Source organism: Tursiops truncatus, chromosome 10 (assembly GCF_011762595.2).
Source record: "Tursiops truncatus isolate mTurTru1 chromosome 10, mTurTru1.mat.Y, whole genome shotgun sequence".
In the NCBI taxonomy this organism is placed as follows: domain Eukaryota; kingdom Metazoa; phylum Chordata; class Mammalia; order Artiodactyla; family Delphinidae; genus Tursiops; species Tursiops truncatus.
Window position 1 is genome coordinate 40162259 of NC_047043.1, and position 116883 is coordinate 40279141.

The window sequence follows — 116883 nt, forward strand, 5'->3', positions numbered from 1 at the left end:
TTGGAGAATTGTCCTTGTGAGATATTGCAAAATATTTAAATCTGGTTAATAACACAACTGATGTTTTTCTGAGGGAATTCAAAGATACACTAATAATATTCATTGGACTGTCATAACTATTCACAAAACACCTTAAGTTTCTAAAGGCTGAGGATGCTTTCACATTCCACTTGGTAACAAGGGAGGAATCACTATCTACAGCAGTATGAGTGGACCTCAAGATGATCATACTAAGTGAAGTAAGTCTGACAGAGAAAGACATCTCTTATATGTGGAATCTAAAAAAAAAATGATACAGGGACTTCCCTCGTGGTCCAGTGGGTAAGACCCTGAGCTCCCAGTGCTGGGGGCACGGGTTCAATCTCTGGTCGGGCAACTAAGATCCCGCATGCCACACAATGCAGCCAAAATATAAATAAAATATAAATTTAAAAAATGATACAAATGAACTTATTTGCAAAACAGAACTAGACTCACAGATGTAGAAAACAAACTTATGGTTACCAAAGGGGAAAGTGGGGCGAGGGATAAACTGGGAATTTGGAATTAATGGTTACATACTACACATACTACTATATATAAAATAGATAAACAATAAAAACCTACTGTATAAAACAGGGAACGATATTCAATATCTCATAATAACCTACAATGGAAAGAATATGAACAAGAATATATGTGTGTATGTGTGTGTGTAACTGAATCACTTTGCTCTACACCTGAAACATTGTAAATCAACAATATTTAATGAAAAAAAAAATGCTTCAGGTTGAGTAACCTTGTGTTAAGGGTGACATGTGGCCTAAGAAACGAGGGAGTTTTGGTCTATGTTACAATATTCCAGATTAAGACAGTCCCTCAGTGGACAAGCTGGGACACTGAAAAATTTTCATCTGATGACTTTGATGCTTCCTTTCTGATCATTATAAAGAATGAATAGCTCCTTAGCATTGGCAAGAAATACTGATGGTGGTGGTGATTTCATTCAAGTGACAAACTCCTGCCAAGTTTCCGATCCTTATCTACTTTAGGATTAGAATATGTAATTAGTAAAAATCATGGAAAGAAATACTAACTTGCTACAAAGCACTCTGAGTACCAACAAAGACCCCCTCATGTCTCATCTGTACTTCACGTGCTTATTTTGCATGATTTCAAGGCAGTGAAGGCAAAAGTCTCAACATTTATTTCTGACAGATCAACATCACATTTTGCAGTAAAAGAAACACATATGAGGGGTACTATGATATATGTTTTCTTGAACTTATTCAGACTCCTAGGAGAAATGTTTTCATTAACTTTTACCAAATATTACTGGATTGTATAAATACATTTTCTACTTGGGTTCTGGTCTATGATATACTGTTATTTCTCTACTCATTTTTTTTTATCATATACTGACTAGATTCAGATTAATCTGATAAAAAGATCTTGTGGATTCTGCTGTACATAATGCACATAGCAATCAGTGATAGAATTTCTGTAAATTTACACTTATTGATGATCTAATACCTTCTCTTCATTTAGCTGTTGATTTTCACTAAGTAGATTAAATGGTGTTCTTAAAAGCAGAAAGCCACTTATGAATAAATACAAAACGAAATGTTCCCAAATGCAATCTTGGATGCAATGTCTTAAACTTAAAAAAATTCAGGTTCATTTATTTTGGATTAATTTCTCCCTGTTGGATGTTGACACATTGTTTTTCATCTGTCAAATGTATAAGTATAAAACTAATCATTGTTGACAATGAAGTGAAATGATATACACACATTAAAATGTCCATCTCTTTGCCATACTTCTATTTTTTTTTAATTTATTTTTTATTTTTGGCTGCGTTGTGTCTTCGTTGCTGTGTGCGGGCTTTTCTCTAGTTTCGGTGAGCGGGGACTACTCTTCGCTGCGGTGCGCGGGCTTCTCATTGCGGTGGCTTCTCTTTGCTGCGGAGCACGGGCTCTAGGCACATGGGTTCTAGGTGCACGGGCTTCAGTAGTTGTGGTACGCGGGCTTTAGAGCACAGGGTCAGTAGTTGTGGCGCACGGGCTTAGTTGCTCTGCGGCATGTGGGATCTTCCTGGACCAAGGATCGAACCCGTGTCCCTGCATTGGCAGGCGGATTCTTAACCACTGCGCCACCAGGGAAGTCCCTCTTTGCCATACTTCTTAAACGCACTTCCAGATGACATAAAAAAAAATGGAAAAAAAGGTCTTTATTCAGAACCTACTGAATTTTCATTTTCAATTCTGTGGGTCTGTCTGTTTCTTTCTATCCCCAATTTCACCTAATTTGAGTTTCACAAACAAGATGCCTCTAAGTGAATGGTTAACACGTAAAATTATTAGTTATTTCATAAGAATTTGTAAAGCCTTTTTGGTATTGGGAAAGTGATAGAACGTAATGTATGTGCAAAAACAGTTTTGCAAATCAAGTAGTTTCTAATTCTTTGCTTCAACAACACTGAAGAAAAACTCTACATTTGAGACTTCCCTGGTGGCGAGGGGTTAAGAATCCGCCTGCCAATGCAGGGGACATGGGTTTGAACCCAGGTTCGGGAAGATCCCACATGCCGCAGAGCAACTAAGCCCGTGCGCCACAACTACTGAGCCTGCGCTCTAGAGCCTGAGAGCCACAACTACTGAGCCTGCATGCCACAACTATTGAAACCCACGCGCCTAGAGCCTGTGCTCCGCAACAAGAGAAGCCACCGCAATGGGAAGCCGGCGCACCGCAACAAAGAGTAGTCCCCGCTCACCGCAACTAGAGAAAGCCTGCGTGCAGCAAGGAAGACCCAACGCAGCCAAAAATGAATATATAAAATAAATTTAAAAAGAAAACCCAAAAACCTCTACATTTGAGTTGTGAGACTATTAAAAATAGTATTTAATAAGAGCTTACTATGTGAGTTTTTGGCATATAACTAAGAGGAAATTTGTAAAATTGGGTGAAGTTGCTACAAGAAAATTCTTACCTCTTCCATACTTTTTCTGTTCCCACACTTACATATGTGAACAAAATTCTTTAGTTATTTTACATTAAACTTTTTTTTTAAGGGAATAGAAATCATATAGAACCTGGCCTCACGATAAGTAATTTTCATCAACATGAAATTGGGAAAATAAAGCTCCTATCCATCTCAGTAAGAGATGCATTTCAGTTAAATTTTACTTTAAAAAAATTATAATTTCATATTTTATTTACCATAATCTATATTATTTATATTGTTTTGATCATCTGTGTATCTTTAATAATTGTAATTATTTTAATTCACATGACTTTTTAAGCACTTAGAAGAGAAAATTAAAAATTCATTTTTAGAACGTACTTTGCTGCAAAGAAACATAATAGCTGGATCAAGAAAAGATTTCCAAGAACAAAAATATATTACATTAGGATGCAGCCAGGGTGGAGAATTCAAAAACAATTCCATAGGGGGCAGTAAAATGAAAATAGGAATTCAAAGGAAAAAGGAGCAAAGTAAAAATTCCAACTGTTAAGGAAGGGGTTGCTTGTGCCTTTTAAAAATTAATGATGGGTGTCAAACATTATGGTACTTGGATTCCACTGGACATGTGATAGAGTGATTAATAGTTTTATGTAAATGTGTTGATATATATATTGAAATTTCTATTCTTTGTAACTATTTGAATCCATGATGAGAATTTCAGGTCAACTTCAGCTTGTGGGAAGAGGCATATGATGTTTCACAATTCTTTTAGGAGAGATGTGAAGAGAAGAGCACTAATTCTTCCCCCTTCTTTTGTTACCCTGATAAGAACACAGACATATTACTGGGGAAGAGAACCTAGGTGTCAGCAGACACAGGAAGGAGTGGACATTTTTTCAGTTCTATGCCAGGAAGTCCACTCAAACTGAGGCTGGAAACAATAAGACACACTAGTCTTGAAGCCCCTGGTATTCTGGAATCCCTTCCCACACCCCAAATGACCAACCCCCAAAACTTCCTTCCGCTGAGTAGACTATTCTGAAACTCTCAGTAACTCTTCCCCACAGCAAAGAACTAGTTTTTCCTTTCTCGTGTGATTTGAATCCCTCCCCCTTATTTACTAGATGATGAGGATACCACCCTTTTTCATTCCCCATGAAGAGAAAATGACCCTGTGGGGTCAGGGTGAAAGTGGAGGCTGTGAAGTCCTAGAGCAGACCCATTAGTCTTATATTTGAAGCAGTATAAAAATGTAGATGCCAGATGCAAGGTAGCATCTGGAAACAATGGAGGGGAAGACACATTTGTGCCAGGCATAGGACAATGGCTCTCCTAGAAGTCTGTCCTGAAGTAGTGGCTTTCCTCCAGTGAACCCTAGATCTGGGAACCACACCAAGGTGCTTTGATTCCAAATTTTCCTCTCATCTATGCTTGGGGTAGAAGTCCCCTTTGACTATTCAACACACCATTTGTAGCACCATTTACATACCCATACATGCCACCTAGAGGTTTTGGGGTTCATTTTTTGTTTTTAATCGAGGCTGGGACCTGGTTTCCTCCCATGGAATCACTATTTTTTTTTTTTGAATCACTATTGACAAGCTTGGGAAGAGAATTCTTGGAGTGGATATCTTGAAGATAAAAGAACCATTGCTCAGGTCCCTGGTACCCTTCAGTCACTCTCCAGGCTCCTGGCTTGGCTTCCCCAGCCTTTTTGAATAAGCAGGGGAGCTCTGAATGCAGACCAGCCAAGTGGAGCTCAGCCCGCAGAGACTGGCCATCCCTGGTGGAAGGCTGCCATTGGGCACTGGGACTCCTGGAAAACCTGTACTGCTGAGTTTGCAGTTCTCCATCTTGGCTGCTTCTCGGACTGACCACGAGGCTGAGTTTTCACCAGCCTCTTGCCTCCCCTCGTTTCCCACAAGCAGACATGGGAACTCACTTGCACGTGCTGCCCCCTCTGCAGTGGCTACATGGCCACACCCTTCTACCAGGCTGAGACTCGCTTGCCTAAGGTCTGACTCCCTTCTATCCTCTACAGAACACTTGTGAGTCATCACCTCTGGCCCTAGTGTAAGAGTGGTCGGATATTGTGTAACTCAGCTACTTAAGAGTGGAAAACCAAAGTCAAGGTGAAGAGACCTGGTATCCTCACTCAAGTTTTTCATCTATATTATCCAACCTCCACTCTGATAACCAGAGCACCAAGGAAGAGTAGGTCAGCAATTATGTCCATGATGATTTTTTTTTTAGGGTTACAGAAAAATGGAAGTTTATTCAACTTTTTCTTATTGGTAAATTTTTACTTCTTTAGTCCTTTTCTATTTCCATTGAAAGACCTATAAAAGGGAGAGCTCAGTAGTTCAGTTAAATATAGAATACATAAGGTATCTTACTTTTATAAGAAGGTTATCCATTTCTGGGATTCACCAAACTCTTGGCTTTTAGTTTACTTAAATTATGAAACCAAATTAAAACTGCTTTTTAGATATTGAAGAGTCCAGAAAAATCGTTTGCTTTCTACAACTAAAATTTTGATTTTTTATTTTTATTTTTGTTTTAGACTTCCATGATTATGCCATTCCAAATTGGAAAAAAAATATTTGTTAGTTAATATATTTACTTCCAGGACTCTGTATAGAATAAATATCTACTATACTATTTCTCTCATAGAGAAATAGAGAGCTATTTCTGATCACTGATCATTGGTATTTCAGTTAGAAATATGATATTCAGAAGAAGTTCAACTTAGGATTTTTTTCCCTAATTTCTTTATTATTTTGAATTATGGAGCAACTGTGTCCATGATTATAAGGAGGTAGGGCGATGGCTTTTGAAAAGGGGAAAGGAGATGGCTTATGATTCTCTCTTGGCTGGAACCCTGGTCCTGCCTGCACCTTGGATGGCTCCTGATTGCCTTGGTCTGAGAAGAGATTCCCTTCCCCACACAACCCTCTGTACCCCACTTCAGGCTGAGGGGTGCGGATGTGAAGCCCAGAGGTTGGTGTCTAAGAGAGAAGACGGCTGTTGCACAAACTAAGGCCACCTCAGGTTAAACGGAACGAGTTACACATCCAAACAAACGCGGTGAGAACCGAAGGGATAAACGTACTACCCGAAGTATTCTCCTGGGACCCTCCCCAAGGACCTGGATTGCTTTAATGATCCCGCCAGGACAGGAGGACTCAGCGTACACCTCCCATAACTAAAGGGTCTAAGGGTCTGGGCAGACCCCGTCCCTCCCTCGTCAGGGACGAGACCTATTCTCATTGCTCTCCCTCACCTCACTCCAGGGCTCCGTGAAGAGAATGAGAGAGGAATCTAGGGGTCCGGATCCCTTCCTCACTACCCCAGCTGGGTGGTACCTGGGGGACACAATCACGGTTCCAAATCTCACCCCACAACAGCGTCTCCTGCGAGTTCTTCAGGTATTTATTTGCAAGCCACCAGATGCATGCCCTCTTTGTCCAGGCAGGCGCTTCGGGACTTTGCAAAATAGGCATCTATTTTGGGGGCTTTGAGCAGCAGCACCCGCTTCTGTCGAGTCTCCAAGCCCGGGTGCAGGCTTTTTTTTTTTGAACATCTTTATTGGAGTATAATTGCTTTACAATGGTGTGTTAGTTTCTGCTGTATAAGAAACAGAATCAGCTGTACGTATACATATATCCCCATATCCCCTCCGTCTTGCGTCTCCCTCCCACCCTCCCTATCCCACCCCTCCAGGTGGTCACAAAGCACCGAGCTGATCTCCCTGTGCTATGCGGCTGCTTCCCACTAGCTATCTATTTTATATTTGGTAGTGTATATATGTCCATGCCACTCTCTCACTTCGTCCCAGCTTACCCTTCCCCCTTCCCAGGTCCTCAAGTCCATTCTCTACGTCTGCGTCTTTATTCCTGCCCTGCCCCTAGGTTCATTAGAACCATTAAAAAAATTTTTTTTAGATTCCATATATGTGTTAGCATACGGTATTTGTTTTTCTCTGTCTGACTTATTCACTCTGTATGACAGACTCTAGGTTCATCCACCTCACTACAAATAACTCAATTTCCTTTCTTTTTATGGCTGAGTAATATTCCATTGTATATATGTGCCACATCTTCTCGCAGGCTTTTAACGAGGGCTGCCAGAGGCGCGGAGAAGCGGGACTCTGCCGGTGCCCCCTTGCACCAGAAAGACTGTATCCCGGTATCCATCTCCGCAAGAGCGCTAGGAGCGCTCAGGCCCCACCCACCTGTGGGCCGGAAGCTATGATTGGCTCTCTGGAACGCCAATCAGAGCTCGGCGCTCTGAGTGGGGCGGGGGGAACGCAGCCCTGCCCTCCTGCTTGAACCGGGCCTGGGGGGCTGTCTGTGCTCTCCCGGAGGAGCCGTTTCCCCGGAGTCCCTTAGTGCGGTCCCGTGGTGACCTGAGATGTCCGGCCACACCTCAGTTCCCCACGCACCTGCTCACCGCTGCGGCAGGGCCCGTGAAAGGAGCAGGAGGGGGATTTCTAGTAGCGTTAGCGGGTTCCAGATGCCACTGCATGAAACAGCAACCTAGACCCTAAGTCCACTCCAGCTGACTTGGTAAATGTGAATCTTGACTAGCCCTGGAGTCTTCCCCATAGGCAGGTGGAAAAGAGGGACGTCAGCTGCCCCTGTACAGAAAAACTGAAATCGCAGGTACCATGGATGTGGAAATGTGGGGTCCTGGGAATCCTCAGCACTGATCACGCTCCGAAGTCCACTCCCAAGCCACATCCACGACCCTGAAAGCCTGTATGTATCTGTGTGTGTGTGTGTATATATATATATATATATATATATATATATATATATATATTAGTGGACTGGAATAAATAAGATATAAATATATAATATAAACATATAATATTTATATAAAATATATAGTAATATATAAAATATATAGTAATATATGTAGTAACATGTAAAACATGTAGTAATGTGTAGTAATTATAAAAATGTATATGAAAAAATATGTTTACATATGTGTATATAAATATAGTGGAATGGAATAGAATACAATAGAATAGAAAATACCAGCCTGCTCCACAGATAGTGAGTGTAACTATAGTTTCATGAAATGTTTCAGTTAAATATATTTGTGTGTGTGTATTAGCAGATATATATATATATATACATACATACATATATATATATATAAAACATTTTTAAAAAAATGTTTGAAAAGCACGGAGCCCTCTCCCTGAATTGAACTCCTGGTGCCCTTGCTCCCAAAGTAACCAAGAGGCCCTCTCCCTCTGAGCCCTACCCCCACCACCCTTAGACTCATCCTTAAGGAAAGGAGCCCTCAGCCAGAGTGACCTTCCTTCAGGACATAGCAGGTTATGGAAAGGGGCTGTGCTCTTTCTTTCTGAAAATAGCTGCTGTCTGGGGTTCCACATGATGATCAGCTCATCATTTTTCAGTTACATCGAATCCTTCATTTTAATAATCATCTGCAGAAAAAATTGAATTGATCATTGACTATCTTCACACAAAAGAAACTCAAACCCTAATTGCTACATCAGTAAGTTGTACCAAACACTTAAAGAAACAACAATTCTAATCCTACAGAAGTTCTTACAGAATATAAAAAGAGGATATATCCCCTACTTATTTTAGGAGGCTTGTAATAACCTTTATACTAAAAATTTGACAGACAGTACAAAAAAGGAAATTTATAAGTCAATCTCACTCGTGGATATAGATACAAAAACCCTAAACACACAGTTCACATGGACTTTCACACAGGTAGAATAAATCTCACACTCAAATAAAAGGAGAAATCATTAACTTCTTGGAAAAACTAGAGATTGTTCTACTGTACTTTCCTTCCAAGGAAAAGAAAGAAAAAAATACATTCCATCTAGAAGAGAAAAAAAAAATCACACAACTTTCCTATGTTTCCTTTAAAGAAATATTTTGGGGTGGGGGGTTGTGGATCTCTTACTGAGGAAAAGCAACCTATTGGAACCTCTGTGTTCTGCATCGTGTACTTAAACCCAGGCTGGGTTATTCTCAACTCTCTCTATGGAGACACTCTCCATCTCAGCCTCATTTCTCACAAAGAATCCCTCACTTAGAATCAGATGAATTTTTAACACAACCAACTTAGAAAGATGAATGATAGAACATGTGCTGGAATTACAGTTGTTCTTCTACTCCAGTGGTTCTCAAAATGTGGTCTTTGGATCAGCAGCTTTTGAAATGTATTTAAAAGGTTAATTCTTAGGTCTGAACCCAAAACTTCTGAATCTGACACTCTGGATGTGGGACCCAGAAATCTGCATTTTAACACGCCTTCCAGGGGATTCCGATGCATTCAAGTTTGGGAATGCCTGCTTGGATTCAACTGCTAGTACTCTCACAGATAAGAGTGCACCTGGACCCATACCAGTGACATCTGGCAAAAACCTTTAGACAAAAATCAACAACAAAAGAAAATCCCATAATTTTCTTACTTTCTAATAGCTCTGGATTTTCAGTACAAATAATTCTTTAACAACAAAGTTTTGAGCTAGCTAGGGAAAGATCACGGAGGCAGAGAGGCTCCTATTGAGGTCAAAATAGAGATTTGTCTTACTTGATATTTTTAGAACTAAAAACATTTTATTTTAATTGTGGGCTTATTTTTAGGCTCAGCATGGAATCGCCCTCCTTATGGTTCTACTCTCTGCTTGGTTCACTCATTGAACAGTCTTTCATTCTTTGTTTAATAAAAAGTCCAGTAGAGTCATTTATTCTGTGTGTGTGAGAAGAGGAAAATGCCAATGATGCTTTTTCTCATTTGACAGAAGAAATTCGCAAGTAATTTTAGCTTCCTGCAGATGGAGATGTTAACAATATTATCACTAGAGCTTACATTATCAAGAAAGTTGAGTGGTCAGGATTACAGATGTTTTATAGGTTAAGGGGTATTTTATCCAGTCTTGTCCAAAGTCTTTGATATATAGGGGTTTGACAACTTGTCTTTGTTAGATGTATCATTTACAAAGACAGTGTTATGTTAAAAAAATGCATTCATCATTCTCCCCAGCTTTGCGAGCAGAAAAATAACATCTTTTCCTTATTATCTTACAGAGAATTTTGTCACCTGCGTCTTAAGGCTAAGAACTGAAATTCCATCTTTGGCATTGAGTTAAAAAGAGGTAGACCCTTCTAGAGAGTCAAATATTATACTGTGAAATGGAAAATGGCTTAGTGGGGTTACTTAGGCAGAGAATTTGGGACTTTTTAACAACAGCCAAAAGGAAAGAAAGAAAGAAAAAGAAAGGAAGGAAGGAGGGAAGAAAGAAAGAAAGAAAGAGAGAGAAAGAACGAAAGGAAGGAAGAACATAGAAGCATAGGAAAGGAAAAAAACAAGCTTTCATTATGTATAGGTGATATGATTGTCTACAGAAAAAATACCAAAAAAATCTGAGATATAAGAATTAATAATATTTTAGCAAGGTGGTTGGATAAATACACAAAAAAATCAAATGCACTTTTCTATCAAAACAACAAAAAAAATGGGATATGTGATAAAATGGTCTCTTTTAATAGCAAACTTACAGTAATCAGAAATAAATTCTCAGAAAGAAAAGACAAACAAATTGTCTCATTTCAAAACACAAGAACAGGGCTTCCTTGGTGGCGCAGTGGTTGAGAGTCCGCCTGCCAATGCAGGGGACACGGGTTCATGCCCCGGTCCGCGAAGATCCCACATGCCACGGAGCAGCTGGGTCCATGAACCATGGCCGCCGCTGAGCCTGCGCGTCCGGAGCCTGTGCTTCGCAACGGGAGAGGCCACAACAGTGAGAGGCCCACGTACCGCAAAAAAACCCACAAAAAAACAAACAAAAAAACCCCACAAGAACATAAGGTTTCTAATGTTATTGTTAAATTATTATCTTTAAGATGATTTAATACACAATTCATTGTTAATTTCCTTTTGCTGCCCAACATCTGCTAATTTCCTTTTTGTGCATTCATGTTTTGGTTGTTCATTTGCTAAGCAGGACTTAGAAGAAGGAAAGTGGCCAGATTCTCTGCCTCTTCTGAATGAGATTTTCACAGCGTTTTAAGTGAACAAATACTTATTGCATGCACATTTAAAATATAAATGATCATGATTAGGAATGATATTTGATGACCTTTGTTCCCGTACAAACACGGGACGCGTGTATGTGCTTTTCTTTTCCTTAAGTGAAATCTTTTCATAAGACTTTGAATCTGATTTAAGTAGCTCTGAATTTGAATGTGCTCTCAAATATTTACTAAACCATCATTATTAAGCATATACTTTGTGTGCAGTGTAATAAGTCTCTTGGAATGTAAATGTGAATAATATGTAATCCCTGCTCTTAAGGAAACGAAAGTCTAATAGAGGAGGCAAATATGTTGATAAGTGATTATAATAGACTCTAATGCTATACTGTTATATGGTAGTTATGTTATAATGACCCTGGGAGCCTCTTACAAGATTGACTGTAGCTTGGACAATCCTTCACCAAGGAAAAAAAAAAAAAAAAAAAAAGAAAAGACATGCAAGATTTAAATGGGGAAAACTAAAAACATTGAAAGGGAATTCTCTGGTGGCCCAGTGCTTAAGAATCCGCCTGCCAACATGTATACAATGGAATATTACTCAGCCATAAAAAGAAACAAAATTGAGTTATTTGTAGTGAGGTGGATGGACCTAGAGTCTGTCATACAGAGTGAAATAAGTCAGAAAGAGAAAAATAAATACCGTATGCTAACACATATATATGGAATCTAAAAAAAAAAAAGGGTCTGAGGAGATATATCCAAAATATATAAAGAACTGTTTGTCAATTTTGTTTATCTTTTCAAAGAACCAGTTCTTAGTCTCATTAATCTTCTCTTTTTTTAAAGTCTCTATTTCATTTATTTCTGCTCTAATCTTTATCTCCTCTCCTCTACTAACTTTGGGTTTTATTTGTCCTTCTTTTTCTAATTCCTTTAGGTGTAAGAGTAGGTTGTTTATTTGAGATTTTTCTTGTTTCTTGGGGTTAGGCCTATATCGCTATGAACTTCCCCCTTAGGACTGCTTTTTCTGTGTCCCATAGATTTTGGACAGTTGTGTTTCTATTTTCACTTGTCTCAAGGTATTTTTTGACTTCCTTCTTGATTTCTTCATTGACCCATTAGTTGTTTAGTAGCATGTAGTTTAGTCTCCATGTGTTTGTGTTTTTTGCAGTTTTTTCCACAGTATTTTAAAATATTTATTTATTTGTTTATTATGGCTGTGACAGGTCTTAGTTGCGGCATGCAGGATCTTTGCTGCCGTGTGAGGTATCTTTAGTTGCGGCATGCATGTGGGATCTAGTTCCCTGACCAGGGATCGAACCTGGGTCCACTGCATTGGGAGCTCAGAGTCTTAGCCATGTACTACCAGGGAAGTTCCTGTAGTTGATTTCTAGTTTTATACTGTTGTCCCAAAAGATGCTTGATATGATTTCAACCATCTTAAATCTATTGTTTTGTGGCCTAATATGCCAGTCTGGAGAATTTTCCACGTGCAATTGAAAAGAATGTGTGTCCTGCTGAATTTTGATGGAATGGGCAAAGCAACTAGGCAGAGACATAAGGGTCAGTGACGTGATGAGTCAAGCATGTTGGAGATTAGGTAACGATGCATCCACAGCCCACTTGTGGATGTTCATCCTTCAGATACATATCCTCCTTTTTTTTTTTTTTTTTTGCAGTACGCGGGCCTGTCACTGTTGTGGCCTCTCCCGTTGCAAAGCACAGGCTCCGGACGCGCAGGCTCAGCGGCCACGGCTCACGGGCCTAGCCGCTCTGCGGCATGTGGGATCTTCCCGGACCGGGGCACGAACCCGTGTTCCCTGCATCGGCAGGCGGACTCTCAACCACTGGGCCACCAGGGATGCCCACATATCCTCCTTTTATCCAGGGAGACTTAAGGAGAGGAATGTGTACAGATCCAGCGTGTATTTCTGCAATTTCACTTCAGCTAAGAAAAAAGAGTGTATATCTTTATTATCAGTGTGTGTATCTCTTCTCAAGTTTCCATCATTCCTACCATAATGCTTCTCAAGTTTCCATCATTCCTACCATAATGCACCGCAATTGTTCACTTTCAGTAGGAGTACATCTCAGGCCCATTTTCAGAAAATCAGATTACAGGAGAACATAACCAGGAAAGCATTACTCAAAAGAGCAGATACCTATCATCTGGTGTTCATGGAGCAATTAAACCTCAGACTGATCTACTTAATAAATATTTGTAGCTGCAAATGGGCTACAGCCTTTGATTTTCGGCTTAATAAGTATTTCTTTTTGCCCTTCAGGTTCAGACTAATATTGATTGTAATTCTCTACTACCACCTAGTGGAAAATCCATCCATTAAAAAAAAAGGTCCCATTTTTTGTTTCTTAAAATTCCGCAGTAAATACCTGATCATGTTATAAAATATCTTGTTATAAAAAGTTCCAACCATATAGAAGAGTGTAAAAAGGGTAAAAGGTCTCCTTTTATCACTCCCCTCTCTCCATTTCACTCTGCTTCCCAAAGGTAACTGTGCATTGTAGCCTGTATCCTGCTAGGACATTCCCTGTATATTCAGGTATACAGCAGGAAAAATTCTAAGACATCAACTAAGGATTGTTTTGTCTTTCTGCTATAGAGACAGATAAGGCATTTTACACTTCATGCCTTGGGTGGCCACAGCAAAACAATGATGATCGAAAGGTTAAGCTCTTGAGCTTCAAATTTACCTTTGAAAACTATGGTAGAAGCAAGATGAGTGAAAGGCCTAGATTAGTAAATATCTGGTCAATGCTTATGCCATAAGTGGTAGATTTGGGAAGGACTCCTGATGAAGTTAGGGCCAGTTTTCTTGCCTGGAGTTGATATAGAATCCAGGCTTTGCACCCTGTAATCCTTCTAAACTGTGTCACAGATGTTTTTGTTTTACTTTAGTTTACATAATTTAAATTTAAAAAACCTGATCTACTAAATTAGGAGGCAAAAAAGGAAACAGGATATTTGATTGTGCTATGCTTGACCTATGACCTACTTGGTTTTCTATTGCCAAACCCCACAAACTCCACAACTGAAATTTCTGATCTCATTTTGTGGTTTTTAATAAACTTTTTGGAGGTGTAATTTACATAAAACCAATGGAAACATTTAAAGCAGGGTTCCCCAACCTCTGGGCCACGGACCTGTAGCGGTCCGTGGCCTGTTAGGAACCGGGCCACACAGCAGGAGGTGAGTGGCAGGCAAGCGAGGCAAGCTTCATCTGTGTTTACAGCTGCTCCCCATCACTCGAATTACCACCTGAGCTCCGCCTCCTGTCAGATCAGCGGCAGCGTTAGATTCTCATAGGAGCGTGAAACCTACTGTGAACTGCGCATGCGAGGGATCGAGGTTGCGCGCTCCTTATGAGAATCTAATGCCTGATGATCTGAGGTGGAGCTGAGGCGGTGATGCTAGCGCTGGGGAGCGGCTGCAAATACAGACTATCATTAGCAGAGACCATAATAAATCAATTGCTTTCAGACTCATATCAAAACCCTACCAGTGAGTGGCAAGTGAAAAGAAGCTCAGGGCTCCCATTGATTCTGCATTACGGTGAGTTGTATAATTATTTCATTATACATTACAATGTAATAATAATAGAAATAAACTGCGCAATAAATGTAAGGCACTTGAATCATCCCCAAACCATCCCCCCTGCTCCCGTCTGTGGAAAAAAATTGTCTTCCATGAATCTGGTACCTAGTGCCAAAAAGGTTGGGGACCGCTGATTTAAAGTATTCAGTTTGATGAGTTTTGACAAATGTATACACTGTGTAACCACCACCCCAATTGATACATAGAACATTTTTCATGTCTCAAAAAGTTTCTCCTTGCCCTTTTGCAGTAACTCTCCACTCTAGACACCTGCTAATTTGATTTCTATCACTTTAAATTGATTTTGGGGGAAAAAAAAGAAAAGGATTTGTTCCCCGTCCTCAGATTTTTTTTTTTTTTTTTTTTTTGTGGTCACTGCCATGGGGCATGCAGGATCTTAGTTCCCTGACCAGGGATCAAACCCGTGCCCCCTGCAGTGGAAGCACAGAGTCTTAACTACTGGACCATCAGGGAAGCCCCTCATTTTGCTGTCTTAATTTCTGGGAAGAAAACCTAAATGTAAACATATGTATTTAATCTAATTAACACAGGACATGCTTTTATTCTGTAAACTGTTAGCTCTTGTGGTCTTTAGACAATGCTGCAAATCATTGACTTAGTTACTCCACTTACTTTCTCAGTAAAAATTAAAACTTTCACCTCTGAAAAACTTCTAAGGTCAATAGTGGTTATTATGTTCAACTTCGTAGTCTTACCTAAATGATTTTATAAGTTTGGACTAATTTAAATTGAGTTAAGTAAGAAATGACTTTTGATTACCTGCAACATTCTTTAAAAAAATTTTATTTTGTTTTAATTTATTTACCTTTGGCTGCGTTGGGTCTTTCTTGCTGCATGCAGGCTTTCTCTAGTTGCAGTGAGCTCGGGCTCTAGAGCGCAGGCTCAGTAGTTGTGGAGCACGGGCTTAGTTGCTCCGCGGCATGTGGGATCTTCCTGGACCAGGGCTCAAACCCGTGTCCCCTGAATTGGCAGGCGGATTCTTAACCACTGAGCCACCAGGGAAGCCCCACCTACAACATTCTTAAAAGAAATAATAATTCATAGAGACAAAGAAAAAAATACTGAATCACCAAAAAATACTGAATCAGCTTCTATGTATATATACTCTTGTCCATATTTACTTTTTGCAAAACTAAAATAAGATGGTAAACTCAAGTCCATTGACAAATGAATGAATAAAGAAGATGTGGTGTATATATATATATATATATTTACACAATGGAATATTACTCAGCCATAAAAAAGAATGAAATAATGCTATTTACAGCAACATGGATGAACCTAGAGATTATCATACTAAGTGAAGTAAGTCAGACAGAGAAAGACAAATATCATATGATATCACTTATATGTGGAATCTAAAAAAAATGATACAAATGAACTTATTTACAAAACAGACTCACAGATATAGAAAACAAACTTTTATGGTTACCAAAGGGGAAAGGTTGGGGGGAAGGATAAATTAGGAATTTGGGTGTAACATATACATACAGTACTATATTTAGAATGGATAACCAACAAGGACCTACTGTGTACCACAAGGAACTATACTCAATATTTTGTAATAACCTATATGGGAAAAGAAGATGAAAAGGAATATATATATATATATATATATATATATATATTTACATATATATGTAAAACTGAGTCACTTTGCTGTATACCTGAAACTAACACAACATTGTAAATCAACTATACTTCAATAAGAAAAGATGGTAAACTCAATGTGGTATACACATTAGTGTATTGTATTAATAAGATTAATTATATTTTAAAGCTGAAGTTGAAAGCTTTAAATAATATTGTCATCTAACTATACACATATTTGAAACACACACATAATGATGACTTAAAATTAATAAGCAAAAAAAGAGAGGGGCTTCCCTGGTGGCGCAGTGGTTGAGAGTGCGCCTGCCGGTGCTGGGGACGCGGGTTCGTGCCCCGGTCCGGGAAGATCCCACATGCTGCGGAGCGGCTGGGCCCGTGAGCCATGGCCGCTGAGCCTGCGCGTCCGGAGCCTGTGCTCCGCAGCGGGAGAGACCACAACACAGAGAGGCCTGCGTACCGCAAAAAAAGAAAGAGAGAACTTGTTCAAATTTGGTCTTGGAATATTCATTGTACTCTTTAAAAGAGATAGAAAAAGCTTTTATTTCCTTGAGTGTAATCAGCTCAGCAAGCAGCCATTTTCTCTCCGAATACTCTCACTCAGTATCCTGATAAATTTGAGTGCTTTTGCTGATATTTTCATGGCCTTAAATATTTTAAAAACAAATAACAAAAACCCTTTGAATCGTGAGAGACCTACAGGCTTCTATAATTATTATGTTACCTTCTTTATTTATTTTAAAATGTTTTATTATCACTCTGGTTATTGGGATAGCAAAAACTTTAACAATTGACCACTCTTAGGTACCTGTCCACTTATATGAGTTAAGTGACCAGTTTCCTCTGACAATTCTTTTTTGTTGTTGTTGACTTCCTGAAGACTAAACTCTTAATTGAAAATATTAAAACTGTCAAGCTATCTTTTACTGTACTCTAAAAAAACCCTTTTTCCCACTAGATAGCCACTACCCATTTGACCACTAGGTGGCCCCAAAGCCTTAATCTGTCACAATATGAAACGCAGGAGGCCAGAAGTTAATTAGGTGCATTTTGCATGCCTTATATACTTTAAATTAATTCTATACTCTCAAAAGAGCTACCCTGTGTATCAACCCCACAATGCTGAAAAAGCTGACAAAACACAGGAGCTCACCCTTTCCTTTATTAATCTTGTCCAGGTAAAAATATTGCGAATGTGTGTCTTAATGACTGTAGATGTTTCAGGAAGGGTAAAAGCATACTCTTGTTCGTATTCCAAGTCTGGATGGGTGATTTTAATACTTTTTTTTTTTTTTTTTTTTTTGCGGTACGCGGGCCTCTCACTGTTGTGGCCTCTCCCGTTGCGGAGCACAGGCTCCGGGCGCGCAGGCCCAGCGGAGGCCCACTGTCTAGAATGTGTACTTACCTTCAGAGTAATGACTCATAAGTCTTTGTGAAATTGTGAGATTTCTAGATTCTACTCGTCTATTCTGATATTGTTGGCTACTGTGATAAATTAAACTGCACCATCTGGCCAAACAGATGTTTTCTGTTTTTCTCTCATACTTGAAGAAGCCCTCTGCTAGAAGCTATCACCAAAAATTGGGTCTTCTGAGAGAAACAACAGAAAAGGACAATCTCAGGGGCTCAGTGGAAATGATGACCAGGATTTCTTGATTCTTGCTATTGCAGAGAATAGAATTATGAGAACAAATTTACCAGTTTATGCTGATATGGTCACCTATTGACACCTGTCAAACTGTATCGGGGACTTAAAAATTGGAACTTATAGGACTATTTTAGTACAGAAGCAGAGAAGTCATTAACATAGTCTGCTAGCCCTAGATCAGTGGGACAGGAAATGAGACTGAATGAAACTGTTAACCAATATTTAATTATGGTGATTTATTTCAGAACGTTGTTTTAAATGTTCTATTTTCTGATGAGCATGTAAGCAGACCATTTTATTTTCTTCTTATCTATCTGTAATCCTCAGGTTTCACCTATGCTTATGGAAAATAAAACCCAGTGTTCTTTGAATGATGTCTTGTTCCATTGGAACCACAGAATTCAGGAAAAAATATCCTATAGTAAATCTTAATATAGACTGCAAAGTATAACTACTCAGGAAAAATGAAAGATAATCATGACCCTATTCCTAATTGGAATTCTGACAAATGCTTTTACAATTTTTAAGCTTAGAAAAATCCCAGCTATCCTTTGTTAAAGGACAGTGAGTCAAATTTTGCTTTTTATAGCTACCATAGCTCTATAGACAATCAAATATTTTTGTAGACAGCATCACTGGTGGAATATATGATAATTCTATAGAAAATTTGGTATATAGTTCTTCTCTGCAAATAGTGTTCAAAGTGCTTTTGTGGGTTGCTTTATGTTTTTATGGCAGTGTAGTGATATGCAGAGGTTCACATCTCCGAATTTGGAATGCTGAGCATGCCAGAAGTGTCATATAAAAAGGAAAATCTCATTTCATTAATCTCATTAATTTCTCTAATAAGAGAAAGAACTGCAGTTTGTTTGTGGAAACAAGGCCTACAAAATCCTCTGAGCACACTGGTTCCTAGTTTATTGTCCCCACCCGACAGGTGGAAAAGGATGTTAATTTCTGATGAGCCAGAATCACTGACGAACTTTGAGCATCTCAGAGAAAATGGGATTTCATCCTCAGTGAAAGGCCCTACAAATGAAGCTCTGAGACGGTGAGTCGGGGAGGGTTCTTGGGATAAGTAAGCTCTTGCATGGCAATAAAATGATTTCTGGTTATCATAGGAGTAATTAAAACTATGACCTTATGGGCTAAAGCCTTCCAGAAAGATGTGAACTGTTAACATCATTAAGACCTTTGTTTTGTTAACTACATGACAAGGAAGTCTTCACATCTTAATACTAAAACAGGCCAAATAAAAGAGCCTGTCAAATTAAGGATATTGAATTAGAATATTTCTGGAAAATCTTATCTGGTCAATTCATTACTTTAGGGGTAGGAATCATGTAGGGAAAATGTTCCAAAATTTGGAAATAAGGCAAACATCTGCTTTCTTGATTAATATATGTGAACATTTTCTTATAATCCTGCCTGATTATAATCCTGTTTCAGGGATTGTAAATTGACTAAAAAGAACCCAGCTGGCCCTGTACTATGAGATGTTAATCTGTAGAAAGCTGATAAGGTGTGATGCCTTTGCTTTTTGTCTGGTAAAGGAGATAACTCCAAGGTTATGATTTTATTGCTTTGTAGTACATTAACCATTTTGAATCTCTAACACAGTGATTTCCCCTGACTATGTGCAACTTTGTTTTGCAAATACTCTTTGAATCTAGTCTCTTGTATTCTTCCTGGTTCCCTCGTTAATTTTTGGCAACACTTTAAAAAATCTAACAAATACATTTCTCCAACATATGGTAGGCTCATCATAAACAGATAGCCATCCCCCCCCCCCCACCAAGCCAGAACAGGTCTCATAAACCACTTTACTGCTGCTTCCAGGTGCTGCTGCTTCCAGGTGTTGCTCTTTCATTAGGAATTAGACTTTATTACAACCACCACTGAAGATACTTCGAAGCCGCTTTGGTGGCAGGAATTTAGCCTTTTTTTTTTTACCACTGCTTCCCTCAAAGCCAGTTGCTTTTCCTGTCACCTTTGCCTCGAACTGAATGCAGGGTAGATGCCCATTTCCTCCTGTCACTCAGTTGTGAATTGAAGTCTGAGGTGCATGAATTTGATTTTTTTAAAGGTGGGACTTAGGTCTTATATTGGTGCCCTGGCTTCCAAGAGGACTGGGAGAAGTGGGTTTTCTGAATTGTTCTATGGGGAGGCAGGACCCATAAAGTCGGGGAAATTTTTACAGTATTCTAAAGGTGTTCAGATCTGATGGGACAGGTAACCAATGTCCTTACATGAAATGTCAGGGATTGTATGGATCGGCTGCCGTGATAAGTGCTTTGGTTCACGGGCTACATCAGTGGTTCTTCAAGTTCATTTAACCCCCAGAATAACAAGAAACCATAAAATGATTGTTTTTGTTTTAAGCCACAAAGTTTAAGGGCAGTTTGCTCCACAGCAATAGATAACCGAAACCTATATATATATATTTTTCTTTCTCTAATTTTATTGAAGTATAGCTGATTTGCAATGTTGTGTTAATTTCTGCTGTACAGCAAAGTGACTCAGTTATACACATATTGTTTTCATATTCTTTTCCATTATGGTTTATCTCAGGATATTGAATATAGGTCCCTGTGCTATACAGTAGGACCTGGTTGTTTCAAAACATATATTGTGTAGTTTTGTGTGCATCTGGCTTCTTTATTCAATATTATTTCCATGAGATTTATCCATCTTGTTGCATTATCAGTAGTTATTAGTATGCATTGCTTATGCAGTATTCTATTGTATTAATAAGCTACATTTTATTTATCCATTTACTATTGAGGATCTATGTTGTTAAGCCATTTGAGAAAATTTGTGGATATATGACATTTTACCCTAAAATAGTTTGGAATGTGTATTTTAAGAATAAGAATGTTTCTCCTACAAAACCAGAATAACATCATCACCTCTAAGATACTTACCATGGATATAATATTATCAAATACACAGTCCGTATTTAAACTTCCCCTGTGTTCCCAATTGTAATGCCCAATTGTAAATGGTTGTTATTGGTTGTTATTTTAAGCTGCTAAATTTTGGTGTCATTTGTTACACAGCAATAGGTAGCTAATGCAGTGAGTATGAGACAACAATAGAAAATTAATTCCTTCCTTCTTATTTCTTTAGGTTTGCTCGATTGTTCTTTTTCCAACATTTTAGGAGAATTTTTAAGTCATTTATTTTAAACTTTTTTTGTTCTAAGAAATGTATTTGAAGCTATAAAATTCTAAGTATTCCTTTGTGTCCCACAGAATCTGATAGGTAACGTTTTTACCACCTGGTTCTAAATGAGTAAATTTCTTTTATGAGTACCTTTTAACTCTGTTATTTATCAATATTGTTTTAGTTTGAAAACCATCAGAATTTTAGGTATCCTTTTGTTATCAAGTTCTAATTTAATACAATATGGATGCTGAATGTAGTTTCAAAGATACTGATACTTTGGAATTTATTGGCGTTTTCTTTATGGCATGATGCATATTCTATTTCAGTTAATGTTCTATGTGATTTGAAAAACTATATATATATATCTATTATATAGATATATATATATTGTTGTTTTTGGATGATTCGCTTTTTAAATGAATCTTTCAAATCTTGTACCTGATTTCATTTCCTTTTTTGCTTTCACTACCCTGTAGCTCAGAGCCAGTTGTTTTTCACCCATGGATAGCTGGCTGATCAACATGTGGCCTGTTAAACTGGCTTTCTGGGGAAAAAACCAAAAAAGTTCTGATGCGTAGCATTGCTGGTTTCTGTAGTATAAATGCTTTCACCACGGTCAATGTCAAGCTACCAATGGTTAACAGTCACCTCTCAAAATTCCTGAATGTTTTACAATCTGCTCCTGTTAGGCTGTTCAAGACAGCTCCAGCACATCTCTTTTCTTTCTTTTTTTTTTTTTTTTTTGGCCGTACACGGGCCTCTCACTGTTGTGGCCTCTCTCGTTGCGGAGCACAGGCTCCCAGATGCGCAGGCTCAGCGGCCGTGGCTCACGGGTCCAGCCGCTCCGCAGCATGTGGGATCCTCCCGGACCACGGCACGAACCCACGTTCCCTGCATCGGCAGGCGGACTCTCAACCACTGCGCCACCAGGGAAGCCCTCACTTTTCTTTTTTAAAAGGAGATATTCATGTTGTATATTGTTTTTACCTCTTGGCTTCATTTATTTCTTAACTTTGTCTTTGCTCTAATTATTTTCTTCCTCTACTCCCCCTTCTCCCCCTCCCCCTCCTCTTCCCCTGCCCCTCCCTCCTCTCCCCCTCCTTCTCCTCCTCCTTCTTCTTTTAAAATTGTAAGCCATTATTTTGGAATGAGGGGCATAAGGATGCAGTATTTTGGCCAATAAAGAAAAAGACCACCATCTAATTTTAAAAGGTTTACATCTTAATTCAGTCCTCAAAGTCTTTGCTGTTTTGTGCTGGTTGTGTCATATGTGCAGCTCAGGAGTAACCCGGCTGTCATGAGGATTCATACCTAGAATTAGGGAGCCCCGTCCCTGGCTCTCTCATCTGGGAGATTCCCCTACACTCTCCTGCCCACGGGGGCCTCTTTTCTCCAGCCAGAACGGCAGTGGACATTCAGTTCAGAAGTGTAGCTCTGTAGCTGCTGCCTGACTTCAGGGCAGAGCCACGAGAAAAAACATTGAACCCTCTTTTTCCCCCCAGAGCGTTGCCTCCCCAAGTTTTGACTCCGCAATCCCCCTGCTTTTGTTTATTTTTCAGAGTGGTTTAGTCCTTGCTTTTGTCTACTCTCCAGAGTTCGAGGTGGGGAGTTGTGATCAGCAGGAGAGATAGGCTCTTAAACTATTATGTTAAATTGCAAAATAGGTTAAATTTCGTGGCTAGAAAGAACTCCAGGCTCTAGTAATTTAATTTATTTTTTATTTATTTTTCAGTTTAAACGGTTGATCTAATTTTTATTTGCAATGTACAATTTATTTATTTAACATCTTTATTGGAGTATAATTGCTTTACAATGTTGTATTGGTTTCTGCTGTATAAGAAAGTGAATCAGCTATATGCATAGATATATCCCTATATCCCCTCCCTCTTGAGTCTCCCTCCCACCCTCCCTATCTAGAGGGCTAGATGGTCACAAAGCACCGAGCTGAGGCTGCTTCCCACTAGCTATTTTACATTTGGTAGTGTGTATATGTCAATGCTACTCTCTTTGTCTCAGCTTACCCTTCCCCCTCCCCTAGGCTCTAGTAATTTTAGATTATTTTTCTCCAAACCAAATACACACTACCAAGGACACAGGAATGTCTTAGGGTACTTTGAATTTGTATGTTGAGCCTGAGCTCCAGAAAGAAAAGCAGACAGAAGCTTCCTGGGTAGCCTACTAGGATTTCTGTTAAATACACCTCTTAACTGCTCACTTATGAGCAAAATGGCATTGAATGTCAAAACTATAAACCATCTTAGAAGTCACTCAACACCTTCATTTGACAGAAGAGAAAATGAGGGCTCAAAGAAGGGGAGTAATTTGTCCTCTCACTCAGAAAGTGCCTGGCAACGATAGGACCAGAACTCAGCCTGTTTCGTACAGTTACTCAAATATCTAGTGACGACTTCGAAAGTGTCAAAGCATGGGCTGGGCTAATTACTGCAGATTTCAAGGAGGAGATGCTCTATGAAGCTTGCGGGAATAGAAGGTTTCATGTTGTGGTAGAGGAAAGGCATATGGTAAACTAAATCCCACATCTCAGCTTTTGAACTTGCCATGGCTTACTCTTCCTAAGTTCCCATCTATCCGTACACAGAAGTAGTTGTCCTACCTACATAAGACTTTTTTGTTTGGGTTCTAAGAAATGAAGTTTATAAGCATGTAGCTAATGCCTGGTTCAATACATGTAGCTTTTTTGGTTCTTGTTATTATTCTTGGAAATTCACAAGTACCCCCCCACCAAATATTTAAGTACTTATCAGTTTTTCGTCTCTAACGTGAATGAATGCATTATGAAAGGAATTCTCTTCCATGTGAGTTTGCTGGTGCTCTTAGCTAATTCTCCTGTGTGTAGCTGTCTTAGCTACCTATGACCTGTCCTGTGTAGAGCTCTTCCTGGTTCTAGTATACACCCCGCCTCCCTGCCCACCTCTCTCTCCTGTGGGAAAGATGTTTTAGACCTGGGGACAAAAGAATAAAAAAGATATGCTAACACCTGGGTGGGAAGAAGCCCCCTTCCCAAGCTTCATCTCCCTGAGTGACCATGACCATACCAGCTTCCAGTCCCAGAAAGTTTATTGTAAAATAAAGAAGGGAAGTCTGAGAAAGATTCACTCGTCATAGAATTTCGGCAGCTCGTTGCCCAAGATGACTCGATGGTCCACACCAGCGGCTGTGATCGTGACCAGGTAGATGACGCCCCCGCTGGAACCATCCCGGTTCATGGCCAGAGCAATAGCTGCAGAGGGTTTCAAGTTGCAGAGAGGAAGAGAGACTGGCTTAGCTTCAAATATCATTTCCCTTCCCTCCTGTCCATATGCCTATGACCACTTTCAGACTTCAGAACCCGTCTCCTAGAGATGCATATTTAGTGGTGGTCAACCAACTTTAAAAAAAAAACAGTCTTCACATGATGTCCATGGTCTCGATACTCCCGCCATGATTGACTTCAAATTATAAATAGATAAATAAGCAGCTCCCCAACCTTGAATATTTAACCATCAGCTCTTAGGAGCGGGCCCAAGCTAGCTCACCACTGGTTTTTGTGGTCACCCTAGATCTTAATTTGGTGTACTTATAACAATCCTGGTTTATGCCTTTTATCCTGAAGGCCCATCTAGTTTAGCCTTTGTCCTGCCGTCTCTCACTCTCAAAAGTGTCCCAGTTTGGACGTTTTCTGTTTTTTTTTTTTTGGCCATGCTGCATGGCTTGCGGGATCTTAGTTCCCCCACCAGGGATCCAACCCGGGCCCCGGGAAGTGAAAGCGAGGAGTCCCAACCACTGGACCGCCAGGGAATTCCCATTGGACATTTAATTAAATGGTCACCCACGTATTCCTATTCCTCATACTCTACCTCCTTCCCACAATTAACAACACCTGCCCCAGGTACCCTTCCACTTGCTTAGTTACCATTTGTGGTGAAGCGCCTGCACTCCTCCGGGGACATGCCTCGTTTATACGCCGCGTCCACGTAACCGTAGATATAGGTGCTGCCAGAGCCACCGATGGCAAAGGGCTGTCGAATCAGCATCCCTCCCATGGTCCCATATACCTGGGGGAGGCATCCTCAGGTCAGACTCTAGAAGCCTCCCTCCTCTGCTCACCACTGAGACAAGCAGGTGGTGTCCACACTCTGCAGTGAAGCCCCAGCATCTCATGCCCTTCTCCTTTGAGACTATCCTACATTTTCGAGGCAGTGTCTTTGGAACTCTTAGTGAGAATGCCATATGACCTCCATCTCCCTCTCTGCGGGAGAGGGGAACCCTGAGGGAGGGAGGACATTGGGAGAGACTCACCTGGCCTCCTTCGCGTCGGTCCCAGCCTGCTACCATGAGATGTGCAGACAGGTCCTCCCGATACTTATAGGTGATATTCCTCACCACATTTGCAGCAGCCAGAACGAGTGGGAGTTCCTCCATTTCCATTCTAAAGGAAGGGTTAGGAATAGGCAGCAATAATGATTTTCCTGAAGTTCCACCCTCCTGGGCCATTACCATCATCGCTGCCGGGGGAACACCCGAAACCTATAGCTGCAAGGATTCAAACTCTAGCTCCCCTCCCACAAGTGCAGGGGAACAAGAGTCTCACATCACCCACTGGGAAGAAGGTTTCAATTGCTAATTGTTCTCCCTCCTTTACTCTGTCCCACCCCCAGCCCCCAATGACATAATTCTCCTGACTGCCAGAGCCCTGCCCATGTGGGTCAAAGCAGGTAAACTTTACTTCTGCCCTAATGACCTTGGTTTCCCCTACGGTCACCACCTGATATTATGGTGGCCCATGTCCTAATCTTCGTCCCCACTATTTATATTAGGGGAGTGATTTGCCGTTTTTGAACTACTTTCACTCATATGTTTTGATTCTGGAAATAACCATCTGGTGAGGTAGGGCAGGTACTATTAGTCATCTCTACTCTACAGGTGCAGAAACCAGCTTCGAGAGATTCAAATGCCAGTTCAACACCAATGAAAGCCGGAGGCAAAGCAAGAACTTTTCATTTTCCACAGCACTGCTCCTGGAACAGGACTCTGTATAGGGGTTCACTGCTGGGGGAACTCTAGGTGGTGTGGACTGGGGACCCCAGAACTTCATACCCATGGAGCTCCAGCTGGTAGGCAGCCATGTCCGCTATGGCCTGAGCATCAGCAGCTGAGCCAGAGAGAGCACAGTAGATGCGCTGGTGCAGGGGGGACAGCTTGTCAAACACTCGGTTCACCACCGCCTCTCTGTCAGGAAGGAGTCAAAAGTCATCAACGTTAGAGATGCCAATTTTTTACGAAATTTTATTGAAGTATAGTTGATTTACAATGTCGTGTTAATTTCTGCTGTACAGCAAAGTGATTCAGTTATACATATACATATTCTTTTTCATATTCTTTTTCATTATGGTTTATCACAGGATATTGAATATAGTTCCCTGTGCTATACAGTAGGACCTTGTTGTTTATCCATCCTATATATACTAGTTTGCATCTGCTAACCCCAAACTCTCAATCCATCCCTTCCCCACCCCTCTCCCCCTTGGCAACCACAAGTCTGTTCTCTACGTCTGTGAGTCTGTTTGGTAGATATGTTCATTTGTGTCATACTTTAGATTTCACATGTAAGTGATATCTTTTGGTATTTATCTTTCTCTTTCTGACTATGCTTAATCTCTAGGTCCATCCACGTTGCTGCAAATGGCATTATTTCATTCTTTTTTATGGCTGAGTAACAGTCCATTATATATATACACCACATTTTCTTTTTTAAAAAAAATTTTATTGGTGTATAGTTGATTTACAATGTTGTGTTAGTTTCAGGTGTACAGCAAAGTGAATCAGTTACATATATACATATATTCACTCTTTTTTTTTTTTTTTGTATAAAGACAACCCTCAGAATGGGAGAACATATTTGCAAACGAAGCAACTGACAAGGGATTAATCTCCAAAATATAACGGCTCATGCAGCTCAATATCAAAAAACCAAATAACCCAATCAAAAAATGGGCAGAAGATCTAAACAGACATTTCTCCAAATAAGACATACAGATGGCCAAAAAGCACATGAAAAGATGCTCAACATCACTAATTATTAGAGAAATGCAAATAGAAACTACAATGAGGTATCACCTCACACTGGTCAGAATGGCCATCAACAAAAAATCTACAAACAATAAATGCTGGAGAGGGTGTGGAGAAAAGGGAACCCTCTTGCATTGTTGGTGGGAATCTAAATTGGTACAGCCACTATGGAGAACAGTATGTAGGTTCCTTAAAAAACTAAAGATAGAACTACCATATGACCCAGCAATCCCACTCCTGGGCATATACCTGGAGGAAAACATAATTCAAAAAGACAGATGCACCCCAATTTTCATGGTGTACCACGTCCTCCTTACCTGTTCCTCTGTCTATGGACATTTAGGTTGCTTCCATGTCTTGGCTACTGTAAATAGTGCTGCTATGAACATAGGGGTGCATGTATCTTTTCGAATTATAGTTTTGTCTGGATATATGCCCAGGAGTGGCATTGCTGGATCATATAGAGAGTTGCCAAAATTTCTGATGTTCATCTTTCGGTGTTTCTCAAATTTATTTCACAAGAGAATGGCTTCAGAGTACATGAAATTTAAAGCTTGGATTAAAGCAGGAAGCAAAGAATTGTCTCAAACAAACGAAACACTGCAAGTAATGATCAAAATTAGATTTATTTTCAGGCTTAGATTTTTTTTTTTTTTTTTTTTTTGCGGTACGCGGGCCTCTCACTGCTGCTTCCTCTCCCGCTGCGGAGCAACAGGCTCCGGACGCGCAGGCTCAGCGGCCATGGCTCACGGGCCCAGCCGCTCCGCGGCACGTGCGATCCTCCTGGACCGGGGCACGAACCCGCCTCCCCTGCATCGGCAGGGACCACTGCGCCACCAGGGAAGCCCCTCAGGCTTAGATTTTTATAGTAACACAAAAAATACTAAATTAAGCTAAGATTAATCTTCGCCTTATTAATTTTTCTTTGTTATTAACCATATTGAGGAAGTTACGTGTTCTGTGGAACATAAAGTAAGTAATATTGATCTAATCTTGTATGTGAGGAAACTGGCCAGAAGGGAGAAAGACAAACTTAGTTCAACACGTGATGGATCAGAAACCAGAATATCTGCTTGGCAGGACCATCTTTTCTATCTCTAAACATAGATGGAAGGTGGGCCCCTGAAATCTCTATCTCCTAAACCCTTTTCAGACCCAATTCTGTGACTCCCTGGGACGGGCCACATTAGCATCCAGGCCCCAGATTCTTCGCCATGAATTCAGAGACCCAAATACCCACCCAATATCTTATCATAGTGGCCTTTCTGAAAGGTTCACTCAGTTTCTCCAATGCTTCAGTTTGCCAGTCTCTTTATGAATGGTTAAGAAAAATGTGCACTCGGGGCCATTAGCTTCCTTCCAAAAGAACACACTGGCACTGCTACTCACCCTGCAGACACCCGGGAATCAGATCCCACCACGACGCCCCCATCAAACTCTACCGCCATGATGGTTGTCTGCAGAGACACAGAGGATGGAACGTCAGAGCAGCAAGAGCCTTGATCCCTTCATGTTACAGATGAGGAAACATTCTCAGAATGGGGAGGCGACTGGCTCAAGGTTATACAGTAATTTAGGCCAGAGCTGACTCCCAGAATGGGATTTTTTTCTTCATCTTTCCATTTTCTCTCTTGTCTCTCCCAGCAGCAAGGGAATGTCAGAGCCTGGCGGTGGTATCACACAGAAAGAATGGCATCCCTAGAATCCTTCCACTGTAAAGAGAGAGAGGTGGGATGAGGCTCCTAGGGGCATAAGTGCTCCCTTTGAGTGAAGGGCTCAGGGCGGGCACTTCCAAGTCCCCGTGACGCGGTTCCACAAATGAATTACCTCCGCATGCGTTTGTTGTGTGTACAGATGTGCTACAGACCTCCCCACACAGCGAGTGACCGTGACCTTGGGAAACAAGCTCAAGCCCTTCTTTTGGGCCCACAATCATCCACCCCCCCCCCCTTAATCAGAAGTGAGCTCTTTCAGTTTACTGAACAACAGAAAACATCTCAGGGGTCAGTGGTTAGCATGGCCACGTGTCAAGGAAGGAGGAAAGCAGCAAGAAACACATGGGACAGTTTAAAACAGAGGTCTCATTTAAGGATTTCTTATCAAGAGGTAAACAGCCAGGGGAAGAGAGTAGCCAGGGAAAGAGATCTGCACCAAAAGAGGATTTGATTGGGGAGTTTGAGCTGACTTTTTCAGGTCAAGAAAAGAAATTAAACAAAAGAATTAAGGAAGAGTGAAGGAGGATAAAGCTACATTTTAAAACTCCTGTTGAACTGGAAAAAGCCTTAAAGATCCTACAAATGAAGAAACTGAGCCACAGAGAACGCAAATGACTTGTCGAAGGTCACACAGGACTAAAACCCATGTCTACCTCCCATGCTTTGTTTTAACTTCTACTTCTTATTTTTCACTGCTCATCTGGCAGTGAGGAGAGATTTTCTAATTTATAAATGGTTTTACAGCTATACTTCTCACCACTCCATAAATTACTCTGGCTTCCAGGGATGCTGGCCGAGTGTTCATTTTGACATACTGATGCATCATGAATAGCACAGCAGAGAACAGAGGCAACCCCATCCAAGAGGTTATTCCTATATAACAAAGCTGCCCCAAAGCTAAGCTTGGTGGTAGAAGTTTGAGAGCAGAAGCCAGCCTGCCTTGGGCTGCCATCTGCCCCACGGGTCCAGCCTGGGCAAAAGTCGTCCAGCAGGTTGTGGAGGTGGGTGGGGAAGACATAGGGAAGGGAGCACGGTGGCACCTGGGCCAAGTAGGAGCCTTCCTGGGCCAGGCTGGGGAAGGGCCCCTCCAGCTCACATGGAACCCCCATTATCAGTGCTGGGGCTATGTTACCCACAGGCTAGTTTATCAAAGGTCTGTGTGATGCGTCCCTTCTCAATCAGTGCCCATACTCCCCTCTCTCAAGTGCTGTCCTACTTAACCCAGGGCACCGTTTCCTTTTCTCTGTGCACCTTCTCCAACCCCCTCCCTTGATTTAACCAGCCGCTCTCTCTAGCCCAGAGTGAAAGCGAAAGCGCTTTAGGGCAGCTTCCCCTTAACGCTTCCACCTCAGAGCCAAAGTACACCTTCTCTGCCTGCCTCCCGTGCCCAGTCCCTTCGCGGACCCCTAGACGACCCCTTCAGAATACAGACGCCCGTGTTCATTTCGGGATGTGAGCACTGGCTGCTACAAGCTATCTCCCCACTCTTGTTAGTCTCCAAATTTACTCTTTGGCGCTTCCAGGGTCCCCCTATCGCTCTACTTCCTCCACCCCTCCGCTAACCCTCAAGCCCAGACTCATTACCCCGGTGTGGACTTCTCTGGCCCGAGGTAAGCCTCCGGTGGGTGCTCCCGCTCGCAGCATCCCTGCGCCGCGCTCCTCGCCGCCTGGTGCACTGGTTTGCGACCTGGGACAGCGCGCCACTCGCTGCCTACAGCTCCTCCCCTTCTCCACGCCCGCCAGGGGGCGCTCGGGTCCATGCCGTGAGGCTTCGCATCCGGGCGCTAACTTGCGCGGGGCAGAACTGCCCGGAGACAGATGACGTAGGCACCCCGCCCAGAGGCTGGAGTGAGAAATTCGCGGCAAGTGGGTCCCGCAAGTGGAGGCGAGGACAGCAGGGTCGGGTGTTGGGAATGGAGAAGGTGGAGCACCAGGGCTGCTCCCCTAAATCTCGGATCTGATGTCGACGCCCTCCCCCCACATAGTCCGGGCGGGCCGCCTTCGGAGTGGGTGGGTGTGGGGAGCCGGAGACGCTTTCGTTTTCCCTTTACTGTAAACTGCTCACTTCAGGCCAGCGCCCGCGGGCTCGGCGGGTTCCCGGGACTTTCCGAAGCCCCGACCCGGCTCGCCCTGCTCCCTCCCCGGCGCGGTCCGGGGGCCCGCCCTGCTACGACTCCAACAGCGTCCAGAGACTAGACTCCGTCTTGGCGAGGACGGCGAGAGTCCCAGGACCTGGACCGGCCTCGAACCGCGCGCGCCCATGGCCTGCTCGGAGTCCCCCGCTCCCTGCGGGTGTCTCCGCCTCTCCCGAGCCTCCCTCGCGTGCCTGGGGACAGCGCTGCTGCTCCTCGCCGACTGGATGCTGCTCCGGCTGGCGCTGCCTCGAATAGCCTCCCTGCTGGTACCCCCTGCGCTGCCGCTGCTCAGTGTCTGGGTGGCGGGCCTGAGCCGCTGGGCGGTACTGTGGCTGGGAGCCCGAGGCGTCCTCGGGGCAGCGCTGGGCTTCCGGAGAGAAAGCGCAGGAGTCCGGGGATGGCTGGCTGCTTTGGAGCCGCTGGCGGCGGCGCTGGGCTTGGCTCTGCCGGCACTTGCCTCGTTCCGAGAGCTGCGCTCGTGGGGAGCCCCCGGGGACGCTCACAGCACCCGGCCACTGCACTGGGGGAGTCGCCTGGACGCCTTTGCGCTCAGCTACACGGCGGCACTGCCTGCGGCCGCCCTGTGGCATAAGATCAGGAACCTTTGGGTGCAAGGAGCTCGCGGGGCTTCTGGAGTGGCGGTGAGACGGCTTCTAGGCTTCCTGGTCCCAGAGATACAACGCCTGCCGCTCCTGCTGGCCCTGGTGGTACTCTCCTGTCTTGGTAAGGGGGATGCAGGGGGAGAGGGACGAGGCTAGAGGACTGGGAAGGAATCGAGAGTAATGGTCAGTGAAATAGATTGGTATGAGTTCTCGGAAATGTGGATGAGGGGAAGGGGACCCAGCTCAGGTCTTGAGAAGAGCCCCCACTCCCCACCCCAGTGGAGAGGGAAGAGCCCTGTACTGGGTAGGAGTCAGGAGTCCTGGACTCCAGGGCTGCCCCGGGCGTTGCTTCACTGGCCACCTTGGACAAGGCCTTTCCTCTGGGGCAGACCATCCTATGATCCCTAGCCTTCCTCATCCAACCTCTAAAGGTCTTGTGGGGCCACAGGCTTTTGAGTTCCCAGGTGGCCCGTTTAGGTGTAGATTGTGTCTTTCTGCCACTGCCCTCCAGGATTATGGGCAAAGGTGAAAGGAGGGTGGGCCGTCTGGTTAGAGCTGACCTTCTTAGACTTGGTATTTCTCTCCCTCCCCAGGGGAGATGGCTGTTCCATTCTTCACGGGCCGTTTCACGGACTGGATTCTACAAGACAGGACAGGCGCTGCCTTCGCGCGAAACATAACTCTCATGTCTGTCCTCACCATAGCCAGGTCTGGGGGCTGAAGTTGGAAGGCTGGGGATGGGGGAACCCTGAAAAAGAGGGAGTTGAAAGTTGGGGCTACCGTCTGGAGTGCATTTCTGGGGGGCCCCCTGACCGTGCCTGGCCCTCCTTCTCTGTCTCCTTCTAGTGCAGTGCTGGAGTTCACGGCTGATGGAATCTACAACAGCACCATGGGCCGTGTGCACTGCCACCTGCAGGGAGAGGTGTTTCGGGCTGTCCTGTGCCAGAAAACAGAGTTTTTTCAAAAGAACCGAACAGGTTTCTCATGAAACTCTTTTCACTATCCATCCACTTACTGTTTATATCCCCATACATATTTTTACTTACAACCTTGATCCTCCTCTCACACATAAACGTCGTCATGTCTTATTCTTGACGTACCTCAAGAGCAAAATACATATACTTCTTATCTGCAGAAAAACCTAGTGTTTCCATCCAAGACTTTCCCACAAATATATCCCTCTGTGTGTATTTAGATAGAAACGACAGGAATTTCAAACCTGGAAATTTTGAGATCACAGAGTCCAACCACCTCGTTTTACAGAGACGGGAACTGAGGCCCAGACCCTAAATGCCAACACTTGCATAGACACGTATGGATAGAGATGAACTTGGGAATAGAAGCCATCTCTTGATTCCCAATCCAGGACTTGCTACAGTTTCCTGGACTGCTTTCTAGCAGCACCTTCGTTTTTCTCCAGCTCTGTTATATGATCAGTTTAAGTTTTTCCTGCCTATGTGCAGGGGATATACAAGTTCTTTAGAGAACAGAAATCTGTCAGAGAATTAGAAATTCACAAGGGCATCAATTTCTTTAGAGTTAAAAGGAAGGTCTTTGACCAGGCTTTTCCTCTGGAACCCATTCTCCTTGAGTTGAGAGTCCAAGCCTCCCTAAACCACTGACCTTGTTTTCCAGACCTGCTTAGAACCCCTCCCCCTGGCACCCTGGCTCATTGCCAGTCCCTCCCATCACTCTGAGTTTCTCACTCACTCACTCTCTTCTCCTCAACCCTTGGCAGGTGCCATCACATCTCGGGTCACAGAGGACACGTCCACCGTGAGTGAGTCTCTGAGTTCGGACCTGAGCCTCTTTCTGTGGTACCTCTGCCGTGGACTGTGTCTCTTGGGGCTCATGCTCTGGGGCTCCCCGTCCCTCACCATGGTCACCCTGCTCGCCCTGCCACTACTCTTCCTTCTGCCTGAGAAGCTGGGAAAATGGCACAAGGTATGTCCAGGGAGTTGCCTCAACCTATACTGACCCTCATCGCCCAGACTTGGTGGGCTCTCCTCACAGATTTCTTTCCTGGCACCTTCGCTGATTCTTCATCTTTTTGAAACTCCTTGTCCACGTTCCTGGATTGCTCAGTGTTGATCTTCACCTTCTCTGTGTCTTCTAATGTCTGCCTACCGTCTGTCTTTAAGCATATGATCACCGAGGTTGGGATTAACATATACACACTACTATATATAAGACAGATAAGTAACAAGGGCCTACTGTATAGCACAAGGAACTCTACCTAATACTCTGTAATAGCATATATACGAAAGAACTCTGGAAGAGAATAGATACGTATGTATGTATAACTAAATCACTTCGCGGTATTCCTGAAACTAATATAATATTGTAAATCAACTGTACTCCAATATAAAATGAAAACTAAAAAAAGGAATATGATCACCAGTCTCAAGAATATGATCCTCTATGACCCTTCTGAGTCACTTTCCTCTTCTCTGTATCTCTTTAGTATCCGTGGGGGATATAGCTGTGTCCCTTTCTCTTCTGTCTCTCTGCCCTTTCTCACCTTTAATCTACAATTGGATAACTCAGGTCCTAGCGTCCCTTATGGTTTGCCAACCACGTGTGACATCTCTTGTCCATGTCTCCACAGGTGCTGGCAGCACAGGTGCAGGAATCTCTGGCAAAATCCAGCCAGGTGGCCATTGAGGTGCTGTCAGCCATGCCTACAGTCCGGAGCTTTGCCAACGAAGAGGGTGAGGCCCAGAAGTTCAGGCAAAAGCTGCATGAAATGAAGACACTCAACCAGAAGGAGGCCCTGGCCTACGCGGTCAACCTCTGGACCACCCGTGTGAGCACCTGGGGATGAATGCCTATTCCCTGGTCCCCTTGGCAGGGGACTACTTCAGTGCCATTCCCTGTCCCATGACCCTGCTCCACACTCTTCCTCCGCTGGGCAATGGTGGGTTCAGTGTCTGTATCCCAGCAACCAGAGGCTCCATGACCCCACTCAGTGTTCCTAACCCCCTCCCTCTTTAGGCATGCTAGATGGCTTCCTTTCCGTAGGGTGCACAAAATCTCCCCGACCCACTTTGTAGGAAAGTCTTCCAGTCCCAGGGCCTTCCTTTGCCTCATGGGGGGTGCTCAGGGAGCTATGCATTCCTGCACCTGGGCCTGCTTCATGCCTGAACTATGCGGATGTACTCCTGAGAACCATGGGAACAGCGGAAGCCAAGGATGCGGGGCATCTTGTGATATAATTGACAGAGAACTAGATCAGCGATCAGAAGTTCCTGCCTTGATGCTGCCATTTACTAGCGCTGGGACCACGGGCTAGTAACTTACTTTCTCTGAGACTTTTTTCTCATTTTAAAAAAATGGGAGTAATATAACCTAGTTTATAGGGCTCTTGATATGAATGTTAGATGACATTACATTCATAAAAACCTTTTGTGAAGAGCAAGACGTTCCCCAAACAAGGCACTACTGGTGATGGTGATGGTGATAGTTGACTTCTATCATGGGTAACCGAGTGAGATTCCATGGCACGCTATGGTTCATTCTTTAATACCTATTGAACCCCCTGAGTTACTGGTGGAAATGGGACGCTCTCTCTCCTTACTGTTAATGATTCTGGATCTTTGCACCAGAATTTTAGGTTTTCCTCCCACAGTCCCTTTTCTCTGTGGTCTCCACAGATCTCAGGATTGCTGCTGAAGGTGGGAATCCTGTATTTTGGTGGGCAGCTGGTGACAAGTGGGTCTGTAAGCAGTGGGCACCTGGTCGCCTTTGTTCTTTACCAGAACCAGTTCACCACAGCTGTTGAGGTGAGGTCCTTCCGTTCTCACTCCCCAGTGCTTTTCCTTCCCCTGTGCCGTCTCCATCTGAATCACTTTCCTTCCCTCCTTTGCCCTTCTCACATCACATAACCCTGGTAACAGATTGGGTCCCTCCCATCCCCCGCCTCACTATTCATACCTCCCCTCCAGGTACTGCTGTCCATCTATCCCAGGCTACAGAAGGCTGTGGGCTCTTCAGAGAAAATATTTGAATACCTGGACCAGATCCCTCACTGCCCAGCCAGTGGTGTGTTCACTTCCTTAAAGTTGCAGGGCCTCGTCCAGTTCCAGGGTGTCTCCTTCGCCTACCCAAACCGTCTAGATGTCCCAGTGCTGCAGGTACAACCTACCAATCCCTGTATTCTACCAACCTCACCCTCAACTCGACCACCTTAAATTTCCTCCCTGCCTTCAACCTGCTTAGCACCAGGTTTAGGTAGAGCCTCCCTCACCCTTCAGAGGCAAAGACAAGCTCACGCGTTCCATAAAACTGCCCCCGAGCTCAAGGACCAGGCTGGATTTCCAAGAAGAATGGAAGAGGAGGCTCTCAGGGAGAAGGCTCTCCTGTCCTAAGGCGTCATGGAAGCAAAAGCTGTGTCTCCAGTCTTCCTTTTTCTTTCCATCTGTGGTTTGGAATGTGATTGTTTTCGTTTTTGTCATGCTCTCTGAGATTGCCTGTGTGGCACAGTGGTCTTAGTGTTTGCCTTTGTCTTTGTTTCATCTTCCGTCTCTACTCCATGGGGAGGTGTCTGTGCATGTGGAAGGGGAGTAGTTGCTGTACTTCACCATTTTCCTCCTCTCTTCTCTGGGGGAAGACATTGACAAGACAACGTAACAAGACAATGACTGACAGGTCTCAAGCTTAGGGGCCTCCGGCTGCCTCTTAGTGTGTGTGATTCTCTGGCTTCCAGGGGCTGACGTTCACCCTTCGTCCTGGTGAGGTGACGGCGCTGGTGGGGCCCAATGGGTCTGGGAAGAGCACAGTGGCTGCCCTGCTGCAGAATCTGTACCAGCCCACCGAGGGGCAGGTGCTCCTGGACGGGGAGCCCCTTCCCAAATATGAGCACTGCTACCTGCACAGACAGGTGAGCTACAAGATGGCATGGGGGAGGGCAGGGAGCCTCAAGTCAGAAGAGCATTCTTACCGAGCACTCTGAACAGAGCGTTAGGAGACCTTAGGTGGAGGTGAGCGCGTGGTCAGGAGAGAGGCTGTGTAATTTTGTGATATGCTTCCAGTAGAGATTCTCAGTCTTCAGTCTCTAGAGAACCACACTCCTGTGTTCCTTGTTCTATGACTCTGCATCGTATTTTGTCCCAGGTGGCTGCTGTGGGACAAGAGCCACAGCTATTTGGAAGAAGCTTTAAAGAAAATATTGCCTATGGCCTGGTCCAGAAGCCAACCATGGAGGACATCACAGCTGCTGCAGTGGAGTCCGGAGCCCACGGGTTCATCTCTGTACTCCCTCAAGGCTACGACACAGGTGCTCTCTCCACTCACATCACCACCCAGACATCTTTACCTTCCTTGTAACCCCAGTAGTCTTGCCTTGATTCCTTAGCTCCCCCCACCCCACTGACATCAGTTTGAAGTTGTAAGATCTTGTTCCTATGGCTCTTTTATCCTCATGTCCTCAGAACTCCTTTACCTTCCCAGAACCTTCTCTATCTTGCTGCATCCATCAGTCCTTGGTGTGCGTGTACGTGTGCGTGTGCGTGCGTGTGCTTATTCAGCTCTCACCTTGGCCCTTGTCTCTGCAGAAGTAGGTGAGGCTGGGGGCCAGCTGTCAGGGGGTCAGCGACAGAGAGTGGCCTTGGCTCGAGCCTTGATCCGGAAACCGTGTGTACTCATCCTGGATGATGTTACCAGTGCCCTGGATATAAACAGCCAGTCCTGTGTAAGAGAGTCATCATCTTCTTTTTTTTTTTGCGGTACGCGGGCCTCTCACTGTTGTGGCCTCTCCCGTTGCGGAGCACAGGCTCTGGACGTGCAGGCCCAGCGGTCATGGCTCACAGGCCCAGCCGCTCCGCGGCATGTGGGATCCTCCCGGACCAGGGCACAAACCCGTGTCCCCTGCATCGGCAGGCGGACTCTCAACCACTGCGCCACCAGGGAAGCCCGAGAGTCATCTTCTTAATGCCTATTTCCCATCCAGTCCTCCTTCCTTCACTCATCCTTTGTTATTATATTAACATCATAATTCTCCAAACTGGTCCTTGCAATTCTCAGTTCCCGTTAGCTTCTCCCCAAGATGCCTAAAACCAGTTAAAAGAGATGATCTATAGACCCTGAATCTGTGAAGCCAAACATAAGCAAAAGACCGCCCTCATAATACTAATATGAATTGAACTTTTACTATGTGCTGGACGTGCTGGATGTAGTCTCTTGCTCACTTATTCATCATGAATGCTTGTGAGCTGGGTGTTGTTACCCTCATCCAACAGATGATAAAACAGAGGCTAAGAGAGGTTGAATAACATGCTCACTGTCATTCAGCTATTGAATAGCAGAGCCTGGACCCCAATTCAAGTCTGCCTGACTTGAATGCTCATGCTCTTTACTAGTAAGTTATATTTCCTTAAAAGAGAATTTAAAAATTAGAGAGGAGAGACTATTCAATACCTTTCACTCTTTTCTTACGGGTTTCACCCTAGGGCTCTTTCTTTCATTACTTTAAAAAATTTTTTTTTGTTGGAGTATAGTTGATTTACAATGTTGTATTCGTTTCAGGTGTACAACAAAGTGATTTTTTTTTTTTTTAGATTTTTTTTTCCCATATAGACCATTACAGGGTACTGAGTAGAGTTCGCTGTGCTATATAGTAGGTTCTTATTAGTTATCTATTTTATATACAGTAGTGTGTGAATCCCAATCTCCCAGTTTAGGCCTCTTTCTTTTATTCCACCGTTGCCACCTCATGTAAACAGCCCTTCACAAATCAAAGGTTTGACAGAGAAGCACCCAGAAGGAGAATCTTCAGTTTCCTTTGGGTTATTGGCAGAGGTGGCAATGATCCTGGCGAGGTCTGTCCCAGCTCTGGAAACACAGATGTCTCCCTGAGCTGGGAGTGGTCCCCTGGTCTGACAGAGTGTATGTTTTTTCTCAGGTGGAGGAGCTCCTGTATAAAAGCCCTGAGCGGTGCTCTCGGTCTGTGCTTCTCATCACCCAGCGCCTCAGCTTGGTGAAGCAGGCTCACCACATCCTCTTTCTGGAAGGAGGCACCATCATTGAGGCGGGAACCCACCAGCAGCTCATGGCGAATAAGGGACGCTATTGCACCATGGTTCAGGCTCCTGGTGGGTCAGGTGCTCCAGAATGAAAGACTCCTCAGATCTGCACACTCCATCTCCTTCCCTTTTTCCCTCCTCTCTATAGTGGAGAGTTTGAGAACAAAGGTCTTACCAGAGTTGCAGAGTGGGCAGCTGCTACTGGGAGGGGTGACATTCTAAAACGTAACCCCTGAGGTGATGCCTGAAATTTTGCCATGAGTGTTAGCTGCTCTCCAAGCTCCTCTTGGTTATACAGATTTCCTGGAAGAAAACAGGCTTCAGAACTCCTTGGTGTAACTGGGTTTGGAGCCAGGGTTGGTGTGGCTAGCATGAGAAATATTTAGAATACACAGAAATGGAAGGTCAGCTCCTTTTCAACCTCACCCGAGGCATATGCTGGCCCATAAATACCCTGTGGTTTCTTGATATTTATAATAAAATTGGTGTCTTGTACTGTGGTTTCTCGTGTTTTCAGTGGACCAAGTGGCCCACCGACCATTGCAGCGCCATTTTCAGGAGCTGGGTCCCTCCCTCCTTCAACATCCTCAGTGTTTCCCAGCCCTGAGTGTGCCATCTTTTCCCTTAAGTTTTCTATTTCCTATGGTTGCCCCCTTCACTTCTCCATCCCCCTGTGCCCACCCCCAAGGATGAGCCAAACGGGGATACGGTGTCCTCCAGCAGGCACCAGCAGCTGCAGTGCCTCAGAGCCCGGAGATGGAGGATGGAGGATGAGCACGTCTAGAGGAAGTTCACCACCTCGTTCGCTTGCCCACCCCGGTCCGTTACAGCAGGGCTCGCCGGGTTCTGCAGTGGCACCTGCCCCGGGAACTCAGCGTAGTGGGCGGGGTGGTCTAGTAGATCTCTTCCATTCAGGGAGGGCCGTGGTCATGTGACGTCAACAGTTGCCGGGCAGATTAGGCCAACTCAGGTTGCAAGGAGAGGCGGGTTTTAGAGACGTTGAACAAGACAGTGCTCAGTCAAGCAAGAATTACGCAAGTAGGTGCGGTCAGAAAGGGCAGTTCTTGTGGGTGGCTACAGGTCAGGGAGACCGTCGAGCTGGGAGAGGCCCTAGGAGGGACTGGGTCGAAGGATTCAGAGGCTGCACCCTCTCCTTGGTGCTCCCTTCCCCCAAACGCTGCAGGTGTATTCTATTGCCTGTCTCCCCAAGACCTGTCTGTCCTCAAGACTCAGTGCCCCCACGTACTCCTATCCCTCCCCTACTTCTATAAAGCGATGCTCCTAGGCACACCCCTCCCCCATTCCCGGTTTGAAACTGCTCCCAGGTTCTCACTGACTTCCAGATTTCTGGTTAAGGCTACGCTTTTGATGCTATGACCCCTGCCCACCCCATAACTGTCCCCGGAGGATGCCCCAGCCTGTCGGTGTCTCTTACAGTAACCTCATCGCCCAGGGAGCTTTCGAGCTGCTCGCTCTCTTTCTTCCTTTCTTCTGGCAGTCTATCACCCCCGTTTCCCTAATTTCCATGAAGGCGGATCAGAGAAGCCTGTCCCCAGCATAATACTCCTGGTCCCCATACGCCCACTGGACACTTCTCGAGAAGGGCAGGGGGATGTGGAAAAAATTCTGGTTCCCTCCCCTTAAGGCTTCGGGCTTTCGCTTTCACTTCCTCCTCCGAGAGCCGCCAGATCTCCGGGTGCTGGGCGGTCATGGCGCTGCTGGACGTGTGCGGAGCCCCGCGCGGGCAGCGGGAGGACTGGGCTTTCCCTCACGCGGGAAGCCGGCAGCGCTCGGACCCCGGTCACTACAGTTTCTCTCTGCGATCTCCGGAGCTCGCCCTCCCCCTGGGAATGCAGGTCAGGGCTGTAAGAAAATCCCGTGGGAGGCGGGCAGGAGGGAGCAGAGTAATGGAGGGTCTTCCTTGAGACTGTCCGGAGGCGGGGAAATGCGGAGGGGGCCATCCTTTAGTCTAGCAGAGCCACGTCCAGGGTCTAGGGCCGGAGCCAGGGAAGAGGCCACGTGGGACTTGGGGGCTGGCCGCCTGAGGGTTAGGAGGTGCAGATTAGGACAAAGAAGGAGAGGTGAGCGGGAAGGGGGCTCCCATCGGGAGACCGGAGAGCTTTCCTGCCCGTTCTCCATCACAAACAAATCACGAAGCTTTTCTCATGGGCCTATCCTATGATACAGGGGCTGTGTAGTGTCTTGCAAAACCTATGAACTCGAGCGTTTAGCCTGGGCTCAGCCACTCACAGTTGTGTGCCTTGGATCAAGTCCCTTAGTCTAGGTCTTGGGTGTCTCTTCTGTAAAATGGGGATAATATTCATAAAACGTTTTTCCTGAGGGTTAAATGACCTATGAATGGAAAACCATTACAGTCACCCTTAAAATGTTCAGTTATGGTAGCACTTTTTTTTTATGTATCAGAGATGTCAATTTATTGTAAAACACAATTAATACTTTCCAGAAACATGGTTTTATCATCAAGTAAGAGTCACAATCCCAGCTACGAATGAAGGCTTTATCAAATCACCTTTATTTTAAACTGAATTCAGAATACCTCTACCTGTGTACCAGGTGTGTTCTTTTTCCAGTTTTCTAGGAAGGAAGGTACACAGAATTTGTGTTCAAAGTTGGGAGAGTCAGTTTAGCTTATAAACAGATGGACTAAATTTTCGCCGTTCATTCATTCATTCAACAGATATTCATTGAGTACTTACTATATGCCAAACTCCACTCCTTGTGCTAGGGATAGACACATGTTAAAACAAGACAGACAAGATCTCTGTTTACATTTTGCAAGGAAGCCAACAAAAAACAAATGAAAATAAGACAATTTCAGGAAATTAAAGTGTTTTAATGAAAACCTTTAAAAACAATGAGATAAGAAATTGGGGGAGGTATTTTGGGAGACACTCACAGACGGTCTCTCTAAAGGAGCAACAGAGTGGAAACCTTAATAAAGAGAAGAAGCCATCCAGGCAAAGCTTCAAAGTATTGCAGGCCAACAGCAAAGACCCTGAGGCTAAGATGAGCTTGGCTCATCCTGAGATTTAACGTTTGTAGTTAATACAACTGATTGTATATTTTATTTTAATTAATTAATAGTTCAAATATATTAAAAATTAAACTTGAAACAAACTTGAAGTATTTCCACTGAATGCTGCTGTCTTACAAGACACAGTCTGCCCTAAATAAATGCATCTATATCTCGGCTACACATTAACATCAATTATAGGGCAATTAAAAAAAATACCAGTGTCCAGGTCCCACCCAAGACCAACTGAATCAGAATCTCAGGAGGTTTTAAAATTGCCCAGATAATTCTAATACAAAATGAGAGTTGAAAGCCATTGTTCTAAGTTAATCTAGTGTAGCACTTAGTCTATTGTGCTGGCATATGGAAAAGGTTGGTGTCATGGCCTCTTCTTTCCCTTCTCCCAAACCATTTCCTTGTAGAGCTAGGTTATTAACTGTTTCATTTATTGGTGGTTGGAGAATTTCTGGGTATCTCCTTCCTCTACATTCTTTTCCTGGAGTGCCCAGCTTCAGAAGTTTTCAGTGGCCCTTTCTCTGCCTTTTCTATCTCCTTAGCCCACTGAATTCTTCCGGTCCCTGGGTGGGAATGGAGAAAGGAACATTCAGATCGAGATGGCTCATGGCACGACCACGCTGGCCTTCAAGTTCCAGCATGGGCTGATTGTGGCTGTGGATTCTCGGGCCTCGGCTGGGAATTACATTGGTGAGTGTGTGTTCTTCAGCTGGCAGAATCTGGGGAGCTGGGTCCTCCTCTCAGCAGGAGCCCAGCATCTACACCAAAGTGGGACCAGATATTGTTTTAGGACACACAGGGAGAGCTGTGGGGTCATTCCTCCTCTCCCCAAACTCCATCTTCTTCCAGGCACATTAACGGTGAACAAGGTGATTGAGATGAACCCTTACCTGCTTGGCACCATGTCTGGCTGTGCAGCTGACTGTCAGTACTGGGAGCGTCTGCTGGCGAAGGAGTGCAGGTAGGCCTAGCCCCTTACCTCCCTTCTAAGCCTGGATTCTTCATCTTCCAGATCACTGCTCCTAACTGCCCCCAGCATCTTAGTGCTAATGTCATATTTCACAAAACAGCCTTTTGGTGGTTAAAAACCTTCTCCCAAATCTCAGCCTGTGCTCCTGCCAAGAAGCCACATCATTTGTCAATTATCAATATTTAGCACCAATAGCATCGACCCTGGTGGGATCCTATCATTTACTGGGATTTCTTTTTTAAAATTTATTTATTTATTTATTTATTTTGGCTGCATTGGGTCTTCGTTGCAGTGCGTGGGCTTCTCTCATTGCGGTGGCTTCTCTTGTTGCAGAGCACGGGCTCTAGGTGAGCGGACTTCTGTAGTTGTGGCACGCAGGCTCAGTAGTTGTGGCGCACGGGCTTAGTTGCTTCGCTGCATGTGAGATCTTACTGGACCAGGGCTTGAACCCATGTCCCCTGCATTGGCAGGCAGATTCTTAACCACTGCGCCACCAGGGAAGTCCCTACTGGGATTTCTTTATGTGTTTTTTTGTTGTTTTTTGTTTTCTTTTTTCTGGTACGCGGGCCTCTCACTGTTGTGGCCTCTCCCGTTGCGGGGGTCCGGACGCGCAGGCTCAGCGGCCATGGCTCACGGGCCCAGCCGCTCCGCGGCATGTGGGATCTTCCCGGACTGGGGCACGAACCCATGTTCCCTGCATTGGCAGGCAGGCCCGCAACCACTGCGCCACCAGGGAAGCCCTCTTTGTGTGGTTTTGACGACTTCCCTGGTGGTCCAGTGGTTAAGACTCCGCCTTCCAATGCAGAGGGCGCAGGTTCCATCCCTGGTAGGGAACTATGCTTCACATGCCACATAGCCAAAAACTAAAGAAAAGTTAATTCTATATACATTCCAAATCTTTCCCCATCCTTAGATCCTACAAAACCACTCCTTTCAAATGCTTATCTCTTCAATCATTTTCTGCCCATCAAGTGGGCTGCTAGGAGGGCTAGCCTTCTCCTGTCACCTCTAAGTCCTCTCCTGGAACCTTCCTGTTCTCACCCAGGCTGTACTATCTGCGGAATGGTGAGCGTATCTCTGTGTCTGCAGCCTCCAAACTGCTCTCCAACATGATGTGCCAGTACCGGGGCATGGGCCTCTCCATGGGCAGCATGATCTGTGGCTGGGACAAGAAAGTGAGTCCCCTCCCTTCTCCATATTCCCACATGTGGATGAGAGGTCAGTTTCCCCACCTTACACTCCCACTCCCTCCCCTACAGGGTACGTGGCACAGAGAACACTCGGTTATAGAACTGTTACCCACTGGCAATTTCTGGGTCTGGATGTGGACCATTGTTTCATAAGCTTGTCCCTTTGGATCAAATAGCTGATTCCAAGTTTGTTTTTCCTCCCTTAAGTGCTATGATTGTTCCCACAGTGTTCTCCTAGTTCAGATGTTCCTGGGGTCAGCCTAAGTCTTTGGTCCACTTCTCATGGCTCACACTTGAATCTGACTGTTACCAACAACTTCCTTTCCACTTCCAACCTAGACCCTTCTTGCATCCTATAGGGGCCTGGACTCTACTACGTGGATGCAGATGGGACTCGGCTCTCGGGAAATATGTTCTCCACCGGTAGTGGGTGCTCCCATGCCTATGGGGTCATGGATACTGGCTATAGACCTGACCTTAGCATTGAAGAGGCCTGTGACCTGGGCCGAAGGGCAATTGTTCATGCCACCCACCGAGACAGCTATTCTGGAGGCGTTGTCAATAGTAAGAGACCAATGCCCTCCTCCCCTGCCACGCCCCTGGGGAGTGAGGAAGAAGGAGGGGGGTTGAGATTGGGAGACATGGGGGAGGCTGAGTGGCAGGGAACGGGTTTTCAGAGCCTGAAGGGGGCATTGCAATCCCCATAATAAGGGCTTTGAGAATGTGTGTTGCTGTTGTCGCCTTCAACATAACATCATTAGCAGGATCTTGCTGAAGGGAAGGTGACTCTGTTCTTTTTTTTTTTTTTTTTTTTTGTGGTACCTCACGGGCCCAGCCGCTCCCTGGCATGTGGGATCTTCCCAGACCGGGGCACGAACCCGTGTCCCCTGCATCGGCAGGCGGACTCTCAACCACTGCGCCACCAGGGAAGCCCGACTCTGTTCTTTCTCCTTTGCCTGCAGTGTACCACGTGAAGGAGGACGGTTGGTTGAAAGTGGAAAGTACAGACGTCAGTGACCTGATGTACCAGTACCGTGAGGCCAGTCAGTAATGGTGGCAGTGGTGGACTTGGGGACCTGGGCCAGGTTACACCCCAGGAGAAAGGGGGGCCTGACCTGACCCAGAGATAGAGAACCAGGGGCCACTGGGAGGCAGCGTGTAGTTTATCCTTTTGTGTGTTCTCTGTCTCCGTGAGTATCACCCCCAGCCCAACCTTCTGGGTGTCCCACCAAGCACAATAAAGGAAAACGGTTATAAAAGCCTCTGTGTTGTGGCCTTGTGAGGGCTCTGGGCTGGGCTTGTTGGGAGGAGGGATCAGGAAATAAAGACAGACTTTTCCTGAGAAAAGAGACTCAAACCCCTACCTAAGAAATGGGGTCTCATCAAATATTCTTCTGGGCTTTCCTTCCACTTTCATCTCTCCAGGACCTCGGGAAGGTTCAACATTGTCTGTGGACACTTAGGTGCAATTTAATTCAGGTTAGGCACACAGCCTGAAGGCTCCTGTGTAGTCAGTTGTTAATGGTTTGGGTATCTGGGTGTAGTGTGCTTAGAACAACTGTTTTTGACTTGGTAAAGTAGGATGAACAAGCTTCCTCCTCACGTGTGTGCGGTAATCGTAAACACGGTCCCATTTATCTCAAATAACCCTGTGGAGAGATTGGCTATTACATGGAAAGATGGACGTTAGGGGTTCCATTTCATGATGGGTCACACTCCATTGCAAGATGACACGACTGTGATTGAAGTGGAAGAGGAGATAAGGAGGACTCGCTGAAGTTGGAAATATGAGGAAAAGGTAACCAGGTTAGAAAGATGAGACAGAATGAGATTTTCTGAATCACGCTGGGATTTCAGGAAGGAGCAGGACACTGTCACCTCTCCAAGGAGAGTTCGTCAAAGGAAGAGCTTGTAAGTAGGAAGCAGCTGAACATGGAGCTTTTTCGTTAGAGAGAGATCCTTAAAATCCCAGAATGGACGGGGTTGGAGAAGTTTTAGTAATCCTCTAACTTCAAATCTAAATTTGAAGTGACCCATGGAAGTCGTGCCAATAACATTTCAAAAGGGTGCATTGGAATCCACGTGGCCCTCCCTTGGGGAATATGTTGAGTCTGGGAGGTGGTTTCAACCAGAAGAGCTATTTCTGGAATAAACCAATCTACCTGCCCCATAGATGGGCTCTGGGTCTGGCAGGACCTATAGAAACCTGACTACTGTGCTGATCAGTGTTAAACTAAGAAACAAAATCTACTTCCCTCATATGAGGAAGGTGGTTCCACCATCATCTGAAGCATAAATCTAGAGGCGTCTGAACACTCTCTCTGCTCAGGAGCTGTGTTGAGAAAGACAGGGAAGATGTGCAGTGGTGGGGGGCCTTCTCAGCTCAGAATCTGTAAGTGGAAACTCACTTAGGTCCTGGTGAGAGTAGCTGGGCCTTCTGTATAGAAGTCCTGTGTGTTTCTCGCTTGGACTCTGGCTCTGTTTCTTTTGTGTGTGTGTTTGTGTTTGTTTGTGTGTGTGTGTGTGTGTGTGTGTGTTTTGTTTGTTTGTTAGTTGTTGTTGTTTTAAACCCCAAGATCCTACATCTGGAACTTGGATTGGGAAAGAGGGCAGTTCTCAAAATAGGTTCAGAGCTGAGGTCTGAAAATCCAGCGGTTCTCCAATTACAAAGCATCCCAATCCTCGAAACAGCTCTATTTTACTTAGTGGCAATTTAAAAAACTGCAGCCGTTTCCTATGACAGAGTAACTGTTTCTGAGGGTGGAGACTAACCGGGGCCTGGCACGTGGAGCAGGACTCAGGGGTCTGTTCCGCGGGCTGCAGGTGTCGCGCGCCGCCTGCTGGCCGCCGGGCCCAGCACCGGGCACCGGCTGCGGAAGCGAAAGCGAAAGCCGAGGGAGCCCGGCCGCCCTGGCTCGGGGATCCTCGCCCGCCGACAGAGGGGAAACGAAGCGGAGGCGGCGCGAGGGCACTTCAGAGCTCGGCCCCTGGCACGTAAAGGAAAGACCTCCGAGCTGCAGCCCAGAAGTCCCCTCCGGTGAGTTGGTGCGCGTGGGAACCTGGAGCTCTAACTGGGACGCAGCCCATCCACGAGCCACTCCGCGTCCCAGGCTTCCAGCCCTTCTGGACCCCGGGAGCAAGGGAGCGGGGCGGGACCGCCTGGCCCTTTGGAACTCGGCGGGGGCGGCTGGCGGGGGCGGGGTGGGGGGAGGGGGTCACGGGTCTTTTTTTAGAGGATGAGGCTGCAGATGGTCAGGCTTCCCAGCTCCCTCTGTCAGGCCGAATGCCTGGGATCCTAGGAGGGAGAGGACCAAGCACTTTTCAGGCATCTTTCAGGGTAGCACTGGGTAAATAAAATGGGAAGCCCGTGGACGCGTTCGGCGGAGTGCAAGTGGGGAGGAGTGGGGACAAGGATTGGGACTCACCTCTGTCGTTTCTCACCTTCTACCCCTAGATCTCGCCATGCGGCTCCCTGACCTGAGACCCTGGGCCTTCCTGCTGCTGGCCGACTGGGCGTTACTCTGGCTGCTGCAGGGGACCCTGGGGGCTCTGCTTCCCCGCGGGCTTCCAGGCCTGTGGCTAGAAGGCACCTTGCGACTGGGAGGGCTTTGGTGGCTTTTGAGGCTGGGAGGGCTGCTGAGGTTTGCGGGAGCACTGCTGCCCCCCCTCTGCCTGGTGACCCCTCTGTTTCTCTCCCTGCGGGCCCTGGTCCCGGGGACCTTGAGTGCTCCCCCAGCCAGGGCGGCTTCAGCCCCGTGGAGCTGGCTGCTGCTGGGTTACGGAGCGGCAGGGCTGAGCTGGGGCGTGTGGGCTGTGCTGAGCCCTCCAGGAGCCCGGGAGAGGGAGCAGGGCCAGGAGAGCAACAGAGCCTTGATGTGGAGGTTGCTGAAGCTCTCAAGGCCAGACCTGCCTTTCCTGGGTGTGGCCTTCTTCTTCCTCGCTGTTGCTGTGTTGGGTGAGTCGGGAGAGGGCGCTGTGACTTGGAGGTGGGAAAAGGCCCTGGGCACCAGCACATTCACTGTTGTCCTCCCGCAGGTGAGACATTAATCTCTTACTATTCTGGTCTTGTGATTGACATCCTGGGAGGTGATTTTGATCCTGATGCCTTTGCCAGCGCCATCTTTTTCATGTGTCTCTTCTCTGTTGGGAGGTAGGTGATGGTGATTTGCTAGCCCCCAGTTTTTACAGGGGCCCTCACTTTCCTAACTGTTTTCAGACCCTCTGGTGCCCAAAGCACAAAATACTTAAACTAAAAAATCTGTATTTGTTCATTCACCATTCTGTGTCATGCATCCACTCATTTATTCCTCCGTTCACCACGTGGCTCCAACATCTTCAAAGTTTATATTACTTATTATAGTTACGGATAGGAGTGAATGTAGTACAAAAGGTGTTTATGTGTCGAATGGAATGTCTCTCAGTTACCTCTCAACATTTTTATCTCCATGAAGTTCCATTTCTCTTTTCTGTCTCCAACCTCCCACCCTGTGTTTGTTTCCACAGTTATCCAGTTGTCAGGGTGGGCATGTTTCTTCCTCCTGACTCTTCGTCCTTAAGTCATCTTGTCTCTCCTGGAAGATCTTACTCTGAGGCTTGTCACCTTTCTTTCCAGCATCTTTACTCTTTTCCACTTCATTTACTTTTCCTTCTGTTTTAAGACGTAGCCAGGAGTCCGCTGTCTACAAACTAAGTAACTAATTAACTAACTGCTTGATAGGGCTGAGACTAGGATGAGGTGAGTCAGGCACCTAGGCTGCAAAATTTAAGGAGGTGCTCATTCTCAGGGTCGTGCGAGTACCTCACTAGCCTTCCCCAAATACCAGCCGGCTGCTTGATCCTGCTCCTTTGATATGGTCATACTTCATTTAGAATCCCTCAAAAACCAGTTCTTCATTATTTCATACTTACTACTCTTTGCTGAAACTACTTAAAAGTGAACTTCTTAATGATCAAGCTGCTGCTTTAAAAAAAAAAATCAGCCCTCAGCTCTCTATGTGTCTGTAGCATCTGGCATCAGAACAATCTCTTTTTTTAAAAAAATTATTTATTTATGTATCTTATTTATTTGTCTGTGCTGGGTCTTAGTTGCGGCATATGGTCTCTCAGCTGCAGCACGCGGGATCTCGTTTCCTGACCAGGGATCGAACCTGGGCCCCCTGCATTGGGAGCTCGGAGTCTTAACCACTGGACCACCAGGGAAGTCCCAGAACAATCTCTTATGATTGATCTTGTTCTTCAGGTAGCTTTTATGAACTCCCTTTCTACTTTCCAGTCCACTCTGCCTCTTCTGGAGAACCGTCCTCCTCTGGATCCTTAATTATGGACTTTTCTCAGGACTCAGTTCTTTGATCTTTAAGAACATTTTTCCTGTTGAGCTAATGCAGCTCACGTCTGCAGGACATTCCCACATCCACATTCCCACATCCAGCTCCAGTCTTGTAATCCAGAGGCCTCCTTGACGTTCCCATTGGATGACGCCCTGTCACCTCAGACTCCATGCACCCAGAACTCCAAGTGCATCCCACTCCCTCCTGGTCTCCTTGAAAATGCCTCCCTCTTCTTATTCCCATTCATGAAACCATCAGTATCCTCAGCTCCAAGCACCAGCGTCGTCGCTGCCTTTCTCACGTTCTTGCATTTGCCACACTCAAAACGTGCTCCTATGGCTCCTTTCTCTCCGTTCTCACTGTGATCACCAAAGTCCAAACCCTCACCATTTGATGTCTGAGTATGCCAGCAGCCCTCTCAACATGGTCATTAGATTTGTATTAGAAACCCATATTTTGTACAGTTCCTGCTTTTGCGCTTTCACAGTTTTCCTTTGAGTTTGACTGTAAAAATTCACTTGGTCTAAGAGGAATTTTCCAATCCCAAGGACAGTGGAGAGGGAGAACAGCAGGATCCCAGGGCTTTGGAGATGGGAGGGCAGGGAGTCCATTGCTACAGTTCCCACAAGAAAGTATCAATATCTGGAAGTAGGAAGAAGGACGTTGGGGGTGGAGGAAGGAGACCAAGACCAAGGGGAAAGCTGGAGGGATGGCCCTGAGAGAGACCAGGTCAGAAGCAAGCCATAGGCTCTTTCCCTTCACAGCATCTTTCCATTTCTATTGTACTGTTCCCTCCTGTCTAGAACAGAATGAACTAGTGATGCTGGTGAATCTGTCTGTGTTATGATGTGGTTCCCACAGCTGGCTCACTGTGTCCTCTTTTCTCTTCGTCTGTTGATTCCTGCCCCTTGTGTCTCCCTCTCTCTTATTTGTTTCTCTTCTGCTCTCATGATATACTGCCCCCAACTTTGTATTTGTTTTCTTCGCATGCTTTCTCCTCTGCTTCTCTCTCTCCCTCCGTCCTTCTCTGCATCTCTCCTCTTCATCCTCTGCCGCCCTCCTTCCCCGCAGTTCACTGTCTGCAGGCTGCCGAGGAAGCACCTTCACCTTCATCATGTCCAGAATCAACCTGCGGGTCCGGGAGCTGCTTTTCTCCTCCCTCCTGTGCCAGGACCTTGCTTTCTTCCAGGAGACTAAGACAGGTAGGGCCTGGAGTCCAGGTCTGGGGTCCCCCAGGACTTCCTTTCCCCTCCACTGCCCTCCCCCTGCATCCCTGGTGCCAAGGCCTGGAGCTGTTTTTCTCTCTTTGGGGACCATGTAGAGAGGCAGTCTGCAGGGAGGGAGGGCTGTGTGAGATTGGGAGCTCAGGAGGGAGTTTCTGGGGGTTCTGCATTACAACATGTGGTTTCCTCACCGGCTTTGTCCTGCCCAGGGGAGCTGAATTCCCGGCTGAGCTCGGATACCAAACTGATGAGTAACTGGCTTCCTCTTAATGCCAACGTGCTGTCTCGAAGCCTGGTGAAAGTGCTGGGAGTTTACAGCTTCATGCTCAACCTGTCACCTCGACTCACCCTCCTTTCTCTGCTTGAGGTGCCTCTAATGACAGCGGCTGAAAAGATGTACAGTGCTCGCCATCAGGTACGTGTGGATGCTAGGGAATCCCCAGGGAAGAAGAAAGTTCTCCTAGAGGCCTTCTCCAGGCCCTTAGAGGCTTCAGAAGGTCCATGACCCTCTGGGACTTTGTGTGTGTGTGTGTGACAGAGAGTGGGGTGGGAAGAGAGGTGGCGGGGAAGAGAGAGAGAGAGAGAGAGATTTTCAGGTTATTTTTCATTATAGGTTATTAAAAGATGTTGAATGTAGTTCCCTGTGCTATACAGTAACTCCTTGTTGCTTATCTATTTTGTGTTAGTAGTTTGTATCTGTTCATCTCAAACTCTTAATTTATCCACTCCCCCCCTTCCCCCAATTTTGGTAACCATAAGTTTGTTTTCTACGTCTGTGAGTCTGTTTCTGTTTGTATGCAGATTCATTTGTATTATTTTTTTAGATTCCACATGTAAATGATATCATATAATATTTGTCTTTCTCTGTCTGACTTGCTTCACTTAGCGTGAAGAGAGCGTTCCAAGGGCTGGAATGAGACGTGGGGGTCGGCTGTCTTCTGCCGAATCAGCCCCTCCTATCTCCTGCCCCACTTTTCCAGGCAGTCCTTCAGGAGATCCAGGATGCTGTGGCGAAAGCAGGACAGGTGGTACGTGAGGCAGTTGGAGGGCTGCAGACTGTGCGCAGTTTTGGGGCGGAGGAGCAAGAGGTCCGTCGCTATAAGGAGGCTCTTGACCGATGCCGGCAGCTGTGGTGGCGACGAGATCTGGAAAGGGCCCTCTACTGCCTCTTAAGGAGGGTGAGGAGGCTGAGTGGCTGGAGGAAGGGCTCAGGGAGGGGGCAGGGAAAGTGATGGTCCTCTTCCTACAGCTGGTCTGGGGGTCGCTCAGTGTCATAGGGGCAGGGAGGCCAAAGAATGGAAGATTCTCAGGCTCCCTTTCCTTCTCCCTCCAGATGCTGCACTTGGCAATGAAGGTTATATTGCTGAGACGTGGGCTGCAGCAGATCCTGGCTGGGGACCTCACCCGGGGCGGGCTGATCTCCTTTCTGCTCTACCAGGAGGACGTGGGCAACCACGTGAAAGTGAGTCAGGAGCTGTGCAGGCTCTCTTTTCCCGCTTTGTCTTCTATTTGTTCCCCTTAAAAAAAAACAACAAACTGAAATAACCCCAACTCATTGTGATAGAGAATTTCAAACATGGGCAATAAAAGAGAAAAAAACTATAATGTGAACCCCCATGTACCCAACATCTGTTTTTTTTTTAACTTTTTTTTTCTTTATTTTATTTAAAATTTTTGTTTTATATTGGGGTATAGTTGATTTACAGTGTTGTGTTAGTTTCAGGTGTACAGCAAAGTGAATCAGTTATACATATATCCACTCTTTTTTAGATTCTTTTCCCATGTAGGTCTTTACAGAGTATTGAGTAGAGTTCCCTGTGCTACACAGTAGGTCCTTATTAGTTATCTATTTTCTATATAGTAGTGTGTATATATCATAGGATATTGAATATAGTCCTCTCTGCTATACGATAGGACCTTGTTGTTTATCCCCCAGCATCTGTTTTAACAATTACCAATTCATGGCCAATCTTATTTAATCTGTAACCCCACCCACTTCCCTCCCCCCATATTATTTTGAAGCAATCCAAGATACGGTTTCATCTGTAAATATGTATCACTACATGTAAACATTAAAATACATGTAACCACAAAGCCATGGCCACAGCAAGAGAATTAACAACAACTTCACCAAATGCAAGTCAATGATCAGATTTTCCCATTTTTCATAGAGGTATATATTACACTGATCTCTTTCTCTCTCTCATATACATTTGTGGTGACAGCAACCAGTAAAGCTTAGATCCATTAAATCATTTGCGGTGGCAAAACGGTGACACTCCCCCATTCCTTATTTATTAGATGCATGTCTCAAGGGAGATGTGTCCTCATCTACTGTTTGGTTGCCAAGTGGTACAGTTTGATTAGGAAAGGCACAGTAAGTGTTTAGTTCCTTCCTATATTTACCAGTTTTCAAAAATAATTAGTTACTGGATCTTGGGCTTTATAAGTTTCGTAGACACGGATTAAACATCTTTTATGGGTGGAGAGCTGTGCAAAGCAGTCTGGCATCTGCAAAGAGGAGGTGGGCACAGCACCCGCTTTTAAGGAGTTCCCTGTGTAACTCGGCCAGACAGAGCTGTGTACGAGTAACTGGAAAGGTCTGGGGATGGAAGGACTCTGGTCTCCATCCTTTACCTGGCAAATTGGAATAATGGGGTATTGGTGCCCCTTTGAAATTCAAGCAAATTGCACATTAAGGGGACTTCCCTGGCGGTCCAGTGGTTAGTACTCCATGCTTCCACTGCAGGGGGCACGGGTTTGATCGCTGGTCAGGGAAACAGGATCCCACATCCCACATGCCCTGTGGCACGGCCAAAAAAAGAAAAAAAAAAAAGATCGCACATTAACAGTAGGGAATCGGGACTTCCCTGGTGGCGCAGTGGTTAAGAATCCGCCTGCCAATGCAGGGGACACGGGTTTGATCTCTGGTCCGGGAAGATCGCACATGCCGCGGAGCAACTAAGCCCGTGCTCCACAACTACTGAGCCTGCGCTCTAGAGCCCACGAGCCACAGCTACTGAGCCCACGTGCCACAACTACTGAAGCCCGCATGCCTAGAGCCCGTGCTCTGCAACAAGAGCAGCCACTGCAATGAGAAGCCTGTGCACCGCAACCAAGAGTAGTCCTCACTTGCCGCAACTAGAGAAAGTCCACGCAGCAACGAAGACCCAATGCAGCCAAAAATAAATAAATATACATATCTATATATATGTGTATATATCTATATCTATCTATGTATATATAAAAGGTAGGGAATCTTTTTTGGATGAGGGGAGAAGCATGGCTGGGGTGGAGTGTGACAGGGAGGGTGTGAGGAGTTGGGAAGTTGGTTCCTGGTGGAGCTTCCTTTGCTTGGCTGACCCCTGCCTTCCTGTTTGCAGACCCTGGTGTACATGTTTGGGGACATGCTGAGCAATGTGGGGGCTGCAGAGAAGGTGTTCTGCTACCTGGACCGAAAGCCAAATCTGCCTCCAACTGGGACACAGGCCCCGCCCACTCTGAAGGGCCTGATGGAATTCCAGAACGTCTCCTTTGTGTATCCCAATCGCCCTGACCAGCCTGTGCTCAAGGTGCCCAACGGAGACCCCAGGGAGGGAATCTGGGCCCCTCACGCCCTGAGTGATGAGAAGCTTATCCTTCTCTGATAGAAAGAAGAGGAGAGGGAGGGCAAACAGGCAGGCCCCTAACTCTTTCCTGGCTTTTCTAGGGTCTGACATTCACCCTGCCTCCTGGGAAGATGACCGCACTGGTGGGGCCCAGTGGATCTGGAAAGAGCACAGTAGCTGCTCTGCTGCAGAATCTGTACCAGCCCACCGAGGGGCAGGTGCTGCTGGATGGGGTGCCCATCTCCCAGTATGAGCGCCGCTACCTACACCAACAGGTGGGTGGGGAGGAAGGAGAGGGATTGCAGATTGGATGGAAGAAGTATGTGCAGAGAGCAGGGGGTGGAGACGGGGGAAGAAACACAAGGGGTCCATTGTGAGGTAGGTAGGCGAGGAGGAAAGGAGGGTCCCTGCCTTGGGGGTTTCCACATGGTCCTCTGCTCCTGTCGCCTCTGCCCAGGTGGTTTTGGTCGGGCAGGAGCCTGTGCTGTTTTCGGGTTCGGTGAGGGACAACATCACTTATGGGCTGAAGGGCTGCAGCGATGAGAAGGTGCTGGCTGCTGCACGGGCGGCCAGAGTGGAGGAGTTCATAAAGGAAATGAAGCATGGACTTGATACAGGTACCTTCTTTTTTTTTTTTTTTTTTTTAACATCTTTATTGGAGTATAATTGCTTTACAATGGTGTGTTGGTTTCTGCTTTATAACAAAGTGAATCAGCTATACGTATACATATATCCCCATATCCCCTCCCTCTTGCGTCTCCCTCCCACCCTCCCTATCCCACCCCTCTATGTGGACACAAAGCACCGAGCTGATCTCCCTGTGCTATGCTGCTGCTTCCCACTAGCCATCTGTTTACATTTGGTAGTGTTTATATGTCCATGCCACTCTCTCACTTTGTCCCAGCTTACCCTTACTCCTCCCTGTGTCCTCAAGTCCATTCTCTACATCTGTGTCTTTATTCCTGTCCTGCCCCTAGGTTCTTCAGAACCTTTGTTTTAGATTCCATATATATGTGTTAGCATACGGTATTTGTTTTTCTCTTTCTAACTTACTTCACTCTGTATGACAGACTCTAGGTCCATCCACCTCACTACAAATAAATCAATTTCATTTCTTTTTATGGCTGAGTGATATTCCATTGTATAGATGTGCCACATCTTCTTTATCCATTCATCTGTCGAAGGACACTTAGATTGCTTCCATGTCCTGGCTATTGTAAACAGAGCTGCAGTGAACATTGTGGTACATGACTCTTCTTGAATTATGGTTTTCTCAGGGTATATGCCCAGTAGTGGGATTGCTGGGTCATATGGTAGTTCTATTTTTAGTTTTTTAAGGAACCTCCATCCTGTTCTCCATAGTGGCTGTATCAATTTACATTCCCACCAACAGTGCAAGAGGGTTCCCTTTTCTCCACACCCTCTCCAGTATTTATCGTTTGTAGATTTTTTGATGATGGCCATCCTGACCGGTGTGAGGTGATACCTCATTGTAGTTTTGACTTGCATTTCTCTAATGATTACTGATGTTGAGCATCCTTTCATGTGTTTGTTGGCAATCTGTATATCTTCAAAGAAATGTCTATTTAGGTCTTCTGCCCATTTTTGGATTGGGTTGTTTGTTTTTTTGATAATGAGCTGCCTGAGCTGCTTGTAAATTTGGGAGATTAATCCTTTGTCATTTGCTTCATTTGCATATATTTTCTCCCATTCTGAGGGTTGTCTTTTGGTTTTGTTTATGGTTTCCTTTGCTGTGCAAAAGTTTTTAAGTTTCATTAGGTACCATTTGTTTATTTTTGTTTTTATTTCCCTTTCTCTTGGAGGTGGGTCAAAAAGGATCTTGTTGTGATTTATGTCATAGAGTGTTCTGCCTATGTTTTCCTCTAAGAGTTTTATAGTGTCTGGCCTTACATTTAGGTCTTTAATCCACTTTGAGTTTATTTTTGTGTATGGTGTTAGGGAGTGTTCTAATTTCATTCTTTTACATGTAGCTGTCCAGTTTTCCCAGCACCACTTATTGAAGAGGCTGTCTTTTCTACATTGTATATTCTTGCCTCCTTTATCAAAGTTAAGGTGACCATATGTGCGTGGGTTTATCTCTGGGCTTTCTATCCTGTTTCACTGATCTATATTTCTGTTTTTGTGCCAGTACCGTACTGTCTTGATTACTGTAGCTTTGTAGTATAGTCTGAAGTCAGGGAGCCTGATTCCTCCAGCTGTGTTTTTCTTTCTCAAGATTGCTTTGGCTATTTGGGGTCTTTTGTGTTTCCATACAAATTGTGCAATTTTTTTTTCTTGTTCTGTGAAAAATGCCATTCGTAGTTTGATAGGGATTGCATTGAATCTGTAGATTGCTTTGGGTGATATAGTCATTTTCACAATGTTGATTCTTCCAATCCAAGAACATGGTATATCTCTCCATCTGTCTTTATCATCTTTAATTTCTTTCATCAGTGTCTTATAGTTTTCTGCATACAGGTCTTTCGTCTCCTTAGGTAGGTTTATTCCTAGGTATTTTATTCTTTTTGTTGCAATGGTAAATGGGAGTGTTTCCTTAATTTCTCTTTCAGATTTTTCATCATTAGTGTATAGGAGTGAAAGAGATTTCTGTGCATTAATTTTGTATCCTGCTACATTACCAGATTCATTGATTAGCTCTAGTAGTTTTCTGGTAGCATCATTAGGATTCTCTATGCATAGTATCATGTCATCTGCAAACAGTGACAGTTTTACTTCATCTTTTCTGATTTATATTCCCTTTTTTTCTTTTTCTTCTCTGATTGCTGTCACTAAAACTTCCAAAAGTATGTTGAATAATAGTGGTGAGAGTGGGCAACCTTGTCTTGTTCCTGATCTTAGTGGAAATGGTTTCAGTTTTTCACCATTGAGAACGATGTTGGCTGTGGGTTTGTCATATATGGCCTTTATTATGTTGAGGTAAGTTCCCTCTATGCCTACTCTCTGGAGGTTTTTTATCATAAATGGGTGCTGAATTTTGTCGAAAGCTTTTTCTGCATCTATTGAGATGATCATATGCTTTTTCTCCTTCAATTTGTTAATATGGTGTATCACGTTGATTGATTTGTATATATTGAAGAATCCTTGCATTCCTGGAATAAACCCCACTTGATCATGGTGTATGATCCTTTTAATGTGCTGTTGGATTCTGTTTGCTAGTATTTTGTTGAGGATTTTTGCATCTCTGTTCATCAGTGATATTGGCCTGTAGTTTTCTTTCTTTTCTGTCACATCAACAAAGACGTGACATCTTTGGTTTTGGTATCAGGGTGATGGTGGCCTCGTAGAATGAGTTTGGGAGTGTTCCTCCCTCTGCTATATTTTGGAAGAGTTTGAGAAGGATATGTGTTAGCTCTTCTCTAAATATTTGATAGAATTCGCCTGTGAAGCCATCTGGACCTGGGCTTTTGTTTGTTGGAAGATTTTAAATCACAGTTTCAATTTCAGTGCTTGTGATTGGTCTGTTTACATTTTCTCTTTCTTCCTGGTTCAGTCTCGGAAGGTTGTGCTTTTCTGAGAATTTGTCTATTTCTTCCAGGTTGTCCATTTTATTGGCATAGAGTTGCCTGTAGTAATCTCTCATGATCCTTTGTATTTCTGCAGTGTCAGTTGTTACTTCTCCTTTTTCATTTCTAATTCTATTGATATGTGTCCTCTTCCTTTTTTTCTTGATGATTCTTGCTGATGGTTTATCAATTTTGTTTATCTTCTCAAAGAACCAGCTTTTAGTTTTATTGATCTTTGTTATCGCTTTCTTCATTTCTTTTTCATTTATTTCTGATCTGAACTTTATGATTTCTTTCCTTCTGCTAACTTTGGGGTTTTTTGTTCTTCTTCCTCTAATTGCTTTAGGGATACAGGTACCTTCAGCCAAACCCACTCACCTCCCTCCCCAGCATCATGAGTTCTGTAGCTGCCTGTCCAGCTCAGGAGCCTTTGTTCCTGGAGAGCAGGGCAGGGTGATGATGCATATTTACACGGGCAGCCCTAGAGGTCCCTCCCCTACTCCGGGCCCTCATCCGCCTAATTGTTGGCTGTGGAAATACCAGCTGTGCTTGTGAGGAGGATGTTTTCGTGGTCACCTGTGTGTGAGGAGAGGGATTTCTCGGTTTCCTCAGAGGTTGGGGAGAAAGGGAACCAGTTGGCTGTGGGACAGAAGCAACGTCTGGCCATCGCCCGGGCCCTTGTGAGGGACCCCCGGGTCCTCATCCTGGATGAAGCCACCAGTGCCCTGGACGTGGAGTGTGAGCAGGCTGTGAGTACTGGGCTCGGAGGGGCAGGGGCGGTGGGACCTTTCTTAGGGCTGGGATGGAATGGAGGCTATGTGGGGGTGGTGTGGGGACATCCCTGATGCCGCCATGTCTCCCGTCCCATCCTCCAGCTGCCACAGCCCCTCTGAGAGAGGAGGGCAGCGCAGACCTTTCCCTCCCGTTCTGTCTTATCTTCTCGTGTTTCATGCCTTCTCTACCCTAAGTTACTAGAGATGGTGCCCAGTGGGGCCGTGGCGTCCATCTCATTCTTATCTTTCTGAGGTGTTATGATCCTCCCCCTTCAGCTGCAGGACTGGAAAGCTCGCGGGGACCGCATGGTGCTGGTGATCGCCCACAAGCTGCACACGGTTCTGAACGCCGACCAGATCCTGGTGCTGAGCCAGGGAGAGCTGAAGGAGCATGAGCAGCTCATGGAGGGGCAGGACCTCTACTCCCGCCTGGTGCAGCAGAACAGGAGGACTGAGACCCCAGAGATGCTGGAGCCTTCTCAGGGCCATCTCAGTGACCCAGAGTAGCTCCTGCTTTGGCTTTCCCTGGGGGTGTTCCCCTGGGTGGTTGTTTTTGGAGCTGGAGGCCCGATGATGGAGATTTAGACCATGTGTACTTTTGTTGGGGCCATGGGAGGGCAGGAGGTTGCTTTCTGTATCCAGGGACCTTATTTCCTTGATGAACAGAGCTTTGCCTGGTGCTGAGTACTGTACTGTGGCATCATAAGTACATTTCAAAATATTTTTTCCTTATATAAATAGCACACATTCATATAGGAAATGTAGAAAATAGAGACAGGTAGGAAGGAGAAAAGTAAAGCTGCACGCTGTTTCACATCCCAGAGATAATCACAGGGAATATTTTGCTGGCTGTCTTAGCCTTTGAATTGTTCTTTGAGATACATGTTAACCAGTATGACATAAATATTCATGAGTTTGCCTTTCTGTATCCTTCCCTATTCCCACCAGGACCTGATATTTTGTTGGGGAGCTAGGGTATGGTGGGACAGAGGACTGTTCCCTAATTAACAGTATGAATAAAGTATTGATGAGTTACTGTGTACTGTGTACTGTACTGTGTACTGTGTACAGAGTAGGAACTATGCTAAGCCTTTTTCATGTATTATCATTTTTAATCCTTATCCTCAGCCCTTTGAGATTGTTAGTTATTATCCCCATTTTATGGATGAGAATACTGAGTCTCAAAGAGATTAAAGGACTTTCCCAAGGTTGCACAGTGGTGGAATTGGACTTGGAATCCAGGCCTGACCCCAGAGTCCACGCTCTCAGCCAATACATTATATTGCATCTTGTGTCATAATCTACTTTATAATCAGATCAAGTAAAGCTTTTTCACTTCTAGCTCCGAAAAGCTCTGAATCCCTTATCTTCTCTCTGATCTCGTTCTTGTAACTTTCATTCATAGTGTGAGATGATCTCATATTCAGAGAGGTTCCCCTACCGTTGGTGCACCTCTTCCAGCCATTGTTCACAAAGTCATTCTTTCTAAAAGACGCATAAGACGATGTCACTCCTGTAAAATCCTCCCTGTGTCTTCACCCCTTTTTCTGCTCACATCTTCCTCAGAGACAGTTTTTCTAGCCCGTTTGTCTCACCCTTTCTTGTTGGATTAAGTTCTATCCACAACAAACTTCCTGCCCTCCTGATGTCTTTGTGCCTCTGAGTATGTTGTTTCCTGCCATTCGGTGAACGATGCTCCTGGATTTGCCCCAGTTCTTTAAGATTCCACTCAGGATTCAAGTCTCCCAAGAAGCCTTGCTTTATCTTCTCAGTCTGGAGAAAGTGCCCTTTCTACGTGCTCTTGTTGCGCTGCTGCTGGGGCTTACCTCTCACAGTCCCTATTAAACTCTCCACCGCCCACTGTAGACCTCTGTCTTTCCACGAGACCATGAGCCCTTGCGGGGGAGGCTGTCTATCTTATTAAGCTTTATATCTACTACCTGGCACAGGGCTCCATTCATAGTGGACAATAAATAAATGTTTGTTGGGTAAATGAATAAATCTCCTTCCTCTACTGTCTTCCATCTTAATCCTCCGTACACATACAAATCGTGGAAAGTCCAAAGCTGTGCACGTCACTGGTTATTGGAAGGGTCTTAAAGTGGACGGTTCCTATTCTAGGAAGTTGAAACTTTCACTTTCCCAGAAATAGCAGGTACTTTCCCGGCTAGCAATGAACTCACCAGATATTTTTGTTTTTGTTTTTGTTTTGTTCTTCTGCCTGGCCACTGTTGGGAGCAAGGTGAGGCCAGAGTAAGGAACTTCTGGTGCAGATAAACCTTTGCTTCATCCTGCTGCTGTCCTACTTCTCCACACCTGTTTATCTCTCAAATTTCACCAAGGGTGAAATAAGCATTGGGAGAGAGAGAAGGCTGGCCTGATTCCTTCCCCTCCCCACCAAATGTCCTCCTTCTATTTATAAAGTAGGAATGATAATTTCTGTATCTCCCTACCTTATGGAAACTATAGTCCTCACAGAAGAAGATGTATTAATCTTTGATGTCCTCAGTACAAATTATACCCATTGACTCAAAATACTTTAAACTTGGAAGACATCTTAAAAATAGTATAGCTGTCAAATCTTACTTTACAGATAGGGAAAGTGGCCTGAAATCACACAGCTAATCAGTGACAGAGCTGGGAGGAAAACTCAGGCATCCTGATGGGCAGTATGGGAAGATACAGCAGAACTTAGGATCATAAGCGGTCGTGAAAACTTGTTATCTCAGGGAAACTTCCAGGTACGCCTTATTTCAGGGACACAGAACAATGTTCCCCGACAGAGTGCTCAACAAATCTTACAAGTGTGGTCTGCCTGGTAACCACAGACATTAGTAATTCTGATTTGTCCAGAGTTCTTTTCATTTCCCCCTCCTACTACCCATCACCATTTGACTTCCGCCCCTTAATTTCCCCTTCTTCTTGTCACTTACCTTCATTGCCTTTCCTGCTCAGCCATGTACTACTCTTTCTAAAGCGAGATATGAATGGAGAGGAGGAACCTTAGGAAACTCTCAGATTACTTTGGAGCCCCAAACAACCTCCCGCCCCGTCTGCTCTGCCCAGTGCGGGAATAACATTGAACTTAAAGTACTTTACACTCCAGCCGAGTGGGGCAGCCACTTGTAGTCTGCACGGCAGTCGCGGTTCAGGAGAAGGAAGTGTGGAGTCAGAATTTGCGGGGGAAAGGACAAGGGAATAAGGAAAACAAAAATCTGTTTTGGGCGCTGAGTGAAAGGAGCATCCGTTCACTTGGGTCCGATGCCACCTGCTGGCCCTAGGAAAGACTGAGTCTTCAACCTAGAGTTTCAAGGGCTTTTATGAATTGTAATAATTCAGTATCAACGATAGTCATTCACGGAGTGCCCTCTGTGTGCTTCTGCTGTGCTAAGTGCCTGCCATATACCATCTTACTTTATCTTTAAGATAATCCCATGTGGCAGGTGTCACTATCCCAATTCTAAGAATGAGAGTGGAGATTTAGAAACATTTACTCACTTGCCTGGGACACAGAGCTAGGAAGAGGTGGACTTTGCTTAACTTTACAACAGAACTCCTCAAAAGAGTTTGCTATACTGCCTGTATCCACTTACCCTCTTACTATTCTCTTTTTTAAAGATACAATTCATGTGAATAAGCAATACGTTAATTAATGTGGTTTACAATTCAAAAAGCACAACATGGTCTATGGAGGAAAGCTTCACTCCCATCCTTCCCCACAGTTTGCCAGTACCCCTTGCTTTGGCGATGCATACTTCAAGCTTTATCCTTCCAGAGAAACAATGTACTGTATATTTAAGCATATATATGTATATATTCTCGCTCCCTGTTATTACAAATAGCAGCTCCCTAAATTCCCAGTTCTGAAATTTACTTTTTTTAAATAAATGTATTTATTTTATCTAATTTTGACTGCTTTGGGTCTTCGTTGCAGCATGCGGGCTTTCTCTAGTTGCAGCGAGTGGGGGCTACTCTTCGTTGCGGTGCGCGGGCTTCTCATTGCGGTAGCTTCTTTTGTTGCGGAGCGTGGGCTCTAGGCATGCGGGCTTCAGTAGTTGTGGCATGTGGGCTCAGTAGTTGTGGCACATGGGCTTAGTTGCTCCTTGGCATGTGGGATTTTCCCTGACCAGGGTTCGAACCCGTGTCTCCTGCATTGGCAGGTGGATTCTTAACCACTGCACCACCAGGGAAGTCCTGAAATTTACTTTTTAAACTTTAGAAATATATGGCTCTAATGTATGCTATTTTATGGAAGTACCATATTTCATTTAGCCTGTCTCCTTTTATTGATGAGTAGTTAGGCTGTCAGAAGTCTTTTGCTATTATAAGCAATGTCTTGTCTAGACATTGTTATACACATGTGCGAGAATAGGACTAGGATAAAGTCCTAAAGAGGATGTTGCCAAGTCTAAATGTTTATGTATTATTAATATTGATAGATATTGGAAAATTACCGTCATGGAGATTGTATGAATGCAGAATTCCATCAGCAGTATATGAGTTTATCTCTTTCCCCGCATTCTCATCAACACAGAATGTTGCAAAATTTTTAGATTTTGTGACTCTTATAGATAAAAAGTGGCATCGTACCGAAGTTGTCATTTGGTTTATTTTTGTTACCACTTAAGGAAGAAGGATACTGAACCCAGAAAGAAAAACTGGGATGCAATAAGCAAAGATGAGTAAACACACACACGTGCGCACACACCACCACAACCATCGTTAACTGAAACCTGTCTAAAATATTGGTAAATCAGACTGAGGAATGAAAAATGACTATAACTACGAAAATCACTGGCAATAATGACAATTAAATTTAAGAACATGATGGAATAATCAGAAATAACATGAGAGTGAGGGCAGATAAAGTAAAAGAATTCTAAAGTCTTGGTCGTATTTGGCAGGAGGGCAGAGATATTGATTAACTTCGGATGTTGCTAAATTAGGCAGTTATGTTAAAAATGTAGGGGTAAATCTTAATTAATAAAAATTAAAACTCCTAAGCCAGTAGGGGGAAATTAGAGATTACTTAGAATATTTAATTAGTTTAATGTAAGTGATGAAAGGACAATAAAGGAAGCAAATAACATAGCACAATATGTGATAATAGAAACAAATCCAGACAGCTTAGTAGTCACAGAAATGTAAATAGCTTAAATTTAGAAGTTAAAAGAAAGAAGTTCTCAGATTGGATTAATACTATCACAAAATCTAGTTATAAGCCCTTCACATGAGTCACAAAGAAAACTTAAATACTTGAAAAGGTTAAAATCAAAATGTGTAATACGATGTGTAAAGCTAACACTAATAGAAGATAGTTCATGTACATTGACATCTAAAAATATGCATAATGGGACTTCCCTGGTGGTCCAGTGGGTAAGACCGAGCTCCCCCAGCGCAGGGGGCCCAGGTGTGATTCCTGGTCGGGGAACTAGATCCCGCATGCTTGTTGCAACTAAGAGTTTGCACACCACAACTAAGACCTGGCACAGCCAAAATAAATAAATAAGTAAATATTACAAAATAAATAAATTAAAATATGCATAATGATAGCAAGAAGTCACCAGGACATTATACTAAAACTGAATGAGTCTGCACCTAGTAGTAAAGTCAGATATAGGTAAGAAAATATAGACCACAGGTATTCCCTGGTGGTCCAGTGGTTAGGACTCCCCGGTTTTCACTTCTGAGGGCTGGGGTTAAATCCCTGGTAGGGGAACTAAGATCCCACAAGCCGAGCAGCGTGGGCAAAAAAATATCTATATCTATATCTGTATGCCAAATTATAGAAGAAATTGACAAATAGAAACACATTCCTTAATAATTACAGATTAAGTGGAAAAATGAGTAAGGACATAGAATAAGCTTGCTGATGGCCTAGTCTTTAATATCTGAGAGTCAAAAGATAGCCCTAAGACTGATAAATCAAGTAGTTGTATTTAGAACATATGTAAGAGTACAAAGTTATACACAAAGACAATGGAAGAGAAAGGGAGAGAATATAAGCTTGTTTTCTGATGTTTATAGTAGAAAACTAATAGGAACTATCTAAAGAAGAGAGGAACTAACTGAAGTATATAAAAATAAAATTATCAAGACAATCCCAACATATACACTTTCCTAAATATCTGAAAAACTGCAATTTAGAAAACCACAAAAAGACATAGTGAAAGATTTTAAAAATGAAATAGTCGGGGCTTCCCTGGTAGTGCAGTGGTTGAGAACCCACCTGCCAATTCAGGGGACACAGGTTCAAGCCCTGGTCCAGGAAGATCCCACATGCCGCGGAGCAGCTAAGCCCGTGTGCCACAACTACTGAGCCTGCACTTTAGAGCCCGTGAGCCACAAATACTGAAGCCTGTGCACCTAGAGCCCGTGCTCTGCAACAAGAGAAGCCACCATGATGAGAAGCCCGCGCACTGCAACGAAGAGTAGCCCCCACCCGCCTCAACTAGAGAAAAGCCTGCATGCAGCAATGAAGACCCAACGCAGCCAAAAAAATAAAAAAAAAGAAATAAAAAAGAAATACTCATATAAACATCATATTTAACAGAAAATAATAATCTCCAAATTACACTGAACTATTTGCCATATTAATAATTGTAAACGAACTTAACTCATTAAAATAAAAAATATTTTCAGATTAGATTAAAAGAAAAACTCTGCTGCTTGCAATATACAAAAGATATGCTTAAAAATAAAGTGACTCAAATAAATTCGTTCATTTATTCAATAAATAAAATGATGGACAAAGGCATAAAAAGAGAATGCAAACATAAAGAAAGCAGAGGTCACAATCTTATTAAACAAGGTGAAATTCAGACCAATCTCCCCAGATTGGTTGAGATAAGAAGACACTTTATAATGTAAAGTGTAAAACTCAAAATGCATATCTAAGAAATATATAAGTTCTAAATAGCATATAAGTAACCCTCACAAAGCAGAAATGAAGGTAGATACCAGGAAAATATTCAGAAATGTAGTAATAGGTGATTTTAATTCACTTTTCTTAGGCCTAACAAATCAAGTAGACAAAAGATAAATATGAACACAGAAAATATTACTAACATAGTCAAAAATTAGATCTGATGGCTCTATATTTAAATTTCTTCTTTGAAAATTGAGAACATAATTTTTCAAGTTTCAGCAAAATATTAATGAAAATAAACCACACATTCTGGCACTCAATCATTTCCTCAAAATAGGAATGATACAGGTACTATTCTCTGACTATAATGGAGCAAGCTTGATAATAATCAGGTCAGAAAAGGTAAATGCCCTTCCACATAGGAACTTAAAGAAATGGTCTTTCTCTTGGGCCAGAGAGTGAGAAAACAAACAAACAAACAAACAGCTGAAGATTTTCTAGAAAAATGACAATTAAAAATTGTTACCAAGTCACTCTGCTTGCCGCACAACAGGCCAATAAATCGGGAGACACGGTGTTGAGGCAAGGAATAGCGACTTTATTCAGAAAGCCGGCAGACCGAGAAGATGGGGGACTAGGGTCCCCCCACAACCATCTTATCAGGGTCTGGATGGCAGTTTCTTTTGTAGAACAGAGAGGGGGAGGAGGTGAGGAAGTAAAGTAAAAAGACCATTATTTGCCTGGCTTGGCCAGCATCGGGAAGGGGATGTGTTAATTGCTTCTTTTCTGCAGCCATTCACAGGTGGGCAGAGTCGGATTGTCTCCCTGGGAGCTGAACAAAGGCACTTTATTATAACATTCAGGCAGATGGGCAGGGTTCCCTGAGGCAGGCCGTTATATATGATTATAATAACAAAAGCGACGAAAAACAAAGTTTAAAATCAAAGAAACAGATCCAACATGGAGTCCGAGTTTGCTCTTCCCTGTTACAATTAAATCACATATCAAACTTCTGGGATATAGTTCCTCAGTGTTCAGAGAAGAATTCATGACCTCAGTTACTTACATCCATGAAAGGAAAGAATGAAATGAAGTGAATTAAGTGAAAGGAAAACAAAATCAAACAAATGGAAACAACTTAAGTGTCTATCGATAGATGAATGGATAAAGATGTGGTACGTATATACAATGGAATATTATCCAGCCATAAAAAAGAAATAAAATCGTGACATTAACAACAACACGGATGGACCTACTGGGTATCATGCTAATTGAAATGTCAGAGAAAGACAAACACCGTATGGTTACAGTTACATGTGGAATCTGAAAAACAAAACAAGTGAACGAACAATTACAAAGCAGAAAGACTCATAGATACAGAGTGGTTGCCAAAGGAGAGGAGGCTGGGGAGAGTAAGTGAAATAGGTGAGGGAGATTCAGAGATATAAACCTCCAGTTACAAAATAAATGAGTTACAGGAATGAAATGTACAGGGTGGGGAATACAGTCAATAATATTGTAATAACTTTGTATGGTGACAGATGGTAACTAGACTTATCATGGTGATTACTTTGTAATGTATAGAAATATCAAATCACTATGTTGTATATCAACTAACAGAGTGTTGTAGGTTAATTATATCTCAATAAAAATTAATAAAGTCACCAAGATAGCAGTGGAAGATATATATTTTTTTTTTCTTTTTTTTTTTTTTTGCGGTACGCGGGCTTCTCACTGTTGTGGCCTCTCCCGTTGCAGAGCACAGGCTCTGGACGCGCAGGCTCAGCGGCCATGGCTCACGGGCCCAGCCGCTCCGCGGCATGTGGGATCTTCCCGGACCAGGGCACGAACCCGTGTCCCCTGCATCGGCAGGGGTACTCTCAACCAGTGCGCCACCAGGGAAGCCCCACCCCGCTGGAAGAGATATTTTTGTCAGGTAATAAGGAGAATGATTTTTTACCACCTCAATGAATAACCACATCTACCACACCCAACTTCTCTCACTCCCTAGGGAATGGGGAGGGAATGAGAAAGAGGGATGCAAAATATGAGTTTTGGGGAAAAATCACAGAAAAGCCCATGTCTCTATTAGTTAGGGCTCTTGGCTGAAGTCAGACGGGAAGAGATAGATGAAAATGCCCCACTTTATTTTTCAAACTCATACAAATAGAACACAAAAACAAAAATGTGGGAGAAAGAAACCAGGGCATGACCTTTCCCTTTATTAGTTGTCTCCCCAGAAATGTCTATTTTCTCTGATGAGCCTCTGAAGCTCAGATCCTTCCACTGTAGACATTGACAAGAAGCACAGAAAATGACTCAACAAAGTTTCCAACTGGACCAATCAGAGGCTTCGATTTATTCAAGATGTATCAGAGGCCATTGACAAGGGAGATTCCCAGGTTGGTATTGCTTCCTCTTCTTGGTTGACATTGCTACCTCTTCCTACAGATGGTCTCCATGTCATTCCTTGCTTGTGATATACGAAACCGCTGACTTCTTTTGAAGAGATGGGGATGGAAATCTGTCCTGGTACCAAAGTTATAATACAATTCTTCAGTTATTTTGACCTCTATGCATCTTATCATTACAGGGATGTTAAAGGTGTAGAAATAAAGTTTCCAGGGTTCTCAAGTAAGAAATGTAGTGCAATGGAAATAGCACAGCCTGTGGATTTACTACTTGTGACCTTTGGTTCATTCTTTCATTACTTCACCTGTAAAAGGGAGGTCATAATGGTATCTACAGTGAAGCGTTGTTCTGGTGATTCTGTCTCTCTTCCTCTCTTTCTCTCTCTCTCCCTCGTCCTGCCCTACACAGTCATATAGTGCTTAGAAAATTGACTCATAACAAGCAATCAAAAAGTATTAGCTCTTACTGTTATGATGTAGTCAAGTCAGATTTCAGAGTTTATGGGCTTTAGGCACATTCACACCGGAAAAAGTAAAAGGGAGCCCTCCTAAATTTCTGGTTCAGCATCCGTATCTTCCAATCTTCCCTCACCACCACTTGCCATCTAATAACTCCTCTTCCCTCTAAATCCAAGCAAAAGCCCCAATTTAATCTGTGTTCTCTGGGCCCCAGAGTTCTCTTCTCCTCATGGGCTCTCGTTCATCTCCGAGAGAATCTGCAGAAGGCCAGCCGGGGTACTGCCTGCAGAGGAGCGGAGACAGGCTTAGGCATAAGCAGCCTTGTCATCTCCTGCTTTTACTGCTTCTGATCACCCCCATATCATGTCCTCATTCACTTAGCCTCAAGTAAAACATTTTTCTCTATTTCCAGATGAGATGAGATACACAGGAAAGACTGAGGTAAGTGTTTGTATGAAGAAAGAAGGAAATTAAAATTCAGTGGCTTGCGTTCCTTCTGATTGCCACCTTTCTACTCAGCGTCACACACACCCTTCCAACTGGGAGCAACACAACCATCCACTTCTAGAAAAAGCACTCACAACCATGGCTCATGCATCTGTACACAGAGTTGAATTTCTGGCCTGTGGTCAGGCTTCTAATTCATGAATATTCTAATCTACCTGAGGGATATGGGGAGGGGGGTACATTCTGGTTCCTGTCCTATTAGGTTAAGTGAGGCTGTAGTAACAACCACCACCAGTCCGTTTTTTTTTGGCCTCATCGCGTGGCTTGCAGGATCTCAGTTCCCTGAACAGGGATCGAACCTGGAACCCCTGCAGTGGAAGCACGGAGCCCTAACCATTGGACGGCCACGAAATTCCCACTACCAATTATTAATTAACTTGCTTAATTAAGCAAGTTATTTCTCATTCATGCAGTGTCTCTTGTAGGTTCAGGTGATTCTCTAGCGCACCTTCTTTCCCTGATGACACATCTAATTAGGCTGCTTTTATATTCTGGTTTCAACATTTTATATAACTCAAGGCTGTCTTAGTTGACTTGGTAGTGTTGCCGAAATTCAACCTCTGTACACCGGTGCTGGATTAAATCTCGGGGACAGAGTTTTGGATGAAGTAGAAAGAAATAGCTTTATTTCTTTGCCAGGCAAATGGGGAGACAGCGGGCTAGTGCCCTCAAGCCTGTGTGTCCTGCCTTGGAGGGGGTGCTGAGGAGTCTTACAGTGTTCAAGGAGCAGGGCGTGGTCAGCTCGTGGACATTCTTCTGATTGATTGGTGGTGAGGTAATTGGAAGTCAGCACCATCAACCTTCTGGTTCCAACTGGCCTGGGGTCTATATGCTTCTGGGCAGTGTACAGTTAACTTCTTCCACAAGGTGGGGATTTCAGTATCTGCAAAACAGCTCAAAGGACACGGCTTAGAATATTATTTATAGCCCTTGAGGAAGAACTAAAGGTCCTTCACTTCGTTTAATGGCTAAAATATTATTGTTTTGTCTTGCTTGACTATCTTCCTTTTTTCCCTGCATTTTCTCACTTCTCTGATTAAATTTATTCTTTGACTAAAGTTTTTTTAAGACCAAAGGCAGGCAGAGGACAGTATTCTGAGTACAGGTCTCTTGCCTCCTTAGGTAGGTTTATCCCTATGTATTTTATTCTTTGTGTTGCGATGGTAAATGAGATTGTTTCCTTAATTTCTCTTTCTGATTTTTCATTGTTAGTGAATAGGAATGCAAGAGATTTCTGTGCATTAATTTTGTATCCTGCAACTTTACCAAATTCACTGATTAGCCCTAGTAGTTTTCTGGTGGCAACTTTAGGATTTTCTATGTATAGTATCATGTCATCTGCAAACAGTGACAGTTTTACTTCTTCTTTTCCATTTTGTATTCCTTTAATTTCTTTTTCTTCTCTGATTGCCATGGCTAGGACTTTCAAAACTATGTTGAATAATAGTGGTGAGAGTGGACATCCTTGTCTGGTTTCTGATCTTAGTGGAAAGGCTTTCAGTTTTTCACCATTGAGAATGACGTTTGCCGTGGGTTTGTTATATATGGCCTTTATTATATTGAGGTAGGTTCCCTCTATGCTCATTTTCTGGACAGTTTTTATCATAAATGGGTTTTGAATTTTGTCAAAAGATTTTTCTACACCTATTGAGATGATCATATGGTTTTATTTCCTTAATTTGTTAATATGGTGTATCACATTGATTTGCATATATTGAAGAATCCTTGCATTCCTGGGACAAATCCCACTTGATCATGGTGTACGATCCTTTTAATGTGTTGTTGGATTCTGTTTGCAAGTATTTTGTTGAGGATTTTTGCATCTATGGTCATCAGTGATATTGGTCTGTAATTTTCTTGTCTTTGTGATATCTTTGTCTGGTTTTGGTATCAGGGTGATCGTGGCCTCATAGAACGAATTTGGGAGTGTTCCTCCCTCTACAGTCTTTTGGAAGAGTTTGAGAAGTATAGGTGTGAGCTCTTCTCTAAATGTTTGATAGAATTTGCCTGTGAAGCCATCTGGGCCTGGACTTTTGTTTGTTGGAAGGTTTTTAATCACAGTTTCAATTTCATTACTTGTGATAGGTCTATTTATATTTTCTAATTCAGCCTTGGAAAGTTGTACCTTTTGAAGAATTCGTCCAATTCTTCCAGGTTGTCCATTTTATTGGTATATAGTTGTTTGTAGTAGTCTCTTATAATCCTTTGTATTTCTGTGGTGTCAGTTGTAATTCTCCTTTTTCACTTCTAATTTTATTGATTTGCATCCTCTCCTTTTTTTTCTTGATGAGTCTGGCTAAATGTGTATCAATTTTGTTTATCTTCTCAAAGAACCAACTTTTAGTTTTATTGACATTGCTATTGTTTTCTTTGTTTCTATTTCATTTATTTCTGATTCTTTATGATTTCTTTCCTTCTACTGACATTGGGTTTTCTTTGTTCTTCTGTCTCTAGTTGCTTTAGGTGTAAGGTTAGATTTTTCATTTAAGGTTTTTCTTGTTTCTTGAGGTGAGATTGAATTGCTATAAACTTTACTCTTAGGAAGTCTTCTGCTGCATCCCATAGGTTTTGGGTCGTCATATTTTCATTGTCGTTTATTTCTACGTATGTGTTAATTTCCTCTGTGATTTCTGCAGTGATCTCTTGGTTATTTAGTAGTGCACTATTTAGTCTCCATCTATTTGTGTTTTTTACAGTTTTTTTCCTGTAATTGATTTCTAATCTCATAGCGTTGTGGTCGGAAAAGATGCTTGATACGATTTCAATTTTCTTAAATTTTTGAGGCTTGACTTGTGACCCAAGATGTCGTCTATCCTGGAGAATGTTCCATGTGAACCTGAGAAGAAAGTGTATTCTGCCGCTTTAGGTGGAATGTCCTATAAGTATCAATCAAATTTATCTGGTCTATTGTGTCACTTAAAGCTTGTGTTTCCTTATTTATTTTCTGTCTGGATGATCTGTCCATTGGTGTAAGTGGGGTGTTAATATCCCCCACTATTACTGTGTGTTACTGTTGACTTCCTGTTTTATGGCTGTTAGCATTTGCCTTATGTATTGAGGTGCTCCTATGTTGGGAGGATATTTAAATCATATTTATTTTATTTAAATCATAAATATTTATAATTGTTATATCTTCTTCTTGGATTGATCCCTTGGTCATTATGTAATGTCCTTCATTATCTCTTTTTTTTCTTTTTTTTTTTTTTTTTGCGGTACGCGGGCCTCTCACTGTTTTGGCCTCTCCCATTGCAGAGCACAGGCTCTAGACACGCAGGCTCAGCTGCCATGGCCCACGGGCCCAGCCGCTACACGGCATGTGGGATCCTTCCGGACCGGGGCACAAACCTGTGTCCCCTGCATCGGCAGGCGGACTCCCAGCCACTGCGCCACCAGGGAAGCCCCATTATCTCTTGTAACAGTCTTTATTTTAAAGTCTATTTTATCTGATATGAGTATTGCTACTCCAGCTTTCTTTTGATTTCCATTTGCATGGGATATCCTTTTCCATCCCCTCACTTTCAGTCTGTATGTGTCCCTAGATCTGAAGTGGGTCTCTTGTAGACAGCACATATATGGATCTTGTTTTAGTATCCATTCAGCCAGTCTGAGTCTTGGTTGGGGCATTTAATCCATTTACATTCAAGGTAATTATCAATATGTATTTTCCTACTGCAATTTTCTTAATTGTCTTGGGTTTGTTTTTGTGGGTCTTTTTCTTCTCTCGTGTTTTCCGCCTCGAGAAGTTCCTTTAGCATTTGTTGTAAAGCTGGTTTGGTGGTGCTGAATTCTCTTAGCTTTTGCTTATCTGTAAAGCTTTTGATTTTTCCGTTGAACCTGAATGAGATCCTTGCTGGGTAGAGTGACCTTTGTTGTAGGTTTTCTCTTTCATCACTTTAAATATGTCCTGCCACTCCCTTCTGGCCTGCAGACTTTCTGATGAAAAATCAGCTGATAACCTTATGGGGATTCCCCTGTATGTTATTTTTTGTTTTCCCTTGCTGCTTTAAATTTTTTTTCTTTTTATTTAATTTTTGTTAGCTTGATTAATATGTGTCTTGGTGGGTTTCTCCTAGGGTTTCTCCTGTATGGGACTCTCTGCACTTCCTGGACTTGGGTGGTAGTTTCCTTTCCCATGTTAGGGAACTTTTTGACTATAATCTCTTCAAATATTTTCTCAGACCCTTTCTCTTTCTCTTCTTCTTCTGGGGCCCTTTTGATTCGAATGTTGGTGTGTTTAGTGTTGCCCCAGAGGTCTCTGAGACTGTCCTCAATTCTTTTCATTCTTTTTTCTTTATTCTGCTCTTTGGCAGTTACTTCCACCATTCTATCTTCCAGCTCACTTACTCGTTCTTCTGCCTCAGTTATTCTGCTATTGATTCCTTCCAGTGTATCTTTCATCTCAGTTATTGTGTTGTTCATCTTTGTTTCTTTGTTCTTTAGTTCTTCTAGGTCCTTGTTAAACATTTCTTGTATTTTCTTGATCTGTACCTCCATTCTATTTCTGAGATTTTGGATCATCTTTACTATCACCAGTAAAGATGAATTCTTTTTCAGGTAGGTTGCCTATTTCCTCTTCATTTATTTGGTCTTATAGGTTTTTACCTCCCTCCTTCATCTGTAACGTATGTTTTTGTCATCTCACTTTTTTGATGGGTGGGGCTGTGTTCCTGTCTTACTGGTTGTTTGGCCTTTGGCTTCCAGCTCTGGAGTTTGCAGGCCATTGGGTAGAGCCGGGTCTTGGTGCCGAGATGAGGACCTCCAGGAGACCTCACTCTGATTAATATTCCCTGGGGTCTGAGGCTGTCTGTTAGTCCAGCGATTTGGATTCGGTGCTGCCACCACAGGAGCTCAGGCCTGACCCCTGGCGTCCTGGGAACCAAGAATCCGTAAGCTGTGTGGCACAGCAAAAAAAAAAAAAAGCAGAATAACAAAGAATAAAAAATAAAATTAAATTAGAAGAGTAAAAAATACATTAGGAAAAAAAATAAATGAAACAACAACAAGGCAAAACAAAACCACAGCAGCAAAAAAAAAAAAAAGAAAGAGGGTCCAGAAAAGTCCTTGGCTGGGGGAGTGGGGAGGGGCTTAGGCAGGGGCGGGGCTTATGCTCAGGACCCATGCAAGTCTTGTGAGGGGTGGCAGGGGCAGGGCTTAGGCTCAGTGTGCCTGGAGGTGGTCTCGGAGGGTGGAGGTTCAGGCCTGGGACTCCAGCAGGCTCCTTGGGGCCCAACTACATGGGGGGAAATGCTGGATCCGTTCCTTTCCCATCCTCCAATCCCCCAAAAGTCTACCCCATCTCTGCTAATTCTCTTGCTGTAAGTGGGCCCCTCTGAATGTGGGAACCCCTTCCCTCCCCCATTCACCCCTCAGGGGTGCCGGTCCTGTCCCACCTCCACTTCTCCTCCTCCCCTCCCTCCCTCCCGAGTCCTACCCAGTCATGCGGGGGTTCCTCCTATCCCCTTAGGTGTCCAAGGTCCCCCACCAGTGCCTGGTAGGTGGCCTAGTTGTGAGGAGACGTGAACTCTGTGTCCTCCTACTCTGCCATCTTGACTCCCCCTGTCATCTTTCTTCTTCCCACACTTCATATGCTTGGAAGTTCTAATCCTTCAGGATTTACAGCTGGCTAGCAGTAAAAGTGGGAACATGAGACCTTGCTTGGGGTCTTATGCTTCACAGAAGCTTAGCATAAAACTCTCTATTAGAGTATCAGGGATTTGACCAGCTAATAAAGCCTTTGATTTACAATTTGCTATTACATTTATGGGTAGAACTGTCCTGAGGGCATCTCAGCATATTTGGCAAGGCATAATTCAAGTATTCCAGGCTCACCTGGTCAATTACCATAATAATCCCATATTACGCATCCATCAAAGCATGTGTTCCTTTAGGGAAATGAAGGAGAAAAAAATTCTATTGTATCTTCTCATTCTATGAAGTAGTGTGTGTGTGTGTGTGTGTGTGTGTGTGTGTGTATAAAATATATATACACATTTATTTTGGCTAATCAGTAATTTTTAAGGAATTCCAGGTACCCTTTTTGTTTAACTGTTTATTTCCTCTCTTTTGTCCACATGCACATATGTGGAATTATAAAATTCTCTCCTGGCCACATGTATCAAATATCAACTTTATCAATTTCATCATGAACTCTTTCTTAGATGGTTAGAATTTTCTCTTCTTGTGTGCTCAAGCATTACAATGTTGATTTGATTCTTCCTGACATTACAGTGGATTGTTTCCCTGTCACTCCACCCAGGTTTTACATTTCTTGAGGACAAGAAACATGTCTGTTTCATCTTGCACTGTCCACAATATTGGGCCATAGAGCATGATGCTAATTAAATGATAATGCACTTACAGACCACTTTGGCAAAAAAGGAGTCTTGCTCTCCTTAGTTATCAATTTTTTTTTTCCAGTTTCTTTTTAGCAGAAGATCTTGCCTTGTTCTAAACTGAGTTTATTGAAGCCACACAACTGGAACTTCCTCATTCCCCTCTATCACCCCAAACCTTCCTATTTCATTCATGTATCTGAAAAAGTCTTTCTCTTTTTATTGCCATGTGTGACAATTATTTGGATTCCAATCAACATTTGGAGAGTAATTTCTCTTTTCTTCTCCTTTTTATCTTCAATTTATCCTAAGTACAGTTGACTTTCACTTGACTCAGAAACTTAGGAAGATCTTTTCTAGCTTAAAAGCTATTTTTCCTTAGTGTTGCTTTTCTCTCAAGAGAGAGTCTCATCTTTTCCCTTGTTTTCACTTCCAAAATTCTTGAAGGACTGCTTACATCTGCTGCCTTCATTTTTTCATTTTAATTCACTCTTTACCTTTTTGAAATATTGCTTCTACCTTTAACACTCTGTTCCATTGAAGGTTTTTGGTGCCCCATTACTTATAAAACGCAATAATGCTTTCTTTTCTTTTATCCTTTTAGCCATTTCTTGCAGCATTTTATTCTTTTGAGAATCCTCTCTCCATGTTTTTTTTTTTTTTTTTTTTCTTCCCCCTGTCTTGGTTTACAGGAAATCCTCTTCAGGTAATTCTCAGTCTCTTCAATTTCTTCTCTGATAATCCTTTCCCTAACTCTTCATAAGGTCCATGCTTCCAAATGCTGTCTACTATCTTCTTTATTTACACACTCTCTGTAGGCAATGTGAACGACCCCATCGGCATGGAGATCTATTAGTCACAGCAGGCCAGGGACAGTGCTATATGAGGATAGTAAGATCCATGATAAACAATCTGCCCAGTTCTTCTAAGACCTTTTTCTCCTAGCCGGTTTCCATGTACCTAAACTGCTGCCAGTGATTCTGCAGGTCAACAGTTCTTGAGTGGTAACTACTTTATGAAAGTATTCTACCCAGCACCTAATGACACAAAGCCCCTCTGTCTTGATTGGTTATCCATGTGAGGAGTTTCCAATCCTGGGGAGGCCAGAAAGGTATCTCTATTCTTCATGAATATTTTTGACTGAGTTGTGTGTGGGCAAGCCCCATTCTGAAGAGGTGGACGATTTTTCTGTCTCGCTTGTTTTCTTCCAGAATGGGTTCTAGCTGGGTTCCCTGGGTGGTGGCTTTGTTAGTGACGGTAGTCAGGCTGGATTCCTCCATGACTCAAGGCAGAGATGCTCCAGGTAAGGACACAGTGATTTCTTTCATGTGTACATGCAAAAACTGGCGTGGGGGAGGAAGGCCTTTCCCTACAGGTCCAGGCTCCAGTCCACACCGGAAGGGGCTTCTAGGTTCAAAGAGAGTCTTCTTCCCTTTGACAGGAAATTATTCCTTCCCTCTTTACCACATGCAATGGACCGGCAGGAAAAGGGTCTTCCTGTCCCACAGCCACGGATTCAAGGAGTCCGGAGGCAGGAAAAAGGGAAACATTGCTTGCTTAGGGTCCTTATGGTATTAATGTCAGTCTGGAGAGCTGTAATAAATGGAGGCAGTCTGAGAATAGCTGCTATCCTTCAGCCAGGAGTTTGATGATTGTGACTGTTTCCATATGTATCCAATTGAGGTATATGTGAATAAAAGAACTTGGAAACGAAGGTTGCTTCATTTGACATTTTTAAGCCCCTATAATATGGTCAGATTGTAGGAAGCGATCTTGAGAAATGAGAGAAATTGAATGTATTAGAAATTGTATTAGGACATGGCTCAAACCCATGTCCCCTGCACTGGCAGGCAGATTCTTAACCACTGCGCCACCAGGGAAATCCCCCACCTTTTTTTTTCAGATGTAAATGTACTTTTTATTAAATCAGAGAAAGATACAGTATACATGGTATCAGTCAATCATATGGCTACTTTGGATTACATTTTAATGCACTCATTGTCCTATGTACTCCTCTGTACAAGTATTAAAAAAAAACTCAGGTATTTGAATAATCTTCTGTAAATTTTTATTATTAACTGGGGTTATAGGGAGGGTATACATGTATTAGATGTATTAGAATGTATTAGAAATTGAATGCCTGTCCTCGTGTTACCAGGTACATGTATTTACTGCTGTTATATTTCTAGCTGAGGAGTTAAGCTATGCAAACATGAAGTGATATTACATTCTGAAAACATATTTATCAGAAGAAAACAGGATATAACATGCTAAAAAACAGAACTCCTTTGAACGTCAAAGTCTCATTAAACACAAAAGAGGAACAAACCTAGGGGTGTGGAGGCTGGGTGTGAGGAGATCATTATTCTTGGAGAACAGAAACCTCTCTGAGCTTATGATATCCATTGAACAACAACAACACATGCACAATCAGTAAGATCTAAACTCTGACACAGATCTGACTGAAAACTAACTTTTAAAATATTTTTATTTAGAATGTAAGACAAAATAGAGATTTGGAGGTTAGAGCATTGTTTGAAATTAGCTGAGTTCGAGATGAGTCTGGCTGACCCAGGAAGGATGCTGCTGTCCTGACACTCAGTCCAGTAGTTCCTCTGAACGTAGAAATGAAGGAAAATCTACTGCTCGAGATCAGTAACAATTATCCTTCAAGTCTCAACTGAAATGCCATTTCTTCAGGGAGATCTTTCCTGATCAACTTACATTATTAACCCATTTGAATGTCCTTTTATATTGTTCTCAAGTGCACAGAATGGAGTTAATCTTCCCCAGTGACTTCACAGCACCTTGTAATCACTGATCAGAACAAGGACGCTCTCCTCTCTTCCCTTGTCTCCATTCTCACTCCCTCCCTTCCATTCTAATGTGTCTGGTATGTCTTTAAGTATGAGGGTGGCTTTTAGGAAGATGTAGCATTGTTTTCCTGTGTGTATTTTAAAAAATATTTTTTTATTGGAGTGTAACTGCTTTACAATATTGTGATAGTTTCTCCTGTACAATGAAATGAGTCAGCTATATGTATACATATATCCCCTTCCTCTTAGGCCTCCCTCCCACCCCCGATCCCACCCATCTAGGTCATCACAGAGCACTGAGCTGATCTTCTTGTGTGTTATAGCATGTTCCCACTAGCTATCTATTTTACACATGGTTGTGTATATATGTTATTCCTAATCTCCCAATTCGTCCCACCCTCTCCTTCGCCTCCCTTTCCACATATCTGTTCTCTACGTCTGCATCTCTACTCCTGCCCTGCAAATAGGTTCATCTGTACCATTTTTCTAGATTCCATGTACATGTGTTAATATGATATTTATTTTTCTCTTTCTGGCTTACTTCACTCTGTATGACAAACTCTAGGTCCATCTACATCTCTGCAAATGATCCAATTTCGTTCCTTTTCATGGCTGAGTAATATTCCATTGTATATACGTACCACATCTTCTTTATCCATTCATCTGTCGATGGACACTTAGGTTGTTTCCATGTCCTGGCTATTGTAAATAGTGCTGCAATGAACATTGGGGTACACGTGTCCTTTTGAATTATGGTTTTCTCAGGGTATATGCCCAGTAGTGGGATTGCTTGGTCATATGGTAGTTCTAGTTTTAGTTTTTTAAGGAACCTCCATCCTGTTCTCCATAGAGGCTGTATCAATTTACATTCCCACCAGCAGTGCAAGGAGGTTCCTTTTCTCCACACCCTCTTCAGCATTTATTGTTTGTAGATTTTTTGATGATGGCCATTCTGACAGGTGTGAGGTGATACCTCATTGTAGTTTTGATATGCATTTCTCCAATAATTAGTGATATTGATCAGCCTTTCATGTGCCTCTCGGCCATCTGTATGTCTACTTTGGTGAAATGTCTACTTTGGTGAAATATCTATTTAGGTCTTCTGCCATTTTTGATTGGGTTGTTTGCTTTTTTTGATATTGAGTTGCATGAGATGTTTGTGTATTTTGGAGATTAATCCTTCGTCTGTTGCTTTGTTTGCAAATATTTTCTCCCATTCTGAAGATTGTCTTTTCATCTTGTTTATGGTTTCCTTTGCTCTGCAAAAGCTTTTAAGTTTTATCAGGTCCCATTTGTTTTTATTTTCCTTACTCTAGGAGGTGGAGTCAGAAAAGATCTTGCTGTGGTTTATGTCAAAGAGTGTTTTTCCTATGTTTTCCTCTAAGAGTTTTCTAGTGTCCAGTCTTACATTTAGGTCTTTAGTCCATTTGGAGTGTATTTTTGGATATGGTGTTAGGGAGTGTTCTAATTTCATTCTTTTACATGTAGCTGTCCTGTTTTCCCAGCACCACTTATTGAAGAGATTGTCTTTCCTCCACTGTATGTTCTTACCTCCTTTGCCATAGTTTAGGTGACCATAGGTGCGTGGGTTTAATCTCTGGGCTTTCTATCCTGTTCCACTGATCTATATTTCTGTTTTTGTGCCAATACGATACTGTCTTAATTAATGTAGCTTTGTAGTATAGTTTGAAGTTGGAGAGCCTGATTCCTCCAGCTCCGCTTTTCTTTCTCAAGATTGCTTTGGCTATTCAGGGTCTTTTGTTTTCCATACAAATTGTAAAATCTTTTGTTCTAATTCTGTGAAAAATGCCATTGGTAATTTGATAGGGATTGCATTGAATCTGTAGATCGCTTTGGGTAGTATGGTCATTTTCACAATATTGATTCTTCCCATCCAAGAACATGGCATATCTCTCCATCTGTTTGTGTCATGTTTGATTTCTTTCATCAGTGTTTTATAGTATTCTGAGTACAGGTCTCTTGCCTCCTTAGATAGGTTTATCCCTATGTATTTTATTCTTTGTGTTGCGATGGTAAATGAGTTTGTTTCCTTAATTTCTCTTTCTGATTTTTCATTGTTAATGAATAGGAATGCAAGAGATTTGTGTGCATTAATTTTGTATCCTGCAACTTTACCAAATTCATTGATTAGCCCTAGTAGTTTTCTGGTGGCAACTTTAGGATTTTCTATGTATAGTATCATGTCATCTGCAAACAGTGACAGTTTTACTTCTTTTCCATTTTGTATTCCTTTAATTTCTTTTTCTTCTCTGATTGCCATGGTTAGGACTTCCAAAACTATGTTGAATAATAGTGGTGAGAGTGGACATCCTTGTCTGGTTTCTGATCTTAGTGGAAAGGCTTTCAGTTTTTCACCATTGAGAATGATGTTTGCCGTGGGTTTGTCATATATGGCCTTTATTATTCAGTGAGCCAAAAAGTGCCTTTCATTTTTTAAGTAAAAATAAAAGGCACATTTTTCATTTTCACCAAGAACTTTATTGAACAACTTATTCACCATTTGTTTTACACTACCTTCTGCCAGTTTTCAGGCAAATTCATAATTCCATCTTCCCAAAACTTTTTATATTTTTGAGCAAAGAGCTGTTTCGGGTGCCTTGTATGGTCTTCCAGGGAATTGAATTTTTTTCCATTAAGAGAATATTGTGAAAACCAAAATACATGGAAATCCAAAGGTGCAATATCTGGTCAATACAGCAGATGAATCAGAACTTCCCAGTGAAGCTGTAACAGTTTCTGCCTGGTCATCAAAGAAACATGAGGTCCTGCATTATCCTGATGGAAGATTATGCATTTTCTGTTGATAATTCTGGAAGCTTTTCATCGAGTGCTGCTTTCAGTTGGTCTAATTGGGAGCAGTACTTGTTGGAATTAATCGTTTGGTTTTCTGCAAGGAGCTCATAATAGAGGACTCCCTTCCAATCCCACCATATACACAGCATCACCTTCTTTGGATGAAGACCGGCCTTTGGTGTGGTTGTTGGATGTTCATTTCGCTTGCCCCACGATCTCTTCCTTTCCACATTATTGTATAGTAACCACTTTTCTTCGCCAATCACAATTTGTTTTAAAAATGGAACTCTTTCATTATGTTTCAGTAGAGAATCACATGCGGAAATATGGCCAAGAACGTTTTTTCTGCTTAACTTACAGAGAACCCAAACATCAAAGCCATTAACATAACCAAGCTGGTGCAAATGATTTTCAGTGCTTGATTTGGATATTTTGAGTATGTCGGCTGTCTCCTGCATGGTATAACGCTGACTGTTCTCAATTACTGTTTTAATTTGATCGCTATCAACTTCAACTGGTCTACCCGACAGTGGAGCATTGTCCAGCGAGAAATCTCCAGTACAAAACTTCGTGAACCACTTTTGACACGTTTGATCAGTCACAGCACCTTCTCCATACATTGCACAAATCTTTTTTGTGCGTTTCAGTTGCGTTTTTACCTTTCTTGAAATAGTAAAGCCTAATATGTTGAAAATGTTGCTTTTTTCTTCCATCTTCAATATTAAAATGGCTACACAAATATTCACCAATTTTGATAATTTTTAAAAAATGTATGCCGATATGACAGCTGTCGTATACAATCTAACAAAGTTCTTTTGAATGAATTTAAAGACAACTAAGTTCTACTAGAGCCATATTACAGAAAAAACCACACAAACCTTTTGGCCCACCCAATATGTTGAGGTAGGTTCCCTCTATGCCCATTTTCTGGAGAATTTTTTTTTTTTTTATCATAAATGTGTGTTAAATTTTGTCAAAAGATTTTTCTGCATCTACTGAGATGATCATATGGTTTATTTATTTATTTGTTTGTTTGTTTATTTTTGGCTGCATTGGGTCTTTGTTGCTGCATGCAGGCTTTCTCTAGTTGTGGTGAGTGGGGGCTACTCTTCATTGCGGTGTGTGGGCTTCTCATTGTGGTGGCTTCTCTTGTTGCAGAGCACGGGCTCTAGGCACACAGGCTTCAGTAGTTGTGGCATGCAGGCTCTGTAGTTGTGGATCACGGGCTTAGTTACTCTGCAGCATGTGGGATCTTCCTGGACCAGGGCTCGAACCCATGTCTCCTGCATTGGCAGGTGGATTCTTAACCACTGAGCATCCAGGGAAGCCTGATAATATGGTTTTTATTCCTTAATTTGTTAATATGGTGTATCACGTTTATTGATTGGTGTATATTGAAGAATCCTTGCATTCCTGGGACAAATCCCACTTGATCATGGTGTATGATCCTTTTAATGTGTTGTTGGATTCTGTTCGCTAGTATTTTGTTGACGATTTTTGTGACTATGTTCATCAGAGATATTGGTCTGTAAGTTTCTTTTTGTGTGTGTGATATCTTTGTCTGGTTTTGGTATCAGGGTGATGGTGGCCTCATAGAACGAATTTAGGAGTGTTCCTCCCTCTGAAATCTTTTGGAAGAGTTTGAGAAGTATAGGTGTCAGCTCTTCTCTAAATGTTTGATAGAATTCGCCTATGAAGCCAACTCGTCCTGGACTTTTGTTTATTGGAAGACTTTTAATCACAGTTTTAATTTCATTACTTGTGATAGGTCTGTTTATATTTTCTAATTCTTCCTGGTTCAGTCTTAGAAAATTGTACCTTTCTAAGAATTTGTCCATTTCTTCCAGGTTGTCCATTTTATTGGCATATAGTTGTTTGTAGTAGTCTCTTATAATCCTTTGAATTTCTGTGGTGTCAGTTGTAATTCTCCTTTTTCATTTCTAATTTTATTGATTTGCATCCTCTCCTTCTTTTTTCTTGATGAGTCTGGCTAAAGGTGTATCAATTTTGTTTATCTTCTCAAAGAACCAACTTTTAGTTTTATTGACATTGCTATTGTTTTCTTCGTTTCTATTTCATTTATTTCTGCTCTGATCTTTATGATTTCTTTCCTTCTACTGACTTGGGTTTTCTTTGTTCTTCTGTCTCTAGTTGCTTTAGGTGTAAGGTTAGATTTTTCATTTGAGGTTTTTCTTGTTTCTTGAGGTGAGATTGAATTGCTATAAACTTTTCTCTTAGGAAGCCTTTTGCTGTGTCCCATAGGTTTTGGGTCGTCGTGTTTTCGTTGCCATTTATTTCTATGTATTTTTTTTTTTTCGGTACGCGGGCCTCTCACTGTTGTGGCCTCTCCCGCTGCGGAGCACAGGCTCGGGACACGCAGGCTCAGCGGCCATTGCTCACGGGCCCAGCCGCTCCACGGCATGTGGGATCTTCCCGGACCGGGGCATGAACCCGTGTCCCCTGCATCGGCAGGTGGACTCTCAACCACTGCGCCACCAGGGAAGCCCTTTCTATGTATTTTTTAATTTCCTCTGTGATTTCTGCAGTGATCTCTTGGTTATTTAGTAGTGCACTATTTAGTCTCCATCTATTTGTGTTTTTTACAGTTTTTTTTTCCTGTAATTGATTTCTAATCTCATAGTGTTGTGGTCGGAAAAGATGCTTGATACGATTTCAGTTTTCTTAAATTTTTGAGGCTTGACTTGTGACCCAAGATATGACCTACCCTGGAGAATGTTCCACGTGAATCTGAGAAGAAAGTGTATTCTGCTGCTTTAGGTGGAATGTCCTATAAGTATCAGTCAAATCTATCTGGTCTATTATGTCATTTAAAGCTTGTGTTTCCTTATTTATTTCCTGTCTGGATGATCTGTCCATTGGTGTAAGTGGGGTGTTAAAGTCCCCCACTATTACTGTGTTCCTGTTGACTTCCTCTTTTATGGCTGTTAGCATTTGCCTTATGTATTGAGGTGCTCCTATGTTGGGAGGATATTTAAATCATATTTATTTTATTTAAATCATAAATATTTATAATTGTTATATCTTCTTCTTGGATTGATCCCTTGGTCATTATGTAGTGTCCTTCATTATCTCTTGTAACAGTCTTTATTTTAAAGTCTATTTTATCTGATATGAGTATTGCTACTCCAGCTTTCTTTTGATTTCCATTTGCATGGGATATCCTTTTCCATCCCCTCACTTTCAGTCTGTATGTGTCCCTAGATCTGAAGTGGGTCTCTTGTAGACAGCACATATATGGATCTTGTTTTAGTATCCATTCAGTCAGTCTGAGTCTTTTGGTTAGGGCATTTAATCCATTTACATTCAAGGTAATTATCAATATGTATGTTCCTACTGCAATTTTCTTAATTGTCTTGGGTTTGTTTTTGTGGGTCTTTTTCTTCTCTCGTGTTTTCCGCCTCGAGAAGTTCCTTTAGCATTTGTTGTAAAGCTGGTTTGGTGGTGTTGAATTCTCTTAGCTTTTGCTTGTCTGAAAAGCTTTTGACTTCTCCATCGAATCTGAATGAGATCCTTGCTGGGTAGAGTGATCTTTGTTGTAGGTATTTCCCTTTCATCACTTTAAATATGTCCTGCCACTTCCTTCTGGCCTGCAGACTTTCTGATGAAAAATCAGCTGATAACCTTATGGGGATTCCCCGTATGTTATTTTTTGTTTTCCCTTGCTGCTTTAAAATTTTTTCTTTTTATTTAATTTTTGTTAGTTTGATTAATATGTGTCTTGGTGTGTTTCTCCTAGGGTTTCTCCTGTATGGGACTCTCTGTGTTTTCTGAACTTGGGTGGCTATTTCCTTTCCCGTGTTAGGGAAGTTTTTGACTATAATCTCTTCAAATATTTTCTCAGACCCTTTCTTTTTGTTTTCTTCTGAGACTTTTTTTTTTTTTTTTTTTGCGGTACGCGGGCCTCTCACTGCTGCAGCCTCCCCCGCCGCGGAGCACAGGCCCCGGATGTGCAGGCCCAGTGGCCATGGCCCATGGGCCCAACCGCTCCGCGGCACGCGGGATCCCCCCGGACTGGGGCACGAACCCACGTCCCCCACATCGGCAGGCGGACCCCCAACCACTACGCCACCAGGGAAGCCCCTTCCGAGACTTTTATAATTCGAATGTTGGTGTATTTCATGTTGTCCTAGAGGTCTCTGAGACTGTTTTCAATTCTCTTCATTCTTTTTCCTTTATTATGCTCCTTGGCAGTTATTTCCACCATTCTATCTTCAAGCTCACGTATTTGTTCTTCTGCCTCAGTTTTTGTGTTATTGATTCCTTCTATTGCAGTTACTGTGTTGTTCATCTTTGTTGATTCTTTAGTTCTTCTGGGTCTTTGTTAAACATTTCTTGTATTTTCTCGATCCATGCCTGAATTCTATTTCCAAGATTCTGAATCATCTTTACTATCATTACTCTGAATTCTTTTTCAGGTAGGTTGCCTATTTCTTCTTCATTTAGTTGGTCTTGTCGGTTTTTATCTTGCTCCTTCATCTGTAAGATATTTTTTTATTGTCTCATTTTTTTTTTTTTTTGGATGGGTGGGACTGTGTTCCTGTCTTATTGGTGGTTTGGCCTGAGGCTTCCAGCCCTGGAGTTTGTAGGCTGTTGGGTAGAGCTGGGTCTTGGTGCTGAGATGAGGACCTCTGGGAGACCTCACTCTGATTAATATTCCCTGGGGTCTGAGGCTGTCTGTTCATCCAGCGATTTGGACTCAGTGCTCCCACCATAGGAGCTGACCCCTGACCCCTGGCCTGGGAACCAAGATCCTGCAAGCTGCACAGGGTGGCAAAAAAATAAAAAAGGGCAGAAAGTAACAAAGAGTAAACAATAATAAAAGATTAGAAAACTAATAGATATGTTAGAAAAAATAAAATATAAATGAAACAACAACCAGAAGGTAAAACAGAATCACAGTAGCAAAAATATAGGAAAAAAAAGGCCGGAAAAGGCCTTGGCTATGTGGGGTGGGGCTTAGGCATGGGCATCGTTTAGGTGGGGGCGGGGCCTTATGCTTAAGCCCTTGGGGTGGGGGGTGGGAATTAGGTTCAGTGCTGTTGGAGGGGCCCTGATGTGCCTCTGGCCTCAGAGTAGGGATGATCAGGCCTGAGACCTTAGCAGGCTCCCCATTCACATTTACTCTTCTTCCCCTACCCCCTCTCTCCCACACCCTTAGGACCCACATGGCAGGAGGGGTCCCCGGATGGTGGAGGACTCAGGGCCCGAGTGGGCAGGAGAAATGCTATCCACGTTCCCCCGAGTCCTCTGAAACTCCAAGGGTCCCTCCAGGCACAGGAACCCCTCCCCTCCCCCAGCCACCCCTCAGGGGCACTGGTTCCCTCCAACCTCCACTTCTCTTTCCCCCTCGCTCTCCCCCATGTCCTCCCCAGTCACTTGGGGGTTCCTTCTATCCCCTTGGGTGTCAAGGTCCCCCATAAGCCTCTGGTAGGTGCCCTAGTTGTGGGGAGACACGATCTCCACATCCTCCTAGTCCGCCATCTTGACTCCGCTCCCTCCTGTATTTTTAAATTTTAATGAATGTCATTGTGCGATGAATCACATTCTGTTTCTTTTCTTACCTAACACAATGCTTTTGAGCTCTACCTCGGTGCTGGTGTTCGTGAATCCAAACCTGTCTTTATTGATAGGGAAGCAGATCAGGGAGGGGAAGTGTCTGTTTCTATGTAAAATGAACTAGAACTTAAGTGAATTGAGACCAATCCAGGTCCATTTACCAGTTTGTCTCTTAAAATTGTCCAGATCTTCAAATCTAAGACAACTATCACCACCTTAGTTTGTTTGGGTTGCTATGACAAATGCCACAGATCGCATTGCTTATAAACAACAGAAATTTATTTCTCAAAGTTCTGGAGGCTGGGAAGTCCGAGATCAAGGCTGCAGCATGGTTGTGTTCTGGGAAAGGCTTTCTTTCTGGTTCAGAGCGGGCACCTTCTCTCTGTGCCATCACATGGTGGAAGGGGCTAGGGAGCTCTCTGGAACCTCTTTTCTAGGGACACTAATCCCTTTCATCAAGAATCCATGCTCCTGACCTAAGTACCTCCCCCAACACTGCCGACTAATACCATTACCCTTGGGGGTTGGGGTTTCAACATGTGAATGGAGGGAACACAAACATCCAGACCACAATACACAATCATACTTTTTCTTACCTATGAAGACTGATTAAATAGCTTTGGGAAATTAAATTGTTTTGGAGAACATGCCAATTAGAAAAGAGTTACATTGTATGAAAGTCAGTATAGATTTCAAACTAATCACTATCAATACTAATAAGGTACTTTGAAAGTGGAAAATCATAATGGAGAATGGATTTGCATTTTTACTTATTTATTTAAAATTTATTTTTAAAAATATTTATTTATTTTGGTCTGTGTTGGGTCTTTGTTGCTGCACACGGGATTTTTCTAGTTGCAGCGCGCGGACTTCTCATTGTGGTGGCTTCTCCTGCTGCGGAGCACAGGCTCTAGGCGTGCGGGCTTCAGTAGTTGTAGCACACGGGCTCAGTAGTTATGGCTCTTGGGATCTAGAGTGCAGGCTCAGTAGTTGTGGCGCACAGGCTTAGTTGCTCCGTGGCATGTGGGATCTTCCTGGAACAGGGCTCAAACCCATGTCCCCTGCATTGGCAGAGAGATTCTTAACCACTATGTCACCAGGGAAGTCCCTAAAATTTATTTTGTATTGAAGTATGGTTGAATCACAATGTTGTGTTCATTACTGCTGTACAGCAAAGTGACTCAGTTATACATCCTTTTTCATATTCTTTTCCATTATGGTTTATCACAGGATATTGAAGGATTTGGATTTTTTAATTCATTCTTCAGTGGAAGTGTTTAATATAAAAGTTTCCAGAAAAGGTTTAAGTTAACCCTATATTCACCATATTATTACAACCACTAGAACTGTGCATACAAGGCCAATGATGATGATGATGATGATAAAAGGCATCTTCAAGTCATGAGTTAATACTATTTTACCCAACATAGATAGAGGTAATGAGGTCATTACCTTACTAGAGCCAACAGAGGGGATGAGGTCTCTGAGTAATCGTGCAAAGGAAAATGTCCAGAAGAAAATTCATTAAAAAAAAATTTTTTTTTGGCTGTGCCACCTGGAATCTTAGTTCCCCAATCAGGGATTGAACCTGTGCCTCCTGCAGTGGAAGCACAGAGTCTTAACCACTGGACCACCAGGGAAGTCCACAGAAGAAAATTCTTGAGAAAACCCATAGTGAGTGGAAAGCAGAAGGGTAGTTTATTTCACACCTACTATGAACCTACTCTGCATTTCTTTACCCCACCTCCATCCTCCTTTCACTTTACTCCAGAAGGAATATGTAGAATTAACCTACTAACGGCAAGAATACTATTGAACTATTCCATACAGGGCTGGGAATTCTTGGGCTTCTGAAAGCTTGGCTTGGAGAAACTTAGCACAGTGTCTGGCAAAATGCAAACAGTCTATAAATATTGGTCAAAGGAATGAATATTTGTTGAATGAAAGTTTATGTCTCTGGACACATTCTGACTTGCTTCTTTGGGTTACAGGTCTCCTGTTTGGCTGGCCTGGTAGGCTGGACCTCAGGCTTCTTTCAAAGAAGAATGGATGTCTCTTTGCTAAGAGGAACCAGGGTGGGGCCCAGGGGAGCAGAGGCTACTTTGGCCGATTTACTGAGGTCAAAGGCCTCTTCTCCAATCAATGTGGTCTGGCATAATAAACCAGGTATGGGTTTCCTAATTGGGGCTGGTTCATAGTCTTTTTTTTGGTTTTCTAGAAGATTTTGTGATTCAGGCAAAGGCTGACTGTTACTTCACCAATGGGACAGAAAATGTGCAGTTTGTGGTCAGATTCATCTTTAACCTGGAGGAGTATGCACGTTTTGACAGCAACTTGGGGATGTTTGTGGCCTTGACGGAGCTGGGCCAGCCTGACGCTGAGCTGTGGAACAATCGGCCCGATATACTGGCAAGGAGTAGAGCCTCTGTGGATGCGCTCTGCAGACACAACTACAAGCTGGGTGCACCCTTCACTGTGGGGAGAAAAGGTGAGGTGTAAGGTGGGGACTGCAGGGATTCAGGAATCTCCCCCGTGTGAGCCTGGCTGTGGCTCTTCTTCCTTGTACTGGGCAGTTTCCTGCTTCAGGATAGATGGGTCAGGAGCAGGGGAGTCTGTATACATTCTATCCTCAATTGTGACTCACTCACTATCCTCAGGGGTCAGTTCATGGTGGTCTTGGGTCCCAGACCCCCAGTTCTCAGGGACTTTAAGGGCTAGTGTCTTCCCAAATACAAGGGGCAATTGTGGGCATGTGATAAAGCCTAAATCCTCCTTGCAACACTAACATATCCAGTGTTTGAGTCTTTGGGGGTGAGATTTTCCCACATTTCCAGTTTCTACTTGGGTGATTTGGGAAAGAAATATGGGGCTGAGATAACCTTTAATGAAACTCCTGTGTTGGCTTTGTGGATTTCCTTCACCATGTCTCATGTCTTCTCTCCCCCGCTAGTGCAACCAGAGGTGACAGTGTATCCAGAGAGGATCCCAGCCTTGCAGCACCACAATCTGCTGCTTTGCTCTGTGACAGGTTTCTATCCAGGGGACATCAAGATCACGTGGTTCCGGAATGGGCAGGAACAGAGAGAGGGGGTCATGTCCACTGGCCTCATTAGGAATGGAGACTGGACCTTTCAGACAATGGTGATGCTGGCAATGACTCCTGAACTTGGAGAGGTCTACACCTGCCTTGTTGATCATCCCAGCCTGCTGAGCCCTGTTTCTGTGGAGTGGAGTGAGAATCAGCTTATACTTTCTGGACAAAACTCGGCTCAATCTGACTCAAGACCTGTGTTACCTCTGTGTTCATCTTGGCTTCAACACTAGTTCTTCTTCCCTCTGATCTGAGGGAGTCATAGAAATTGGGGTCTTTGGGTTGGGGTGGGAAAAAACATGGCTATCCTTGGATCTTCCAAGAAATATGGAGGTGTAATCACCTTGTCACTTACTTCCAACTTTGGGAACTACTGTCCTCTAATGCTTTGGTCTTGGCATTTAGGGGGGCATTATAAGAATCATTAACAGAAACTCCATGAGTACAAACCTTGGCTTCCAAGATGTAGTCCTTCCCTAGATAGCATTGGATTGGTGTCCAGCACAGGTTCTGGGATTTCAGGAAGGTACACCAAATACTGGGAGCTTTTGGCTCACTTTAATACATGTTTTCCATAGGAGCTCAGTCTGAATATCCTTGGAGAAAGATGCTGAGTGGAATTGCAGCCTTCCTGGTTGGGCTAGTCTTCCTTCTGGTGGGGATCGTCATCCACACCAGGGCTCGGAAAGGTAATGAGCTCTGAGGAGTACCCCTGCCACCTGCCCCCTGGCTTTCCCCGCTTCCCACTTTTCCTAACGTCTAAGATGCAAGGCAGGGAGGGCTGATCATACCTCTCAGGGATCACTGGGATAAGATGTAAGTGACTCTGGCTGGGTGCGCTGTCTGCTGAGTCCCTGTGCTGGAGGGTGGGGGACTCACGGGACTTTATCACTGTCCCTGCAGGTCCCAAGAGAAGTTCTTCGTCCACAGCCACATTAAGGTCCTAATAGAAGCTTCTCCCCCTGGAGCCTGAAGAGGGATTGAGTGGCCCTGGATTAAGTGAAGGACATTCATGAGGTCAATGTTCTGGATGACTCGTTTCCATGAGAGCTTGGCGGAGTCCTGAACTGATTCTAGAGTCTTGTGTTCTGAGATCACGCATCTCTCATCTTTGTGCCCTTCTTCCTCCTCCTTGTCTATAATAGTCCCCATTTCCAAGGACCAGAAATTCCCCTAAGACCTAGCTCCTTCCAATCCCAAACTTTTTACTTTTCTGTGGTCCAGCCCTAACCCTCTAAGTCGTGATCTCCATCTTTCTCTCTTCCAAAGGCAGCCCCACAATCTTCAGAAGACAAACGTTCAGATAGTCACTGCTCCCTTTTCATTGTTTTTTAAAAGACTTTTTCCTTTAAAATAAAACTGTGATAGAGATTACCACATAAAATGTATAATTCAATACATGACTTAAGGCAAAACCCCTGTAATCAATGCTCAGTTCAAGAAATAGAACTTTTCCTGCTGCTGCATAAGTCTCCCTGCTGCAGGCCAATCAAAGCCCACTCCCTCCTCTCAAAAGTAGTCATATCCTTGCAAACTATTTGGGCCTTGAATTTCCTTTGAGGGATGATTTTATTACACTTAACAATTTTTAAAAAATCATCTGTAGGACTATACAGATTGTCTAGTTTCGGGGTCAGCTTTGGTAAATTTTGTGGGGTAGATTGATTAGGGTACAAAGTATTTGTCATTCATCTCATGGAGATGTAGCTGGCCCTGGACTTAGACCATTCTGAGAGTACGTCTAAAGAAGGCTTACAGCTTTTACTTTCCTATTGGAAGTCCTGAGCCATCAGGAAAGAAGTTTGCCTTCATTGCTGATGGGACCACATAGGCCACGTTAGAGGCCCTGGAATTGCTGAGGGAGAGAGTATCTCTGTGTCCCAGTTGAGCCTCCAGAGGACCCCAGCCCCAGCTACCATCTGCCTGCAACCATATGAGAGACCCTCTGTGAATACCACCTTCTAAGCTCAGTCAACTCCCAGAACTGTGAAAAATCATTAAATGGCTGTAGTTTTAAGCCACTAAGTTTGGGTGTAATTTGTTATACAGAAATAGATCATGAAATATTGTTTTTCAAAGAATTTTATCAAAACGACAAATCTACCGGCACAAAATTCTTTATATCCTGTTAGTATCTTTTAATGTTTGTAGAATCTGTAGCAATTGCATCTTTTTGTTACAGACGTTAATAATTTGTAATTTGGATTTTTCTTCCTTATCAGTCTTGCAGGTGGTTTATCAAAAAAAAAAAAAAAGAAGAAAAAAAGAAAACTCTAGCTTTGTGATTTTCTTTATTATACATCTATTGTCCATTCTATTTCCTCTCTTATCTTCGTTATTTCCTTTCTTCTACTTTTTTTTGGCATGTGTTTCTCCAGTTTACACAGCACCATTTGTTGAAGACCCTATCCTTTCCCCATTGGATATTCTTGGCTCCCTTGTCAAATATTAGTTGAATATATATGGAAGGGTTTAATTCTGGGCTCTCTTTTCTGTTCCACTGGTCTATGTGTCCATTTTAATGTCAGTACTATACTGTTTTTATTACTATAGTTTAAAACCAGGAAGTACGATACCTCTGGCTTTGTTCTTCCTTCTCAGGGTTGCTTTGGGTATTCTGGGTCTTTTGTAGTTTGTGATTTTTTTGCTAGACAGGTTGCTAGTCCTACATCATTCACTTAAAACTTGGTATATTAGTCCTTTGCACGGCTATACCACAATTCATCCATTCTCTCTCTTAAAATTAAGACTGTTTCTTTTCTCTTCAGTTACTTTTTTTATATGTCATCTTGGCACATGTATGAGAATTTATTTAAAATGTTTTTATCTAGGATGGAAGTCTGGGATTATCCAACTACCCAAAGGGATATACACCAATATTTAACATATTTTATAATTTTTTGATGTACAGAATTTTCATAATCAAGACAAAGTTGTCAGTTTTTCTTTTTGAATTTGGAAATAATTTTGTTATTCCTAACCTGGTGCAACAAACATTCAATTACAAGTCTCTTTAAGCTCATGTAGGATTGTTTCTTTTAGATAGATATTGTCTTAGTCCATTCAGGATACTACAACCAAATACCATAAACTGAGTAGCTTATAAACAGCAGAAATTTATATTTCACAGTTCTGGAGGTGGGAAGTCTGAGATCAGGATACCAGCAAGGTCGAGTTCTGGTGAAAACCCTCTTCTAGGTTTGCAGACTGTCAATATCTCACTGTGGCCTCACATGGTGGAAGGGAAGACCCTGGTCTTTTTGGCCCTTTATAAGGGCACTAATCCCATTCATAAGGGATCCACCTTCAGGACTTAATCACCCCCCAAAGCTCTACGTCTTAATACCATCACATTAGGGACTAGGTTTCAGCAGATACATTTTGTAGAGGCACAGAACATTGCAGATATATGGATGTGGATTTTATTGTTGTGTCAATCATGTAACATTTGCACTTTAATATTTTAATAGATACCACCAAGCTCCCACTCATTCATGATGCTACTAATAATATACGAGAGAATCTACTCCCACAGACTCTTGTAAATCCTTTATTTAAAAAACCCAGACTATTATATTTGCCAATTTGGGGGAGAAATATTTCATCACATTGCTATTTGAATTTGTTTCTGATTATTGGTGTGTTTGAGTAAATATTTTATGTTTATTGGCTTTTGGTGTATTTGATTCTGTAAATAGTCTGTATCTTTGCCCACTTTTCTGTTGTTTATTTTTGTTCATTTATTTGTTGATTTGTTGGCAATTTTACATGATAAGAAAGTTAGCCCATTGTCAGCCTTGTGTGTTGCAAAGTTTTCTGAGCTTTATATATTTCTTTAAAATTTATTTAATCCATGCAAATAAATTTAAAATTTTTATTCAAATACATATTTTTCTTTATGTCTTCTACACTTTCTATCTTGCTTAGGAAGACTCTTTCTTTTAAGAAAGATTATTTTAACAGGCTTCTTGAGGTATAATTTACTTACCACAAATTCACTCTTTGTACATGTAAAATTTAATGCTTTCAGTGAATTATAGTTTTTTTCTTTTATTTTTTTATTGAGGTAACATTGGTTTATAACACTATATAAGTTTTATGTTACAACCTTATATTTCTATTTTTGTACACACTAGAGCATGCTCACTGCCAGATTTAGTTTCCATTCATCTTCATAGAGTTTATCCCCTTTACCAATTTCACCCTCCTCCCACTTCTGGGTATTTATCCAAAGACTATGAAAACTCTAACTCGAAAAGATATATGCGTCCCCATGTTTATCACAGCATTATTTGCAATAGCCAAGATATGGAAACAACCTAAGTGCCCACCAACAGATGAACGGATAAAAAAAAAGATGTGGTATATATATATACATACATATATATATATGTATACACACACGCACACACATACAATGGAATACTATCAGCCATAAAAAAAGATGAAGTCTTGCCATTCGCAACCACATGGATGGACCTTGAGTGTATGACCCTAAGTAAAATAAATCAGATAGAGAAATCTGTATGATTTTACTGATACGTGGACTGCAAAAACAAGTAAATAAAAACAAAATAAACAAGACATATCAAACAAAAATAAATGCTTAGATACAGAGAACAGAGTAGTGGTTACAGTGGTGTCTTTTGATTCGTTAATTCAATCTATTTACATTTAGGGCGAATATTGATAGATGAGGACATGGTACTGCCGTTCTATCTTTTGTTTTCTGGTTGTTTTATGTCTCTATTGCTTCTTTTTTCCTTGTGTTTCTGTCTGCCATTTTAGTTTGGTGGTGTTAAAGGACGTTTTTCTCAGTTTCCTCTTTTTTAATGTTTCATGTCTCTGCTCTAGGTTTATGTTTTGTTGTTACCATGAGATTTGTATAAAACATCTCATATATAAAATAGTCTTTTATTCTGCTGATAGCATCTTATTTTCATTTACCTATATGACTTCTGTATTTTTCCTCTTCCCTTTTTATGTTTTTGTTGTCTCAAATTATCCCTTATGTTGTGTTTGTTCTCAAATTGAAGTAGCTATAGTTATTTTTATGCCTCGCCCCCCTTTTACCTTTATGCTACAATAAATGTTTGAAAACCTATTCTGATACAGAGCTGCAATTTTCTGATTCTGTCTGTGTATCACCTTACTCAAAGTTGTGTGTACTTTTTACCTTTTTGAAAGCAGCTCTTTTGCCCCTTTCCTATTTGCCCATTTCTGTTCCTCTCTAACCTTAAAAGAATCTAATTATAGGAATGAGATCACTAGGCAATTGAAACTAACTCCCGACTTATGCTCTCCTGAATGCACACCATGCCTTGTCTAACCTGTTGATTCTTTTCCTAGATAAAAAGCAGTTAAAAAATGACTAGCTCTCTACCCCCAGCAGCTCAACACCCCCCCCCCCCCCCCCCCCCCCCCCGCCCCAAGCAATCCTGCAGTAGATCACGCAGGCAAGATAACATCTGAAGAGAGAGTCAGCCAGTCTGCACTCAATGGAGAATGATGCAGAACCCAGCCTCCTGCCTTGGTGTTTCACTGAGATTCTTTCCTTCCATTTTTCCCTTTAAAAACTGTCATGGCTGAGCAGAATCTTTGGAGTTGGTTTGGGAAACAAGTCCACCTTCTCCCCAGATTTCTGGCTTTTCTGATTAAAGCACGTTTCCTTCCTACTGACACTTGCCTCTCAAATTATTGGCTTAAGAATGGCGAGCAACTGAACCTGGGTTCAGTTACATTTTTATTTCTGGTAGAAGAGCTCCTTCTTACATCTTTTGTAAGGAAGGTATATGTTGATGAGCTCTCTCAGCTTTCGTTTGTCTGAGAAAGTCTTTATTTCTCCTTCATCTCTGAATGACAACCTTGTTGGATAGAGTATTCTTGGCTAACAGTTATCTTTCAGTATTTTGAGAATGTCATTCCACTCCCTCTTGACCTGTAGAATTTCTGCTAAGAACTCTGCTGATAAACTAATGGGGGTTCCTTTGCAGGTTACTATCCTTTTTTCCCTGGATGCCTTTAAAAAATTCTCTGTCATTGACTTTTTTTTTTTTTTTCTTTTTTTGGCTGTGCTGTGCAACATGTGGAATCTTAGTTCCCTGACCAGGGATTGAACCCGAGCCCCCTGCAGTGGAAGCACGAAGTCCTAACCACTGGACCACCAGGGAAGTCCCTGTCATTGACTTTTGACAATTTTAATATAATGTGTCTTGGAGATGGTCTTTTTGCATTGAGTTAATGAGGGGCTCTATTTGCTTCATTGACTTGTAGATTCAGTTCCTTCCCCTGGTTGGTAAGTTCTCAGCCATTCTTTCTTTTTTATTATATTTTAAAAGAAATTATTTATTTTATTTATTCTTTTTTTTTGGCTGCGTTGGGTCTTCGTTGCTGCGTGCGGGCTTTCTCTAGTTGAGGCGAGTGGGGGCTACTCTTCCTTGTGGTGAGTGGGCTTCTTATTGCGGTGGCTTCTCCTGTTGTGGAGCATGGGCTGTAGGCACAGGGGCTTCAGTAGTAACTCGTGGGCTCTAGAGCGCAGGCTCAGTAGTTGTGGCTCACGGGCTTAGTTACTCCGCGGCATGTGGGATCTTCCCGGACCAGGGCTCGAACCTGTGTCCCCTGCATTGGCAGGTGGATTCTTAACCACTGCGCCACCAGGGAAGCCCCGCAGCCATTATTTCTTTAAATAAACTTCTCTCATCCCTTCTCGCTCTCTTCTTCTGAGATACCCATCACCCTAATGTTGCCCTTCCTGAAAGAGTCAAATGGCTCTCACAGAATTTCCGCATTCTAAAAAGATTTCAGTGCTTGCTTTGCCAGTACATATACTAAAATTGGAACCATAAAGAGAGAGATTAGCATGGCCCCTGCGCAAGGATGACACGCAAATTCGTGAAGCATTCCATATTTTTATAGATAGCTAGTGGGAAGCAGCCACATAGCAACAGGGAGATCAGCTTGATGCTTTGTGACCACCTAGAGGGGTGGAATAGGGAGGGTGGGAGGGAGACGCAAGAGGGAGGAGATATGGGGATGTATGTATATGTATAGCTGATTCACTTTGTTATAAAGCAGAAACTAACACACCATTGTAAAGGAATTATACTCCAATCAAGATGTTAAAAAAATAAATAAAAAGATCTTTCTCTTCTACTAGTATCATTTCTACATTTCTATCTTTGAGCTCACAAATTCTCTCTTCCATACGGTCTGCTCTATTTCCAGTGCTTTCTCAAGAAGTCTTCATCTCGTTTATTAGTTCTTTAGCTCCAGAATTTCTATTTGGTTCTTTTTTTTTTTTTTTTTTTTTTTTTTTTTTTTTTTAGGGTTTCAATCTCTTTGGGAAATTATTCGTTCTGTTCTGCCTTTGTGAGTTTCGTTGCTCGTTGAGTTTCTTCCTGACAGTTGTTTTGAATTCTCTGTCAGTTAGAGCACCATACCTCATGACCTTATGATTGTTTTCTGGAGAATTATTTACTTTTGTGGTACACTATTGCTGTGGTTCTTCATGGTGCTTGATGAGTTGTCCTCTGCCAGCACATTTGAAGTAGCGAGCACACTTCTATTCTGATGAATCGTGGGTTTAGAAGTTAGAGGCTTTTCTTTTGTTTTCCAGTAGGTGGCACTAGAGCACACGGTTTTGGTTTCTCTTCCCTGAGCTGCCTCTGGTTATATTTGAGTTCTTCTGTCAGAGGTGTTGCAAGGTGCTCTCACTGTCACTTCTTGTGCCTCTGGAGTCATTGGTGCTTTGCTGCTGCCCGTGTTGCTGGTGTTGCCACCTGAGGCTCTGAGATGGGGGCTCTTCTGCTGTGTCTGGGGTCCCCTGAGTTGCCATTGGCTGTTGTTTCAACCTCCAAGTACTTTCTCTTTCCCAGAGGTCAGGGAGTGGGTCTGATCACAGGGTTGGTTCTCCCCACAACCAGCCCCCACCCCTAAGTGGGGTCCAACTGTCACCTCATTAATATAACGAGACACCTTTGTGGCTCTCATCACTTTGGAAATTCCAAGCGTTTTAGGAGAACTGTGCCAGGAATGGGGAAAAAGACCAAATATAGATTTCATTTTATGAAACCTAATATCACACTCTGGGAAAAATTAAGTTGCCTCTTGTGTAATTAAAAATTTGTTAAGATGATAAGTCTCATGGAAAGGATTCTTATGACAATAAAGGTGGGGAACACAGGGAAATTTTTGGAGGTGATGGATATATTTAGCTATTGGACAGCTACATTGATCAGCTCTGGAGGTGCCCTACCTGGGGCCCATCTGCTATGTAAAATAAGTAAAAAACAAATCAAAGCCAAATTGATTGGGTTTTCTCTACTACTAGCAGCAGAAAGTGTCTTCATTGAAATAGTCATGCCATACATTTTAATTCAACCTTATAATTTCACACCAGGTTTCAAATAAAATAAGAGGAATCATTTCTTCATCTCAGATAACAAAGCAAGAGTAAAGCTGCAACTTTGGGATCAAATAAAACTTATCTCAACTGTATGTCTATTGCAGACATGACTATCTCCTTATTAAATTCCTATAGCATGAGGACTTATTTAGTGTAAATAATATACAATGCAACTAAGATGTTCAAAAAATAGACTGAATTTGCTTAAAAATAGAATAATAGTCTCTGACACTGGAGGAATTGTGCTCAAATGATTATTACTTTGAAATAAACTTCTAAATCAATCACTTACATTTAGGATTTCTTTCTATTTGACGCTGACTCTTCAAATGGAACAAAATAGCAGAATCCTCTATTTTCTCAACCAATTTCTTTCTCTGAGACTTGTCCAACAACTTTATATAATCTATATTACTTATAATTACTTCTAGTATAATAATTTACTTATATTCCCAAAGTCTATGGAATTTAGAATTATATAATGATTTAATAGTTGCACAATGTTTTATACAAGGGTAGAATATTTCTTTGATTTACTTTTCTAGCTTGTTTCTAATCACATACTTTTTGTCAAGTTTGTTTCCATTCTTATCGTCTGTTTTCAGTTTATGTAACTCCTTTTTAATCTTTTGGATTAAATTTACCATTTACCAATCCCATTGACCATTGCAACAAAAAGAATAAAATACCTAGGAATAAACCTACATAGGGAGACAAAAGACCTGCATGCAGAAAATTATAAGACACTGATGAAAGAAATTAAAGATGATGCCAACAGATGGAGAGATATACCATGTTCTTGGATTGGAAGAATCAATATTGTGAAAATGGCTATACTACCCAAAGCAATCTACAGATTCAATGCAATCCCTATCAAATTACCAAAGGCATTTTTTACAGAACTAGAACAAAAAATCTTAAAATTTGTATGAAGACACAAAAGACCCCAAAGAGCCAAAGCAGTCTTGAGGGAAAAAAACGGAGCTGGAGGACTCAGACTCCCTGAGTTCAGACTATACTACAAAGCTACAGTAATCAAGACAATATGGTACTGGCACAAAAACAGAAACAAAGATCAATGGAACAAGATAGAAAACCCAGAGGTAAACCCATGCACCTATGGTCAACTAATCTATGACAAAGGAGGCAAGGATATACAATGGAGAAAAGACAGCCTCTTCAATAAGTGGTGCTGGGAAAACTGGACTGCTACATGTAAAAGAATGAAATTAGAACACTCCCTAACACCATACACAAAAATAAACTCAAAATGGATTAAAGACCTAAATGTAAGACCAGGCACTATAAAACTCTTAGAGGAAAACATAGGAAGAATACTCTTTGACATAAATCACAGCAACATATTTTTTGATCCACTTCTTAGAGTAATGGAAATAAAAACAAAAATAAACAAGTGGACCTAATGAAACTTGAAAGCTTTTGCACAGCAAAGGAAACCATAAACAAGATGAAAAGACAACCCTCAGAATGGGAGAAAATATTTGTAAATGAATCATTGGACAAAGGATTAATCTCCAAAATATATAAACAGATCATGCAGTTCAATATTAAAAAAAAAAAAAACAAGCCAATCCAAAAATGGGCAGAAGACCTAAATAGACATTTCTCCAAAGAAGACATACAGATGGCCAAGAAGCACATGAAAAGCTGCTCAACATCACTAATTATTAGAGAAATGCAAATCAAAACTACAATGTGGTATCACCCCACACCAGTTAGAATGGGCATCATCAGAAAATCTACAAACAACAAACGCTGGAGAGGGTGTGGAGAAAAGGGATCCCTCTTGCACTGTTGGTGGGAATGTAAATTGATACAGCCACTATGAAGAACAGTATGGAGGTTCCTTAAAGAACTAAAAATAGAATTACCATATGACCCAGCAATCCCACTACTGGGCATATACCCAGAGGAAACCATAATTCAAAAAGAAACATGCACCCCAATGTTCATTGCAGTACTATTTACAATAGCCAGGTCATGGGAGCAACCTAAACGCCCATCAACAAATGAATGGATAAAGAAGATGTGGTACATATATACAATGGAATATTAGTCAGCCATGAAAAGGAATGAAATTGGGTCATTTGTAGAGACATGGATGGATCTAGAGACTATCATACAGAATGAAGTAAGTCAGAAAGAGAAAAACAAATATCGTATATTAATGCATATATATGGAACCTAGAAAATGGTACAGATGAACTGGTTTGCAGAGCAGAAATTGAGACACAGATGTAGAGAAAAGACATATGGACACCAAGGGGGGAAAGCGGTGGGGGGTGGGGGTGGGGGTGTGATGAATTGGGCAATTGGGATTGACATGTATACACTGATGTGTATAAAATGGATGACTAATAAGAAAAAAAAATAAAGTTGTACCTAATATAAAAGGGGTTTTTAATATGTGTTTGCCGAATAAATTAATCAATTAATTAATTTACTGGTGCACACTATATTTAGTGTTTAGTGATATAAAAAAATAAAATTTTGATTACATAAAATATTTGAATGTTCTTCAATTTAAAATGATTAAATAAGATATTCAGACAAGTCAAGCTTTCAAATCTGTCCATTACAACATATTTTCTCATTGTCATTTAGGCAACCACTTTTACAAACCTTCCATTGTTTCTATATACACATGTGAGTAGAATATAATGGAATAGAATGGGTATAGCTAGATAGTCTTATTCTCCTCCTCTAATTTATTAAGCAAAATGTTGTATACTACACATACTCTCCTGTACCTTGCTCCAAATATATTTTGGAGATTATTCCATAGCAGGGTACAGAGAGCTTCTCATTTTTTTCTAGCTGCAGGGTACTTCATCGTTTATATCAGTGTATTCATGCGTTCCCTTTTGTTTCCCAGCATTTTCTGTTTTCTGCTAAGGTAAGGTCCACACAAGATTCTCTCATGACAGACAGTTTGTCACACTATCTGGTGGGGGGCCTCAGAAATACATCTTTTCCACTACAGTGGCTTTGTCCTGATAGCTTTCTGAAAAGAGCACATCCCAAGTCAGAGTCAGCATGCCACTGATTTTTATTCAAGAGATAGAAAAAAAAATTGAGGTGTTGAAGTCTACCCTTAATAATAAAAGGAAAGTTCTAGAAGTACCCAGGTTTAGATATTTTCTTTTTAAAAAATCAGGGAAAAGAGACAAAAGAATGTGATTGAAGGCATCATATACTTACAAGTTACCTGCATGTCTTGTATTTGTTGTCCCCTTTCTGTATCCCATGGTGTGAAGGGACTTGTGTGTTTGTCTTTGAGAATGCAAAGATGTAGGAGACCAGGAAGTGGGTTCAGTAAGGGCTTTCTCCTAGCTCAGGGCAACACGCCTAAATACAGAATGCAGAAAACCCCCGAGATAAAACGGGGAAGGAAGCAAGGAAACCTTCCAGATCACATGTGTCCAAAATTCCGGAATGTAAATGAAAACGATCTTTGTTTTGTGATGCAACTCTCCCTTTCTCTTTTCCTTCTATTTCTTGTCCTTGATGCTGTATGAAGCAGAAGATTCACTCCCTGTGTATTTCAGAAAATAAATATAAGGAAATGAGGGCCAAAGGAGGCAGCAAGGGTAGAAAGCAAAGAGGATCAGGAAAGAATGAAATAAGGTACTGGAATCAACACTGGGAACTTCCAGGTCCAGGTTAGGGGCTGAGGAAGCCATCCAGGACATTTCCTGCAGGGTCATTCAACCAGATCCTGAGCAAACCAGATCCTGAGAAAGTACTCTTGTTGTGAAGAATGAGTGCTAAGCAGGAAAACTTTTCGTGCTGTGAAGAAGCTGGGACAGAAGGTTCTTCTTTGTTTTTAAAATTTTTTTTTATTGAAGTAGAGTTGATTTACAGTGCTGTGCCAATCTTTGCTGTACAGCAAAGGGACTCAGTTATACACATATAGACATTCTTTTCTATATTCTTTTCCATTATGGTTCATCACAGGAGATTAGATATAGTTCCCTGCACTATATTAGGACCTTGTTGTTTATCCATCCTGTATGTAATAGTTTGCATCTGCTAACCCCAAACTCCCAATCCATCCCTCCCCCACCCCCTCCCCCTTGGCAAACACAAGTCTGTTCTCTTACTAGCTGGTGCAAAGCTTTATTGCAAACCACCTAATCAGAATTCAAAGTCTTTCTCATTTTGTCTGTCTCCTGTCTTGTCATCTCCACCACCATTTCTAGGAGACCAAATCCATCTCTAAAAGAGGCTGAAGGGGCATTACCTGTTGGCTGAAGTCCAGAGTAACCTAGGAAAGGGAAGGGAGGATGTATACTTAAAAGATACGGAGGCAAGTCTGTTCCCGGATACAATGTCCCCAGCCCCTGACTCCCTCCTCTCACCTGAGATTTCTCTACATCACCATCCATATCACCTGATGCCAGGGTGGAGAGGAGAGCAGACCCTGAGAGCACGTGACCTAGGAAGCTTCCGTCACGCAAATCCAGCATCATTTCATCAGGCTTAGCGTCTCTTCCTGCATTTGCCCCAGGATCTCCATCTGAGATCTCCATGCATGATAACCCTTCTCTTATCTGTACAGGCCATCACCTCTTATATTTCACTCATAAATAACCGCGGACTGTTGATTTCTGGATTTCCAGGAAATTTGAGATTGACTAGGTAAGTGTTGCTCGATGTGTTCTCTGAATATCGATGACCCTGTACGATGACCCTGTAGGATAGGGTCATTGATATTCAGAGAACTCACTGAGCAAAGCCATATTTCTTCCTCCAAGAAACCTGCGGGGCATCTCAGCTGCTAACAGCTTCCTTACCATTTTAATTCCTGATTAAGAGCAGCCCCACCCCAAGGAGGAGCAGACCCATAACACAGGCCCGGATTCTACTCAGCATCTTGCCTCGTGAAGGTTCATACCGTGTCCCTGAGAAAAGAAGCTAGTTTGGGTGATTTTTACCCTGAATCCAACTTCTCTGAGACTCTGAGAGCTTTGACTGGGGGGAGAAGCCTGATATGAAAGAACTAGAATAATTGGCCATTCCTAGAAAAGGAATGGCTACAAGGTTCAGGCAGTGAATCGCTTAAATATCACAGCCCTGGCATAGGGCCACACGTCTTCAACATCTGATGGACGAGGAGCCTGGGACTGGTTGAGATTGAACTCCCCTCAGGACAGGAACATCCCTGTAGAGGATGTGCCCCTTCTCAGTCACAATAACAACTCAGAGCAGGAGTGTCAGAAGCACGAGCCCAGCCCGATGCAGGGCACTGGTGCCCAGGGCCAAGGGGTGACCACGACCTGTGCTGTCATGGGAGGCTCAAAACAGGGACATCCTCTATTCTGCTTGTCAGGCAGAACTGCCTTCCCAGGGAGTATAGGTATTTGTAGAAACCATCACGGGATGTCTGTAAACAATCAGGGGATTTCTATCACAGGATATCACAGGGCAGCCCCAATAATCTAAGCTGAAGGAGAGAAGAACATGGAGAAAATGCACATATGCTGTGGGGAGAGGAGAAACCTGACACTCGGGGGTAAGCAAGTCTCCTCCCTGATGGGTAAGGAATTTTCGAGGTCAGAAAGCTTCTCACTCCATTCCACTGTGACAGGGCTGGTCTGGCTGGGGTGCTCCACGTGGCAGGTGTAGACCTCTCCACCCTGAGGAACTATTTCAAGCATCACCATGGTCTGGAAGGTCCAGTCTCCATTAGGGATCAGGCCTGTGGAGACCACCCCCTGCCTCCTCTTCCTGGCCATTCTGGAAGCACCTGACTTCAGTGTGGCCTGGATAGAAACCATTCACAGAGCAGACCAGGAGGCTGTGGTGCCACAGGGGCTGGGTCTTTGCAGGATACACAGTCACTGTAGGCTCCAGTAGGAGAGAAAATGTAGAGGGAATAGTGAGGGAGACAGAAAGCCTCCTGACCAGATGTAGCCTTGGGCAGACCAGACTGCCATGTGGCTTAGGAGAAGTCAGTGTCATGGGTCTTGAATTTAACCCCTATAACAGGGCCTATTAGAGTTGAGAGATGTTGAGCAAAATTGTGGGGTTTCTTTTCATAATTTGAAACAGTTACCTATTGTTGAAGTGTTTACAAATTTTGCAAGACACAGGGTGCATTCAATAAAAGGGTGATTTCTGTAACTAGGCTGCCTGTGTTCAAATCCAGGCTTTACTTCTAACTGGTTAATCCTGCGAGAGTTTTTAAATCCCTCTGTGCCTCAGTTTCTCTCCTATAAAGGAGGATAATGATATGAATTTACCTCTTCAAGTTAAATGAGTCATATATACAATGGAATACTATTCAGCCATAAAAAAGAACAAAATAATGCCATTTGCAGCAACATGGATGGACCTAGAGATGATCATACTAAGTGAAGTAAGTCAGAAAGAGAAAGACAAATACCATATGATATCACTTATATGTGAAATCTAAAATATGACACAAATGAACTTATCTACGAAAGAGAAACAGACTCACGAACATAGAGAACAGACTTGTGGTTGCCAAGGAGGGTGGGGCTGGGGGTGGGATGGAGTGGGAGGCTGGGGTTAGCAGATGTAAGCTATTATACTGTATATGGAATGGATAAACAACAAGGTCCTACTGTATAGCCCAGAGAACTATATTCAATATCCTATGATAAACCATAATGGAAAAGAATATTTTAAAAAGGATGTATATATGTATAACTGAATCACTTTGCTGTACAGCAGAGATTAACACAACATTGTAAATCAACTATACTTCAATAAAAAATATTGATCATCATATTAAAAAAAAAAGAGTTAATGGACTTAAACTATGTAAGGAAATGGTTGGGGGAATTCCCTGGCGGTCCAGTGGTTAGGACTCTGCGCTCTCACTGCTGAAGGCCCAGGTTCAGTCCCTGGTCAGGGAAGTAAAGTCCCACAAGCCGCACAGGGAGGGCCAAAAAAGAAAAAAAAGAAATGACCAGAACTTAGCCTTCAGTATACGTCAGTTACTTATTGAATGTTTTTACTGTGAAAGAAAGTGTGATTCACAGCTTAAGGGTAAATTAGGGAACAGTAGTGGGGTAGATAGAGGTGTAGAGTGTGAAATCCTGGTTACACTGCCTCAATGGACTCACATCTTAGAACAGCACAGAAATGGTTCTTCCCCTGAGAAGCAGAAATAGACAGAGGTCATTCTCTAACTCTATGAGTTGTGTCTCAAGGAAAGCATGAGTCCTGCAGAGGAAAAGGAACAAGGAAAGTTAATCATTTAAAAAGTTTTTATTGTTTTATACTCAGCTGATGGATCTCTCTCTCTCTCTTGCTCTTTTTTTTTTTCCCCCAAAAAAGCCACATCTAGTTTTTCAATTGTTATCATTTTAGAATTCTCTCTCCTTCTAAACTGACATTTGAGATCAGGGCAGGGTCTGGGACTCTTCACGTCTGAGACAGCCTCTAGCACTCTCAGGCCCTCAATAAATACAATTATTTTAAAAGAAAGGAGAGGGACTTCCTTGGAGGTCCAGTGGTTAAGACTCCGCCCTCCCAATGCTCAGGGCCTCGGTTTGATCCCTGGTTGGGGAACTAAGATCCCACATACTGCAACTAAGCCTGCGTGCCACAACTAGAGAAGCCGTCGTGTGGCAACTAGACCCAGCACAGTCAAAATAAAATAAATAAATAAATTAATTAATTAATTTAAAAAAAAAAGAAAGGAGAAATGGGGGACACATTTGTACAGTACCACAAAATAGCAGATTTAAGATCGATGGTAAATCATTAGTCACAATTTTTCAGTTTCTATTTCAGTAAGTAAAAAACGTTAAATTCTCAACATGGAAAATATTGAACAGAATCTAATAGAAACCACAAACTGGAGAAAACGTTGAATCAAGTATCAGCAAAGTGTTAATAATCTTACTGCATAGACAACCCATAAAATTACTGAGAAAAACACTAGGACCCTAGTGGCAACAGATTAATAGATAATGCTTTGGGCAGTCATTAAAATTGGGGGGGAAAAAAAGAGAGAAGAATTTTAGAAATAAAAGAAATGTAAGTTAAAAATAATAAGATATAAATTTCTAACTAAGTGGCAATATGGAAAATAAAATCTAACAATGGGGAATGTGAGGTAAATTGCTTACAGCCATACAAAGGGAAAACACAACTACCTAAGTACTATTAGCATTATAAAAATAGTAACATCAGTATGGTATTATTAAGTAACAAAATTATATCTGAAAAGCTAGCTTCACAATAATTTCAAATATGTAAAAATATACACACTAAGAAAACAAAAGAGTAGTTGGAAATTTAGACCTAAAAGTAGCCTCAGAAAGGTCGGAGGTGAGTGGAAGGTTCTTCTCCGTTGCACCCCTAGAGATTAGTCTCCCTCACAAATTTCATTCTCAAAGAAACGCGTCTGCACACAGACGCCACGCCGGCACATTTATTTCAGGGGTTTCAGGAGTAAGAGGGTGTGTGACCAGAGCAGACTGGGGCTCCTCTCACGTTCTCCTAAACCTCTTACATTCCTCACCTCTCCTCCCCTACCCTCCCCCAAGCACAGACACCTGGAGGTTCCTTCCCGCATCTCTGACCACCCACCCCAGTCAGCCTTTTCCTTCGTCTCCCCTCCCCCAGACTCTCCCAGGGCGGCAGCTGAGGCTGCCTGGAGCCCTCGCTCCTGCATCCCTCTCCCCATACCCCCCTCCCTCCCGGTCCTCTCAGACCCCAGGCCCACTCCCCCCACCATACATACACTCTCTCCCCTTTCACCAGCACACGTCGACAAAATCTCACTTTAGTTTTCCCACAGAAGGCTCTCACGTGTACCCTCGTAACTTGCACTTGTCCACAATCCTACACACTCACCCTGGACTCAGTCCCTCTGTCTCTGTGTCTCTCTGTCTCTGTCACCGCCCCCCGCCCCCCCACGACCTCGCCGCCGCACGCTGCTTCTCTCCAAGAACTTGTAGTTGATCCTGCAGAAGGTGTGCACGGCGGCCCGCGCCCGCTGCAGGGCATCCTTCTGGCGGTTCCAGAGCTCCGCGGCCGGCCGCCCCAGCTCGCTCACCGCCGGGTCCTCCCCCACGTGGCTGTCGAAGCGCATCAGCTCCTGCCGGTTATAGATGTACCTGTCCAGGAAGTGCACCTGCCGCGTGCTGTTGGAGAAATGACACTCGGACTTTACCTGTACCATGAAAAGTGCTGTGGGGACAGGAATGATGTTGTCACCCGCGCGCATGGGAGGAGACTGGCGGTGACGCCCACCGATGACAGGCGCCCGAACGCAGGCGGGGGGCGCTAGGACTCCCTCGGAGGCTCTACCGGCACCCCACGGGTTCATCTTCCACCTGCCAGCGGTGGAGGAAGGACGTGCTGGGCGGAAGAGACCCCTCTGCTCCTGAGCCATTCGGGCTCCACTTGGCTTCCATGCTCGCCTGGACATCTCCAAGTGTGAACTGGACTGGGATTTGCCCCATCACCATCTCCTCTTAGGAGCCTCCTTCATTCTGTAAGTACTTGGTTAGGGCTGTGCTTGTGTCCAAATTTCGCTGTCCCTTGGGACTCCAAGGAAGGGAACACAGCCATCTCCCCTCTACTTGTGGAGCTTAAAATTTAGTGAAAGTGATGGACAAAAGCCAAACACGCAAGAATTTATACAGAAGTGAGAAAAGTCAGGATAAAAGTTCTATAGCAGAGAATGATAGGATGACCCAAATTAGGTTAGGGTGCCAGAGAAGTGGTCTCTGAAGACCACTTTAAGTGGTAACATAAAAGGTTACATGGATGTGAGCTAGAGGAAGAGTGTGTGTGTGTGTGTGTGTGTGTGTGTGTGTGTGTGTTTAGGGGAAAAAGAGAGACACATTTTAGGTAATGGTAATACTGTGTGGAAAAGCTGAAAGAATTGATGAACTTCCTCTAGAAAGTTCACTGAAGCACAGAGAGTGAGAGGAAGGAGGGGAAAAGATTAGACTGGAAAAATCACATGGAACCAGGCACTTAAATTCCTTGTAGGTGACATTAGGATTTTGACTTTATGCTAAACGTAATGAGAACTATTGAAGAGTTTTAGGAGATTAAAACCATAACCCCAATACAGGTCCACAATGCCTTTTCTGCATTTCCAAATCTGGATAGCTCAGAAAATCAGATTTTCTAAAAATTTGCTGCTAAAATTCGTTTGGCAAATCTGACCTGCTGAGAGAAGGGGTCAAATGTGTCTCAGAGCTCTTATTGGTTACGTATGGTTCTGTAGCTTCACTGTGTGTAAAGATACATATAGACATAAATATACACATATATATCATATGAATGCACATATTTTTGATTTTTTGGTATTAAATTACAGTATCATTAACATTATGTTAGTTCCAAGTGTACAACATAATGATTCAATATTGTTAAAAGTTATACTCCATTTAAAGTTACTACAAAATAATGGTTATATTTCCCTGTGTTGTACAGTATATCTTGTTGCTTATTTATTTTATTCACAGTAGTTTGTATCTCTTAATCCCATACCTTTATCTTGCCCCTCTCCCCTTCCATTTCCACACTTGTAGCCAGTAGTTCACTCTTTGTGAGTCTGTTTCTGTTTTGTCATATACATTTGTTTTATTTTTTAGATTCCACTTATAAGTGATAACATAGAGTATTTGACTTTCTCTGTCTGACTTATTCCACTAACCATAATACTCTGTAGGTCCATCCACATTGTTGCAAATGGCAGAATTTCATTCTTTTTTATGGCTGAGTAATAGTCCACTGTGTGTGTGTGTATGTGTGTGTGTGTGTGTGTGTGTGTGTGTGTGTGTGTGTGTATATACACAAACCACATCTTTACCCATTCATTTGTTGATGGACACTTAGGTTGCTTCTGCATCTTGGATATTTGTAAATAATGCTGCAGTGAATATTGGGTTGCATGTATGTTTTCAAATGAATGTTTTTGTTTCTTTCAAAAATGAAAATATTTTTGTCTTTAGATTTAGTTGAATTGTGAAAATGTCAAAAAGAGTTAAAGAATAACCCTGTGGTTAAAGGTAAGAAGAATAAATGGAAGTTTCTGATATCATTAATAGTGTGGAAAGTAGCATTGCTGCAGAAATTTGAGGCATTTTACTGAAAAATATTGTAACAGCCACCACTATTTATGACTTAAAAAGACAAGTTGTTGAAATCAAATAGAGATGTGATGACCAAGAACTCGTGACATTTTGAAAAACATGGCGTAAGGCAAAAAATAAAAATGAAGATCTTGAACTTGCTTTGATTGAATGGATTCAACAAGAAAGTAATGAATTTGTTCAACTGTCTAGTTTTGGGGGTAATGAAACAAGCTACATAAAACCATGAAGAGTTGAACTGGAAGGTGAATGTGTGTAGAAAGTGTAAGTCTAGAATTTCTAGAAGCAGCATAGTGTATATAAAGCAGTGTTTTCAACCTCAGCACTATAGACATTTTGGACCAGGTGGTTCTTTGTGGCTGGGGAGAGGGAGCTGTTCTGTGCATAGTAGCCTGTCTATCAGCTTTCCTGGCCTCTACCCACTAGTTGTCAAAAGAAACCCCCTGTGTGACAACTAAAAATGGCGTTATCTGGAGCCAATGTTCTGCGGCGGGTGAAGGAACGGGGAGAAAGAGTGCTGAGCTGTCGTTGGGTGAGAACCATGGGTGTAAATCATATGAAAAAACTGTCCTGGAGAAACCACTCTCAAGTATGGAGCAGCTGAGAGTGACATAGAAAAATTTGCCAATATTATTTCTGTTGAAAATCTTGGTCCTACATGAAATATGTTTTTTGGGAAGCCGGTCCCAGTGAAGAGCTGTTTTTTCCAATAAAATAAATTTGTTCAGTCCAACCAAAGTTGACTGATTTCTTTGCCTTGGCAATTAGTCACTGTGATATTGTGATTTATGATAAGAAACATGTATTTGTTCTTCATCCCCGTTTCTGCCACAGGTCTCCTAAAACCCTGGAAATTTCCTAAGGGGTAAAATCAATAAATGAGTCTTTTATATTAATTAGGTGACTTTTGGATCCAGTCTAAGGAGATGTACTGGTCCATAGTCCTCCCTATCTCAATAAACAGTGCCACCATCCACCTAGTTATCATGCAAGACAAAATCCTGAGGGATAAGCTTTTGATTTTCTATCTTCCAACTCCCACCATTTAATTCATTAACAAGTCACTCAACAGTCTATCCCAAATCTGTTCACTTCATCGCTACTACACTAAATGAAGTCACAGGCACATCTTCCCTGGAGAACCCTTCTACTGTCCCCTAACTGGTCTCTGTAACTTCACTTGGAACCCCTGCAATCCAATCTCCATGTGGTAGCTAGAATTAGTTTTTAAAATAAATATAAATGGACTCTCCTTGTAACCCCTTAGTAGCTTCACACAGCTCTGTAAATAAAAGTCAAATTTCTCACTATGGCCATCAGGGCCTAACATGATTTGACTCCTGACTTTCTCTCTAACCTCATCTTATTCCACTCCCCAACTTGCTTTCTCTGCTTCAGCTCCTCTAACCTTCTTTCCATCCCTTAAACACAGCAAACATCTTCCCACACTTTGACCTTTCCCCTGGTTCCTCTCCCTGGAGCATTTGTCCCTTAGATCCTTCCCATGTCTGGCTTATTCTCATCATTTATGTCTCAATTGAATGTCACAGGAAGACCCCTGTAGACACTTGCACTGAAGTCAGGTGAATACAATTTTCTCAGTCCCTTAACCCTTATATTTTTTTTCAGAGCATTTATTGCTGTTTGAAATGTTCTTCTTGGTTCAATGGTTATTGGGTTGTTGTCTTTCTCTCTTGTCATTAGGTAACTTCCATGATCATAGGGGACTTTTTTTTCTGTTATTCAAATAGAATCCTCTGTGCCTAGGACAGAGCCCAGTATATAATAGTTGCTCAAAGAAGTATTTGTCATCTAAATAAAGCCATAGTTTTGGGAATTGATCTTTGTGGGGCTCCTGGTAAAGCAAGAAGGGGCTCCAGTTCCAACACACTTTTGTAATCATGACACCTTATGACTCTTCTACTTTCCTGTGAGAAATTCAGACTAACTTCCTCTTTCTCCTCTTACTACTTGGAAGAAACATTCACAGGTAAGGAAAAGGTGATTTTTAAGAGATAGGGAACATTTCATGAAGTTTCATTTCATCCAATGCGTCTGTTATAGTTGCTGAGGGTTTGTGCAAACCGGGGATTTTTAGTAACAGTGATGACATAGTAGGGGAAAGAATAGGGAAAAACTGGAAGGAGAGGTAACCAAAGACGGCTAATTATGGAAAATAGATGGCATGATGAATGAACCTATGAAATTTGGGCCCAAGACTCCAAGAGGTCAATGAGTTCCCTTGATTTCCTTACTGGCTTTCAGCCCTATGGGATGGAAACAGCCTTCACATGCTCTGTATCCTGCTCAGGGTGTATGGTTTGAACCATATGAAATTGCTGATATTTGACTATTTGGAGTTTATAAAAATATAATTTCATAATTTATTCTATACTAGTTGAATCTCTTCTTGTGGGTTCAGGCCACAGAAAGAGGAGATATAGGAGAAACTGATAGGATAGAAAGGTTCAAAATAGAATAAGCACTAATAAGAATTAACCTGTGTCAGGTTTTCAGTTCTTATGAGTTCTTTAAGGCATCACAGAATGCCCCTTAGATGCTCCTTAACTACAGGGTCATTCTTAGTACTAAGGATCCCTGCTTCAGGTCCAGAGTGCTTTATGCAGGAGAAATAGGGAGAAAACTAACCCCAGCTTTTGTCAGAGTACCTCCAGTACAGGCATACAGGCCTTATGAACAGTGGGGTTTAGGGAGAAAGAAAAGGAGACAATAGATAACCAACAAGGACTTACTGTACAGCACAGGGAACTCTACTCAATATTTTGTAATAACCTATAAGGGAAAAAAATCTGTAAAAGAATATATATATGTATAATATATAATATATATATATAACTGAAGTGCTGTGCTGTATACCTGAAACTAACTTGATATTGTAAATCAACTATACTTCAACTTAAAAAGAAGAAAAGAAAAGGAGACAATGGTGAGGTCTCTTGATACATCCTCACGTATTAGTGAGAGGTAGCCGCATCACAGATCCCATGGACATAACACAGGATCTTCTAGGAGAGATCTTTCTAATTCCTTTTGAGTCCCCATAAAATTTTCAGAGGATTATTCCCATTTTCTGGCATAACTCAACAGAATAAAGGGAACCACGGATGGGAATTGTTTTGAAATCATTAATAATCATTTTAGATCATTTTTGAAAGCATTTCTAAATCCTCTCAAAACCCCGAGGGAATGGGATATAAGGCTGGAGAGGTTTTATTAGAAGAGAGTTGACAAGAAATAGCCTATATGTATATATACGAAGGCACCTTATGCTGGTCTTATAAAGAGGGCAAGTATCCAGGCTCCTTTTGTTTGTGGAAGGAATTGAGGATCCATGTGATAAAGGTAAGTAGTCACTGAAGAAGATGTCGGTGTTTTAAGTGACATGGCCTGGACCCAGACAAAGCTAACTCCCTCCCTTCCCCCACACCCCAAAATAGCTCACCATCAAATGTGTGCGCTTACCTCTCCAGCCCAAGCCAGGAGCGGGCTCAGCACCATCAGTATCACTGTCAGTATTACTGTCCAGGAGCCTGCGGGGAACCAAAGGCACACCATGCAGAAGAAGAGAAGAAGACAGGGTGCAGGGGAGCAGACAAATCTCAGTGAGGACTAGGACCCTCCTCCAACCCACATCTCAAACATTACCAACCAAGGAACTCATTTCTTTGTTCCTGGATTGGGTCGTCTCAGTTTTGGAGAACCAATCAGATTCATCTGTGAATATCATCATCAGTTGCTGGTTAGATACTCAATATGAAGTTCCTCTTTTGAAACTCAGATTTCCTTCCTTAGGAGGATTGTTTTAATTTCGTGCTTTAAAGGTTTGATCCAGTTGTATTTGTAACATTTTAACTGGGGCCCTATTGTGAGCCAGCTCTGTGCTGGTCAGCGATGGTCACCCAAGTTTTTCAGGATTGTCTCCAGATACTGTCACTGAGTTTAGTGGGACCTCCAGGATACACATAGAGAAAGCGGCTTATCGGGGGCAATCCTTGTGGAATGGGGGGTCTTGAAGGTACCTTTGTAGAGCATGTAAATAACAATGTGATAAGGTCAATGTCCAAATCACATTCTACAAGACCCTCCATGTGGAATGGAGGTTCTTGAAGGTACCTTTGTAGGGCATGTAACTAACAATGTAATAGGGTCAATGTCTAAATCACATTCTACAGGGGGCTGAGAGATTGATAAAGGACTCAAATCAGCCTTTGGCACAGCAACTCTGCTTTAGAATAATTAATATTTTATGTGAAAAAGTGATCAATCCATTCCTCCTAGTTCCCTTTTTGACTTCCTCATTTAATTGGGGATATTTCCCTTTCTTTCTCTTTTAAAAAAATTTTAATTTTATTTCATTTATTTTTTATACAGCAGGTTCTTACTAGTTATCTATTTTATACATATTAGTGTATATATGTCAACCCCAATCTCCCAATTCATCCCACCATCACCACCCCCCACCATCAGTTTCCCCCCTTGGTGTTCATATGTTTGTTCTCTACATCTGTGACTCTATTTTAGCCCTGCAAACCTGCTCATCTGTACCATTTTTCTAGGTTCCACATGTATGCGTTAATATACGATATTTGTTTTTCTCTTTCTGACTTACTTCACTCTGTGTGACAGTCTCTAGATCCATCCACGTCTCTACAAATGACCCAATTTCGTTCCTTTTTATGGCTGAGTAATATTCCATTGTATATATGTACCACATCTTCTTTATCCATTTGTCTGTCGATGGGCATTTAGGTTGCTTCCATGACCTAGCTCTTGTAAACAGTGCTGCAACGAATATTGGGGTGCATGTTTCTTTTTGAATTATGGTTTTCTCTGGGTATACACCCAGTAATGGAATTGCTGGGTCATATGGTAATTCTATTTTTAGTTTTTTAAGGAATCTCCATACTGTTCTCCATAGTGGCTGTATCAATTTACATTCCCACCAACAGTGCAAGAGGGATCCCTTTTCTCCACACCCTCTCCAGCGTTTGTTGTTTGTAGATTTTCTGATGATGCCCATTCTAACTGGTGTGAGGTGATACCTCATTGTAGTTTTGATTTGCATTTCTCTAATAACTAGTGATGTTGAGCAGCTTTTCATGTGCTTCTTGGCCATCTGTATGTCTTTGGAGAAATGTCTATTTATGTGTTCTGTCCATTTTTTGATTGGGTTGTTTGTTTTCTTAATATTGAGCTGCATGAGCTGTTTATATATTTTGGAGATTAATCCTTTGTCCGTTAATTCATTTGCAAATATTTTCTCCCATTTTAAGGGTTGTCTTTTCATCTTGACTGTAGTTTCCTTTGCTTTGCAAAAGTTTCATTAGGTTTCACTTGTTTATTTTGTTTTTATTTCCATTACTCTAGGAAGTGGATCAAAAAATATCTTGCTGTGATTTATGTCAAAGAGTGTTCTTCCTATGTTTTCCTCTAAGAGTTTTATAGTGTCTGGTCTTACATTTAGGTCTCTAATCCAGTTTGAGCTTATTTTTGTGTATGGTGTTAGGGAGTGTTCTGATTTCATTCTTTTACATGTAACTGTCCAGTTTTCCCAACACCACTTATTGAAGAGATTGTCTTTTCTGCATTGTATATCCTTGCCTCCTTTGTCATAGCTTAGTTGACCATAGGTGCATGGGTTTATCTCTGGGCTTTCTATCCTGTATCAGTGATCTATATTTCTGGTTTTGTGCCAGTACCATATTGTCTTGATTACTGTAGCTTTGTAGTATAGTCTGAAGTCAGGGAGTCTGATTCCTCCAGCTCTGTTTTTTTTCCCTCAATATTGCTTTGGCTATTCGGGGTCTTTTGTTTCTTCATACAAATTTTAAGATTTTTTGTTCTAGTTCTGTAAAAAATGCCATTGGTAATTTGATAGGGATTGCATTGAATCTGTAGATTGCTTTGGGTAGTATAGTCATTTTCACAATATTGATTCTTCCAGTCCAAGAACATGGTATATCTCTCTCCATCTGTTTGTGTCATGTTTGATTTCTTTCATCAGTGTCTTATTGTTTTCTGAGTACAGGTCTTTTACCTCTTTAGGTAGGTTTATTCCTAGGTATTTGATTCTTTTTGTTGCAGTGGTGAATGGGATTGTTTCCTTAATTTCTCTTTCTGATCTTTCGTTGTTAGTGTATAGGAATGCAAGAGATCTCTGTGCATTAATTTTGTATCCTGCAACTTTACCAAATTCATTGATTAGCTCTAGTAGTTTTCTGGTGGCATTTTTAGGATTCCCTATGTATAGTATCATGTCATCTGCAAACAGTGACAGTTTCACTTCTTTTCCAATTTGTATTCCTTTTATTTCTTTCTCTTCTCTGATTGACGTGGCTAGGACTTCCAAAATTATGTTGAATAATAGTGGTGAGAGTGGACATCCTTGTCTTGTTCTTAATCTTAGAGGAAATGCATTCAGTTTCTCACCATTGAGAATGATGTTGGCTGTGGGTTTGTCACATATGGCCTTTATTATGTTGAGGTAAGTTCCCTCTATGCCCACTTTCTGGAGGGTTTTTATCATAAATGGATGTTGAATTTTGTCAAAATCTTTTTCTGCATCTATTGAGATGATCATGTGGTTTTTATTCTTCAATTTGTTAATATGGTGTATCACATTGATTGATTTGCATATACTGAAGAATCCTTGCATCCCTTGGATAAACCCCACTTGATCATGGTGTATGATCCCTTTAATGTGTTGTTGGATTCTGTTTGCTAGTATTTTCTTGAGGATTTTTGCATGTATATTCATGAGTGATATTGGTCTGTAATTTTCTTTTTTTGTAGTATCTTTGTCTGGTTTAGGTATCAGGGTGATGGTGGCCTTATAGAATGAGTTTGGGAGTGTTTCTTCCTCTGCAATTTTTTGGAAGAGTTTTAGAAGGATGGGTGTTAGCTCTTCTCTAAATGTCTGATAGAATTCACCTGTGCAGCCATCTGGTCCTGGACTTTTGTTTGTTGGAAGATTTTTAATCACAGTTTCAATTTCATTACTTGTGATTGGTCTGTTCATATTTTCTTTCTTTTTTTTTTAAACATCTTTATTGGGGTATAATTGCTTTACAATGGTGTGTTAATTTCTGCTTTATAACAAAGTGAATCAGTTATACATATACATATGTTCCCGTATCTCTTCCCTCTTGTGTCTCCCTCCCTCCCACCCTCCCTATTGTTCATATTTTCTATTTCTTCCTGGTTCAGTCTTGGAAGGTTATACCTTTTTAAGAATTTGTCCATTTCTTCCAGGTTGTCCATTTTACTGGCATAGAGTTGCTTGTAGTAGTCTCTTAGAATGCTTTGTATTTCTTCAGTGTCTGTTGTAACTTCTCCTTTTTCATTTCTAATTTTATTGATTTGAGTCCTCTCCCTCTGTTTTTTCATGAGTCTGGCTAATGGTTTATCAATTTTATCTTCTCAAACAATCAGCTTTTAGTTTTATTGACATTGCTATTGTTTTCTTTGTTTCTATTTCATTTATTTCTGCTCTGATCTTTTTGATTTCTTTCCTTCTGCCAACTTTGGGTTTTGTTTGTTCTTCTTTGTCTAGTTCCTTTAGGTGTAAGATTACATTGTTTATTTGAGATTTTTCTTGTTTCTTGAGGTAGGCTTGTATAGCTATAAACTTCCCTCTTAGAACTGATTTAGCTGCATCCCATAGGTTTTGGATCGTCGTGTTTTCATTGTCATTTGTCTCTAGGCATTTTTTGATTTCCTCTTTGATTTCTTCAGTGATCTCTTGGCTATTTAGCAACGTATTGTTTAGCCTCCATGTGTTTGTGTTTTTTACTTTTTTTTCCCTGTGATTCATTTCTAATCTCATAGCATTGTGGTCGGAGAAGATGCTTGATATGATTTCAATTTTCTTAAATTAACTGAGGCTTGATTTGTGACCCAAGATGTGATCTCTCCTGGAGAATGTTCCGTGCGCACTTGAGAAGAAAATGTAATCTGCTGTTTTTGGATGGAATGTCCTATAAATATCAATTAAATCTATCTGGTCTATTGTGTCATTTAAAGCTTCTGTTTCCTTATTTATTTTCATTTTGGATGATCTGTCCATTGGTGTAACTGAGGTGTAAGCCCCCCAGCATTATTGTGTTACTGTCGTTTTCCTCTTTTATAGCTGTTAGCCGTTGCCTTATGTATTGAGGTGCTCCTATGTTGGGTGCATATATATTTGTAATTGTTATATCTTCTTGGATTGATCCCTTGATCATTATGTAGT

The 116883-nt window shown here is 42.6% G+C and overlaps 5 protein-coding genes, 1 non-coding gene and 1 pseudogene across 11 annotated transcripts; 5 read left to right on the forward strand and 2 right to left on the reverse strand.

Annotated features, from left to right (window-relative positions):
* Positions 1 to 24095: 24095 nt before the first annotated feature.
* Positions 24096 to 30570, reverse strand: PSMB9 (proteasome 20S subunit beta 9). 3 transcript variants are annotated; one of them, XM_073810868.1, is made up of 7 exons: positions 30404 to 30557; positions 28672 to 28816; positions 28494 to 28561; positions 26133 to 26264; positions 25335 to 25464; positions 24949 to 25090; positions 24096 to 24276 (listed from the first exon to the last, which is right to left on the reverse strand). In XM_073810868.1, exons 3-7 carry the CDS (start codon positions 28550 to 28552, stop codon positions 24149 to 24151), a joined length of 591 nt encoding a protein of 196 aa, XP_073666969.1. In that variant the 5' UTR covers positions 28553 to 28561; positions 28672 to 28816; positions 30404 to 30557; the 3' UTR covers positions 24096 to 24148. The 3 variants fall into 3 exon arrangements, with proteins under 3 accessions (XP_073666969.1, XP_004326051.2, XP_073666968.1); XM_004326003.4 differs by lacking the exon at positions 28672 to 28816 and having other exon boundaries at positions 30404 to 30570; XM_073810867.1 differs by having other exon boundaries at positions 28494 to 28816.
* A 190-nt stretch (positions 30571 to 30760) lies between these two features.
* On the forward strand, positions 30761 to 39070 carry TAP1 (transporter 1, ATP binding cassette subfamily B member). Its single transcript, XM_004326005.4, has 11 exons — positions 30761 to 31677; positions 32150 to 32264; positions 32403 to 32533; positions 33295 to 33500; positions 34165 to 34362; positions 35210 to 35338; positions 35501 to 35689; positions 36262 to 36435; positions 36669 to 36831; positions 37109 to 37245; positions 38455 to 39070. Exons 1-11 carry the CDS (start codon positions 31080 to 31082, stop codon positions 38665 to 38667), a joined length of 2253 nt encoding a protein of 750 aa, XP_004326053.3. The 5' UTR covers positions 30761 to 31079; the 3' UTR covers positions 38668 to 39070.
* Positions 39071 to 40234: 1164 nt separating this feature from the next.
* On the forward strand, positions 40235 to 45046 carry PSMB8 (proteasome 20S subunit beta 8). The gene is made up of 6 exons (XM_019931427.3): positions 40235 to 40431; positions 42167 to 42314; positions 42474 to 42585; positions 43640 to 43769; positions 44144 to 44348; positions 44747 to 45046. Exons 1-6 carry the CDS (start codon positions 40285 to 40287, stop codon positions 44833 to 44835), a joined length of 831 nt encoding a protein of 276 aa, XP_019786986.1. The 5' UTR covers positions 40235 to 40284; the 3' UTR covers positions 44836 to 45046.
* A 1953-nt stretch (positions 45047 to 46999) lies between these two features.
* TAP2 (transporter 2, ATP binding cassette subfamily B member) lies at positions 47000 to 59279 on the forward strand. 2 transcript variants are annotated; one of them, XM_073810865.1, is made up of 12 exons: positions 47000 to 47131; positions 47239 to 47739; positions 47820 to 47934; positions 50183 to 50313; positions 50544 to 50749; positions 51315 to 51362; positions 51668 to 51796; positions 53718 to 53906; positions 54044 to 54217; positions 54400 to 54559; positions 58079 to 58215; positions 58516 to 59279. In XM_073810865.1, the coding sequence occupies exons 1-12, from the start codon at positions 47068 to 47070 to the stop codon at positions 58744 to 58746; spliced, it is 2085 nt and encodes a 694-aa protein (XP_073666966.1). In that variant the 5' UTR covers positions 47000 to 47067; the 3' UTR covers positions 58747 to 59279. The 2 variants fall into 2 exon arrangements, with proteins under 2 accessions (XP_073666966.1, XP_033720357.1); XM_033864466.2 differs by having other exon boundaries at positions 47001 to 47131; positions 51315 to 51512.
* Positions 59280 to 75964: 16685 nt separating this feature from the next.
* On the forward strand, positions 75965 to 96106 carry LOC101336672 (HLA class II histocompatibility antigen, DO beta chain). 3 transcript variants are annotated; one of them, XR_012334519.1, is made up of 6 exons: positions 75965 to 76119; positions 88242 to 88511; positions 88974 to 89255; positions 89693 to 89803; positions 90018 to 90131; positions 95212 to 96106. XR_012334519.1 is itself a non-coding variant. In XM_019931428.3 (5 exons), the coding sequence occupies exons 1-5, from the start codon at positions 76029 to 76031 to the stop codon at positions 90059 to 90061; spliced, it is 798 nt and encodes a 265-aa protein (XP_019786987.2). In that variant the 5' UTR covers positions 75965 to 76028; the 3' UTR covers positions 90062 to 92997. The 3 variants fall into 3 exon arrangements, 2 of the variants coding, with proteins under 2 accessions (XP_019786987.2, XP_019786988.2); XM_019931428.3 differs by lacking the exon at positions 95212 to 96106 and having other exon boundaries at positions 90018 to 92997; XM_019931429.3 differs by lacking the exon at positions 95212 to 96106 and having other exon boundaries at positions 75993 to 76119; positions 89052 to 89255; positions 90018 to 92997.
* On the forward strand, positions 95918 to 96025 carry LOC117314053 (U6 spliceosomal RNA). The gene has a single exon (XR_004528736.1). It is a non-coding gene; the product is annotated as a U6 spliceosomal RNA (small nuclear RNA).
* Positions 96107 to 101614: 5508 nt separating the features above from the next.
* On the reverse strand, positions 101615 to 112491 carry LOC101336386 (HLA class II histocompatibility antigen, DRB1 beta chain-like; annotated as a pseudogene).
* Positions 112492 to 116883: the final 4392 nt, after the last annotated feature.

Coding starts and splice junctions, on each gene's coding strand:
- TAP1 (XM_004326005.4), top strand. CDS start 31,080: ATGGCCTGCTCGGAGTCCCCCGCTCCCTGCGGGTGTCTCCGCCTCTCC. Junction 32,534..33,294: donor TTTTCAAAAGAACCGAACAG/GTTTCTCATGAA, acceptor AACCCTTGGCAG/GTGCCATCACATCTCGGGTC. Junction 35,690..36,261: donor TAGATGTCCCAGTGCTGCAG/GTACAACCTACC, acceptor TCTGGCTTCCAG/GGGCTGACGTTCACCCTTCG.
- PSMB9 (XM_004326003.4), bottom strand. CDS start 30,463: ATGCTGCGAGCGGGAGCACCCACCGGAGGCTTACCTCGGGCCAGAGAA. Junction 28,562..30,403: donor CCAGAGAAGTCCACACCGGG/GTAATGAGTCTG, acceptor GTGTCTCTGCAG/ACAACCATCATGGCGGTAGA. Junction 24,277..24,948: donor CAGGCGCTTCACCACAAATG/GTAACTAAGCAA, acceptor AACCCTCTGCAG/CTATTGCTCTGGCCATGAAC.
- PSMB8 (XM_019931427.3), top strand. CDS start 40,285: ATGGCGCTGCTGGACGTGTGCGGAGCCCCGCGCGGGCAGCGGGAGGAC. Junction 42,315..42,473: donor CTCGGCTGGGAATTACATTG/GTGAGTGTGTGT, acceptor ATCTTCTTCCAG/GCACATTAACGGTGAACAAG. Junction 42,586..43,639: donor CTGCTGGCGAAGGAGTGCAG/GTAGGCCTAGCC, acceptor GTTCTCACCCAG/GCTGTACTATCTGCGGAATG.
- LOC101336672 (XM_019931428.3), top strand. CDS start 76,029: ATGGGTTCTAGCTGGGTTCCCTGGGTGGTGGCTTTGTTAGTGACGGTA. Junction 76,120..88,241: donor TCAAGGCAGAGATGCTCCAG/GTAAGGACACAG, acceptor TTGGTTTTCTAG/AAGATTTTGTGATTCAGGCA. Junction 89,256..89,692: donor CCCTGTTTCTGTGGAGTGGA/GTGAGAATCAGC, acceptor TGTTTTCCATAG/GAGCTCAGTCTGAATATCCT.
- TAP2 (XM_033864466.2), top strand. CDS start 47,068: ATGCCTGGGATCCTAGGAGGGAGAGGACCAAGCACTTTTCAGGCATCT. Junction 47,935..50,182: donor TGTCTCTTCTCTGTTGGGAG/GTAGGTGATGGT, acceptor CCTTCCCCGCAG/TTCACTGTCTGCAGGCTGCC. Junction 51,513..51,667: donor TCTACTGCCTCTTAAGGAGG/GTGAGGAGGCTG, acceptor TTCTCCCTCCAG/ATGCTGCACTTGGCAATGAA.